We start from the raw sequence: 125,994 nt of genomic DNA, 5'->3' as shown, positions 1-125,994 counted from the left end.
GGACCCCGGACTGCCCTAAAAGGGTGCAAACAGCATAAGCACAAAACAAGTGTCCCAGTCCTGCTATTCCACCACATAAATCTAAAGAAAATTGCTTAGCAATATTCGGCTCATTAGCTGTCCTTGTTATTGGAGCACTGAAGAGAATGAAGTCTCTTATTGGATGAATATGCAGAAAATCTTTATTCTTTATGGTAGGTGGTCTGAGAATACTTTCACATTTGTGATGTTTTTGTAGATTTTTTTGTTATCAATGACACTTACGCTAAAAAAAAAATTATTTTCAAAAATACATAAACATTACTGACACAATATATAGTTTGTGAATATATATATCACATATTTCTGTAATTGTGGGGGTTTTTTTTTGTACCATGTAAGTACAGTAAGTGTGTGTGTGTTCATTGTGTTTCTTGTTGATCTACTCCTGTGGTTAGGTAGAGTATTATTATTAATATTGGCCACCTCCTGTGCATCAGTCCAGCTCGCTGTCACCACCCTCTCATCGCTTCCTGCTCTTTAATCACATGATAAGGCCCAGTGACGCCTCCTGGACTGGCGTCATGCAGTGTGTGTTTGTGTGTGTGAGTGTGTATGTATGCATATGTGTCCCACATGGCCCACTGTTGATGTCAGACACCCCAGGTGAGAGCGAGGCCTCCACCTTGTGTCTCTCAGCCTCCCGCTGTCTCTCCCCGAGAGCTGACTGGGCAGCGTGGAGAGAGAGAGGCCCAGGAGAAATGTTGGCGCCCGCCGGTGGCACAGCTTATGGGAATTAATCTGGTTTTCTTGATGGCCCGTCTCTAATGGAGAAAGCAGTGTGTGCAGACATGACCTTCCACTTTCAGACACTGACTGTGCTGACGGAAGCAAGAAATTAGAAATTGTTTTGAAAGAAGAATATCTATCTATCTATCTATCTATCTATCTATCTATCTGTCTGTCTGTCTGTCTATCTATCTATCGCTCTATCTGTCTGTCTGTCTGTCTGTCTGTCTATCTCTCTATCTGTCTGTTTGTCTGTCTGTCTATTTATCTATATATCGTTCTATCTGTCTGTCTGTCTGTCTGTCTATATCCATCTGTCTGTCTGTCTATCTATCTATATATCGCTCTGTCTGTCTGTCTATCTATCTATCGCTCTATCTGTCTGTCTGTCTGTCTGTCTGTCTATCTCTCTGTCTGTCTGTCTATCTGTCTGTCTGTCTGTCTATCTATCTATATATCGTTCTATCTGTCTGTCTATTTGTCTATCTGTCTGTCTATATCCATCTGTCTGTCTGTCTATCTATCTATCGCTCTATCTATCTGTCTGTCTGTCCGTCCGTCCGTCCGTTCGTCTATCTTTTAAATGTGATATGTATAAATATACATAGCTGTTTAGTGCTCCACATTGTAATATTGCAGTTTACACATGATAAAATATTAGATTTAAAAAAAATATATATATATAAAATCGTGTATGTTGTGTATGCCTCCAATATAACAATATACAGTACTACACAGTACTTATGTACACACAGACGGATGGATAGACAGACTCTGATAATGTGCTTTGAATTTTTAAATGGAAACAAAGTGGTGAATTGTGTTTGTTTGTGTGCGTGTGTCCCCGCAAAGATGGCAATTTCTAAAATCCTTGTCCTTGTGGGGACATTATTTGATTCCTATGAGGAAAACAGCTTATTAATAATACTAAGTGATGTCTTTTTTTATGTAAAAATGCAGAAAGTTTTCTGTGATGGGTAGGTTAAGGGCATACAGTTTGTACAGTATAAAAACCATTATGCCTATGGAGAGTCCCTGTAAACCACATATTCATGTGTGTGTGTGTGTGTGTGTGTGTGTGTGTGTGTGATCTCGCACTGTAGTTTAGCCAAAATACACTTGTGAATGAGTCCAGAGAGCCTCATTCCTCAGCTCTGCCCGAGGAATGTTTCAGCGGAGATCTAACTAACTACGAGTGACGCTCCACTGGAATGTCTGCGCTGTTGTCACTGTCGCCCAACAATGACAAAAGGAAGTTGATTTAGGACTCAACAGGGAAACGTGGCAAGACGATATGATGAGATTGTTGTGCTGGAAATTAAAGCTTTGGCTTTGGACAAGGGTTTAATTTGATTTGACATATTTTGAAAATGTAAAGTATAATGCATGGTGATGTGGTACATTATGTATCAGGCATTGTTGTCTTGGTATTAGTATTGTTTTTTTAACGCCTTGACTTGACTTGTTTTTTTTTTTTTTTTTTTTTTTAAAGAAAAAATTTTATACACACACACACTCTCACACAAATATACCTTTCAAGTTTGTAATGTTTTTGAAAGAAGTATCTTATGCTCACCAAGACTGCATTTATTTGATCAAAAAATACAGTAAAAACAACATTGTGAAATATTATTAACTGTTTCCTATTTTAATTTTAAAATCTCATTTATTGTTTTCATAGTTTTCAGCATCATTACTCCATTCTTCAGTGTCACATGATCCCTCAGAAGTCATTCTATATGTTGATTTGGTTCTTAAGATACATTTCTTCCTCAAATTGAAAACAGGATGTCCTTAATATTTTTGGTGGAAACTGATACTTTATTTAAGGATGTGTTGATGAGTACAAAGTTCAAAAGAATTAAAATAATAATTTAGAGTACTATAACTTTGTGTAAAGTATTATTAGACCTTTTGAAATCCTTTGCATAACTAAATGATGCTATATGGACTGCTTTCAAATGATGCTTGTCATATCATTTTGCCATCTGTGTCTTTAGTCGGTGTTGGGTGTCTGACACATTAATGTGTCTTTGAGGATGTGTATACTAATTTACAGCATGGGACAGACTCGTAATCATTATACTGGCATGGATTACCTGTAATGTCCCCTGTCAATTATATTACCACCTTGTCCATCTCCTCCATTCACAGACTTAATTATAGTCCCGTTAAGAGGTTTTTCATTTTCTTCTTCTCCATCTCATTTGCTTTCGCATTTACTATTGCACACATTTCATGTGTTGACCTCTTGTCTGATCTGCTGTTTTATGATATGTTATGAGCTTGGCTTTAGTTCCTGGACAGTTCTGTTTGTTTGTTCTCAACATGCAAATTGGTTAGTTTATTTATAGGTTTATAAGCCCATTTGAGCTTATAAAACTTAAACTTTGTTTTTTTTTTTTTAAATGAGCGATCGTTTCGCTTGATAAGACCCTAATTAGGTAGGTTTTCAGTTTTCATTTTAGCGCTAGCTTTTGTCAATTGTGTGTGTGTGTGTGTATATATATATATATATATATATATATATATATATATACTGTATATATATATATACACTCTAAAAAATGCTGGGTTGTTTCAACACAAATTTGGGTAAAATATGGACAAACCCAAATAAAAATGTCATTTAAAAAAATTACCGTTGAAAGTGAAAGTTGAAGTTGGGTTAAAATTTTAAATGACATTTTTAACCCAACATTTGGGTTTGTCCATATTTTACCGAAATCTGGGTTAAAACAACCCAGCATTGTTTAGAGTGTATATTAAATGTTTATTTTATTTTTATTTTTTTTAATTCAGTTTTAGTAATTTTGGAACTTACAAGTTAAACATGAATTGTTTAGTTTAGTTTAGTTTATTTAGCCTTTCTAATTTGTGTTTGTTGTTTTAAGTTTAATTTCAATGAGTGCAAATCATATTTTTAACATTATCAGAAACTATAATCTACTGTTTTTATCAAAAACATTTTTTTTTTGTATAAATTCTGTTTTACCCCTGAGAGGTTGCATATCAGTTGCACAGATAAAGTGGACAAGTTTCCCCACAGTGTCTAATGTTAGCTATGCTGACAGGTTGAACAAATACGCCACGGGCTTTTCTGATTGCTTCACTATCTTCACTGATGGGATTCTGCTGTCTGTCCCATGGGATGTCTCATGTATAACTTTTAATCATCATGTGTTGCCACGGTAACAACATAACACACAAGCACTCCCACACCCTGCAGCTCCAGCTCGGTTTAAGGAACATGAAAACCTGTAGGGTGGAATCACTATGAGAAACAATTGATCAAATACAAAAAAACTCAGGTGCAATCAGCAACCGAATGCATGCTACAACGTTTTCTGTTTGTTCTGCTACAGGGTTGCAAAAGAAAACCTTCTGTAGTGATTAATGACCATGGGATAAATAATGATTAGTAGTGATTGCTATGACAAATATCACTAATGCTGTTGCTCGTATTTAGGATTAGGAAACAAACCCCTGACAGTAAATATTACAATTTGGTGCATAACTCATAAAAGACATGAATTATGCCTCACGAGAGGTGTGTTATTGCCTTTCTAAGCAATCAGTCAGTCATAGGATTTTACATCTGCCTGATGAAGTACATTGAAAGAGAACCAGGACATATTCAAAAATCAGAATATCAGAGAGAGTATATAGGCTATATATCATATTTGATAAAAATCAAGAACACTCTAAGCAATGCTGGGTTGTTTTAACCCAAATTTGGGTCAAATATGGACAAACCCAAATGTTGGGTTAAATATGTAATTTAAATTTCACTTTCAGCTGTAAATTTTTGTAATACATTTTTAACCCAGCATTTGACCCAAATTTGGGTTGAAACAACCCAGCATTTTTTAGAGTGAACATCATATCTTTTGACTTGGGAATACACTGTAAAAAAATATTGTTGGTTTAACTTAAAAAATGAAGTTGCCTTAAAACTTTAAGTTCATTGAAATTGAAAAATTGAGTAAATACAATGACGGAGATTGATTTAGCCATCAGAAACTCAAAATATTATGTTATCTGAACCACATAAATTATCTAACGTTATGATAACAAATCATGAATTGTTTTGTTTTTTACAGTGTACAAGCTACTGTAGCAACCACACACACACACACACACACACACTATACCGTTCAAAAGTTTGGGTCACTATTTTTTTTTCTATGATTTTATTTAGAAAGCCTGATCAAAACTGAGAGTATGACAGAATTTGAAAACTTTTTTACTTAAAATCTGTCAGTTGCCACAAAAATATGAAGCAGCACGACCCTTTTTCAGCATTGATGATGACAATAAATATTTCTTAAGCACCAAATCAGCATATTAGTATGATTTCTGAAGGATCATGTGACGCTGAAGACTGGAGTAATGTCAAAATAGAAACAGTTCTTTTAAATTATAACATTATTATTTTTACTGTATTTTCAGATATCAGATACATGCCTTGATGGGCAAAAGATACTTCTTTTAAAAACATAAAAAATCGTACCAACTCAAACGTTCGAACGACAGTGTGTAATTATTCATTAAACACTAACAATGTCATATCATTGCGACATTCTGACATTACTGTTTTGTGAGTGGAGTGTGTACACTCAAATGAACTGACTCAGTCATAAACCATCAGACACGTTGAATGCAACAGTTAGCATAGTTTCTCAGTGAATCAGGGAATCGCACACGGATATCATTCCAAGCGCACAGAGAATGAGTTACCTGCAGGGAAAAGAGAATTATTAAGAACAACAAGTTATAATTAGGGGTGTGGACCCGCTTGCTGTAATGCTGTAAAAGATGAGACTCTCACAAATCTAAGTAACATGTTCATTGTATCTTGTGCTCTACAGAGGGATTAAGCATCAGCTGTGAGAAACCACCTAATTGCCTTACTTGAGCTGTGGATTACACCCAGATGAGAAGGTACTACCAGTGGTAAGAGATCTCACCCCTCTCAGACAGGCCCAGACAGGCCTGCTTCAGACCTGGGACAAAGTAACGAGTATCATACGTCCATCTCTTGGGGGTTGTGAGGTGTTTGCTGTTGACAAGTGTGGTTGAGGGTGGTGGTGCTGGTCCTTAGAAGATGTGCAGTGGGTCTTTTACCAAGGTTTGCATTAACATTATGTGCGAGTGGTTTATTGCATTAGGGATTGTCAGGAACTAACAATGAATCCTTTCACAGCATTTATTCATTTGTAAAAAAAAATATTGTTGGTTTAACTTAAAAAGATAAGTAACCTGGTTGCCTTAAAATTTCGAGTTCATTGAAATAGAAAAATTTAGTTAATACAATGAAGGAGATTGATTTAACCATCAGAAACTCAAAATATTATGTTATCTGAACTACATACATTTTCTAAGTTGATTTGTCAAAAGAAAAAATGTTGTGATTACAAATCATGAAAATATATTTTTTACAGTTATGAACTAAAAAATGATGCCGTAATAAAATTAAACCATATTACACATTTTTTATCATTGCTTCTATATGTCCCTAATGCATTTTTAAAATTAAAAATTATATTTGTGTAAGTAATACAACAATATATTATAATATAAATGCTGTGAAAATATTTACCTTATGTAAAGCACTTTCACTGTAAAAAAATATATTTTCATGATTTGTAATTTGATTTTTTCTTTTGTCAAATCAACTTATGTAGTTCAGATAACATAATATTTTGAGTTTCTGATGATTAAATCAATCTCCTTCATTGTATTAACTCAATTTTTCCATGTCAATGAACTTAAAATTTTAAGGCAACCAGGTTACTTTTTTTTTTAAGTTAAACCAACAATATTTTTTTACAGTAAGCGCTATATAAATGTAAAAAATATTAATTAATTTGATGAATACGTTATGACAACATGTATTTTTTACATTGCTTTAACTCATCCAAATAAGTTGTGCAAGATTCAACTCGTCGTTTAATGTAATTTAAGTTGAAATCACTTAAACATCTTGATTGTTCTTAAAAATTAAGGCAGTAATGTTTTTTTTACAGTGAAAATGTTGAAAGAAATTAAACCTAGCAGTATTTTAAATTAATATCCCAAATACATTTAAAAAAATGTCAAATAATATATCTTCACACACCTTTTGCACAAATGTTGGCTTTGTCTTGCTGTGAAAAGTGAAATTTAAGCCTGAATTCACTAAGCAAATTATCTATATTGAGCATTTAAGAAGGACAGAACATATACTAAAAAAAATAATTCAACTTTTTACCCAAATAGTTCTGTTTATAATATATTTTGTATTAAATTAGATTGATAAAGTAAAAATAAGAGCATGATCACTAATGGTCTCAGACATTGGACCTCGGTGTAGCGACTAACCACTAAAAGGTTCGTATGTATGAGTACTTGTTGCGTTCACTTGGAAAGTAGGTGGGTGGATGTAGCACTTCAGATGCTGTGATATGATGATTTCTCATCTGTCTGTCTGTCTCTCCAGCTCTCCATTTTTTTTTTCTTTCCTGAGAACAAAACGTGTCTGTATAAAAGCACTGCTGGACGGAGAGCGAATTAAGCTGAGCCTGCTCTAATGGAAAGGCCAATAATTGCTCTGTCTGTTAAAAGATACAAAGTGTGAAACATGGGGATAAGAGTGCGCCATTGAAAGAGTGAACGGGAATAAAAGAACTAATCATGAGGGGTTTTTTCACAACCCTAAAATGCTGTGCTAGTTAAAGGTCAATCTTTATTAGCGGGCTAGTTTTAGCTCATGCAGACCCACAGCCCGGTTCATCTCTTAAGAGTGTAATTTGGTCTTTATGAAAAGCAAGAGATATTATTTGAATCAAAGGCCATCTGAAAAAAAGTGTACAGCCGATGTAATAAAGCTGTTGCACAATGGTTAATATTCCTGTGTGGAAGATAATGGCATCATGCGGTGTCGTAATAGTTAACGTTACTCAGAGAAATTACCAAAATGGCTTTGATGTGGTGTTCAGACTCTTTTGGAAGATGGACATTATGAAGGTTATTTTCAAATGTCTCTCTCTCTTTTGATTCGCCCTCAAAGAATTTTCTGAAAGTTATGACTCACACGACTACCAAACTTTTGGGCATTGAGCTTTCTGGGAAGAAAGTTGACATTTGCGCTGACGAAGACATGAGAGAAACCTCTCTCCGGCCTGTCTGTTGTGGTGTGTTTTGTCTGATCATATTCCGTTGACTGCTGTCTATCCCTTCACTCTCCAGGAAATTGTGTTGAATCTGTGACGCAAGGCCAACTCTCACAAGCTCGTTTTGATTCGATTATGGCTCACCTAATCAAATTTAGGCTTTAATGCTTTTCTCAATTTAATCTTGGCTATCAAAGATGCTCCTCAATTCCTCACTACTGCAACCAGGTTGTGAAACCATGGGCAACGTGCCTTCAAGATGCCCCAGAAAAGAGTTTCAAGTGCCAAATCAGATTCATTTCAGCTAAATGATGAGACGAATCCTGTATTTTAGAAGATGTGTGTGTAACAGTGAATGTTTTATGCATTTAACTATGGTGTTGCGCTTTTCTCAGTAAACTGTTCACCGCTCTGACTCCACTTAAAAACTTTTTATTCTCAAAACATGGTCATTTGTCTATCTTTATCTATTCTCATTAAATATGCAGTCCAGACTAAATTTAAATTTAGGCTGTAAAAATTTTTTTTTTATTTTTTTTAATCTAATTGACCTATATGGCTAAGCCACGCCCTCAAACGCGATGAGCCAATCACACCGCGCAGCTAACCCAATTCGGTTGTTAAGTCGTGACGTAATCACGCTCTGATAATACTGTTTCCGGGTCCAAATGCTGGGTCCTCTCTATCTGCTTACCGCTTTTGCCGTGTCCCATGTTGTTTAAATAGATCGGAGTTAAAAAAAAAACAAGTGACATTCAACTGTCATTCTACCGCTTTCCCTGTGACGAGAAAGAAAAGAAAAAATGGCTGCAGTTGATAAGGATGAGCTACACTAATCACCCTATTGGAGTTAAAAGAGTTTAAACCTTTTTTGACTGCCAAGGGTGCATCACTAAAGTAGGACGTGATTGTAAATAAATTAACAGGTTCCGCCATTGTAACGTTAATTAGATATGGACGAGCGGAGCGCTTGGACCCGGAAGAGGCTAAACGTCACGCGTGACGTCAGACTTAACAACCGATCTCTGCTTCCACGTCCATTGAAATGCATTGCAGTTACTCAGTGTTCATTCGTTTTGTCTTGTCATTTTAAGTTTAAAATGGTCAAACGGTGTACATGGGGTACAACTCCGACACTTGGTTCCCGAGAGGCTGGGCGACGGTGTGTATTTCTTTTACCCTTTCCCAAGCCACATCTCAACCGAGATAAGTGTCTGCTCTGGATTAAGTTATGCGGTAGACCACAACACCAACTAAACGTGGAAAAATTAAACAAGGATGTCTAAATCTATTCTAAGTTAAGTCAACAACGTATTTGAATGTTATCTTTAAAATCGCTAACGTTAGCCTAACATTAGAAAACGTTAGCTTCTAGCTACATCACTTAGCTTCATTAACCTATCTGTAAATAACCGAGATAACAAATGTTAACAATGTTGTGCTGAATGATTCATGTAAATACTGTAGCACCAAATAACTGTGTGGCGTTCACCGGCCTAATTGCCCATAATAATACAGTGACTCGATTTATTTCACTGGGGTTGATGGGAGACACTGCAGACAGGTCCACAGCATGAAGCGGCTTAGTAATGGAGCAGAACGGAGCTGTGTAAAACAGAAAGCTCTCTTGTAAACTTTCTGGAGAGACGCTTTTAGCTTAAGCGCCGCAACTTAAATTCGATTAAGGTTGACGAAAATATGATTTCAGACGGGGGTCTTGCCACTGAAGAGTGTCTCTTTCAGCTGCTGAAAATAAACTGACTCATAATCAGATTTCAGCTGTAATTAACATTAATACTACCTTCGAATCCTATTTTGCACAAATGATTTTAAAATGCACCAAATAAAGGGTGCAGAGAGTGGCTGTGGATCCAGACGAGTGATTCGGGGACAGATCAACCTTGGCTGGGTCACCTGAGAGAGTGTGTGTGATGTTGAAAGACCCGAAACACATGATTATTTAAAGAGCGCAGATTATTAAAAAGAGTCAAACACCTGCTTTCTTTGGCATGTGGGTCTGTTTTACTTGGTGTGGGCCTGGGTGTGTGTAAGAGAATACCTGAAACACATCTGCACTAAGCTTCACACAGATATGGGAAGATGGGCCCACTGTAAAAAAAAAGTTGCTGCCTTAATTTTTTATGTACAATCAACTTGGATGTTTAAGTCATGTCAACTTAAAGGAGTAGTTCACTTTTAAAAAAATGTTTGCTGATAATTTACTCACCCCCATGTCATCCAAGATGTCCATGTCTTTCTTTCTTCAGTCGAAAAGAAACTAAGGTTTTTGATGAAATCATTCCAGGATTTTCTCCATATAATGGACTTCAATGGGAACCAAACGGTTCAAAGTCCAACTGAGAGTTTCAGTGCAGCTTCAAAGGGCTTTAAATGACACCAGACGAGGAATAAGGGTCTTATTTAGGACCCTTTGAGTCATGACTCGAAAAAAGATTTGTTCATTTTGATGAACGAGTTTGAAAAGGAGAGTCACGAACGCTGATCAGAGAACAGAGCAAGGCGAGCATTCGTGCTTATAAAACTTCAACTTTTTTATTTATTTTTTAAATGAGCGATCGTTTCACTTGATAAGACCCTTATTCATCATCTTCCGTCGTTTAAAGCCAGTTGAAGCTGCACTGAAACTGTCTTTTAGACCTTGAATCGTTTGGTTCCCATTGAAGTCCATTATATGGAGAAAAAGAATGTTTACATCAAAAACCTTAATTTCTTTTCGACTGAAGAAAGAAAGACATGGACATCTTGGATGACATGGGGGTGTAATTTAACTCCTTTAAATTAGATTAAACTGACTTGTTTGGATATGTTTGGTGTTCTGTAAAAATGACATGTTTATAGTGTGCGATAATATTAATGCTGAAATCCTCTGATGATTTTCAATACTCTCGGTTACTGAGATGCAAGATAGCACCATTTGCGTTTCTTTAAAAGGCCGCTGTGATAAACAGTTTGCCATCGATAGACCATGGAAATATCTGACTACTAAATTTCTTCACTGACCAATCAGAATCAAGTATTCCAGAAAGCCATGTTTTGAAATGAGACAAAGTTGAGAAGTTGAGGATTTTTTTTTTTTTTTAAAGAAGCCTAAAACAGATCACAGGACTGTCTCGCAGAGATTTCATGGCGACATTGTCTCGTAAATGTCATTTTCTTAAACCCGTTAGGAATATTGTAGCTTTGCTTATAATAAAAACTAAATTTACTGACAGCTTTTAAAAGCTACTCAATATTTGGAAAAAGCTTGTTTCCATCTCTACGTTCCAGCTAAACTAAAAGCCTAGCAAATGTAGGTTTAATAGATGAGGAGGACTAAACTACAACCATGTCTAACGCTTTCTTCTGTACTTACGTGTCATCAGTTAACTGAGAAACACATTTTTAAACATATGTAACTTTTTTTTCTCCTCCCAAGAAATACAGACTGTGTGTGTAATATTCACAGACAGACACTTTATTGTAAGAACTTTATGTCAAAAAGGGAAAAAGTGTAAATTTAGGTTAGGTTGGTTGGAGTGTCTGGGTTTGAAACGTGTGAAGTGGCTTTATAACAGCACAAATTGTGTGATTTACATAGCTGTTAAAAATCAAATGTGGCCAACAGGCACACGTCTGACATTTTCTTTTCAGCTTGTCAGCATGTTTCTGAAGAGATGGAACAAAGGGAGGTTCCCTTTGACTACGTGAATTCCCCTTTATAAGTCTCAAGCTGGTTTGACAGACCGTGGGACGTCTGAAGAGTAGGTTCCAGTGTTTTTTCTCTGAGGGAATCAAAAGCATGGTCAATTAGGGGTACATTTTAGGGCTAATTGAACAAACCATGCTAACAGATCTTTTGCCTGCCACCTTGATGAAATCAGTCATATGACTCTTGTTTGTTTTCACATACACCAGAAGTGCACTAGATCAGCAATATCCCATCCATCTCAGTGTGAGGTCTGCCGCACAAAATGTAAAACCAAATACTGTGAGTACCAATGAAGCATCAATTTTGAAGCTCAGCAAGTGATTTTTCTGTCCTACTTTCTAAGTCTTCCCTTTAATGCAGGCAAATTAAGTCTGGCAGGCTCCTTTGGCCAATTAAAGAGTGTAGCGTGACAGGAGATGAAAGCGCTCCGGTCTACTTTCAACATTTGCAACACTGTCCATTGCCAAATATGGCAACATTTTAAAGACGCCATCAAAATTGGCTTTTAGTCCACATATGTTAGCTTTAAAATCATATGCTAGTGTATACCTAGTTAAAAAAAAATTGAAAAATTTAACTTTCAGTATATGCAAAAATGCTGATGACTCATCCCACACTTTTGTGAGGAAATACCTTATCATTTAATGATTGATTATATTATTATATTAGTATATTAAGGCTGTCAGCGTCTATGTCTAAGCGAAATTGGGACACAGCACATCTCTGGTAGTACTTCCGCCATGTTGTAACTGTCACATGATGACCTACCATGTCAGTTGCGTCGCTTTACTTCCATTCATAAATCTCCTCCTCGAAAGTGTCCATCGAATGTGCACTCCAGAATCTCTGTAGTAGTTCATCCGGGGAATTTTCGCGGAAACTGTTTTTCAAATACTATAATAAAACTGCTTTTCGACGCATACACTTATCAAAATGAACGAATCTTTTTTCGTGTCATTTGGTTCGTTCAACGAACTAAATGAAAGAATTGACTCGGAAAAAGATTTGTTCATTTTGATGAATGAGTTCGAACAGGAGAGTCCCAAGAACAGAGCAAGGTGAGCATTTGAGCTTATAAAACTTAAACTTTGTTATTTTATTCTTAAATGAGTGATCGTTTCGTTTGATAAGACCCTTATTCATCGTCTGGAATCGTTTAAAGCCCTTTGAACAGTTTGCACAGAAAGTGTCTTTTGGACCTTGAACCGTATTGTTCCCATTGAAGTCCATTATATGGAGAAAAATCCTGGAATGTTTTCATCAAAAAACTTAATTTCTTTTCGACTGAAGAAAGAAAGACATGGATATCTTGGATGACATGGGGGTGAGTAAATTATCAGCAAAAATGTTTTGAAAAGTGAACTACTCCTTTAAAGTAATTACTTATTCAAAACAAGTGCCTATACGCTAGAGAGTATGTAGCCAATGTATTCGGACACACTACATAGGAAGTAGCCTATTCGATTTTTTTTTTTTTTTCAAAAGTTGTTGATTGGTGGTCAATTTTACTCTTTTGATATCATATCTAGTGAGAAATTGCTATCAAAGTAATTAAATATTCACTTCGTTATTTAGTCATTTAGCAGACGCTTTTATCCAAAGCGACTTACATCTGAGGACTAAACCAAACAAGTCATCGTGAACAAGAGGCAATAACAACACAAGAAGTGCTCAAAATACAAAGTTCAGAGTAGCATAAACCAGGCAAGTAAGGATTTAAAAGATATCTTTTATTTATTTATTTTATGTTAAGTGCTCACGGAAGATCCTTAAACCGTTACGCTGCCTAGAAGTCTGTCTGAAATCAGTTAATAGGCTACCTTCACACGCAAAGCCAGCCTGCAAAGTAATTGCCTGATACAGCATCGAGGCAACAAGTCAGCAAGCCAGCCATCTCCACAACTGATAGTGGATGTATGTATATTATATTCAATATTTAATACAATTTTGGCAGTCTACTCAAATAACGAGTCAAAAAAGGATTGTTAAAATCTGCAGATGATCATTTGTCACAGGAAATCGAAGGTCAATGGCAAATTTTATGCTGACAAACAACTTGAAAGGCAATATTAAAACTGACAAACTAATCTAAAAGAAATAAAAGGACAATACATAAAAAAGAAGAAGCTCTTTTTAATTCTTCACATTCTTCTTAAACTTCACAGCTTGTATACTATGTTTTTTTTTTTTTTTTTTTTTTTTTAAATAGCATACTGTGTAATGTATAACACTGTACACTGCAGAGAAAGTATGGTAGTGCGCTATTCCCTGCTACTCCATAACAGGGTTCATACTAAGTCCCACAGCGCCATCTACTGGGTTTCAAGAGAAAAGCATGCCTCTAATATTGAATTAATGCTAAAGATCTCCCTCTAGTGGACTGAGTCCACATTCACTGTTTAGTTGCCATTTTAGCAGATTTTTTTGTTGTTGACACAAGCAAGGTTCTTCTTTGTCAACACGCACATGAATTTTTGCATAAGTAAGCTAATATACCACGATCGAGACCATCACATTTCAGAGAACAGCTATACTAGAATAACATAGCTCATCCCACACAGGGTAATAAATAGGCTATATTTCATACAGGTAGAAAACGATATAGCAGGGGCACAGCTGGAGACTGTATTTAATGAGTTATATTTGACGCAACCGAGAAAGGTTTTATTGCTACTTGCTTGAGGCTGTCGACTCGACATAGAAGTAAAACGGCAAGAGCAAGGGGATAATGGCTGGATGAGTTTAAACTAAATCACAAAATCATGATACTGGACAGAATGAATCAACTCATGCCTGTTTGCTCAAAGCAAACACATTTTTGTCGTTTTGCTGCCACTTATTCTGCAGTATAGGCTTTAGCCGAAATAAACTTGTTTATGTCAGGATCTTGTTTTATATATTTCAGTGGCACTGGCATGAGCTCAGGGGAAAAAATGGAGCTGGATGAGCATCAAAAAGCATGAATTCAATGAGGGCCATTTCCTGCATGGAGCGTAGCCTACGTCAAGCAATAAAACCGTCTGCCCAGTTGCATGTTTACCTCCCTAAAAGGCTTGGTGTTTTCAAATTACACTTAAAATTATCCTTGGGATACCTGTACAGACAAGGAAGAAGAATGAGGCTTGTTGGCCCATCTATTTTTACACTACTTTGAAGTAGTGAGCTTGACAAGAATAAGAAATGTTGTTATTTCAATACTGGATTTTATGATGCTGCTTTAACATGATTCAATACAACTTTATCCTCCAAGGGTATTTATATTCATCTGGTGAAGCTTTTTATGAGAATCTTTGAGATATTGGTGTGCTTGGTTTAAACTGTAATGTTTTTAATCCGTTTAATCTGCAGTAATTAATATATTGGGAGGGGTTATTATATTGTATTGTGAATAGAAATATAGAATAGGCTAAATATCACATTTCTCTATGCTTTAGCTCAATGGGTTTCAACTTCTGGGTCTGTTCTGGGACTCGTCTAAAAAAAGTGGGATTAAATAGCCTACAAAGAAAAAAAACACTTCCCATGCTTTTCGTTTCTGCCGTCAAAGCATGTGCATTCAATCAAACTCTTCAGTTTTTCTTTTTCAAACTCTTCAGCAAGGATTTTTTGTTTACTTTTGAGCGGTAACGAATTTTGATATAGATGCCAAATGCAAAATCCGGATCCTGAAGCAGAACCAGATTTCAACCACTGGCTGCCAATCTTTACAGCAATAGCCCACTAGGGGGCCTCAGTAAACTTCTGCAAGACGTGAAATAGGTATTTAGGTATATTTAAATATTTTTAAAAAATTAAATAAAGTAACAAACTACTAAAATGCAGCATCCAAAGTGACATCAAATGAATTACTTTTTAGAAAAACCAGGAACTTCTCAAGCAAGAGCACAATGACTGCCTTTTTTTGTCTAATGAATGGAGTGGCAAAATGACATGGTTCGCCATCTAGTTCATGGCTAAGCCAAGTAAGTAGCTACTAGCTACCTTGAGATTTATCGTCAGATGGTGGGTTTTTTTAGCCTCTCTCTCTGAAAAAACAACACATTCTCCTTGTAATTACATTTGGTCTGATGAAACGTGGAAAAACTACTTAAAAACGACAATTTAAAATGCAAGAACATCTAGGACAAACATTTTGTCAGTTCTAAACTGTTTTCTTTCTAGACGTGTCAGAGATATAACCCAAACTGCACTAAAAAATGTCTTGATTAAAAAAATTATCTCCATCAAAAAATGTCTTCATTTATGTTCCGTAAAAGTACTAAGGCTTTGGAACGACATGAGGGTGAGGAATTAATGACAGAAGTTACATACTTATAGTTAAATTAAGGATTATAATTAAAAAGGAGAGGGATACAAGAAAATTGTTTTCTTTATTCATTACATTCGTCACTGGGATTTAACTAGAAAAAGCAAACAGAAGTTGTCTATGAGCTAAAAAGAGACTGCAGGGAGAAGAATAGGGTGTTAAAGTGTGAAAGTCAATTTGAGCGCGATGTGTCATGGGTTTTCGGTCTTTTTCTCCTTCGCAGAGTGCTGCGTTTGCATTTATGATTTGTGTTGTGAGGTTCATGGCAGAGACTTCTGGAGGGTGAATAACAGAACCAGCTGTCGTCCTCTTTCTCTGATTCATTCACTCTGTTCATCAATGTATCATCCATCCTTTGTTCTCCATGACTCCTTCTGTGTGTCATTTGTGACTTCACAAATCTGATTTGGTGTGTATTTACACTTGGACAAATAAATGCATTTCCGCAATTGATGTTGCCCATATGAAGTAAAAACATCAGATAGCCCAAATTGCTTGTACGATTCAATTTCTCATTAATGCAATTATTTAATCAACCAATCATATGGCAGTTGCTTCAATGCATTTAGGGGTGTGGTCCTGGTCAAGACAATCTCCTGAACTCCAAACTGAATGTCAGAATGGGAAAGAAAGGTGATTTAAGCAATTTTGAGCGTGGTATAGTTGTTGGTGCCAGACGGGCCGGTCTGAGTATTTCACAATCTGCTCACTTACTGGGATTTTCACGCACAACCATTTCTAGGGTTTACAAAGAATGGTGTGAAAAGGGAAAAACATCCAGTATGCGGCAGTCCTGTGGGTGAAAATGCCTTGTTGATGCTCGAGGTCAGAGGAGAATGGGCCGACTGATTCAAGCTGATAGAAGAGCAACTTTGACTGAAATAACCACTCGTTACAACCGAGGTATGCAGCAAAGCATTTGTGAAGCCACAACACACACAACCTTGAGGCGGATGGGCTACAACAGCAGAAGACCCCACCGGGTACCACTCATCTCCACTACAAATAGGAAAAAGAGGCTACAATTTGCAAGAGCTCACCAAAATTGGACAGTTGAAGACTGTAAAAATGTTGCCTGGTCTGATGAGTCTTGAGACATTCAGATGGTAGAGTCAGAATTTGGCGTAAACAGAATGAGAACATGGATCCAGCCTTGTTACCACTGTGCAGGCTGGTGGTGGTGGTGTAATGAAGGCGAAAGGGGGTCAAACACAGTATAGTGGTGTTCCTAATAATCCTTTAGGTGAGTGTATGTTGACATTGTTCCATTTGGGAAGGGTAACACTTCCCGTATGAGGCCTCCTGAGGTGGTTTGAAGGATCGCATTGGTATTGAATGCAACATGAAGAGCATAAATGTCTTCTTAATCTTGGCTTAATTCAGTGAAGAAGGGAAGGACAATGGCAACCACTATAAAGTGACTTTCGTTGTCAGCCTCAATGACGAATTTCTTACAGGGAGTCTGTCATCAAGTAATCCCAGTAATGAGGTACTGACTGTGAGATCTCATTAACTTCTCTTGTGAGATTCTTCATCATTAGCAGGTAACGTTATGATGTCTCTGTGAATCACATTTGACAGTTTAAGCAACATGGTGCAACTACATCACACAAAGACAGACTATTTAACATTCTTATGAAGTTTTGACAGCTCATAACCACTTGTGCGTGGCTCGGGAGAGGGAATAATTATAATGGTCGGGTTTTGATGAGGTTCTTTGCTCTCCCAGGACGCAAACTGCCATCAAAGTCATATGCTCCATATTAATAGGGCAACAAAAGCTCAGTTCATGCCTACAAAATCCAGATTATGTCATTTTTGAGTATTGTAAATGTCAGCCTGGCACTAAATGAACTACCGTCATTTACAACCGTGACATGCAGATGAATTCTACTGAACTGAACACACATCTGGCATCTCTAATATACATCTGGGTTTGCTGAGATCAGTCAGGTGGAAAGCAATATGGCTTCTGAAAATTGATTTTGGTGCTCAATTAATCATAAGAGCTAATGAAGCAATAACTCTAGCAGGACACAAATGTCATAAATTAAAGTTCTTTAAATGTATTAGCTGCCGATGCATTTTATTGTGTTTCCTACACAGCACCCCATTACTAATAGCCAAAGTCAAGTCATGTGGGGTATTTATTTAAACATTATTAATATTACTATAATTGTATTATTATTTTATTTATTATAAAAAATATTTAGTTAGTTATTAATAAAATTTAGATTTTGGAGGAAATGTAGCATTGACATTTTTTTCAAGATTGTAAATTGAACGTAGGCTGGCCATATGCAGTTAAAATAATAGTAATAATAATAATCAAATACAAATAGAAATTTTGGCATACTGATTTTAATTTATTTAATATGCTAACAGAATAATATCATTCTGTTGTCATGTATCCATTCATAGATATCTATAATACAGGCTTGATGTCTTACGGCGGAGTCTCTATCGTCATCACTGGCGGCCATCTTGTCACAGGCAAGCTTCCTGGCGGCTCTGTGGTTCCTGATGTAAGATGAGTGATCAGCACGAACACAAATACTCTTATCTCGTTGAAATCTTGACGGATTTACAAACGGTTTGGTTTCTTACAAACGTTATTAACGTGCCCATAATTGTGGATGATTATTTATTTATAAACTTATTATTTATAAGTATGCAGTGTCATAACTACATCTCTGACGAAACCAACCCGTTTGAAAATCGGCAGAAAATTGAGCAAGTGATGGTTATTTAAAATGCATCATTAAAACACAATGGCTGTGTCCGAAATCTCCCACTACTCACTATATAGTGGACTATATAGTGAGCTCACCATTTTGTAGTGCTGTCCGAATGTATAGTGATGATGATTATTATACCCTATATAGTCCACTCAATGTAGAATGCATTTTGAATAGTAGAGTACAACCAATGGTCACTAACCCAAGCCCTACATACCATCATGATATCAGAGGATTGCCTTGAGACTGCTCAAATTGTGCTTGTCAAATTGGTTTCAACTCAATGGAAAGTTCTAGTTGAACAGCGTATGAAATACATCCCATTATTAGAAGTTAAAAATGCCCCATAACTAGCCTATTGGTCAGATATTTGAAGCCCAGATCTTTAAACACAAGGCAATGTCACAGTATATCAAATAAAGTAGTCTGGATATATCATGCGCAAGAGGCGCTTTCTATGAATTCTGCATGACTGCTTACGGCTGCATCGCTTTACACAAGGGAAAGAAGTAGAGATGGGCTCCCCCAATTTGCATTTCTCATCTGGGTCAGAACTGCATTAACATGCAGTAAATCTCTGATGTTGCTTTTGGTTCATAATAAAATGCATGAAACAGCAGTGAAGATATTGAATACTAAAACATCATTAGAGCCACATTAGCCAATGCCACCAGAGAGACGCTGCTGATGAGAAACAACACTGCAGGATGGAAATTATAATAATGGATCAAGAAGAGGTGCTGACAGTGTACCCTCTCCTCTTTCGGTCCTGAAGGTCATTGCTGCCCTCAGACCCATTTTGATATGCAACATCAGTTTTATGTGCCGTTTCGGCATTGTGACGGCGTACGTGAGATGGATCCATGCTAGCTTTTAAATCTCAGCCAGAAATGAATATTCTGTCCTGAATTACTCACTCTCATGTCCTTCCAAACCCGTAAGACTTTGGCCATCTTCAGAACGCAAATGAAGATCTTTTTTATGAAATCTGAGAGATTTTAATCCCTCCATAGACCGTTACGTAACAAATTTTGACACTTAAAAAAGTTCATAAATAGATTGTAAAACGAATCTATAAGAGACCAGTTCAAAAAAGACTTGATTGACTTTATTAAGAGATTTAATTTAGTGTTTTATTCACATTTAAACATTGATCATGCAGCAAACATAAACAGAAACTCAACCGATAATGCATGATGCGGAAAACAAACCTCATTGGTTCTTGCAGAAAGCTCAGACGTGTAAAGAAATGGACACAGCGACCCCATTGATTTCAACAGAGAAGACTGAAGCCCAATTTCTGTCTGTCTGAGTGACAATCCTTTAGGATGTGACTTTTATTTTATGTTCTAGATCTACTGTCTAACATCACTCATCCCACTACTACTGTGTTCAAGCACGCACGAGTAAAAATTGGTTGCAATCTGAAACATCACCGATAGAGGCCGCTAAAAATACATATAGCACCTTTAATTTAATAGATTATTGTAAATTATTGTTAATGTTTATCCTTAATTTGTATTTTGTGAAATTACGCCTAATGTTATGCTATCCCACCGTATTTGACTTAAAAACATTTGTAGTAAACGTAAACCTGATTTTTTTTTTTCTCCATGGCTGCTGGAGACACCGTACTTCGTTTCTACTCTCCCACAGAATCTTTCTCTCTCTCTCTCTCTCCCGATAAATGACTTTGACAAGGGACTTTGAGAGAGAGAGAGAGCGCGCGGCAGCCAGGCGGAGTCTTGGGAAACACGGCATGTTGTCAGACCAGCCCCTGGGCGGAGGATTTGGAGATCGATGCCTCTGCTAGCGCTTTCCCACTCCGTTTTAACCATTAACGCACTCGGTTAAGTCCCGGGCGGAGACGTGCATGTGCTCAGGCAGTAACGTTGAGTGGACTGTAGACGCCAGAGTTAAAGACTTCAGGGACGCTCGACCCAGCACAGGATAGAAGCAAACAGACAGCATACGCCACAATTTTACGTGTTTTATGCTCTTTGGTTCTTGAAAACAAGTGGAATCGGAAACAGTGAACGACACAGACATGTAAGTTAAGAAATCTATTGCATGCTTGAATCAGTTTCTGACTCACTTTTGGACTCTTGGTTCTACATGACAGCTGGACATAATACTTTCCTTTATGTTTACATCCCACATGGTTATGGATAGCTGACTCATAATGTGTCCACTAACTTTTCTTTTATCAACATCAAGAGTTTAGGTGAAAATGTGTATGAACGCATGAGGAAAGTGTATTATGTGCTTTACAATTTTAAATCTCTTCTTAATTACGCTCGTTTTTAAGTAATTTTAAATGGCCCTGACAAATTTTAAAAGTACAAATATCACGTCTCTCCATAAGATGACTAATGCTAATAAAATAAAAAAATATTTAATGTCAACAACTAATGTATATGAATATTATTAGGGGTGAAAATGTAAATTGTAAACACACTCTTCATTCTATTTAAATACCATAATCCAGAGTTTTGAGTCTGTAAAGTATTTTGTTGCCTGGATATTTTGTCTTATTGGTGACGTTTTATTCAACAATGCATTTAATCGTTTAGGTCTGTTCATTGGTCTCGTATAAAACTAGCTCAGACATTTTAGTAATGAGTAGTAATGCATGACTGGAAAAGTCAATCAAAAATCTATAATTTACTGGGTTCTCAGAAGTGGAAGTCGTCATAGTTGGGTAAACTTCTATAATGGTAAAAGGGGGATGACAGCTAATATATATTTTTGAATTCCCATTTGCTTCAATTGCAAATGAAAAAAATCCATGATAGTGTTTCCACAACTCCAAAAGATTCATTACAGCAGTCTGAAAAGAGAAAATTATGTAAAATTTGTCATTATACTGCCTGAGCTACTATACAGAAGCACACTAGCAGCAGTGTTAATTAGTTTTTTGTAATTTACCGTCGGGGTAAATTAACACAAAGTAGGCCTATAGAGTTAAAAATGTATGTTAAAATTAGTAAAAAATTAAAACATGAAAAACTTAACTACAGTTGTGATATTGATAACTGTGGAAACGCAAAAAGATCCATTGAACAAAATATTTGGGTGACAAACAGGCAAAGTTTTTTATGTTTACCTATGTTTAATGCACATGAAAGTGAACAGGTAACCTTTATGCAATTTGAAGAGCTTAATTGTCACCTTGGATATGACTTATTACTGATGTCCCCACACTTTTGACTATTTTCTCAGGTGTAACCGAGCAGGAAGATATCGGGAGGATCTGGGCCGGTGGGCTTAGGAGCTCTGCATGTGCACAACCTAAAATCCAGTATCTTTTGCATCTGAAAGCTTTTAGTTTGAGCTGAGCGCGATGGCTTCCAGTCTTACATGTGCAGGTGTGCTATGGGCCCTATTGTCCTTCTTATGTGCAGCCACATCTTGCATAGGCTTCTTCATGCCATACTGGCTACTTGGGTCACAGATGGGTAAGCCAGTGTCGTTTGGAACATTCCGGCGCTGTTCCTACCCCGTAAGGGATGAAGCTCGTGGTGGGACGGTTATGTTGGAGCAATGTGGGCGCTATGCCTCCTTCCAGGGCATCCCGAGTCTAGAGTGGAGGATCTGCACGGTGGTGACGGGGACGGGCTGCGGACTGCTGCTCCTGGTGGCTCTCACAGCAATGATGGGATGCTGTGTCACGGATCTAATCTCTCGCACCATTGGACGAGTTGCAGGAGGGATACAGTTCGTGGGAGGTGAGTCCAAGTACAAGCACCTTGACTGGAGATTCAATGGATGGGAAATGGTTGGATGAATGGATGTATAGTTGAGACTAAAATTTTGATAGACAGCTAGATGAATAATCAAATGGACAATTGTCATTTTAAGTGGTTATAGATTGACACACTGGCCATGATAATAAATCTGCAGATATTTAGTTTGAGTTTATCGTCCTGTAACGTAAATAAAATGTAATAGCCTAAAAACATTGTCTAATTTAAGATGGGATTTATATCGGCCACCCCACTTTCTGGTTAATTGGTATCGCCATTGGTCGGCTACTAATTTTCTGTGCATTTATTGGTTTGATGCATTTGTTAGTGTAATGAATGAATATTTTGATAAATGGATAGTCAGATGAAGCACTGCAACTTTGCAAACACACACTTCCTAGACGCAAGTACTTAGCAATGACGACGACCGCGTCCTCTTAGTGAAACTCGGTGTGCTTGTTTTGACACTCGCTTGCTACGATTGGTGTCATCCTGTGAAGAGAGGAGCCTGTGACCTCTTGCCGATTTGGGTAAAGACACCTAACTTACATCCTGGTGAAAATCAGTTTGAGTTTGTTTGTTAACCGAACAAATGGTGAAAAGCAAACAAGAGTTTCCTTTCATGTCTTTAGTACTGTTTAGACAGGATTGGTTTGCCAAACGGCGATTGAGTTACACAGAATGTCTTGTGATATACTGATTTCGAACAGGGTTTGGACATATTATAAACAATTTGGTAAAATTATAAAATAGGTTCATCCAAAAAAAATATTTTTCATCATTTACTCATACTCACGAGATATTTTGTTGTCTTATGTCGTAGTGTTCTTTCTTTTTGTCCATAGACTTTCATTTTATGAAATAAACATCCTTCAAAAGTCATACAGGTTTGGGCCGACACAAGGATGAGTAAACGTTAATAGAATTTACATTTGTTTGGTGTACTGTCCCTTTAAGAAAAGGATGTAAGACTCATACCTGGCCTTCCTGATCACTTTGGGATCGGACTTTCTGTATTGCTTTTCTTTTTATATCGAAAGCAATACCAGCAGTACTTGAACCGCCAACTGTTATTCTACCCAGATGGCAAGCTGAAGTCAGCCGAAAGGTCTGAATCCATCATGAAGTGCACCAGGCAGTGAAACGAGTTAGTTATGGCATTCACCAAAGGTCAAAGTAAATGAGGAGAAGCGCTGTGAAAAATAATATACCGTAATCGCACACATTCCTCTCCGGATGGGTTTCAATTTCTCCCAGGACCCCAGCGTCAGCTAAGAAACTAAAATTGCTCCGTAATTTATACAGAGGTTATATGAGGAGGGGGGGGGGGGCGGACTTGTTCAAACGTCTGTGAAACACAAATTTACCTGTCCTCCTTGGGGAAAACTTGTCAAATATGGCTAAAAGACCAAATAATGGTCAAGAAAATGGATGTGCCTTTGCAAATGCAGTCTTGCTCACACACACAGGCAGGTTACACGGCATAAATCGGCTCTTGTAACTGTCCTTTTTACTTGTAAGGCAGTGACAGATCTTCTTATGAAGCAATTGGCCCTGTAATGAGCAGTTTATGAGGGGACCCTTATGACTTACATCATCCTTTCTTCTTTTGACTTGCCTCAGAGCAGTGACTTTGCTCCATTTCAGTGAGATGGGAAATAATGAAGGTTGATTATACGGGACCGTAGGCAACTCTTCTCTAATTCATATCGCTTTCTCCTTTGTGCTCTCTTTACATTTCCACACACACACTTTGATACGTACACCTTCTTGCTTTGTGATGTTTTATTCATGGGCAACTAAATATTTCCTGTTTGCAGTTTTTCCTTGACATAGAAAGCTGTGTGGCTTTGCTTTGTCTGGTTTTTTTATCACTTGATACAGTAAGGGGGATAGAGACTTGCTAATTCTGGGACAGATGCCATATTGGTGTCACATCTTCAGTTTGGGAATATTATTCATTTATAGGTCGAACTTGTGAAGTCTATTGTTTAACGCTCCTGCATCATGTTGGATTTCCTCTCACACCCATGTCTCGCTTCAAAGCACCCGTTGCGTGTTCGTATACGTCACGGTCACGCACACTCTCCTGAAAGACAGTCGGCTCATGTTTTATACACTGAATCTACCATGGGATTTATGGGTTTCGTCTAAATACTGTCAGGATGCTGTCCAGTAGAACGCAAGACCTTGAAATGAGTCTTATTCGCTTGAGAGATCAGTTGGTCTTTTCTCAATTACTCTTTAATGTCTTCTTATCACATTAGTGAAATACTGAGGACATATCCTTTCAGAACAACCAATCCCTGGGAGATGTTTCACACTTTGCTGTAATGACAAATGCCTGATGAGTTTGTTACATTTTCCGAATGCAAACATTTTTTGGGATTTTTCTCCCATGCTTTTATGCAATGCCTTACTGTCTGTATCAAATGTTCTTTCCTTATCTCTTATCTATTCTCTGCACTATACATTTCACAGTTGAAGATGAAAAAGAATCCATTCATTAAACCATATCTATGCCCTCTAGAGTTGGTATAACTCCTTTTCTTCATTTTCTGACTCTTAAAGGGTTTAACATAAAAAATATATATAAAAAGAGGAATTGAAGATGGAGTAATGATGCTGATAAATTACTATTATTATTTGTAATAATAAATGAGCTACTTTATTTTTTATTGTTTTGAAGCTTGACTGAAACTGATTGGAACTGAACGATCCTTATTTTTTGTGTTCTGTGGAAGTCATTTTTTTACTGTATTTTTGAACAAATAATTGCATCCTTGAGTCTTCTTTCAAAAAAATCTTACAGACCTATTTGTTCTCTATTAGAGCCCGGATTTTGAAGGCTGATACCGATACAAATATTTGTTGGTTTTAAAATCCGATATTCCGATATATCGGCCGATATTTTTTTTTTTTATTTCAGAAATGCGCAACAAAATATTAACAGATTTCCCTAACATTATTTATTTGTAGTTATTTATGAATTTTAACTAAAACAGTATGATTATAGCATATAATCAGCAGGTTCAGCTGGACAGGGATGGTGTAGAGTGCCCTCTGGTGGAGAAACTATACAACTCCAACACTCATGACATGGTTGAAGCGTGTTTCGTTCGTTTTTATTTAATGTTTGAAATATTCATTTATCAGCCATTATAGCTGCCGATACCGATAGTTTGGAAAATGCCTAATATCGGCCTGCCGATAAATCGGTCTGGCTCTATCCTCTATAATATAATTGTAAATTCCTCACATTCAGTTCAAGTGACAGAAATGTGACTCTGAAATCACAATCGTTCTGTTTTTGTGGCCCCTTCACTCCATAAATCACGTCATTGTATTTACACAACCAAATCAGTCAGGTGGCAAAAACTCTGTGTACACAGTGTACGTGACGGTTCAGTAATCCAGGCGGCAGTCTTACTGTAATCTTTCATTCTTGAACTGTAAACTTTCAATGAATACTTGGAAAGCATAAATGTTGTCTTTCAACTTTTAATATTCAATGTTCTCAGAAAAACAATTTGGTGTTTTTCTCTTATCTTTAAGTCATTAAGCAGGACAAGCATGAAAATAATCATTAACTTTTCCTGAGTTGTCCTTGACTTTACGTCCGGTCACATTGGACTGCAGGGTTTCCTTCTGTTAGCTCAGATGTCAAATATGTCACGTTTGTGTGCTGTGTAAATCTCTCTCTCGTTTAAATCTAGATTGGCAATATTTAATTAGTCACGCTGGAATGTTTCTAATTGGGGATACGACCGGGTGTTGAGAACTGCTGATTTTCGCGTGGGTGAATGAGCGATGTGCCGTGTGTATTTGTAGTTGTGTGAGACCAGGCCTAGCTGAGGGTGTAAAACGCTGGTTTTAGCTGACCCGTGCCGACCCCTGGGCGCTTGGAAAGAGTCGGATGGAGAGATGAGAGGGCGTAGGGTGGTGTGAATGGGAAAGACAGGCAGGATCCAGCTGATGGAGACAGCTGCAAGAGCAGGAAGAGACTTACTGGCTCCAGTACTACGAGAAGACTGGTGCACATCTCTCCCGGTCAGTTTCTCCACTGTCTGTCAATCCGTCTGGAAATTCCGTCGACTCATTGGAATGTATTTGGAATGTTGCTGGAAAATAGGAGAAAATAAGTCACTTAGTGAACTGAACGGGGCCGAGGTAAAGAAACCTGTTTCTGTCCTTCACGGAAATCAATGACAGTTGTAACAGATATTGTCTTGTAAACTTGACACCAATGGGTGTAGCCCGTTATAAATGCAGGATTAATTTCAATCCACATTTCCTCCTTTCTAAATGATACGCAAGATTAGAAATCTCACGAGGCCAGCCATGTTTTACCCAAAAATCAAAAAAAAGATTATATTTCAAAAGGACAATGAAGCCCTTTATTTTATTTTTTTTTTGCTCTGTGATGTTATTTTAATGCAAACGTTTCACCAAATTTTCTTTACTTTAATGTCCCCTGAATCTAATTCATTATTTTAAATGGTGGATGTAACAAGTTTATTGAATGATTTTATAATGTATTATTAAATATGGTGATACTCATTGGTGGGAGGTTATAAGAAAGGGTTAGGAAAGAAAAATCGTTTCTTATTTCTACTGAAAAAAAAAATTAAATTTGACTTAATAGTCATGAAACATAATATAAAAAAATGAAAATGTAAATCATTTGTTATTTACAATTTAATTAAATAAATATTTACACATATATAATATAATATAATACATATTTACAATATTATTTAAATATTATTTATTTTATCAGATTTCTGTAGTGACTTTTTCTTGACAGATTTGGTTAGATTCACCCTAGTCCCTTCCAAATTATACATTATAGAAAATAAAATTCCAGAAGACGCCTGTATGATGTACTAGTGTGCATCCATACTTGCTAATATGCATTTTTTTTTTTTTGACGTTACATGTCCCAATGCTGGGATGTACTTTCCCATTGCAAAGTGCAAATATAGGGATATTTTTATTCTTTGGAAAATAAAAATGGTTCATTCATTATACGAGATGTGCAATAACAGTTCCACTTGCCATTTGCTATTCTTTCTTGTTATTTGAATCCCACACATAATTTAGGCATATTTGGGAGAGATGATGATAGCATCTCTCCAGATCTCAGAGAAAACAATGTGAGATCAGCAGGGCACCATCAGTCGGCCAATCTCAACTTTTATGAAGAAACCCATACGGTTTACAAGAAATGATTCCTCCGTGACTCTGAAACCATTCCATCAGACCACAGCATTGGCGCCCTTGACAAAACTGCACACAGCTGTAGGGATATGTAGGTCATGCCTTTGACTAGTTTTCGTATGTTTACATTCTTGTAAGAAAAGCGGTGTGCTGCATGACTTCATTTTCAGCTCCACAAAATCTTCGCCTTTGCTTTGCGCTAGTCTGGAAACATAGGTGCATTCAGTTTTCATTTTTAGTTTTTTATTTTAGTTTTTTAGATGTCAATCAATACCAATTTAAAATTGAAATATAAAGGAGCCGTATGTAAGATTGTGGCCAAAACTGGTACGGCAATCACTTTCAAATTACTGTAGAGCGGTGTATCCCCTCCCCCTCCCCCCTGACTCGAGGTTGCCAGATATGCTACAGGATCCAACATTGTTTTTATCCGACACGTTTGTATCTGCAGCTATGGTAACTAGAGAATAGCTGGCAACTCGGATGCTGCAACACTACTGACTCCGTGATTGGTAGATAGTTGGTGGGTGGAGCATCAGAACAAAACACAACATGACAACATCAACATCAGTTGAGGGCTGCAACTTCACGTTTTAAATGACAATATCCTGGCCGGACTACTGTTGTCAGTGATGTAAGTATTTAAATGAACATGATTTCTTAATGTCTAGTGACAAATCAGGGCCATTTTATGAATATTACCCAGCAAACAAATTTAGGTTTCCGGGAACGTTAGTTTTTGGTTCCCAGAACGTTCCTAGAACTTTCCCTTAAGGTTAAGGGTACGTTCCCGGAACCTAAAAATAACCTACATGGAACGTTCCTATAACGTTTTTGTTTGGTTCCCAAAAAATAACCTCATGGGACCATTTGGGAACGTTAGGTGAACGTTCTGTGTTTGCTGGGTATAAATATGAATAAAAAGGTTGTTTTTATTGTAGTATTGATATTCAGTCATTTTAACCATTAAATATGATGTAAAGTATTTCACAAAATACAGACAAAGTGACATGAGAATAGTACGGTGTTTATTGTTTGGATGACGAGACTCAGATTGAGTTTGCTATGGATTTGTTGAATATAAAGAGGTTTGTGTTCCCATTGTTTTGAGCATCTGTGCGGGTGTTTGTGCGGCCAGATAAACGGGTCAGGCGGACACGTGCTGGATGGAGAGCTTTCATTCATGAATTATTCATTGGAAAAAAGATCTGTCTTCAAATTCAGTTTGATATTTTAGCTTTGAGGCAAAAATCTTGAAACCAGCTCACATAATTGAGAAAGGCAGTGATTCACAAGAGAGCGAGGACGTTCAAATCCTCAGATTCTCAGAATAGCATATGTGGGTGAGTGCAGCGCACGAAAAAGCGTCCTGAAACTTTTTCATATTTGCCCGTCTAACATGTCCTCAGTCTGCTTCAGCATCCCTTGAAAATAGTATCTAGCACTCCTTCCTCCTTCATCATCTGACTAAACTATGAGCAATATGAGACATGGATCTCTCCAGTGAATGGAATAGTTCACAAAAAATGAAAATGTATCATTTACTTACCCTCATGTTGTTTCAAACACGTATGACTTTCACAGAACACAAAAAAATAAGGATCGTTCAGTTCCAATCAGCTTCTATCAATGAGGACTAAGGTTTTCAAGCTTCAAAAAAGCTCATTCATCATGTCATATAATAGCTTTTGACTGAAATCGACATCATTATTCGGTAAGAATCATCCCCTCCAGTGAGATGTCATCCGCTTTGACTGGAGTTGATTTGAGAACTGGATTAGTCTGATTCTTGAACACGATTCAAACATCTTTTGTGAAATGGATCATCCGATTCGTCCAAAATCAACTGAAAAGATCTGAATCAGACTATTTCTTAAACTTTTATATTTGATCACCTCCAATCTTTATAGGAGTAGTTCACTTTAAAAAAAACTTTTGCGGATAAATGTCATCCAAGATGTCCATGTCTTTCTTTCTTCAGTCGAAAAGAAATTAAGGTTTTTGATGAAAACATTCCAGGATTTTTCTCCATATAATGGACTTCAATGGGAACCAAACGGTTCAAGGTCCAAAAGACAGTTTCAGTGCAAACTGTTCAAAGGGCTTTAAACGATTTCAGAAGATGAATAAGGGTCTTATCAAGCGAAACGATCGCTCATAAAAAAAAGTTTAAGTTTTATAAGCTCAAATGGTCGCCTTGCTCTGTTCTGTGATGCGCGTTCGTGACTCTCCTGTTCGAACTCGTTTATCAAAATGAACTAATCTTTTTTCGCGTCATTTGGTTCATTCAATGAACGAAATGAACGCGTTGAAAAGATTCTTTCATTTTGATGAACGACTTCGAACAGGAGAGTCACGAACGCGCATCACAGAACAGAGCAAGGCGACCATTTGAGTTTATAAAAGCTTTATTTATTAAGTGAGCGATCGTTTCGCTCTTTTAAGACCCTTATTCATCGTCTGAAATCATTTAAAGCCCTTTGAACAGTTTGCAGTTTGCACTGAAACTGTCTTTTGGACCTTGAACCGTTTGGTTCCCACTGAAGTCCATTATATGGAGAAAAATCCTGGAATGTTTTCATCAAAAACCTTAATTTCTTTTCGACTGAAGAAAGAAAGACATGGACATCAACATGGGGGGGGGGGGGGGAGTAAATTATCAGCAAAAGTTTTTTTTAAAGTGAACTACTCCTTTAATTCATGGTTACAACCTCCTTTTTTGTAAAATAATTGAGATACGTATGGTTTGGTTTGTCGTTGAGTGGAAACAATGGCATTTTTCCAAAGTTTGGAACTACATGAGGGTGAACATTTTTCCGTGAAATAGCGCTTTAATTTGTCATCACAAAGTTTTTTCTTATCCAGAAGGGCAAGAGCTAGATGTTATTAACTTTGCACAAATTCGCACACTCACTTTTGAACAAAGCCAACTTTCTATGGATAAGTTAACAAAGGATCCTCTGTGTTCAAGAACTTTGAGAAGTTCCATGTCGGACTTGGCTCAGTCCACTTCCAGCACTGCGTGGTCCCTCTCCGGCCCGGCTCCCTCCCTCAGACTGGAATGCAGGTCTGCATTCTCCTTAGGGCAATCATACTGGAATGTTCCAGGCTTCCAGATGGTCCTCTAAGGTCCACGACTGTGGCAGCAGAGACATTCTTTGGCTACAGTAAAGGAGGAAATAAATGGTTTTCTCTCCTAACTCGGAGACCGATCCAAATGTGTGGCAGAGGGAGATTTTTTTTACAGGATAAAGCAGAAGAGAAGAAAGGCTTGGATTCACACATGGCACATACACGTTTGAAGGAAGCTCAGTAGAGAAGGGTTTTCATCTTTCGCAACCTGAATGTGTTATCTCTGAGGAACCATTAGAGCCTTGATGGATTTTGTTTTCAGTCTGTTTACTGCTTTCTTGAGTGTGAATGTTTTTCTACAGCGCTGTAACCTGCAGTTTATGTTGAAGCCGATGATGTGAAAAATCTGTCATTCACTCACCCTCATAATGATCTTTCTTACGTAGATGAAGAACAGAGAACAAAGAATGTGTCTGCTCACTTTTTTATGCGGTTACAGTGAATGAGGACTGGAGAGCTTCAAACAGGACAGAGAAGCACCGAAATATATAAATATATCATAAAAGTGCTCCATATGACTTATTTATATACTGTCTTCAGAAGCCATTCGATATCTTTGTGTTATGAACAAAACAAAACAAAAATAAGAGTCTTGCGACCGAATCATTGAGATTCCCATTTAGAGGGAGTTGAACTTTAGATCTGGATCTGATTTGTGAACCGATCATTCACACTGCTTTTGTGAACTGGATCAACCGATTTATTTACTCAGACTCAGAAGAACAATTCATGAATTTAATTTCAGTAAATAATGAATACAATTTTTTGTCTTCTCAAACTGAACTATTATACGAGTAATAAAGACTATAAAGAATTTAGCATTATGGACAAACTTTATCATAATTTTATGGTGTGTTTTTTGTCTAATTGTGAAGGATATTCAAACAATGATATTCTTTTTTTAAAGAAATTAATACTTTCATTTAGAAACGATGCATTCAATTGATCGAACGTGACAGAAAATACATGTATTATAATGTTACAAAAGATGTTTATTTCAAATAAATGGTTTCATTTTTAACTGTCAACATAGAAAACAGAAAAATTAAGCGGTTTTCAACATTTAATAATGGGAAATGTTTCATGAGCACCAAATCAGCATTTAGAAAGATTTCTGAACTGGAGAACTCTCTTTCAAATATATATATATATATATATATATATATATATATATATATATATATATATAAATTAGGGCTGTCAAACGATTAATCGCATCCAAAATAAAAGTTTGTGTTTACATTATATATGTGGGTGCACTGTGTATAATTATTTTATATATATATATATATAAATACACACACATGCTTGTATATTTAAGAAAAAAATATTATTTATATATAAAATACTTATGTTTTTATATAATATAAATTCTATATAAATCTATATACAGTATATACATGAAAATGTTTCTTAAATATACAAGCATGTGTGTGTATTTATATATATAAAATAATTATACACAGTGCACCCACATACTGTATATTATGTAAACACAAACTTTTATTTTGGATGCGATTAATCGTGATTAATCGTTTGACACCCCTAATATAGATACAATTACTGACAGTGTGTTATAAAGAAGAAAGAAAGTCATACAGGTTACCAAAGGGTGAGTAAATAAAACAAGAATTGTAATGTTTGAGAGAACTATTCCTTTAAAAGGGAACTTGGCCTCTGTAAAAAAGATATTAGGTTTCTCTAAACAGAACTCCAGCATTTTTATTTCATTCCCTTCCTCACACCGACATTGTACAGATTGTTCTGCAGTGTGATTTTAAAAGTAACAGGCTTTTGGAATAATTCTGCGTTTATGTTCATGCAAACATTCCCAGCTGTTGGCTGTTGTGATGGTAAATGAATTCATGAGCTTAGTTTAGGACACACAGCAATGGCCTTTTTCATCTCTGTGTTCTTTTCTCTCACCATTCCATGCCTTCCTCAGTCTCTGGCAGATTGAAATAAGAGTTATGGTTCGTGTAAGTCTGTGGTGGTCTATAATAGTGTGTGATGACAGTGCGGCTTTACATCATGTGCACGAGGCTGATAGCAGTGTCTGGCCGCCCGCTTGAGCCGAGCTCAGGACTGTCAGTCACGTCTTGGGATTGAATGCCAAGTTTTATGATGGAACTCTGTTTGGACGCTTTGGTCTAGCTGCTCGCCGCAACTACTTTATTAAAGAGATATTTCACCCAAACATTTAGATTCTGTGTTCATTTACTGTCTTTCCAAACCTGTAAAACTGTTTTCTTATGTGGAACACAGAATTTTAAAAGCTAAAAGAGTAGTTTTGTAGTGGCTTGTTATTTTACTCTAATGTTCCTTGTTGGTCTAGCTCAAAGGTTAAACGTAAAGAGGATCCCTGTCGGGGGTCAGCTGGAGCGAAAGGGTCGTCTGGAGATCGTTGACCCTTTATTCCCCTCTCACATGTTACTTTCATGGTATTTTAGTCATCCTTTGTCAGCCTTTTGGTAAAAGAATTGTCAGAAGATGCTTCCGAGAGGGACACACATCTCTGTGATCAAAAAAGATCTTGCCAGGTCAGGTTTGTATTGACTGTGGTGCAAGAACACTCTAAATTTGCACCCTTGTGGCGCTTTTCCATCACCAGTACCAACTCGACTCGACTGAGCACACTTTTCGCTCCGTTTTCCATTGAAGACAGTACCGCCACAAATAGTACCCGGTCGTCATAGCGACGCCTTTCGTTCCTCATTGCCCCATCAAACTCTCGCTGGATCCTCTCTTCGGCCACCAAACAACGGAAAGTCTGCACCTCCTCGTTTGAATACGGCGTATTCTTTCGAGTTGCCATAATAATAGCAGTAAGTTTAGGCCATGTCCACACTAATACGTTTTCGTTTGAAAACTTATTTTTTTCTCTCCCTTTTGGCCTTTTAAGTCAACGAAAACGTATCTTTTGGAAAACGCTCTCCAAAGTGGATAAATTTGAAAACGCCGTTTTCGCGTTGTAGTTTGGACAGTGAAACCGGAGGTAGTTCAAAACGATGATGTACGTTTAGTCATGTGATCCATGTAGTACTAATAGATATTCATGTTTATCGGTATTGTGTTATGTGTTATTCATTTTTACACTGTTGCTACTTTCTATGTTACTTAATATGTGCTATTCTTCATAGCACAAAACGAATACGATCTCTGTCCACACCAGCGTTTTATCTGTGTATTAGAATTGATCTCCGTCCACATTAAAACGACTAAAAACGCGGATCGCGTGACCAATCACCAACACTGGGCATGCGCGTGCTGGTGTAAACGGTGGTTGACGAATCAGGGAAGGACACGTCATGACTGATGACACCCAATCATAGAGCCGAGCGTCAGCCTCTGCGTCAGCGTTTCTAAACTCCTCCGTTTTGTCCCGTCTTCACTAAAACGCCTTCCGGAGATTCAAAACGCAAAACGAAGCTGCAGCGTTTCTCATTTTTTCCGTTTTTGTCTGGACGGGAGGTGCAAACATAGCAAAAGGCGTCCGTTTTTAAATGAAAACGCAGTTGTGTGGACGGGGCCTAATTAAAAATGGCGGGGATGTTCTGGAGACTCCATTTGTCGCGTGTAATGATATATTCTTATTTTCATTCTTTATTGTCCTCAATAGAGGAAATTTGTTTGTTTGTTTGAAAATGGTGACAATTCTCTCTGACCAATCAGCAGTCGGCATTGTTTTGACATCACATGTTAGTATCGCTCGCCTTAACTCGCTCAGAACCTCGTCGGAGGTGATACAAAAAAAAAGTACCCGAAAGCAGGTACAGGTACAATTTTTACACAGTGGAAAACCAAACAAAGGCGAGCCGAGCCGAGTCGAGTCGAGCTGGTACTGTGTAGTGGAAAAGCACCATTGATTTGTCCTCAAATTTACTTTACTATTTTATTTTAAAGGTCCCTTTTGTGTCCTCGCTTTGCTGGCACATTCTCATGCAGACTTTAACAAACAGCAGCTAATTCGTCACGAAAGCTGCCAAAAAAAGCCAGTCATCCTTGGAAAATTCCATCTGTTACAGCAGGTCCGAGCCGGTGCAGGTCTGTCTCTGTGTTCACACTGTTGGGTTGTGATAAGACAGGATTGCACATAAACATTCACCTGACAAAAAACAGGATGTCTGAATGTTTAGAAATGGTTGTAATTGCTAGGAAGAGTTCCAGATTGGAAGTATGTGAGTTGTGGAACTTTCTGTGTTCGTTCTGACCGGTTGACTTGGCAACAATGAAGTCAACAATGACATGACTAGCCCTGGCAGCGATAACCCTTCATCCCTGGCTGGCCACGGCACAGATTGTGCTCTGGTAATTGAGATGTAATATGCCTAGTGCATTTATATATAGACTGGAAAGTGCTTGCTGGTTAAAGTCAGATGAGGAGAAGACAAGCTTATTTATGTGCTGGAACTTCCTCCTTTACAAACAGCTTTACAAACATTGCACTCCACAAGCGCTTACTTTCTTTACTGTTGACAAATGGTTTGATTAGTTTTCACTGTTTTTGCAAAGTCTTCATATAAAGCAGTGAATTTACAAAAGGTCAGTGATTTTACTCTTTTAACTGGGGTAAAAGCTAGGGATTTTTGCAGATAGTTTTTGCTAATATGTGATAAATTACAATTTCTGCACTATTTGTTTAAACAAGTAAAAAATAAAAGATTAAAACCAATCATTTTAAATTCTACAGTGAGTTTAGGCATCACAATAGTATTGTACCGTAAAAAAAATGTTTAAAAACGTTTTTAAAGGTTAATGTTAAGTGAGTGTTATCTAAATGTAAAAATAGAGTAAATGAGCATGTTCAATTAAATAACATTATTTGATGACAAATGACAACATTTGATTGTGGTTAATATTGTTTAATTTATACAACACAAAACAAATTTCGGAAGATAACTAATATAATATCAAAATATTGTGCTTCCCTTGTCACTTTAACACACACTATTGAACTAGAGGGTTCTGGATGGTTGCTAGGGCATTTCTAATATGGTTGCTATGGGGTTTGGGATGGTTGCTGGGTTATTTAATAACCAAAGTCAAAAGTGCCCACCCATGGTATTCTGGTCTCTGTATGGCTATTTTCTTTAACCTGATTTTGTCCTCCACCTAAAAAATGTACTTCTGGTTTCTTGTTTAATACACACCATTAGACATACAAATGCTTTTATTTATGTTTTTTATTGTCTATTTTTCATCTTGTAGTTCTCTTTTAAAACACTATTTTTTGGCTATCTTTATAGCAGAAGGCTTGTTGTTGTTGTTGTTGTTGTTGCAGGTTCGATAGACCTGCTGTGTGTCATTTGAAAGCTAGCCTATTGATTTTCCATTTTGTAAGTGTGCTTTAATTATATTTTTAGAAAGTAAATGCAAAAAACACCTCACTTCAGTTTTCCTTCAACCTCAGGAATTGATATTGGATTCAAATCACTGCAAAAGACAGGCTGCATCGGTAATGTAATACTTGCATTGATTTCTTTTGGAGAGAAGTTGAAGACGGACAGAATTGGTAGAAGAATTTTTCTTTTTGTTGCTTATGAAGTGTGAACTAGTTTTAGACACTAGTAATTCAACACATTTAGACACTTTCTTTTATAGAAACTGGACAATGTTGATGACTTAATCAGTGGTTGAATACATTGTAATATATATATATATATATATATATATATATATATATGTAAAATTTACAGTAAAAACGTCAGTTTGCAGAAATTTACTGTAAAAAATACTGAATCAACATTTTAGTTTTTACGGATTTTATTTAAATTTATAGTAAAAAAAAAAAAAAAACATGGACATGGTCAGAAAAGTTGCTTTTACAGCTCCACTCACAAGATTGATAAAACGTATTTTGCCTTTTTAATAGAGCTGCAGAAGGAGAAGGCAGTTCTAGAAGATGTTCAGGATGTGGTTTTTAGTGTTTTTTGCAGCATAAACATGCAATAATTGGGACATTGCACTGTTTTTACTTATTTTTTAGCATCTTGCATCAAAGCATTGTGCTTTTTAAGACAAGACAGTGTTTAACTTTCTGTCTTCACCAATAAGAGCCTATTTTAATAGTTCCACTGTTTTATCTGTCTGGTCGTAGCTTACTAAGAGTCACAGTCACCTTCTCAAGCTGAAGAAAAGGACACAGTATTGATCATGACGGGACACAGATCAATAGGAAGATAATCACTCTTGACCCCAGTGCCTCTGTGACCTGTAAGAGGGCATTCATGGGTCTTTGTGCGGATAAAAAATGTATAGAGAATTAGTAAGGAGAGGTTTGTCACGGGGTGCGGTGCAGGGGTGCAGGAGTGCGGGTAGAAGGAGCGGGAGGAATCCAGGTTGACATCAAACACAGGTTTATTTTAAACATACAGGCAGGAAGGCAGGTAAACAGGAGCACACATCGGGTAACATAAACATCGACTGACCAAGACAGACTGAATAAGATGGAACTAAATAGACAGAGGAATCAAACTAAATGGAGTGCAAACAGGTGAAAATGATGACGAGCAGACGAGGAACAGGTGGCTGATGAGGGAGTGAGATCAGGAGAGGAAACAAAAGGATCCGGGGAAGCGTGGTGCAGATGACGAGACAAACAGGTGAAGACGAAGACTGTGACATCACTCCCCCCTCCCGGTAGGCGTGACCTCACGCCGTAACATCCGCGGGGAGGGGGGGTGGGCGCCCTGGAGGCCGTGGAGGACGTGGTCAGGCGCAGGAAGCCCCCCAGGGCGGAGCAGGATGAGGGCGTGGCCAGGATGGAGCAGGATGAGGGCGTGGCCAGGGCGGAGCAGGATGAGGGCGTGGCCAGGGCGGAGCAGGATGAGGGCGTGGCCAGGGCGGAGCAGGATGAGGGCGTGGCCAGGGCGGAGCAGGATGAGGGCGTGGCCAGGGCGGAGCAGGATGAGGGCGTGGCCAGGGCCCTTCGGGTGGCCACGGCGGAGAGAGCCCTTCAGGAGGCCGTGGCGGTGAGAGCCCTTCGGGCGGCCACGGCGGTGAGAGCCCTCCGGGAGGCCACGGCGGTGAGAGCCCTTCGGGAGGCCACGGCGGTGAGAGCCTTTCAGGCGGCCGTGGCGGTGAGAGCCCTTCGGGAGGCCACGGCGGTGAAAGCCCTTCAGGCGGCCGTGGCGGTGAGAGCCCTTCGGGAGGCCACGGCGGTGAGAGCCCTTCAGGCGGCCGTGGCTGGGACACTGGGCCCCCCCCCAAAAAATATTTGGGTTGAGGCCCCGGGTGAAGGGCAGATGGGGAGTGGATGGTCTCGGGCTGGACGGTCTGGACGGTCTCGGGCTGGAGGGTCTGGACGGTCTCGGGCCGGACGGTCTGGACGGTCTCTGGCCGGACGGTCTGGCCGGTCTCTGGCTGGACGGTCTGGCCGGTCTCTGGCTGGACGGGCTGGACGGTCTCTGGCTGGACGGGCTGGACGGTCTCTGGCTGGACGGTCTGGACGGTCTCTGGCTGGACGGTCTGGACGGTCCCTGGCTGGACGGTCTGGACGGTCTCTGGAGGGCTGGACGGAACCAGCAGTGAAGAGCACACAGACTCTGGAGGGCTGGACGGAACCAGCAGTGAAAAGCATATAGTCTCTGGAGGGCTGGACGGAACCAGCAGTGAAGAGCATACGGTCTCTGGAGGGCTGGACGGATCCAGCAATGAAGAGCTTACAGTCTCTGGTGGGCTGGACGGAACCAGCAGTGAAGAGCTTACAGTCTCTGGTGGGCTGGACGGAACCAGCAGTGAAGAGCTTACAGTCTCTGGTGGGCTGGACGGAACCGGCAGTGAAGAGCTTACAGTCTCTGGTGGGCTGGACGGAACCAGCAGTGAAGAGCTTACAGTCTCTGGTGGGCTGGACGGAACCAGCAGTGAAGAGCTTACAGTCTCTGGTGGGCTGGACGGAACCAGCAGTGACGAGCGTTCAGTCTCTGGTGGGCTGGACGGAACCAGCAGTGAAGAGCTTACAGTCTCTGGATGGCTGGACGGAACCAGCAGTGAAGAGCATAAAGTCTCTGGAGAGCTGGACGGAACCAGCAGTGACGAGCATACAGTCTCTGGATGGCTGGACGGAACCAGCAGCGAAGAGCATACAGTCTCTGGAGAGCTGGACGGAACCAGCAGTGAAGAGCATAAAGTCTCTGGAGAGCTGGACGGAACCAGCGGTGAAGAGCATACAATCTCTGGAGGGCTGGACGGAACCAGCAGCGAAGAGCATACAGTCTCTGGAGAGCTGGACGGAACCAGCAGTGAAGAGCATAAAGTCTCTGGAGAGCTGGACGGAACCAGCAGCGAAGAGCATACAGTCTCTGGAGAGCTGGACGGAACCAGCAGTGAAGAGCATAAAGTCTCTGGAGAGCTGGACGGAACCAGCAGCGAAGAGCATTCAATCTCAGGAGAGCTGGACGGAACCAGCGGTGAAGGGAGGTTCGGCTCGGGAGGGCTGACGGTGCGCGCGGCCTCGGCAGGGCTGACGGTGCGCGCGGGCTCAGCAGGGCTGACGGAGAGCGCGGGCTCGGCAGGGCTGACGGTGAGCGCTGACTCGGCTGGGCTGACGGTGAGCGCGGACTCGGCTGGGCTGACGGTGACCAGAGAAGATGAGGGTTCAGGGTTGGGAGTGGTGCTGGTGACTTCTTCCACGTAGAATGGGGATTCACAGCACACCAGCACCCACTCCACACAGGCGAGGAAATCATCTGCTGGACCGCTCCCTGGGAGGCGTGCCCGGGACCGCTCGCTGAGGCTGGCGATGTAGAAAACACACAGCGAGCGGTCCGAATAGTGAGTGTGGAACGCCAACTCCAGAAAGTCCCTGGTATGGGACTCCAGGGAGCGGTCTTCCTGGTCCAGACAGAGAAGGCTTACCGCTGGTAGGTCCATAATACTCAGTTATTTTGGTCAGTCGATCTGTCACGGGGTGCGGTGCAGGGGTGCAGGAGTGCGGGTAGAAGGAGCGGGAGGAATCCAGGTTGACATCAAACACAGGTTTATTTTAAACATACAGGCAGGAAGGCAGGTAAACAGGAGCACACATCGGGTAACATAAACATCGACTGACCAAGACAGACTGAATAAGATGGAACTAAATAGACAGAGGAATCAAACTAAATGGAGTGCAAACAGGTGAAAATGATGACGAGCAGACGAGGAACAGGTGGCTGATGAGGGAGTGAGATCAGGAGAGGAAACAAAAGGATCCGGGGAAGCGTGGTGCAGATGACGAGACAAACAGGTGAAGACGAAGACTGTGACAAGGTTTTGTTTGTTTGATTTATTTTGTGTGTTCTAGAGCAGGGTAGATATCATAGTCTCGGGGGGGGGACAGCTGTCCCGGCACAATGCGACACCCTAGGATGGCAGCATAGGACAACCTGTGATGGACGATTTTTACACACACACACACCAATTCTTCACATGAGCAGTGGACTATAAACTAGAGATTTAATTTTCTAGTTGGCAGTCTTTCCATGATGTGTAACCAGAGTTTTCTGTCAGTAGGAGTGTGTGCATTTTGCATCATTTTAGTGGTGCTTGCTTGGTTGTATTGCTCATACCCTTAACCATAAGCATTTGACTTTGGCACATAACTAATACCTATTTAGTGACACTTCAAATCATGCTGCTTAGATTATGTTTTATTATTTTATTTAACAATTTGTACATTTTGTTTTGTTTTTCTAACACCCTAGCATCCCCCTAGCGATGTGCTAAAATCACCAAGAGAGAAACTAGTCGACTTGATCATTTATTCTGAAGACCTTTATCCTTCAGAATAACATGTAACACTCCTTGTCAAACTCCTTTTTAATATCATCGTCTATGTTTCCCTTAAAAATTAATTTTCTTTTTTTCCTATTTTACTTTCTATTTGTCTCATCAAGCTTTGGTGTATCTTTAAAGTCAATCAATGTTCACATCTTCACTACTGTACCCCACCCACTATAGCTTTGCATGTTATTTCCTGATTTAATTTTTACAAAAATATCACTGGCTTTATAAACTGAGGGACCCAATAAATCCAACTCACCCTTAATTGCTATATAGGCCTAGGTGAGATTTTTTTATTGTTATTATGGCAGAGTATCAAGCCTTGAATATTACACAGGGGTTAGAGAAAGCGAAATTGTATTAGGGTATCTTGATATCATCCCACTGCAATCCATTTCCTCTGAGCTTAACTGGGATTTTCTTTCCCACATCAAGCTGCTGATGACTCTACTTGTGATGCATGTCTGCTTGGCTGTGACCTTGAATTCTCTTCTTTTAGTATGGTACATAACCAGTTCTGATAAAGAGTAAATTACTGTTCTCCTTCCTAATGTGGGACCTCACTTCATGCTGGCATTTTTCATTAGTATGATACCGGGAGTGATTTTTCACACCAATCCACCTTTACATGTTTTTCATAACTCTTTGATGTCATTCGTTCCCTTCTCTTTTTACCCTTCAGATTCCTCTCCACTGCTCTTCCATGATCAAAAGTCCTTTGAAAGGGAGAAGATATTAAAAGGGTCCAGACTTTTTTTTTGCACGGCAGAAACCTTACATGTAAAGCTATTAAAATCCCATTTTAACAAAGTAAAAGGCAGGGAACATTTAAAGTGTACTTAATTAGATTTGAATTAAAAGTGCACTTGCATTTAACACTCTTAGAAAAAAGGGTTCATTGGGGTTCTAAATATGAAGCATAGGGTTCTTTACTCAACTCCAAAGAACCTTTTATGCTAAAAAAAGGTTCTATAATGACAAGAAAGAACCCTTTTGACACAAAGGTTCTTTATAGGCTATTATTCATACATATATTACATTATTCTGCAACATTAATACATTTTTTGTTTATTAAACAGTTGTAGTAACTTAATATCACATTTTAATCATGTTGATTTTTGGAGGAGAAAAACTGAAATGGCACTCTTCGTGTGATAACTACATCAAATGATATAAATATATTGATATAATATGATATAAATATATAATATATTTTCTAACCCAAAAGGTTCCATATAGAACTTTTTTCCTGGTTACAAAGAACCCTAAAGGGACCCTTAAAAAAATTGAACCCTTAAAAAGGGTTCTGTATAGAATCTTTTAGGGGTTCCAAATATGTAGCACTGATAGAACCTTTTAAGGTTCTATTTAGAACCTTTACTTCTAAGAGTGAAGGTATTAAAAAAGTATTAAAATACCGTCTTGATATGTAGAGATAGCCCTTAGTAAGCCCATTTGTACATTACGAATTTGTAACAATACAAATACATTCAGTGAGTGATGCCAGAACTTTTATTTGTTTATTTTATTTATTTAGAGTTTATCTATCTATGTATTTATTCACTTCTAAGAGCTTCTTCTAGAACAATGGATCTCTGTTCTTGTTCTGAGAACCTTGCAACTGTCATTTAGCATCTGGTATTGATAGAAGTTGTGTGTCTTCTGGGAAGGTTCCTCCCATCGGTTCTTTTTCTCAGCTCTCTCCTGCTGATTCCTGAATGACGTCTTTTCCTCGGTGTGGGAATGCGCTGTGTTGTAACTGCATCCAGATGTTTCCAATGTTGACTTCAACCAAACTCAATAAACTTTCCATTCTCTGTAGGGTTAAAAAGAAAAGCAACACTCAACATCTGCAAGAACGTTATGTTGAAACTAGTGTAATCATTGGGGTGTTGAAAGCAAGACTCTAGAAGCATTTCAGATCTTAACCTGTTTAAGAAAGACTTTTAGCTTTCTTGTCTCAAAACACCCAGTTAGGACAACAATGCCTTCGTTTTCCCTATTTAAACCTCAATCCTAAATCCTGTTGATGGGTGGTCTTGGAAAGTCCTCTGCCTTCAGAAAATACATATTTTCTGAAGCAAATATGAGCAAAAAATAATTTCATTTAGGGTTTGAGGAGATCGATTGGTTTAAAATCAAATGAATTTGAAGTGATTAGAGGTTAGAAAGATGATCACACATTTTTCAGTGTTTAAAGCAAATAATCTGTGGAAGGAGCAGCTCAATTGGACGGCCCAAACTGTAATATTTACCAGGAAGCTGGTGTGGAATAGAAATGTTGTGTCGTTCTCAAAAGGCTCTTAATTTCAGGGTAGAATGGGCTTTGGTCTGTGTGGATATGATCTTCCACCATATGCTGCCATAATGAAGCCATCTGTGATCAGATCTTCCAGCCAAGATGTCACACACCGATGTTAACAGTGTCAGGAGGGGATGCATGAACATGGGAGACCAAGGTTGGTCATATGAAGCGTTCAGGGCTCCATTTTCATGACACTAAAGCCAAGAAGTGCCTCTGTTAAAGGTCTGTTTCATTAGCCAGGGAGAGTTGTTGTAGTCCACCAAATTATATTCCTAATGGTTTGTGGCAACAACAACAAAAACGGAGGCAACATTGCAATGTGATTGCTTTTTTATTTGGTCATTAAATGGATAGCATGCAGGAATGAAAATTCAGTTATGCCAAATCTGTATGACAACATTTTGGGGAAAAAAAAAAAAAAGTCCTTACAATGAAAGTTACTGGGGTTAAAAGTTGTTTTGGACCCCACTGACTGTCATTACATAGACAAAAATAATTGAAATGCTGTACAACATGTCCGATGTCTTCTTGTGTTCCTCAAGGCTCCGCTGATTAATGTGGCACCCGGCCTGGAGCCGCATCATCCCTCAGAAGTGCTTGCTCATGAGAACATTAGTGGACTTTGTCTAAACTTGCAGACCTCACGTTGACCCATTTGTCATGGCCTTTCATCTTTGACCTGACACTCTTTTCTGGTAGAGGCAACAGTAGCATATCTAAACGTCAGGCTGCTTTTGCAGCTGCTGAGTTCGAACCCTTGAGCAGTCATTAAAGTCTTCTGAAATGACTTTGTTATACTGACCAATTATCTATTGTAATAACAAGATTTGAGTTTAGACAATAATTAGACAATAATACGAATATTTATAATAAAATAATGTATGAGGAAAATTCTATGTCGTATAGAGGAATGGATAAGATTGAGATTTTTTTATTTTAGTTTTATTATTATTATTTTTTTTTGCAAAAGTGACTAGATTATTTTCATTATTCCGAATATTCAATTATTATAATCATGCGGTTTGTTGTTGAAATGTATACTTTGGTTACTGGTTGGTTTAAACCAGTGTTGTTATTAACTAATCTATAGTTTTCATTAGTTGAAGATAAAATAAAATAAAATATTAGATGAAAAACGTAAAGTTAATTAGATATTTAAACTGAAATAAGTACTAAAATGTCAATTAAAGCTAAATATAAAAAAATGAATAAAAATAACAAAAGAACATAAAATGACAAGCAAACTAAAATTAAAAGGAAACCTGGATATTATTTTAATTAAATGAATATTATTAATTATATTAATATTAATAAATCCTATAATAATAATACTAAAATAACACTTTGTGTTAATAATAATAATTAGTGGTTCGAACCATTAACCCAAAGTATAAGCAATGCTTGAGGAGTAAATATAAGGCTGTGTCTTCAGATATTTACCAATATGGGAGAGCATTGTCTAGTCCAGTATATAGTCCAAAGTATATCTGAGCACTTTAAGCCAGCATAACACAATTCTTCTTCCTCCACAGTCTTGGAGATGCTTGTTTTTCTGAGAAGCAGAGGGAATGTAAGTGGGTGGCATGGAGAGAGCAAGAGTGCAAGGCAGGCATGGAGCCACACATCCAGTTCATGAAAAAGCTATACAGTATGATGAAATATCCAAAACCCTAAAAGACCCACTAGCACTGTATGAATGCCTCCCTTCCTCGACAATGATGGTTATGTCAGGACAGCACACTCCATTTCTGAGGAATGGCTTTCAAGTTAGAATGAGGGCCGGCTGGGTTTTGTTCTCAATCGAAGCGGCCGCAGCCTGCCAAGGCTTTTTAATAAAGAGGGGTAGATTTATGCCGACATCAAAGTGAGATGCTAAACGTCTGACATTTTTCGTCTGCCCGGTGCCAAACTGTATGGAATGAGCAGAGCGTGATCTATGATAGTGGTATTATCAAACATTTGAAGACTGAGTTCTTCTGAAGACACAACCTTAGATCTGCAGATGACTTTTAAGGTCACTGCATAAAATTTTTTAACCTTGGCTAGCATGTGACATAATTTGACTAAATAAGTATTTTTGTTTGAGAAAGATTGACTTTATAATGGAATTACACACATAGAAATACGCTTTTGTAACCTCTAGAGGTTTAAAAACAAAACAAAAATAAAAAATTAATTGTATAATTTAATTGTATATACACTCTTAGAAGAAAGGGTTCTATATAGAACCATAAAAGGTTCATCAACGCTATTTGGAACCCCTAAAAGGTTCTATAGAGAACATCATTTGTTTTGTCCTTTCCGGATTAAATATTTCATATTTTTCACACATGTGAATGATCACAAAATTCAAGATATAGGGCTTATAAAATATATATATTTATATCATTTTATGTAGTTGATGAATATCTCACGAAGAGTGCCATTTCAGTTTTTCTCCTCCAAAAATCAGCATGCTTAAAATATGATATAAAATAAACAATAATTTAATTACAACTACAAAATGTTGCAGAATAATGTAATATATGAATGAATAATAGCCTATAAAGAGCCGTGTTGCCAAAAGGGTTCTTTCTTGTCATTATAGAACCTTTTTAGCATAAAAGGTTCTTTGGAGTTGAGTAAAGAACCCTATGCTTATATATAGAACCCCAATGAACCATTTTTTCTAAGAGTGTAATACTGTATCAAATAATTAGGGGCCAAGCCCCGAAGGGGCTGAGGCACCTATTGTATCTGTTGGTTTTCTTATTATTATTCTTCTTCCGCCAATGTAAGTCTATGGCAGCCCTATGAACCGTACGTAGGAAAATGATGAAATTTGGCACACTTGTAGTGATGCTAATGAATAGTAATTGGACCAATTTTTGACCCTCTAGGACCAACTCTATAGCGCCACCAGCAGTTCAAAAATTCAACATTGAAATGGTTATAACTTTTGAACCCTTTGCTCTAGAGACATGCAACTTAGTACACCTGATTCCTCTCATCATGCTGATCACAACCAATACTGTACATTAAGACCCCGCCCATTACAGTAGTGGCCATTTTGAAATGTACAGTTCTCAGTTTTTTCGCTACTCCTCCTTCAAATTTTGTCCAATTTTCTCCAAACATGCACTCAAATGATCTACAGACTGAGCCGCATAAAAGTACTGTCCCCGATTTTTTTTATTCATCTTTGTTCAAAAGTTATGGTGTCGCAAACTTAACAAGGTCCACCCAAAATTGGCTAAGAGGCTGTATCTCGGCCAAAGTTTGATCAATCAAAACGAAAATTGGTACACTTCATCGGAACCATGTTCTGAGGTGACATGCCAAAGTTGGGAACAGTGCCACCTACGGGTCGTGAGATATGCGAAATTGCTATTTTGGCCAATAACTTTTGAACAGTTTCTCAGAAAATCATAATTGTGGTATCTATGGATTCTCTGGATCATGCCGAATCTGTGGATATCGATTTTGCCATGATGGGATGTATCACGTGTCTGCCATTTTGAATTTTGTCATAATTTGCAATATCTTTTAAACTATTTGAAATTTCTTCACCAAAATTGGTATGGATCACCATTAGCATGGCCCGGAAATACCTGAGAAGTTTGGTCACAGCGCCACCTAGTGTTCCAGAGATATCATTGTTTTTTGAAAAAACGCTTATAACTTTTGCTAACATTGCTTGAAATTTGATTTCTATATGTCAAAATATTCCTTGGGTTCTGCCAATTTCAACGATATCTCATATGTTACTTTTGAACAATGTGACTGGCCGCTATATTGGAGCAAACGTGAAACAGTTTTTTTGCTACTCCTCCTTCAAATTTTGTCCAATTTTTTCCAAACATGCACTCAAATGATCTTTGGACAGAGCCGCATAAAAGTACTGTTCCTGTTTTTTTTTATTAATTTATCTTCAAAAGTTATGGTGTCGCAAAATGAACAAGGTTGACCCAGAGTTGGATCAGAAGCTGTAACTTGTGAACAGTTTGTCACAAAATCATAAAATTGCTATTTATCGATTCCCTGCGTCCTGACAAATCCGAGGATGTGTATTTTGCCAGGATTGGATGTACCAAGTCATAAGATACATTTAGCATTGAGCTAGCTTAGCATGCTAATCTGGATAACATGTCATGGAACTTTTTTGTGAATCATTCTCACACTGAACCCTCTCCCCTGCTGCTTTGAAATTCACAACCTCTGAGTGGCGCAATATGCTAAACCATGCATCTCAAATACTGAACCACTCCGGTTGTGGGTTCGAGTCCCACGTGGGGCAACTTTAAAATTGTGTAATAAGTTTTCATTTCAATTCCTTTCTGCTCTGCACTGCTGTTGGTGCTTAAATGCTCACTGTGCTTCATTTACATGTGTATTCAATTTGTGCTGTTTTTGTTCTTGAGGCTCTGCATTGCTATTGGTGCTTAAATGCTTGCTGCTCTGCTGTGCTTAAAGTACTTGCTGTACTTGATGTGCTTGAAGAACATTTACATGTACATTTAATTTCTGATGTTTTGTTCTTCGGGCTCTGCACTGCTCTTGGTGCTTAAATGCTTGCTGCGCTGCTGTACTTGATGTGCTGGCTCTGTTCCGTGCATGGTCTGCTTGCTGCGCCTTGCTGGGCTTGGCCCCGTGTTGCTGCTTGCAGCTATATTTATTATTAATATTGGTCCCTGTTTTTCCTTCTGTGGTCTCAGGAAGGGTCATGAAAAATTAACATGGCAGCAGAAAATGCCAAATCTGCCAAATTTCCATATATCTTTGTGATATCCTCTCTCTTTTTTCTTTTTTAATACTAAAGTCTTTGAATGGACAGAGAGGATGGGGTGAGTGATTGCTGTGGAGATGAAAGTTGTTTCACTAACTAAAATTCAGTTGTTTTAGACTGTTGTCTGCTGTCAGGATAAGAGATGTATCTTATCATCGTGTTTACTGAATCTACGAGTTACTGATACGCACGCGTTCCCGACAGCAGATCTTCGGGATTGCAAGTGAAATGTGAAGTTCCCGTCATTCCTTTTAGATTATGCTGTCCCTTCCTCCACAGCATATCTTGTTCCCAGTGGAAAACACTTGGTATTGATACTGTATGAAGGTCCTATCTATGTGCACTCACTGAAGAGAGCTTGCGTAAGTAATCAGAGGTGTTGCTCTAGTGATAAGACAGTTGTCTCAGCTGTCCCTGTGTTGGCGCTCTCATTTCCTGAGGTGTTGTCAGGCTGTGTGAGCACTGTAGAGTTGACAATAGACCATCTGCCTTGTGTATTTCACAAAAACTATACAGTTATTACTTATCACATCTAGAAAACAACCTATTCCATTGTTGTCCCAAGCAGGGGTGCAAGTTGTTTTTATATTTTATTTTACTATGCTATGAAATATCTGTGTATATATTTTTTTCTTACTTAGTTTTATAGATTATACATTTCTAAATTACCAATTTTGGTTATATATTAAGTGAACTACTTTAATTTTTTATTTTTTATTTAAAAATGGATCTGTGGTGAGATATTTAGACTTTTAGAAATGTGTTTGAAATTATAAATGCTGCATCAGTTACTAAATTAAAAGATTTTCTCTCAAATAAAAATGACGAGGTTAACTCATATTTCTTACATGACAAGCATTGACTAATACTAATTCACTGATATTAACCTATATACTCATTGTATTTCAGGGTCTTGAAAGCAAGTATTGGCAACGCATGTGACACGAGAGTTAGAAGATTGAAGTTGATCTCTGTTTTTGTGGACTGAATGAAAATTCAACACCCTGCCACTCTCTATGCAGGCTGAGAATTGTGTTTAGATGAGGGTTTAAAACAGGATTATGGGTTTCAGGTTAGAGCTTGATCTTTATATGTGAGCAACATGAGAATCCTTAGAGACGTGATGCTCAGAAGTAGTGTTTCCTGGATTCTGTTCTCCTTTGCTTCTCTCTCACGCGTCTTTATACTTGATTCCCTCCAAATGTATTGCAGCTACAGATACGACACTTTCCCCAGTACATAATGGTTTTCCTTTTCATCCTGCGCTCTAAACAATGCTGCGCTGTTTTAACCCAAATTTGGATAAAATGTGGACTAACCCAAATGTTGGGTTTAAAATGTAATTTCAAATTTTAACCCAACTTCAACTTTCATACATTTTTTTTAATTGCATTTTTTTAAATGTCCATATTTGACCCAAATGTTGGGTTGAAACAACCCAGCATTTTTTAGAGTGTGTTATTCAAACACGCATGAAGTTTGCAGTTTGCACTGAAAGTGTCTTTTGGATCTTGAACCGTTTGGTTCATTATATGGAGAAAAATCCATATAAAAATGTTTTCATCAAAAACCTTAATTTCTTTTCGACTGAAGAAAGAAAGAAATATATATCTTGGATCACATGGGAGTGAGTAAATTATCAGCAAAAGTTTTTTCAAAAGTGAACTACTTGGTAAAATGACTTTGAAAACACAGTGCAACCAGCAGCCCACTGCAGACCAATAAGCTGCTTTTTCAAATTCTCCGTCCCTCTCATTCACTTTATCACTGTCAATTTTTCCTCACCTTTTCTGTGACCAAAGGACCTCCTCGTTTCACAGTACTGCGACAGTCCATTTTTGTCTTGGTTTTGTCAAGGAGAACTGCTGTTCTCGCAACCTCACCATATGTGCTCAAGCACGTGCCAGCGAGTGAAATTAGTATGCCGCTGCAATCCATAAAGTTCATTTCTGCACATTTATAAACATCCACATAATAAACTTGCCCAATATCGACTTATCGATGACTCGTTCATACCTTCTGTGATTGCAGGATACAGGAAAGTGAAGCACGTAAAAGGCTATTTCCCTTCTCTCTGTATTCCTTTGTCGTTTTGAACTCTGAAGTAGAATGTCATTTTTATAAGTGCCTGACTCAGTTTAATGGATTTTCAGGTCTGCTTCAATGGATGCAGGGAAAGGAGACATTTGAAGAATTTTAAAGACAAAGACAAGTTTTGAAATCTATAGAAAGGAGTGATTAGAACTAGAATAATACTGTTGGAATCCAGACTTTTTTATATCAAAGAATATCCATGACATCAAAGTAAGTACAAATGAAAGTGCTTTGTTCCAGAAATAATCTTTGTTACTGGGATTTAGCTTGCACGGCAGTGGGGAGTGTTCTTTGTGTTCAATCCTCTGTCCTTTCATTATCTCAGACTCAGACCAAAACTACCCTGCACAGACAACTTGAGATGATCACACACCCATCATTTGTTTGCAGACACAAAGAGAAACAAACATTACATGGCACACATAGTATGCACATCTCTCTCTCTCACATCTCTATATAATATATATTAGGGCTGTGCAAAGATTAATTGCGATTAATCGCATCCAAAATAAGTTTGTTTACACATATGTGTGTGTGTGCTGTGTATAATTATTTTGTATATATAAATACATATGCATGCATGTATATATTTAGGAATTATTTGCACGTAAATACTGTATATATATATGAAGAGTTCAGATGCAAAAGCCTTTAAATGCCATTTGAAATTTTCTTCTTTAATGATGATTTTTATTAAACTTGTATATTTAAGTTCATTAATTTCACTTAAATAACAATTAATAGGTAATTATCATAGTTATTTAAGTGAAATTACTGAACTTAAATATACAAGCTTGATAAAAATGATCATTAACGAAGAAAATTTCAAATGGCATTTAGAGGCTTTTGCATCTGAACCCTTCATATATATATATATACATGCATGTGAGTGTATTTATATATACAAAATAATTATACATAGCACACACACATATATTATGTAAACACAAACTTTTATTTTGGATGCGATTAATCGCAATTAATCTTTGCACAGCCCTAATATATATATATATATATATATATATATATGGCGCCACATAGGATTTAAATCAAACTTCGCTTATCAATACATGCATAACACACATGCATATACATCTATAAATTATTCGCATACACGCATAAACTATTGGATGTTCAAAATACATAAATGAAATACACGCGCACACTAATATGAAATCCATAGCAATAAATATTATGTTAGTAATGAATGAATATAAACCTGTGAATAACTTGTATATACATATAAACTTGACGCACGCATACACCTATAAATACTCGCATATACATATAAACTTCCATGCATATACACCTATAAACACTTGCATACACACACACACATATATATATATATATATATATGACATATCAGTATACTCACTGAGAAAAGAGCCTGGCATTGAAATAGATGAAGGCACATGGTTTGCTGTTTTTTTTTTATGAGGAAACATTCTGTTAAGGATTTAGAGATCACTAGAGAGGAGGAGTCACAGTGAAACTACAGTTTTATATATTTCTGGTGGGAATTACATGCCTGTTTATTTTTGCTGAATTGGTAAAAACATAAAAGGGGAAATATGAAATAATTCCCAAGAAGCTCGTTTATAAATAAGCTACTTGCTGCATTCATTATCATATTTTCATGGCTGTTTGGATCTTGAGCCTTTGAAAACAAGATTTGTGTTTTATAATCTCTGCGGAGGTGTGTGTTTGCATTTGCGTGTGATGGAGTATCTATGTCAAATGGGGAAAAAAAACAAGCTAATGATCCTGCGTCGTTCGCAGTAAAACAAATAATAGCTTTTCAGACTGATGATAAAATGCGTGAAGCTATCATGGCTTTCATGGCTATCGTCTATTCTTCAGGAGATATCACGTTCTTCTTCTCCTCATAGCAGGGAACTATGTCAGCTCTCTTAGTCTTGGCTTAAAGTTCTGTGTTTGGGTCTCTTTGTATTCATAGTGTGTTTTTTCTCTCTGCAGGGCTGCTGATCGGATCTGGATGTGCCCTGTATCCTTTAGGATGGGACAGTGAAGAGGTCAGGCAGACTTGCAGCAACAGTTCTGACCAGTTCGATCTTGGTACGTTGGTATAAATACTGAGACGCAATATTTCACATTTTAATTTAGGCCTATAAGGCAAAATATTAGATATCAATCTACATTAAATGAGACTTATTACAATTTATATGCACTAACATTTAAAAGTTGGGCATCATTTTAATTTTATTCAGCAAGAATTTATTAAATTGATCAAAAGTGACAGTAAGACATTTATAATGTTCAAATGAATGGTGTCCATTTTAACTTTTTTTTCACAAAAATATTAAGCAGCACAAATATTTTCAACATTGATAATAATAATAAATGTTTCTTGAGACCCAAATCCTCATATTACAATGATTTCTGAAGGATCATGTGACACTGAAGACTGGAGTAATGATGCTGAAAATTCAGCTTTGATCACAGAAATAAATTACATTTAAAAATATATAAAAATTAACAGTTATTTTAAATTGTAATACCTTTTGACAATATTACTGTTTTTACAGAATTTTTGATGCAGCCTGATAAATGTATCTTTTTTCTTTTTTTCTTTTTTTTGAATACTTTATTTTCGGCTTTTCCAGCCTGATAAATGTATCTTATGCCTGGTTCAGATTACACTATTTTAGCCCGATTTTGGCACGATCCATTTGACGGGCGCCGGGACGCAAGATTCGATCGTATCATCTCGACATCCCGACAGAATGACTGCTTCACATCACGACAAAAAGACTAGCATGTTTAATTTTTTTTAACGGTTCCGTCACATGTATGAGGTTGACCAATAGGAGCACAGAAGCTTTTCCGTACACAACTTTCAAAAATGGCGTAACGAAAGAGAGACGATGGTGCTAACGTTAAAACTAAAAGTTAAAATATATAAGAAAACAATATTTTACCTCAAGTTCTCTTTGGAGGATTGAGCCCGTACTGTCCTCTTCGAGCAATCCAGGAACGTATCCGTTGTCGGGTTTTCTTTCTTTTTTTACTTTTTTTCTGAACACAGGACAGCCAATACAACACTCATCGCTTCATCAACTGTTTGTTTATGTTCGTTTCCGGAAGTCACTCGCTACTAATTTCGCCTTCGCGATGACATCATGCGCGTCCTTAAAGACCCCACGCGATGACTGGTCAGGAAGCAACGTGTAGTCTGACATGTGTCTAGTCCACGACACAAGATTTTCGGAGTCAAAATCGCGTAATCCGACACTATCGTAACAGACAAAAAAAATCGTGTAATTTTAACCTAGGCATTACCAACCCCAAATATTTCAAAATGAGATTTTCCACATTGTGTGTGTGTGTGTGTAAAATCTAATTTCCACAAATATAACAAATTATTAAAGTAAACAAATTCTGTACCTAGGTCAAAATACATTGTTTTTGTTTAAAAACAGGCCAACTTTTGAATGTTTTTATGTTTGTTCCAGGTTCCTGTGAGATCGGATGGGCTTATTATTGCACCGGGGCTGGGGCTGTGCTGGCCATGCTGTTGTGCACGTGGATGGCATGTTTCGCAGGGAAGAAACAGAAACACTACCCTTACTAAACATGTGGAAGACCAAACAACAGTAGAGGAAACTATGAACACCACATACTTTCATTTTTCGCTTCCCTGACACTTATCATATACAAGGAGACATGACTGAACGTTGCCCTTTCCACGGCAGTTCCCTCTTGAGATTTTTTCTGTGACTGACCTTTGACCTGCATTGGAATCTTTTGCATTTGAAATGATCAAAAAGAAAGGTCAAATGACCTATTGACTTTTGACCTTTTTAGTTAAAAGGGACTTACTGTATTACTCTCATTTATCTGTTGTGTTTGTGTAATAACAGTATTCTTGGTGGCTTATGTTGTTGCATTTTAGTACATTGTGATATTATAATAACCTACTCTATATTATGCATTCAATCATGTCCTGTTATTGACTCAAATGTCTCGCTGCAACAACAGACTGTGTATTTGCCAATTGTATGTTTGCCAATATATTTTCTGATATATTTGTCTGTTATTTACAACTTTTATATATCACAATCACATGCATAAATGCCCTGTATTTGTAAATAAATACTGATTTAAACTCAGTTGTTGAGTGTAAAATCATTCATGTTAGTGCATTAGTGTTTTTAATGCCTTAGACAGACACTCAGGAAACGTCATTTCTTATCTGCATGATCTGTGTATATTTAACCTGCACGTATCTTTCTCTTTTCGAATGATGGATTGCCTCTTGTTAATTTCTGACAGGGAGATGCAGTGCTGGAGAATTCGCCGCTGGAATGTGAAACCGCAGGGATATATACTGCAGGAGATGTAAAGGCTGATCAGAAGTTATTGACGATCTGCTGTTCCCATTTAGCACCATCAGCAAACCGTCACACACACACACTGCAGTCAGCTGTTGTTTTAGGAATGCATGCCTGCCTGAATAAGATGAACTGTTATTGATAATCACAGCATTTCATCAAACCTCCCCTGGTTTAACACTTGACTAAGTGGAGGAAAGGTTCAAACAGTTTCCTCCTTGATTAAGCTGAACCGGTCCGTGAGAAGAACAGTGCTGGAAGACGACAGAAAATCAATGTCACACATGGTGGAGTTTTGACACGTGTATCACTTTGTTCAGCAAAGATAAGCAGAATCTGGCTGACTTCAGGGAAAACTAGCTGTCTATATGTATTAAGCTCATCTCATCACTGCTCTGTGATTTCTTCTTAGCTCAATAGTTTTGTTGGACACTTTACTCTTGCTATGGTCCATGTCCCATTCTCGAATCAGGTATGTCTTTGAATAAGATGCTCAGATGCCTTTGGCCAGATATTTTATATTCACAACACTGTTTTAGACTGGTGTGGTATTGAAATCTGATGCCAATCTAAACCCATTCAACTTTGAGGAGCGCAAGCATGTAAAGCAGCCAATGACAACTATAGTAAGCAGAACGTTATCATGTGCTGGTGTGGACACTGATATTTATCATTCTAGTATCTTTATAGTTGTCGTTCTTAGTGTGAATGGATCTTAATGAGCTTATCTGAGGTAATTTCACAACAATCGAGGCTGGAATACACTTAAAATCTGTTCAAATTTTAACATATTAGGCAGTGAACACAACAAACTCATGCAGAAATATGTGCCTTTGTTGCTAGAAGATGCATCATATGGTCTTAGTCATATTATTCATAGTATGAAGCTAATCAGATTCTGTGCCCAATGTCAATACACTACACTACTTTTCTACAAAATCAACTCCAATTGCCCAATTTCAGCAGCTAATTTCGGCAACAAGCAGCAACTGTAATTCAGGGCAAAAATCTGGACAAAAGCCATGTTGTGTTTTCCAGCCTTAAAGTCGACATGAAAAATAAGTTGTGATAGTCTTTATCTTCCCTATTGTGACGTATATCTGAGTGAAATGGCTTCTCATACAAGAAAAAAGGGTACTTTTTTGGGGGGGGTATTTTTTAGTAGCATGATAATATTATTTATAACAAATACTGCAATATTCCTTTAAACAAAAAGAATGTTCAATTTTGATTTCATGGTGACTTTAAGACTTTAAGGCATTTCATTTGAAACCAAAGAGAGCAAGTCTGCATAGACAGATAGCAATTCTATTATCCCTCATATCACAGAAGTGGTTTAATAGTACACGACAAGGTTTAGTGTTAGCGTAGATTAAATACAAAACAGGGAATGTAAGATTTTGTTTTTGATGTTTTGAGTGATATGTGAAGTTTGAAGTGCTACATTAAAGATGTTTGAATGAATGAATGAATGAATGAATGAATGAATAAATGAATGAATGAATGAATGAATGAATGAATAATTTATTTCTTTTCATTTCCTCTTCAGAACATGGTCATTTATAACAGAGTATATTTAAACAAAAAATAATAAAAACAAAATCTCAGCATGTTCAAAAGAGAAGAAAAAGAATATCGAAAAAAGGAGAAGGAAGAAGCTAACTTATATTTACCTTCCCCTTTTACAAATCTAGATTTGAAACGGCTACGGTTTTCTCTTTACAAAATATCATAATTTATCCTTTTTGAGAAAAAAAAAAAACTTAATCATTTGCAGTACATTTTATCTAAAAATAAGTCACACAATACAATTATAATGTGAACAACAAAAACAAAAATAATAAATAAACAAAAAACACAAAATGTAATACTGACAATAATATGAATATTAGGAATGGCAAGAAACAGACTGTATAATAATTCAAATCATCCTCTTGATGAGGAAATGAGACATATGTCCCAATCTACCTTAAATCATACTTTTCTAATATAAACATTTTAAACCTTCTTTTAAATTGCACAATATGATTGCTTTCTTTAATTATTACAGGTAAATTATTCCACAGCCTTACCCCATTGACAGATATGCACATGCTTTTGAGTGTGGTACGTGCAATTGATTGGAGAGATTTCCTCTCCTTCTTAAATTATATCTACTATCTCTTTCCTTAAACCATTTTTGAATATTACTAGGTAGTACTTTGTTTTTAGCTTTGTACATAATTTGTGTAGTCTTAAGATCCACTATGTCTTCAAATTTTAGAGTTTGCAAAGTTAAAAATAAATCATTTGTATGTTCATAATAACCAACATTACAGACTATGTTTCCATTTTTAAAGGTGAGAAACCTTTCATTATAATGTTTACATGTTTTTTCCCCTCTTACTGAATAACATTAAATTAATACACTTTAAAATTATATATGTTTAAAAAGAAGTGAATGGTAAGTAGGTCCACATCCACTTGAAATCTTATTGTGTATAACAGAAAACAATGCTTTCCGACCACGGCCAATGTCCAAACAGAATAACCAAAAATGTTGATCATGCTAGCTTGGTTATCCAACCTTCTTTTTGTTATCGAAATGAGTCAGACACACAATTACATACAAGGTAAATTAGTTGCCCTTCTTTATTTAAAATGAATAAAGGGCATAAATTACCATACAAGTGTGACAGAAATCATGCAGTCAGCAGAATGTCTCATGAATTATATATCACATTTAAAGTGGGAACCTCGAGGGAAGCAATTTGAGGTCACAGTTGGAGACATATAAGCTCCTTATTTACTCATTATCACACACTGAAAGTGAGGCACATTTTACAGTACAGGTACTAAATTAGTTTCTAATACTAAGGGCATCAAGATTTTGGAATCTCTGCCATCTTGTGGCTGAATGTGATTTTTTATTGTTTTCTGACAACAAGTAGACGAACTGTGATTGAATGCGTCCAAACTTTTTAATCGAGTAGTATAACTTACATAATTTCTAAGACATGCTACATCCACCATGTTGGATAAGCCATTGTGCTTGCGCATGTTATTTGACTTGCAAAAACCATAAACACAATTTACCTCTCATATTTTTAAACATTTCATTAAACATAATTGTGATTAGATTGGAGTTTAGGTCAAGTGTGTTCGTCCAAACACTGAGCACTGAGCAGTTATTAGAGGAATTTTATTTTGGTTCAAAAACAGGCAGCACCCAGTTTTCAGAAAAGGGGCGGGCCGACTCTGTTTTTATCACGTGATCAGAAGCAGCCAATACATTTCGTCGGCTAGAGTGACTCACAAACGGTCATCGCCAAATATACCAATCCGACAATTCGCCGCGCTGTACTCAAATCTCTGTTTGAAAGAGCGTGCTCTGTAGTTGAATGTTACGGTAAATGCTCTTCAAAATCATTTTTAATCTGAGATACCTATACTTGTCTTGCCTGACTGATTGAAGAAGCCTCGGATAACGTAAGTAGATGTTATTTTGTCAACCGTTAGCATTGATTTGTGAGCATTGCCATGATATGTTTGAAGCGTGTCAGAATAATAGGGACTCCTTGCTGATTAATTCTTTAACGTTAACGTTACTAGTAGAAACCCGCTGATTATGTATGTTAAACATGTTTAGGTATCATATATGTCTGGATGCAACCACCACCTGTTTCCATTTTAAAATATGTTTTTCTCTTAATTTACCTAGCGTCTATCGTCATCAGATAGAAAAATATATCTGTCATGTCATTATATATTTGTCATAAATATTGACAAATCTAGCATTCACTTTTGCATTATTTTATTAAACGCAGGAGCCTTTTGGGGTTTTGGGGTTAGCTAACGTTACTAAAATGCAGTTATAAAAAGTCCCAAAAAATCTTTTATATTATAACTATTAATAAAAGTGAAATCAAGAACAACACAATGTCAAAAACTTAAAATATAAGCTAAATTAAAATATAAAAAAATACTTTCTTAGTATATTAATTTTTAAATAACACTTTTATACACACAGATAGGGGGGTCAATGGGGAAATGTTGCTGTTTTAAAAACTATTAGGCAGGTAAACTTGAGACATCTTTTCTTGGTTTGCTTGTTTGACCATTATAACAATGTGATTTTCTGCAGGGAAGATCATCATCTTTGAAGAACTGTCCTTTCCCCTATGCACAGAATGGAGTCAGTGGTGATGAGAAAGGTAACTTTGCATATTGTGAAGCAGTTCTTTCATAGATTTCGATTAGAACATTTATTTCTCACATAAACGTGTTAAATATGCCTAAGTATGCATGAAATGTAGTTTGCTTAATTGTGCTCTTTGATTACTTCTATTTAGAATAACAAGGAGAACAATAAACCAGTTTGTGGCCCAAAAAATCAAGTCTACAGTAATGCATCAAAACAAAGAGCGATAAATAAATCGGCACCTCTTCAGTCAAAGAACGATCTCAAGGAGGATAACTCTCGAAAAACAGAGAGAGAAAAGGATGTTAGAGTGAAGACTAAATCTAATGATGCTGATCCCACGAAGCGCAACACACTAAGCCAGGCCTTCCGTACGCAGCAGACTGTAAGACACCGGAAGCTTGTGGAAGAAGTTCAAAAACCACCTTCTACTGTCTCTGCCATTCAGAAATCCAAACCTGGTACATATAAAGGCCGTGTGGTACAGTCTAAAATAGACTGTTTCAGAAAACCCAGTGGTGATGCGAAGACCACAGAAAAGAAAGTGATTCCAAAACCTGAATTGCCTAAAGTCCGGTCCAAGTCTGTTACTTCCCTGCCGGCGTCCACTAAACCCAGAGTCAACTTATCTAGACCGAAATCTGTTTCTGATGTCCCGCTGAATGCCACTGAAAAACCAGTCCAGAAGTCAGTTTCCCATAATCGGATACTTCCGAAGGTGTCGGGCTCCATCTCTCATGCAGGTGCCCCGCGGGTTTGTGGTCCCCCCAGGCCAGCCCCTCTGGCTACAGGGCGCTCGGCCATCAGACCCACCGCTTCAAAGAAGCAAGAGATGGCGAAACCCAAACCAGCCACCACTCAACAGAATGTCTGCAGACCTGTCACTAGTACAATCAGACCTGTCACTAGTACAATCAGCCAGTACAAACTGCAGATGAATAACGCTGAAGAGAGAAGGTGAGTTGTATACACTGCCATTAAAAAGTTAAGAAGGGAAGATTATTATAGGAAAAGACAAAGAAACTAATACTTTAATTCAGCAATGATGCATTGACGGTAAAATTGCAACTAAATATATCATGGTTTCCAAAAAAATATCAAGTAGTGCTCTTTTAAATGGTGATAATAATAAGAAAATGTGCTTATTCGAATGATTTCTGGAGGTTCATGTGACCCTGAAGACCCTGTCTGCTGAAAATTGGGGATGGGCAATGATTAATCGCATCCAAAATAAAAGTTTGTGTTTACATGATATATGTGTGTATAATTATTTTGTATATATAAATACTAACACATGCATGTATATATTTAAGAAAAATGTGTTCTTAATATATCAAATATTTATACATAATATTAATTGCGTATAAATATATATAAAGTATATACATGCAAATATTTCTGAAATATATACATTCATGTGTGTGTTTATATATATAAAATAATTATACACACCACACATATTACATAAACACAAACTTTTATTTTGGTTGCGATTAATCGTTGCCCAGCCCTACTGAAAATGAATGTTAGCTTTCATAGGGATAAATGTATTGAAATGTTATTTTAAATTGCAATTATTTTTGATCAAATAAATGTAGATGTTGCCTTGGTGTGCATAAGAGATTTCTTTCAAAAAATATTACACCAACATTTGAATGGTTGTTTATTTTAGAAACTTCAGTCATATTTTGATCAAAACCTAATCAATTATAGCTAGACAAGTGTGAATGATAGCAGAGGATATATTAATATGGTTGGCTAATGTTTTAATTTATATTCTGCTTTCAGAGCAAAGCTTGCAGAGTGGCTGGCATCTAAGGGAAAGACCCTGAAGAGGCCTCCGGTCTCTGCAAAGTCGGCAACCTTTTCACAAAAACCAGCTCTAAAACCTGGACCCAAAGCCCCAATTGGTGCCAAGTCTAATCCTGTCACCCAAACTGAGGCTGTAAAACCAACCTCTGCATTGCAGACCAACAACCAAACTGATGATATTAAAGTCCCCGACAATAAACCAGTGTATTCTAGCGGAGCAAGCAATATTATGAACACCACACTAGACTTGCTGGACAACAGTGACATGGATCTGCCAGTCGACCCAGAGATAAGGATGGAGTCGGTAAGAACTATAAGAGAGTCTTATTTGTCACACACATATACATGCACTCGATCATGTGTATAGTCATTTTGTAACTTATTTCTGTTTTGCAGTTGGTGATAAACCTGTGTGATAAACTGGAGGCAATGGAGACGCCCTCATCCTGTGAAGATGGTGAGTCTCATGTGAATTCTTTATGCTGTAATTGCAAATTAATTCTAGTATAGTATGAACAGAGTAAACCAATTTGTAGTCGTGATGTGATTTTCATAAATTGCTCATGTTTTTGCCTGTCCCTGACAGGCATTACTGATGCGTTGGCAGAGGAAAGTATGGAAGGACAAGTGGAGGAGCATGAAATGGATAAAATGTTTGAAATTCTGGAAGAGGTAGAACTGAGATGTGAGGAAAGCTCAGAGAGCGACACTAAGAAGGCTGGCGTAAAGTTTGAGGATCAGGAACCTAAGGAGAAAAAGGCTTTTGAGAGTGAAGATGACAGTGATGATGAGATGAGGAGTGTCACTCCAGAGATGGAAGGGGCTTCCATTGTGAAATACAATGTGAAAACGACTCCATACCTGCAAAGGTGAGTTTAGGGTAATTAGATTAATTATTAAAACTTTACGGTTCTACTTATTGTCCTAGGTGTAAATGGGCCTTATAATGTTTATATGAAGAGTTCAGATGCAAAAGCCTCTAAGTGCCATTTGAAATTTTCTTCTAGAATGATCATTTTTATCAAGCTTGTATATTTAAGTTCAGTGATTTCACTTAAATGGCAATGATAATTACCTATTAATTGTTATTTAAGTGAAATTACTGAACTTAAATATACAAGTTTGATAAAAATCATCATTAAAGAAGAAAATTTCAAATGGCATTTAGAGGCTTTTGCATCTGAACTCTTCATATATTAATTTGGTTTTCTCTTCATACCCTTGTAGTGTGAAAAAGAGAATCGATTGCGAAACCGCACCAGCCAGTGGCTCGCGACGCAAAAGCACCATCAAAGACCTAAAGTTTCTGACACCTGTGCGACGATCAACACGAATCCAGCGTAAGTCCTCTCGTTTGCCAGGTATGCTGAACGACCATGACACTTGTGTCTCCTCATTGGCTGAGCTGGTGCAGATGGACGATGCAGACGCGAGTGCTTACATCTACAGAAAAAACCCGGCCCTACTCGAAGACCTTCCTGATCAGCCTCTAGACTTTGCAAAAGTATGCAGTTAAACAATATAAGCAGATACAACACTAATGTCACTTTTAAATTGGACTGAGACTAGAGATGCCACCTTACCAGACTGCCTTAATCATTTTTATACTAGATTTGATAGACTGAATTGTGACACTCCCTCAAAACTTTGTCTTAATACTGAGGACTGTGCGCTTCAGGTCACACAAGAACAGGTTCGGAAGGTTTTTGATAAGCTTAATCCCCGTAAGTCAATTGGACCTGATGGGGTATCGCCAAAAGTTTTGAAGGTCTGTGCCGAACAACTGGCAGGTGTGTACACAGATATCTTCAATATGTCTCTTACACAGGGAGTGGTACCACACCTATTTAAGTCGTCGACTATTATACCAGTCCCCAAGAAGGTAGACACATCTACCCTGAATGATTTCAGGCCAGTCGCATTGACTTCAGTCCCCATGAAGTGTCTAGAGAAACTTGTACTAAGACACATTAACTCTGTGGTTCCGGACAATATTGACCCTTCACAGTTCGCTTATTGCCCTAACAGGTCAGTGGACGATGCAGTGGCCATGGCTCTGCATCTCTCTCTTCAACATCTGGATCGGAGTGGAACCTATGTAAGAATGCTTTTCTTGGATTATAGTTCTGCTTTTAACACGATCCGACCTGGAAAGCTAATCAAGAAGCTGGTCCACCTTGGGGTCCCAACCACCACCTGTAATTGGGTTTTGGATTTTCTTACGAACAGACAACAAAGAGTTAGGATGGGAAGTAATATCTCAACTGAGCTCACTTTAAGCACAGGAACACCACAGGGCTGTTGTCTTAGCCCAAAGCTCTTTACTCTATACACACATGATTGCGGTACTGACCGGAACAACACTGCTATAATTAAATATGCTGATGACACAACTGTCGTGGGCCTGATTAAAGGTGGGGATGAGACTGGTTACAGGGAGCTGATTGATAATATTCTGGCATATGGGGAGGACAATGATCTCATTCTGAATATAGATAAAACAAAAGAATTGATCATGGACTTTAGGAAGAAATCTATCCTACAGCCATTGATAATCAAGGGGACTGAGGTGGAAAGAGTTGAGAGTCATAAGTTCCTAGGCCTGCGAGTGTCTTCAAATTTGAGTTGGACCATAAACACTGCTGTCACAGTGAAGAAGGCCCAACAGAGGCTTTATTTTATCAGGCTGCTAAGGAAGGCAGGACTCAGCCGTAACCCACTTATCCAGGCCTATAGAGGACTTGTGGAAAGCATCCTAACAAATGGTATCATTGTCTGGTTTGGAAGCACCACCCAAGCAGAAAGGAGAGCTCTCCAGAGGGTAATAACGACAGCGGAGAAGATCATTGGATCGGACCTTCCTTCTATGGACACTTTATTCACACAACGCTGCAGGAAGAGAGCTAAGAACATTCTAAAGGACACACACCACCCTGCACACTCTATGTTTAAACCTAAACACTCAATATACAACTTGAGATATAATAGACCGGACAGTATTATTTCACACAGGGTGCGGTTCTATAACAGCTTCTTTCCAGCTACTGTGAGACTGATGGCGAAGGACATGGCAGAAGGAACGAATGTGTCTGCCTCATTTTTGTAAAATGACAGGTGTTATTTATTATAGTAAGAGTATAGATAAGGGTAAGAGTATATTTATTATAGATAAGACTTATTATAGTAAGTTTGTTTTTAAATATTTATATTATGTAGTATCTTGGGACAGTGCAATATTCTTTTTGTTTAGCGTGGAGCAATCTTAAATGTAATTTTAAAATAACAATTGTAGGGGTGGGGGGTTACTTAACATGGGATTAAGATGCTCGTCGTTGACGTTGAACGTATTTTTTAAGTCTTGATCTCTTAAAGTCCATTGTGTGTGCTGTGTAGTTTGTTAGCTGTTTTTAATGTTTATCTTTTATGTTTGATTCAACGAGCTCTGCTACAAAAATTCCTATGCACCTGTATAGCTGTACCGGTACAAATGGCAAATAAAGCTTAACTTAACTTATTTATAGCATACATAATACCTATATTTGAAGTATTCTATGTGACGCTATTAAAAATGCTTTATTTTATTATTTAAGTGTTTGTTGCATTTGGCTGCTACATAGAGTAATCTATTAACTGCAATGGCTTAAGATTAAGGATAATAACTTGATTTTATAGGCCTCATTGTGAAAATATGGTATGCTAACATAAGGCTCATGCAGTGTGTGTGTATATATAAAGAGGTATTTCTGTATTTTGTTGCATTTTAACTCTACACTCATTTATTTGGGGAGAACTAACAGGTTTTGTTGTTGGTCTGTTTTGGACCGTATCAAAAAATGATCAAACCAAAGAATGTGTTGCCTTTCACTAATGTAATTTCTTTGTTAAGATCTTTAAGATGCTGCAATTGTTATTTGTTCAGTTGTTAATGTTCTCACTTTTAAATGTGTAATTGTTTTTTGAACGTACAGTAGTCATTTATCGTTTTAATAAACTAAACTTTGATCACATGAGGATTTAATTCAACCCACACTGACCATGTCTTTTTAAAGGCAAGATGAGCATTCAGCTGTATTTTAACCATTATTTTTAACACTGTACTATGACCTAAAACATCTTAATAAAGAAAAGTTCATTGCAAAAACATCCTCAGTGTCATTATTAACATAATAGAAATATTGGTTTTAATTTCTCATACACGTACTAAAGGGTTTATTTGTTCAAAATGACAAATGGTAGTTTATTCACTGTCAGGTTCGCTTCCTTAAATAACAAATACAGAGGTAACTTAGTGCTTAATGACAGTTAAAGGCGCCATTCACGTTCATTACATGAGAATTTAAATGGTGACTGGATTTTTTTTTTTTTTTTTGAAAGTCATATAAAACCGAGTTTTTTTCCTTTTTGGGATAGCGGTTCCGCTCATAAAAATATTGTTTTGAATCTATGATTTATTCAGGTTCCTCCCTAACTGCCGCCACTTTCTTCCCGCAAGCGCACGCTGATTGGCTGGGAATTTGAACTCGCGTTGTGAGAGCAAAGCATTGTGGGACGGAGACGAACTCCAACGCGCTTCTCCTCCAGGCCACACAAAGCACTAGAGTGCAGGTCAATTTACCGCTTTATTAATCTATAAAACAAAATTTGTAAAACTTTCTGAACGGAATATCATAACAGTGAGTCAAATGAACTGGATTCGCTATTAAGATTCGACTCAGAGTGAACGCACGATGCCTAATTTCTGCGCGGCGCTGAACTGCTCCAGGAACAGCACTCACTCGGTGCTGGCGTTCTTCAGGTTTCCACGGGACCCTGAGAGGTATTACACACTTTCCCCCCATCTATCTTACTCTTTGTTAGCCAGACGATAGGGTTTCGCGTTTAACTTTCATTTAACTTCATGTATTTGCCCGTACAGACTATGCAGAGCTGTCCTGAGCTAGTTAGCTTGCTTAAAGATCAGATGCAAGTCTGTCATGTATTAAATAGTGTTTATATAACTTATCATATAAAGTATTATTACAGGACTGGGAGTTATTCACCAGACAGCCCAGTTTTACTCAGCTTTTCTATTGTTTATATTGGATAGGGAAGTCGTTAGCCCAACTGGCTGTTAGTAACAACACTGACTGAATGTCATCTGTCATGTACTGAACGGCATTGATCTCAGTGTGAATGCTGTGTATTAGCACTAGCAGCCAGCCACAATCAACATTGTGTAATACAGTAAAAATTAAAATAGGCAGGCACTATATCATAGTATTACTCCATTACAATGTTTACATCATTGTACTTAATAACTGCTATGATGCTTCATTCATGTAATTTATTCCCTAGATGTAAGAAGTGGGTGGAAAACTGCAGTCGCTCAGACCTGAAAGACAAAACGCCGGACCATCTGAACAAATACCACAGACTGTGTGCAAGGCACTTTGAACCTAACTTGATCACCAAAACCGTAAGCTATGGATTCATGCTCAGTTTGTAATTACTGTGGTAGTTTTCGAATGTACCTAAAATTATACTATAAAATAATAAACTTTAAAATTACATGAATTTATATATGTATAATGTTTTTGTTGCTGTTACACTTAAATGTAATATTTTTTAAAATCTAAAATTCCTAAATAAAAAGCATTTATAGTTATTATACTGTACAGGTATTAGAAATTGCTATATATTAGTATAGCATTTACAACTATTGGACACTACAGCTTGATATCACAACTTCCCATTAATAAATAGCATGCGATTACTAACATATTGCATTGCACACTATTGTGATTATTACCCAGAGCCCTTTCAGGACTGTACTGAAGGATACTGCGATACCAACCATATTTGACAATCCTTCCTTCAAACGGTCAAAAAATGAGGTAATAGTAGCTCAGTATGTTTTAATCTATGTCGATCGTGTACTGTATTATGTCCGTCTCTTTACATTTCAAAGTAAAGTTGAAATTAAATTTGGCCTAAATACTGAATGTGAGTGGTTTACTAAAAACATACCAAATTCTTTAACAGACTGAAAATAAGGATGCCCCTGAAGCGAAGAAGAAGAAATGTGAGTTGGTTTTGTTTGTGGCTTTGTTTTATGATTCAGAACTATCTAGGCATTGCAATATAATTTTTCTCACATACTGCTGTAATATTGCCATTTGACACTCTTTTTATTCCACAATTTACACAAATATTGTTTTTACATTTTCAGCGGACTCCCAAAGTGAGGAAACTAAAGATAATAGCGAGACAACAACCAAAGAGATCAGTGCGAGCAAAAATGGTGACGGGGTTGACAGCAGCCCTCAGGTCATTGATGAGGAAACGCTGAATAAAGAGTATCTCAAGTCTCTGTTGGATGTTGTCGTGATGATGGGCACACAGAACATCCCTCTGCATGGGCACTCGGACAAAGAACCCAGAAGCAAGAGCTTCACTCCCAGCAACTTCCAGGCACTGTTGGAGTACCGGATCAACGCAGGAGACGAATTCCTCAGAAAGAAGTTTGAGGGGTCGCCTGTAAACCTCGAGTACTGCTCCTCCACTCAACTGCAGCAGATCCTGGAAGTGATGGAAAAGTGCATTTGTGAAGAGCTTTTGGCTGAGGTTAAAGAAGGACGCTTCTTTTCGTTGGTTGTAGACAACCTGGTTGAAATGGGCAGCGAGAGCCATCTCCCATTGTTCGTCCGCTTTGTGGACAAGACCAACACCCTCCGGGAGGAATTCGTCGGGTTCCTGCTCTTCGAAGGTGATGTGGAGGCTATCACCGAGAGGCTTGTTGCTGAAGTGACTGAGAAATGTGCCCTGGACATGCAGTATTGCAGAGGACAGGCATATTTGTGTTCTGGCGTGTCCACTACCAAGGTCAAAGCGGTGGTGGCCAGAATAGCTGAGCTATACCCACTGGCCGTTCTCACCCCTTCCTCCAATTGCTCCTTGAACATCTGCCTGGCGAACACAATGACGTTCACGGGAGTGCATCTCGTCATGTCAACCCTGAAAAAGCTGGATGCGTTTTTCAGTAAATCGCCCTTGTTGCAAAATCAGCTGGAAAGTGCGATTTCGATCTACTACCAGGGAAATGAAGAGAAAGCCTGCGTCCTCAAGGAGGCGTGCTCCTTGAAATGGACCGAGCAGCACGATACATTTGAATTAGCCGTCGACCTCCTGGAGTCTCTCCTGCTTTGCATGGATAGCGTCCATGACAACGAAGATCACAAATGGAACGATGAGGTGGCGCACAGCGCCTTCGTCATTTCCGAGGCATTGGCCGATTTTGAATTCGTCATGACGTTAGTGGTGCTGAAAAACGTCCTTTCTTTCTCTAGAGCCTTTGGGAAGAATCTGCAAGGGAAAACCAATGAAGTCTTCTTCGCATCTAACAGTCTAACGGCTGTTCTGCATTCTCTGAATGAGGTTTACGATAATATCGAGGTCTACCATGAGTTCTGGTTCGAGGAGGCTGTCAATCTGGCTGCAGCCCTTGAAATCCCAGTAAAAGTTCCCAGGCTGTACTTCAGAAAACGACCAACGTCTGGTGAGGAAATCCAACCTGAGATCTACTATAAAGAGCAAGTCACCCTTCCTGTGGTCACCCATGTGATCAAGGAGCTTGCTGACCTTTTCTCTGAAAATCATCTGAAGGCTTTGAATTCCTTGTCACTTGTCCCTGCCATCATGGGACAGTTGAAGTTCAACACCGCAGAGGAGACCAGCGCGGACATTTATAAAGATGACCTGCTGAACCCGGACACCTTTCCTGCCGAGTTGCACTGCTGGAAGATCAAATGGAAGCATGGAGGCAAAGATGTTGTATTGCCATCGACCATCTACGAGACACTTCAGCTGTCCGATGTGAAGTTCTTCCCCAATGTGTGTGCTCTCCTGAAAGTCCTGTACAATCTGCCAGTCTTTGCTCTGTCAAATGGGAATTGCAGCACTGCGAAACAACGACTGACAACATACCTGGAAGATACGCCCGTGCATCACAGAAACAAGAGTATGGCCCTGTTCTATATTAACTCTGCCATTAAGCATGATTTGGACAACATGGTGGAGACATACTTGAAAATGTTTCCAGATAGTGAGCCATCGGAGAAACGTGATTGATTACAGGAAGCAGTACAGTCTTAAATATGGCAGTTTGATGTTTGTAATTTTGTTACTTTTGCTCTTCATGTACAGTCAGCCAAGATTACCAGTACTCAATCCTTTTTTTATTGTCCTACTGTTTCATTTAACATTGTATATATACATGTACCCTCAATTTGAATTTATTTGAAAACATTTAAAAGAATTAAAATGAATGTGTCTTGAAATGTGTTTTTCAGAATTAAAGACATTTCTTTAAAAATATAAACATCCTATGTTTTCTGTTCTTCATATTTGGTATAATTTTATATTAAACTGCCAAATAAACTGTGATTTCCTTTGGACACTGTATTATTACATTTAATAATATTTACATAAAGAATTTAGAAATATGCATTACAAATTATGTCATGGACATAAACATTTATTTTGTATGCATATTGTATTTACTAAATATTTATATTGCCATATCACAAAGCTTGGTTATTTTATTGGTACATTATCAATCCCGAGGCCTTTGATTACAGCTTCAAGATGCCATATTAAATCATTTATTTATTCACACATTTAAGTTTAGCTAAGTAAGCATGTTATATTCCTAAAAAAAAACTAGTTACCTTTACTAAGAACTGCAAATGTTTTCTAAAAATGTTTCAAAAACATTAAATCGCTCCGAAGTAAAATAGTAAACTGGGAAACAATAACTACCAAACAGGATTTATTATAAATCTATTTAAATATTAATGTAATTTAAAATTAGAACAAATATGAATACATGTACCAAATTGTGGCTGTGTTTTATGACATATTTTAGAGGAGCAAACTGAAATTAAAAATCTGTATCCATAATATGAAATATTGTTAACATACACTCTGATCCAAACCTGTAATTTATTGTTGACAGCTCTGTGTACATCAACAACTTTTAATTTTATATGTTACCGGTGGGATTAAACGGGTTATTGTCACATGCATACTTACACCATAGACTGTAAAAAAAGACTTACACCTATATATAATATTTATGACTCAATATTAAGTGTTATTAAAAGGGTGTGACCTCGAATGTCCACGTGGGTTACAAAAAAAAACCCGCTTTGGCGCCTCGTGGAGACGGAAACAATTTGTATTTGCGTTATCATTTGTACTACATTTTTTCCCAAATCATTTGTTTTACATATTCTTTAAATGCACGCGAGAAGGGGAACGAATGACGACGATAGATTTATTTTGGGGGGGTGATCCGTCCTCAGTTTAGTCCATTTCCGCTCTACATAGGTGTTCTTCCTGGTTGTTGATTCCTATGTGAAAGTAGCAACATTTCGGCCATGAGCAAGTTCCAGTAGAATGCACGCGACGATTGGAAAATCGCTCGATAGCGTTAAATCTATGTAACGTTAGAAGCGCGCGCGCGCGCTCTTTTTTGCTTTCAACGCATCTCATTTTGCGCTGGAGGATCCATGCAATGCAATATTCATTATGATTAAGTCCAAAATGCCCGAATGCTGTGCCGCAGCAAACTGCAAGCAGAGAGCGGACCAGTCCAACGTTTCCTTCTTTAGTTTCCCGCTGGATCCTGATCGGTGAGTGCAGCCTTTTCTTTTGTGCGTAAATGCAGTCGCAAATTAATCAATGTTATTTTTTTTCTTTTTATATTTGTCTTTAAGTACAGAACGAGCAAATTAGCCTTATTTGTTAGCTGGTTAGCTTCTACCCCCCTTTGCAATGATTCATTGAACGCATTAAACCCGTACTTTCAGTTTAGGCGGAACATGTTGCTTTCATTAATCTTTATGCAATGATTATTATTTATTTATTTTTTTGCAAAGGCTTATTTTGTAGCTGGCAGTAATGAAATCCCCTTTCATTTTTCTTCAAAGTGATTGCTTCAACTTTTATGGGGTTACTGTAAGCAAACGAGTCCTGTGCACGTTCGCCATCATCAGGCCCTTCCCAAAATGGCAGGAATTTAATTCCCCCAGAATACGTTATTTTGTTTATGGCTTTATTTTTGCTTTGCTGGTTTCTTTTTGTGGTATTTAATATTTTATGACATTCATTAAACATAAATGCTTTGTTTTAGTTTTTTTATTGTTAAAACCTATTGTTTTGCACTACTGCAGTAACCTTACCTCATATCTCTAGATGTAAACAATGGGTGGGTAACTGCCACAGACCAGATTTGGTGACCAAAACAGCTGAAGATTTACACAGGAACTATAAACTGTGCTCAAAACATTTTGAGACAGCAGTGATATGTCAGCAAGTAAGTGAGCATTTTCTGTTTCTTCATATCTCGCATTATCTGCTTGATGTAAGTGAACAAAACCAGACAAGTGTTGTGCTGACTTGTGCCTGTGTCTGTGTCTCCCCCCAAACTATTTTTGACATGTCATCATATGTTTATAAATGTCAAATTAAATTTCCTACATGGTTATTAAAATGAGTTTTGAGTGAATCAAAGCAGATTTAATTGGTTATAAATATAGCATGAATGTTGGTGAATTGCCTGTTTGATATACCACATTCATTTTGCTAAAGGTTATTAAAGAATTATTCAATTATACATTTTTCCCAAGATGATAGTACTGTACTACACGCTTCAGTGTAAGTTTTAGTGGCTAAACTAGATTACAGTAAACTTTGCATTTAAATGAAATGCATTTCGAACTTATTTAAAATTCAGTTTGCTCTTCTAAGAATTTGATTTTTTCTTAAAATGGATAAAAGGTTCAATTCATTCACAATATTACATTTGTTTAAGGGTGCCTAAACAGATTAGGATGCTATTAAATTGATAATTGGGATGTCTTTTTGTTGAATGATTTTTATTCACATTTTATCAAATCATTCCCTAATAATAGCCTAATAGCCTCTGTCCCTGCCCCAACCCCATACCTCATGTATAAAACCCTTTTCTTTTTCTTTTTCCAGGGTGATCTTAAGTCTGTTTTGAAGGATGATGCCATTCCTACTATATTTGATTTCGCATCTAACCAAGGCAAAACTCAAACTAGCAACAGAAAAAGGACAAGGGAGAAAGTCTCTGTAAGTCTCTGATTTACACTTCAGAACCTTATTAGTAAATCAGTAATGCATGGTCTCTAGCCACTCCTGAAAAGGATACACCAAACTCTGGTTAGCCTAAAGGTGATGTGAACTGTTTTGCATTGGACAGAGTTTCTTTGTAAAGAGTGATACAGTGAAACCAGCACATAGTTGCAAAAAAAATTAAGTAAACTTTCTGCGCTAACACTTTTTGCATGCATTGCATACTCTGCATAAGACTAATTTTCAGCATAATCTTACACTATATAGACTTTTATGAAGCAACATTTTAATGGAGCAAACCACACACCCTTAAAAAAAAAAATGTCATGCTTGTAATAGTTCTCAATAGTCCTTTAGGCCAGGTGTCCACCAAAGCGTTTTTCCACGCGTCTGGCCTGTTTTCAATGGGAGCGCCGCGTTTTTAGAACGCCATGAGCGTAACGAGGCGCTGAACTTTTTTTCACGCTGAAGTGCCGATCGCCTGGCATTTTTTTCAAGCGCACCGTACCGGTAGGGGTGGGCGATATGACCAAAATTGTGTTTCACGATATGACTAATTTTATTTCACGGTAACGATATAATTCACGATATAGTTATTTATATAGTTATCCTAAAAAAAAAAAAAATCGACAAAAAGGGCTTTGTATAATAAATAAACCCAAATACTTTAGAAATGAAAAGTATGTCACCTTGTTTTATTTTTATTTTATTTGGTAAATTATTTATTTGGTAAACTACTTTTTATATCAAAATATAGTAAACAAAAAACACTCCCACAACAGATTGATATTAAATACAACTCATAGGTGCATTTCAACTTTAAATAATTTTTCAATCTCATGCATTGCTTTACTTCATCAATCAGTTTATAATATATATAATATAATTATAATATTTTTTTACCACATGTGCTTATTATACTGCATTTTTAACGGAGAAGGGTATTCCTGCACAACCGGAGACTGCACACACTGTTGTTTCAAAGGGCTTGTTTTGCTCTTTTTGTTGTATATGGCAACCCGTCAGTTCAGAAGTGACAAGAAGGATAGCAGCAATATGAAAACCAAACCGCTGCTACTGTTAGTGTTGACGAAGTAGTTTAAATTATACACAACTTATAACAGTGCGTCGAACACCGCGCGCTCCCTCTTAGTGCATGTGCACGCGCGCGTCTTTTACATCAACAAAATGCGATCGATTAGAGTGAAGTTGTAATCACGGATCGAATAAAAGGAAGATTTTATCAACTGGTTCAGTTGGAAATTGTTTGGAGTTAAAGCATATATAACTCGCGCTGCATATTAGTAATTTTGCCTCAGAAACAGGATTATACATTCGTTTTAAAAAGCAGGATGTTCATTCATGCTGAATGCGATTTTCATGTTTAAAAAGTAACTATACATAAGAGAAGGAAAGATGCGGATAACTATACATTATTTAAGGTTATTTCTCGTAATGATATTGATATAGCCTATGGAACGTTGTTATCAAGTAACTTCATGCTTTCCCCGTTGCGAACGTGCACTCCTCTAAACTGTAGCCTGGGTGCTGCTGCTCTGCTGAAGTTGACGGCTGCCTTTCCCCCCGAACATATCATGTTAACAACAACCCTTTAGAAAATGTAATTCCTTTGTGGATCCTCTTGATCTGCTTTCTCCATGTTTCTTTGACAAATCTCAGCATCAGTCTCACACTGCACGGGAGTTAACCACGCCCCCTTATTTGCATTTCGCGGTATACACGGAATAAAAAAATCTGTTACGACTGATGTTTTCTATCGCGGTAACGATATATATCGCCATATCGCCCAGCCCTACGTACCGGTACTAAATGTGACGTGAAACACTGCAGATCACTGATTGGTCAGACAGAATCATCAGTACTAGCGTCATTGTATTTGCGACCAATAGACATCGACACGAGAAACCAAACCTGCTAGATTTAACAGCCACCGCTGTTATGATCAGTCTATAATCCCACCCACTTTAAAGCAGTACTAACTGCAGTGGAAAAGCAACCGAGCTAAAGCGAACCGAGCCGTGCCGAACCGTACTGAGCCTTACCGAGCCGTACCATCAGTGGAAAAGCGCCATAAAAATGCTTTGGTGGACATACATGCCTTACCCAACAAGCATTTTATAATTTATAGCTATCAGTAAAGAAATGTATTAGCTTATTGTTATTATACGTTGTTTTTATTTGTCATGTTGACTACAAACATTTTAGCACAATACATTTTATTATTATTATTATTTTGTTTTTCAGACAGGAGATGGGCCAATTGTCACAAAGAAAACTAAAGGTAGATAATGCATTTCCATATCAGCATCTTTTAATTCTCTCCCCCTTTGTAATCACACAAACTAATCACCAGGGATTCTCTACTATTTTGTCTTTCTCTCTCTCTTTTTTTTTGTTTTGAAGGTGCCACTGATAACTCAAACCCCTCTGTGACGGAGGCGGAAGTTAAAGTTGAGAGTGACTCAGCAGAGAACATTGAAGCTCAAAATCCTCCTGCACAGGATGAATCAGAGGAGGATCCTGCTATTTCCAAAGCGAAGGAAACTTTGAAAGACTACTTCAAAGAGACGTTAGCCTTCACTGGTTTCAGCATCGCCAACAATGCATCTCTTAACTCGGTTAAGCCTTTGGGGAATGACCCAGCTGGGCCGCTTTCAGTCAATACCGTATGTGCGGAGAAGATCGACCAAAAAGAAGTGCTCAACTTGGGCGAAGATGTGATGCGTGAGGAGATCCGCAATAGCCTGCGCCTTGCACGCTTCTTTTCCATACTTCTCCTGGACAAAATAAACATTGAGGGCAAGGATCAGATTCCTTTGTTCATCCGCTCTGTCACAGGTGAAGGCTTCCCACAGAAACACCTCATGGGATTCCTTCCCTGTGACGTCGACTCTGACAGTCTGTTCCTAATGCTCATATCCGAGGCCCGCAACAAGTGGGGCCTTCGGATGGAGCACTGCCGTGGCTTCACCTACCTGTCATCAGGTAGCATGTGTCAGAAGCTGAAGGATCTCGCCTGCAGGATGTTGCGGGATTTTCCACAGGTAGTTTTGTCCCCCAGTGAGCCCTACGCCTTCAACATGTGGTTGATTCGCTCCATGCCTATCCTTCCAATTCAAGATGTTGTTGATACTGTAGAGCAGGTCGCTTCAGTTATTAGGCAATCAGAAACTCTGGCGAAGAAGCTTGATACCAAGATCACCGCTTCATACAGCCACATCAAAGGTGAGGTGGACCGAGTCAAGGATTCTTGCCAGAACCACTGGGAATATGGCACAGATGCTTTCCAGACAATGCTTGATATCCTGGAGCCGCTTTTGAGCAGCATTGGAGAGATGTGCACCAGTGCCCTTTCAGATGTGGATGCAGACACTGTCGAAGGGCTTCTGAAGCTGAAAGAGAAACTGAAGAACTTTAATTTCATCATCACTCTTGTGGTCTTGAAAAACACTCTGTGTTGTGTGAGCATCCTGAACCCCAGCCTCAGGGGAATAATCAGCATCAGCAGCACTTTACAGTACACCATCTCAAACGCCTTAAAGCTTCTCACCAAACACATGCAGGAGATTGACATCTTTCACAGGAAGTGGTTCTCCGACGCATTGGGCAGAGCCAAGAAGTTGGGGGTGTCTGTCAATTTGCCGGCGGAGATGGTGACAAACGGGGATGGAACGGAGAAACCACAAGTTTCGTTGGAGGATTACTACAGGGAAGCACTGAGCAAGAAGGTTTTGCAATACCTTGTTGAAGAAGTCAAAAGAGTCCTTGGCACTGAAATGGCAAGAATCCTCAGATGGTTGTCATTGGTGCCCTCATATATGGCTGACCACAATTTTAGCATCCGCAAAGACAAAGTCGCTGATGCTAACCTGAATAACTTGGCTCGTCCTGACTCCTTTTATGATGAGCTGGGCTGTTGGGAAGTGAAATGGAGGCATGCTAGCAAGCGAAGGATTCTTCCCACTAGCGTGTTTGCGACCCTCAAGATCCCAGATATAGGCTTTTACCCAAATGTACAGAGCCTGTTGAGAGTGCTGGGCACCATCCCATGTGTCCATGCGGATTCGGATGTGTATGGGCAGTACGACATGGTGCTGGACCGGTATCACACCTACATGAAAGAAGTGCCAGTGGAAAAAAGACTGAGCAATATGGCCTTTGTTTATGTCAATCAAGACGTCCACTTTAGCATTGAGGAAATGGTTGAGGGGTATGTAAAGAAATATCCGGAAATCCTGCAGCTATTACAGGAGGTAAACTTTTTTTTTTTTTGACTAATTTACTACAAAAAACCAACTCTAATATGTTTTTAACCTGCTATTCACCATTTGTGTGTGTGTGTGTGTTTTTAGGATGATGTAATGGAAGTGCAACCATCAGGTAAAACATCTCTCATCTCTCTCTTTTGTCTTGTTTTCATGGCTCAAATGAGATTAAAGGGTTTGTTCACCCAAAAATGAAAATTCTGTCAGTATTTACTCACCCTCATGTGGTTCCAACCCCGTAAGACCTTCGTTCATCTTCGGAACACAAATTAAGATATTTAAGATATTAAGATCGCTCCTGCATACTAGTCCATAGGCTTCTTGAGGGAATGACTCTTGCTGGCATCGAAAAGTCATTAAAGACATCGTTAAAATAGTCCAAGTGACTACAGTGGCTCAATCTAAGGTTTATCAAACGACGAGAACACTTTTGTGCGCAAAAAAACAACAAAAATAACGACTTTATTTAAACTGTTCGTTTATTTCTCCCTCTGCGCGAGTCAGGTTACTAGTTTAATAGCGTAAGCTTCTGTTATTGTACGTCACACACATCACACACACATGACCAGCGTCGGCCAATACTGAGCCTACATGTGACGTAGCTCTACGCAATCACACTACGTTAACTGACTACAGGCCCATAGAGAAGGAAGTGAATAGTTGAAATAAAGTCATTATTTTTGTTTGTTTTTGCGCACAAAAAGTGTTCTCGTCATGTGATGAAGTTAAAATTGAGCCACTGTAGTCACTTGGACTATTTTAACGATGTCTTTAACGACTTTTCGATACCAGTAAGAGTCATTCCCTCAAGAAGCGTATGGACTAGTATGCAGGAGCGATCTTAATATCTTAAATATCTTAATTTGTGTTCTGAAGATGAACGAAGGTCTTACGGGGTTGGAACAACATTAGGGTGAGTAAATACTGACAGAATTTTCATTTTTGGGTGAACCCAAAACCCTTTAAATTGAATTTTATGTTGGATACGGTTGTTGATTTTTCTCTTTCAACCCCTGTACAGTTCCGGAAACCAGTGCAAATGACGCTTCTAAAGAAGATGCGGAAGAACAACGAGAGATGACCTTAAACATGGACGTCGAGAGACCGAAACCACCCGAGTGTTCAGAAACCGATAAAGAGGCATTAAAATCTGCATTACAAGCGGCTGTCTCTGCCGCATATAGCAGGCAAAGCAGACACACTCAGGGTGATCAAGATCAAGAAGTAGAATATGTGACCAAATCTGAGATGAATGAAGTCCTTAAAGTGTGTGAGGATGTCGTTAGGGATAGGATTCTTTCAGAGGTCAGAAATTCATTCTTCTCCCTGTTTATCGACAGAGTTGTCAGATTTGGAGAGACTGACTACTTGCCCATCTTCCTCAGATTTGTTGACAGCTTCGATGTCATGCGGCTTGAGCTTATGGGATTTGTCGAGGTTACTCTCGACACCGAGGCCATTTGCGAGCGACTTTATGATGTTGTCACCAATGAGTGGAGTCTGGATTTAAGCTACTGCAGAGGTCAAGCTTACCTTGGCTCTGGGGAAGTGTCCTACAAGCTCAAGGCTTTTGCTTGTAAAATACAGGAGAAGTATCCTCTCGCTATATGCACACATTGCTCATGTTACTCTTTCAATACCTGGTGGTCAAGGTCGGTTCCAGTAGCCGCAGTCATCAGAACCATAGACACATTAGAGGAGATAGTGTCTTTTTTTCACAGCATGCCTGCCCTTGAGAAACAGTTAGATCAAGTCTTAGCCATAGGCTTAAGAGAGAGCTATGAGAAAATCCATGAGCTTCAAGGAAAGTTCTGCTCTTCTTGGCTTGAAAAGCATGACTCTTACGAAGTCTTCGCTCAGATTCTGGAGCCTCTGGCGCATTGGCTAGAAAATATTGACAACTGTCAACCACAAAGATGGAGTTTGGCGGTATCCAACCGAGCCAAAAGACTACTTCAGTTAATTCGGGACTTTGACTTCATTGTGGCAATCGTTGCGTTAAAGAATGCCTCATCCTTCACCAGAGAACTAAGTGCAGCGCTACAGAAAGACCATTTTAGTGCTGCCTCGCAGCTCAGCCAGATCAGTGGTATTGTGGCCACACTTAACCGAGTGAAGACCAACATCAAGGTTTTCCATCAGAACTGGTTTGATGAAGCTTGTTCTTTTGCTCAGAATCTGGGTGTGCAGGTTAAAGTGCCTGATAGTGTGATTGTTCCGAGGGACAGCCTCTTGAAACCAGGTTCATACTACAAAGATGCAATGAGCGTCCCGTTAGTTGACCACCTGATAAACATGGTGAAAGACTATTTCTCTGATGACCACAAGGAGGCTCTCAACTTATTGTCCTTGGTCCCGTGCTCTGTGACGATGAGCTATGTTTTTGAAACTCTGAAGTCAAAACCTCCATTGTACATTGGTGACCTTCCAGATCCTGACAATTTCTTCACAGAGCTGAGCTGCTGGAAAGTGAAGTGGAAGACGAAAGTGGTTAGTGTAACCATACCGGAGACCATTTTTCAGACCCTGCGACTACCCCTTATGCAGTACTTTACAAACATCAATACGTTGCTGAAGATTATGTGTGTGTTGCCAAGCACAGCCTTGGAATATTGTGGTGAGGTGAAGCGGCATAAAATGTATCAGAAATACTTGAGCAACACCTCGCCCATGGATAGATTGCCCTGTTTAGCCATGCTTCAGATCGGCACTGACTTTAACAGAGACCTGGACAGAATGGTTGCTCAGTGCTTAAAGCTTACTCCGAAGACGCTGGAGGGTATTTGCCTGGTAAGGGTCAGTTTTTTGTGTGTGAAATGTTTCATTTGCTTTCCAAATGTATTTCTAATGCCCGTTGCGCTCCACAGGACAAAGAATCCAAAACCTTAGGAAGGACTGCTGAAATAAAAACAGAAGGTATGTAGTCTGTGATTATTCTTAAAGCTTTCTTTTTCTTTTTTTAAAAACTCTTATCTAAATTTTTTTTCCATCTCTTTTGGGTAAGGGAAAAGTATTTGTGTTTGGGGGTGTATGTATATGAATGTATGCATGTTTATGCATGTTTACTTTTTTCTGGTAGATAAGTTATCCACATAAAGATCAATAACATGCATTAAGAAAATAGGGTGAATTTTCAGTTCATGCCAACTTTAATTCCCTCTTTTCCAACATTGCAGATGACATCCACATGGATGAAGTGGAGAACAGGGACACTCTGCAGGTTTGTAAAGTTGCATTGATTATGTAGTATATCACCTCATTTTTTAAGTGGGCACAGATCTGCACTCATATTTTAAGTGTAAATCGGTGATCTAGGTAAACATAGTTTTGAATTATTTTAAGTAAAACGTTGCCTCATCACCGATATTGATTTTTATTTATAACTGATATCATTTATTTGCATGTTTTTGTGCCCAATAACATATATATAGAACTGATATTTTTAATAAAAATAATTATAAATTATTTAATAATAATAATTTATTTTTAATAAAATATTTGATAAGGTAAACAAACAGGTAATGAATATAGCATGTAAAAATTATTTTGAGATTTAATAATTTTGAATATTTATAATAACAGCATATTAACAGCAAGCAAAATACATTTACAAAGTCTGTTTTATAATGGAGAACATAAATGGCTTATCAACTATAAATGTCTTAATAAATATAAGCATTTATTTAAACTACAGTTTTAAAAGGTTTATCTGTTGTTTGATAGGCTAAAGAGTGAAGAGAATGGAATATGCACTGTAATATGCAAACATAGTCAGAAAAATAAACAAATTCCCTTATCGCAATTACCAAGTCCATCTCATCTGGAATGTTATCTGAATTATTGATGTTTTTGTGGGTTTAGATTATGAAATGGTCTACCTGCTGACAGAGCGCTGTTTTTATCTGTGCTTTTACACCAAACGTCTCTCGTGGAGATATTTAATTTGCACAGAGCTGCAATTATTTAGATGTTTATTAGCTAAATAATGTTAAATTGTAGAGGTTAATATTATTCAAGGCGTTCTAAATGAGTGGATTTCATTAAAAGCTGCATACGGTTGCCATGTTGAAGCATTTCCTGAGCATCAACTCAGTGGGTGAATGGCTCTATGAACATGACTTCATGAGGGTAATGAGGAGCGGAGGGAGAATTTTGTTCAGCGCTTTTATTTCCAACATTCACTCAATCATGGCTGTTTTAATTCATGTAAAGTTTCTTCTTTATTGGGACATTACTTGACGGATTACGTGAGTCCGTCTCTATTTTTTTAGTGCCAAGTTTAAACTACATGACAAGCATTTATGTAACATCATTAATGGCGGTTATGTTTATTAATTAAGGGATTAAGGCAAGTTATATTAACTATGAACACCGTTGTTGGCTCCTCTCCCCTCAGTCTTGCTCGCAATTCTCAAAACAGCCATAAGATGGCGAGGAATTTATTGTTTATCACTGACTCCGATATTACAAAACCTATACCCAATTATGGGAAAATGCTTTAATATCGGTAAACCGATATATCAGTCGATCTCTAGTTATTGGTTTATTATTTTTTCAGCTTTATTCACAAGTACTTCTTTTCACAGGACAAAGACTCCAGAAAACTAGTGGTGAATTCTGAGATAGCAGGTAGTGGTTATTATTTTTTTTGACTGGCTTTTCATTTGAATCATTGATGTGTTTGAGTCATTAATGTAATATTTGTTTCATTTATACTTGAATAATGTTTACCCTGCCTTCTAGAAGCTGATATCCACAAAGAGGGAGCAGAGAGCATAGAGACTCAGCAGCAGACTGAAAACGTAGCAGAAGTAGTTGCTGAGGACCAGCATGCAAAGGTTAAAGATGTGGAGCAGGTTGTGGATGAGAATGGACGTTCTGATGAACCAACAGATAACATAAGGAACTGTGAAGAAGTCTTCAAACAGGCAGCCATACTTGCAAGGAGAAACTGCTCGTGGATCGACCTTAACAAACCAGAGCAAGATGCTGTTGCACAGAAACTTGCCTCATGTCATTGGGTACAGAAGGAAGGGACATCATTTTCAGAAGGAAAAATGCTACAAAGTATTGTGAAGGCCATACGAGAAACAATCCTCACTGAAGTTCAGGACTCTCCTTTCTTTTCCATCATCACCGATAGAGCAATCTCAGTGGGCACAGCAAAGTTCCTACCACTCTTTGTTAGATATGTAAATCACTGCATTCCTAAAGTGGAGCTCATAGGTTTTCTGCCCTTTGATGAAAGCTCTGATCTCGATTTGCAAGCTAAAACTCTTTCAACCACACTTGAGGATGAGTGGGGACTTCAGATGGGCTACTGTCGTGGCCAGTCCATCATGTGCATTGGTACGGGGAGCCAAAGTCTCAGGAAGATGGCTTTGGGCTTTTTAGAGAGATATCCGTTAGCGGTGAACACTCCCAGTGAGTCTTGTGGACTTGCCTACTGGCTGGCTTTAAGCCTACAGAATTCCTACATTACAAAGGTTTTGGAGACAGCTGAGGATCTGCTACAGTTTTTTGACCAGTCACCCAAATTGGAGAGTGAGCTTGCCAAAACCATGGATGGGCTTCTGAATACCCCACGGGAAGCACTTGCAGAGATCCCAGAGACCTGCTTGTCTAGATGGAAAAAGAGGGAAGACTTTTTCGATATTCTGGTGGACATGCTAGAGGGTGCCCTGAATTGTTTAGATTCTGTGAGCACCAACTCCAGCGGGTCATGGAGTAGTAGCATGTCACTGCATTCTCAGACGCTGTGCACAGCTATTAGACGGGTCGATTTTGTCATTCCCTTAGTGATCTTGAAGAACGCCTGCGCTCCCTTGAGGAACTGCAGCACTGTGTTTCGATGCGGAAACCCGGCTGACATTATTTGTGAGCTTGAGAAGATCATGCCAATAATAGATTCTCTTAGCAAAATGTTGGACAATGTGAGTGCGGTACATTCTACCTGGTTTGAGGAGGCTGTGGAGCTTTCGACTAAGGTTACAGGATTGCTGTCATATCCAGAATCTGTTAGTAGCTATGATTCACCCGAAGCGTTCTACTTGGAGGCAGTTAGCTTACCAGTTCTAAATGGTTTGATTGAAGAAATGAAGTTTAACTTCTCTGAGAATCACCTAAAAGCCCTGAAAGTTTTGTCCCTTCTGCCAACGTGCAACCCTCTTCCCATTCTCCCAGAATCCACAGATAAACTGCACACAATATACCTGAGTGATCTCCCTGAGCCAGAAACAGTTGAAGAAGACATAAACACCTGGGCCACAGTATGGAGGGAGAAATATCAAGATGTTTGTCCTCCCACCTCCATCTCTGAGACTTTGCTCCATAATGAAGCCAAAAACCTTCCAAACATTGCTACCCTTCTTAAGCTTGTGGCTGTGCTGCCTAGCATTAGCATGGAGTGTGATCTAATGAAGACAACCCTAAATACCTTCAGGACCTTGCTTAGAGATGGTATCTTCAGCGGAGGTAGCAAGACTGATGCAGTCATGCTTCTTATGCATCGCCAGACACTACAGAGCCTGGAGGAGGTGATTGAGAAATGCGTGGATGGTGATCCAGAAAGTCAACAATTTCTTGCTCAGGTATGGTCAATTTCTTAGTCTTTATACTGTTATAGTTCACTGTATGCAGTGTATTTTGCTGTACGTTCTTATTATTAGTAATATAACCTGATGATTGAGTGATGTTCCTGAAAATCCTTTCTGATTGCATTTATGCATTTAGGTAAAAGCAAGAGTTAATCACCTGAGAATGGAAGGCGGTATGTCAAACTAATTACTCTAAAAATATATATATATATGCAAGTATAAAAAAATATTATTGATATGGTAGTTGAACTAAAAGTATTGTGCCCTCAAAGTATTGTAATAAGCTGTTGTGTTTTTATGACGCACTCTTTCCTGTCCTTTCTCAGAGGTGATTGCCATGGCTCCACAGGAGATGGCTGTGGATACAAATGGTTCTGGTTATCCACAAGAGGCAAAGGATGCTGAAACCGGTCAGTAATACTAAATGAGAAGTATTAGTGATAACCTTAGGTACATGAATATAAATCATCTGTTTTTCTTACACAATCATGTCTCCTATTTTGTTTAGATGTTAAAACTGTTGCTCCTGAGGAAATTCCAGTACAAACCAGTGAAAAAGAAAGGGCTGAAGAAATACCCATCATAAGTGCACCTGACCAGCCATCATGTGTAATGCCCATCAGTTCAGACCAAACTTCAGCTCAAGTCATCCCTGCTTGCAGCTCTCTGCCAACCAGCACAACTGACCAACCAACAGAATCTGTCCATGATGTAACTGAGCAGTCTAATAAAGACCGGCCAGTTAGCATTGTTCAGTTAGCATCGGTTGACCAAAGTGAAACTGAGCAACCCATGGAAGTTGATCAGTTTGTAGCAACAGAACCAATTGAAACAGACAAGCCAGCAACAGAGAAACAAAGTGATTCATCTATAAATGCTCAAGATGAAGGTTGTCGCACAGTAGCAGATGGTCAGTTAATATCAGAGGATCAGACTGAATCTTGTCAGCTCATTGCAGTTGATTACAGTCTAAATAATCAGATGGTGTCCGTAGATCAAAGTGAAACTGATCAAGTCATGGAAATTGATGAGAGTGGAAATGATACAGCTGCAGTTGAAGATCAAGCTGGAAATGACCGGACAGAAACTGGGGAACAACGTGTAGTTGAGCAGTTGACAGTTAGTCCAGTGGAAACTGATCAGTCTACAGTAAAATGTCAGGATGAAGCTTTTCAGATAGTTACAGAGATAGACGATGAAGGTAAAACTGGTCCGTTGATACCAGGGGATCAAATTGAATCTCATGAATTTGAAGCTGTTGATTGCTCTCACAATGAACCTTCTGCAGCATCAGGTCAGGGTGAAACTGATCAGTCAGAAACCAAAGATCAGACTGTAAATGATCAGTTCATGTCAGATGGCCAACTTGGAATTGATCTGTCAGTAGTAGAAAGTCAAGATGAGGCTGTTCAGAAAGAAACTGGGTTAGCAAATGAAGGTGAGTTAATACCAGGGGATCAAAGTGAATCTAATCGGCTCATTGTCGATAAATCTGGAAATGAACAGTCCTTAACAGCAGATCAAAGTGTAACGGGTCAGTCAGAAATAGTAGATCCAAGTGTAACTCAACAGATCATGGTAGTTGGTGAAGTTGAAAAGGATCATTCTGTAGTAGAGGGTCAAGATGACACTGTTCAGCTGGAAACTAGGTTTCCAAGTGAAGGTGAAACTAGTCTGTTAGTATCAGGAGATCAAAGTGGATCTGATCAGCTCATGATTGTTGACTCTGGAACTGAACAGTCTTTACGAGCAGATCAAAGTGTAATGGGTCAATCAGAAATAGTAGATCCAAGTGTAACTCAACAGATCATGGTAATTGGTGAAATTGAAAAGGATCATTCTGTAGTAGAGGGTCAAGATGACACTGCTCAGATAGAAACCAGGTTTCCAAGTGAAGGTGGGACTAGTCTGTTAGTATCAGGAGATCAAAGTGGATCCGATCAGCTCATGGTAGTTGACTCTGGAAATGAACAGTCTTTAACAGTAGATCAAAGTGTAAGGGGTCAGTCAGAAATGGTAGATCCAAGTGTAACTCAACAGTTCATGGTAGTTGGTGAAATTGAAAAGGATCATTCTGTAGTAGAGGGTCAAGATGACACTGCTCAGCTAGAAACCAGGTTTCCAAGAGAAGGTGAAACTAGTCTGTTAGTTTCAGGAGATCAAAGTGGATCCGATCAGCTCATGGTTGTTGACTCTGTAAATGAACAATCTTTAACAGCAGATCAAAGTGTAACGGGTCAATCAGAAATAGTAGATCCAAGTATAACTCATCAGTTCATGGTAGTTGGTCAAGTTGAAAAGGATCATTCTGTAGTAGAGGGTCAAGATGACGTTGCTCAGCTAGAAACCAGGTTTGCAAGTGAAGGTGAAACTAGTCTGTTAAAATCAGGAGATCAAAGTGGATCCGATCAGCTCATGGTAGTTGACTCTGGAAATGAACAGTCCTTAACAGCAGATCAAAGTGTAACGATTCAATCAGAAATGGTAGATCCAAGTGTTACTCATAATTTTCAACTTGACCAATTACCACAAACTGTTGATTCCGTAGTAGAGGGTCAAGATGACGCTACTCGGATAGAAACCAGGTTTCCAAGTGAAGGGGAAACTAGTCAGTTAATATCAGGAGATCAAAGTGGATCCGATCAGCTCATGGTAGATGACTCTGGAAATGAACAGTCCTTAATAGCAGATCACAGTGTAACGGGTCAATCAGAAATGGTAGATCCAAGTATAACTCATCAGTCCGTGGTAGTTGGTCAAGTTGAAAAGGATCGTTCTGTTGTAGAGGGTCAAGATGACACTGCTCAGACAGAAAATGGCTTTCCAAGTCAAGGTGAGACTAGTCTGTTAGTGTCAGGAGATCAAAGTGGATCCGATCAGCTCATGATAGTTGACTCTGGAAATGATCCGTCTTTAACAGCAGATCAAAGTGTAACGGGTCAGTCAGAAATGGTAGATTCAAGCGTAACTGAACAGTTCATGGTAATCGGTCAAGTTGAAAATGATCATTCTTTAGTAGAGGGTGAAGATGAGGCTGCTCAGACAGAAAACGGGTTTCCAAATGAAGGGGAAACTAGTCAGTTAGTATCAGGAGATCAAAGTAGATCTGATCAGCTCATGGTAGATGATGACTCTGGAAATGATCAGTCTGGAACTGAAGATCAAGATGTAACCTGTCAGTCAGTAACAGAAGATCAAAGTGTACCTGATCAGTTCATAGCAGTTGGTCAAGTTGAGTCAGATCAGTCTATAGTTGATGGTAAAAGTGAAGCCAGTCAGACAGAAACTGCATTTCCAAATGAAGTTGGAACTAGTCAGTTAATTTTGGGGGATCAATGTAGATCAATGCAGTTCATGGTAGTTGACTCTGGAAAGGATCAGTCTGTAATAGCAGATCAAGGTGGAACTGGTCAGTCTATGTTACCAAATGAAGTTGGAACTAGTCAGCTGGTTTTGAGGGAACAATGTGGCTCTGATCAGCTCATGGTAGTCGAGTCTGGAAATGACCAGTCTCTAACAGCAGATCAAACTGTAACTGATGCATTTGTGGAAGATGCAGCTCATCAGCCTATAGTGGAAGATCAAAGTGGGTCTGTGTTAGCAGATAATGTTGGAACTTGGCAGGTAGCATCAGAGGAGCAAAGTGGAACTGATCAACTTGTGGCAGATGTGACCCATGGTAATAATCAGTCTGTAGCAGAAGCTCAAGGTGGAACCGTTCTTGCAACTGCATTGATTCAAAGTGTACCAGATCAGTCTGTGGAACTTAGTCAAGTTGGAACTGACCAGATAGTACCAGGGAATCAAAGTGAAATTGATCAGTTTGGCCCTGACCAGCCTAAAGTAGCTGCAGAAGTTAGCACAAATCAGTTCAATTCAGCGGCTCCAAATGGCTCAGGCCAAGAAACCGCGGCAGTACGCGTTTGCCTTTATCAGCCATCTGCAATAACTCCAAGTGTTACTGACTGCTGCACACCTGTTTCCCCTGAAGACATTACCGATCATGCCATAGTAGCAGCATCAGAAGGCACAGACCAGTCTGAAGTAAAGGCTAATGATAGTGCAGACCAAGTAATTACCATGGATGGCAGTGGACCTGAAAAAATAGTTTTTACCCCCTACAATGCTGATGCTCGAGAGGAATTGCTCAAAAAACTATGTAACATAAAATTCTTTTCCATAGTTACTGAGGAAGAGCTTGCAATTGATGGCCAACTGTACATCCCTGTAGGAATACACTACCTTGACAAACAAGACATTCAGAGTGAAAATATATTAGCATTTATCCCCCTTTCCTCAAATATTGCTTCATTTGTGGATACTCTCACCATTGTTCTCTCTGAGAAGTGGGGTTTAAACTTGGCACTCTGTAGAAGTCAAACCTTGGCAAGAACAGGTGCCTCGCTCTCTCAGATGACACAGGCTTCAGCTTTGCTTTCCCAGAGACTCCCTCATGCTCTCAGTTTCCCGAACCCTGTAACTCTGAAGTCTTTGCTAGCCAGTTTGTCCTCCCTGAGAGAGATAACTCAAAGTTTTGAGTGCTTAGAGCAGCTGTTTATTTGGTTCTCTGAGGATGTTCAACGTCGGGTAAGACTAGAGGATGCCGTTGTACATTTGTTCCAAAAGGACGAAAGGAAAGCCAGTGAGCTGAAAGCCAAGATCAGCAGCAATCAATTGGCATTGAGTCACGAGGGCCTGGAAATTACTACAGACATTCTAGAGGCCATCGTCCATTGCTTGAACGAGATGAAAAGAAAACAAGATAATGAGGCAACTACAGCACAGGCCCAGAGCTTCCTTTCTGCTGTCCAAAACTTTGATTTCATATTGACAGTTGTGATTATAAAAAACATCTTGAGCCTCACCAAAAACACAAGTCTGAGTCTTCAGGGAAATTCCTATGACGTGTATCAAGCTGTAAACCGCCTGTCTGATTTCCTGCCCTTTCTCAGTGAAACGAAGAACAGTATTGACTTGCACCATCAAACCTGGTTTCAAGAGGCAGTTGCACTAGCTTCTAAGCTGCAGGTACCGTCACTACAACCACCCTTAAACGTGCACTACAGAGTGGACCTCAGTAAAGGGGCCATTGAGCACTATTTTGCTGAGGTGGAAGGGATCTCCCAGGATGTTCTGTCTGCTCTTCGCTGCTTGCAGGTTGTGCCTTATGTCATGTCAAACGTGGAGGGATGCTGCACGGACACTGAGTTTGTCAAGGTGTTTCAAGATGACTTACCTGACCTACACTCCTTCCACACTGAGCTGCAGAGGTGGAGGGACAGGTGGCAAGGTCCTTCTGCCACTCATCAACAGCTACCCGACACTGTTCTTGGAACTCTCAAAGCTTCTGACATCCAGTTATTTCCCAACATTTCAACCATCCTTAGGCTCCTGGCAGTCCTGCCCTTGTCCAGCATGCACAGTAGCTTCAGACAGGGAAAGATGAAATCTGAGCTGTACCCTCTGTAGTAGGTTTGACTTAACTTCCCCCAAACAAGCTCTCCATTAGGTTGTCATACACTGCTGAAACTTCAGAATGTCCCTCTGTATTCTCTAAACTGTAGATCACATCTGATTGTAGGTTTCAGTATGTTTATTTTATTACTTGGTAATTATGAATTAGACCTGTACACTTTAAGTATAATCACATAATGGTTTTATTGATGTTTTGTCTTTTTTATTTTTCCTTTTACGTAAGTGGCTATGGAAAAAGAGGACTGCCAATTGGGACCAATGTCTTGCCAAAAAAAAAAAAAAAAATGAGAATAGGATGCCCTTGGGGGGGGGAGGGCCTTACTGCTTTGTGCCTTTATGCAAAAACCCTACATAACTCCGAATCACAAGACAAAAAGTATGGCTGGATGCTTTCAGACCAGACTTTCTGGAAATTTCCTAATATCTTCAGGAACTTTTAAAGACTTCAAATCATGTAAATCCTCTGAGATGCATTAGGGGGTTCAAAAAAATCATGTTTTATCACAATAAATTATGATGGTTGTGTTAGACTGTCAAAATGTCATCCCACGGCACAAACTAAAAATGGTCTGTCCCTGTATCATTATGCGTGTTACAAATGTTTATTTGTTTGCAGTTTTATTTAGATGAATGGATTTTCTGTTATAATTTCTCCGAGAAGCCCTCCTCATGAAGGAAGCATTCATATATATTTGACTAAAATAAATAAAATCATTGAAAAGAAGCAGTGTTTTATCTGAATCTCTGCTCAATTCAACGTCAAAGCATTAGAAGCTTTCCACAAGATGGCAGTCTACACCTTTCAACGTTTGGGGACTACTTGTAGGTAAGCATTTCATTCCTGTTTTCTTTTTGTTTAGCTTTTAGCGCTAAAACTATCCTCATGCATTATGGAAACTAAATTAGCTATAATTTGTTTAACGATTTGAATAAATGGCCAGTAATATAAAATGACGATAAATAAAAATACTAAATTTGCAATGCATTTATGCAACATTAATGAAGTTTGTTGTGGTGGCAGTTAACAGTTGATGTCATTAGCTGGTTGTGCAGTTTAATTGCTTTAATCATATTAATACAGTCTTCATAGTCCTTTTTAAGGCTAAGGAGAAGAATCCTGCTTCTGTTTACCACTTCCTGTTGGTGTCCTCTACTCTCCCACTGAGTCAGAGGTAGTTAATGATTAATGTCTTCACTTTTTAAAGCTGTTTTCTAAGAGTTCAGGCTTTTCACAAAGTAGCTATGACCCTCCCTGTAGCCTATCGATGATTTGCAGCCATTCTTTAGTCCTTTGGTTCATAGACTGCAGCATCCATCATAGAATATTGTTTTCAGGAGTAGATTTCGAGATGTCGTTGAGAAGCAATCAGTCTCCCATTTCCATGTAACCTTGGACCTATGATTCACCCTTGGGGGCTTGAGTCTTTAACCTTTTAAGGTCATTTCTTGTGAGAGCGGCTGTATACATGTTTAGAAAGGCAAGAAAATAAAGCTATTAACAAGACAGCGCCACAGTAATTGCAACTACAAATCAATCAAGGCCTGGTTTATTACTTTATTGTGTCAGACTGAATCTATGACTTGCCGTCAAGAGAAAGTAAGAGACTAGCGGTTTTGAGACCATAGACCAATGTAGACAATTTCAAAGAATGTGTGTGTTTTTCTTTTTTCTCCCCTGGGGTAGGATTACCAAGTTTTTGCCAAGAGTTTAAGCGATTTAAGTTTGTATCAAAACAAATGCATGATTTTTTTTTTTTTTAAATAATCAACAGTTTCAGCAAAGCATTCAAATACACGCATAGTCTTATTCTACTAGGAAAGCGTGGTTGGAAAATGGTGTCCAAAATACATCTAACCTGAAAACAATTACTTGTTTAGTCAGTTCACAGTTGATTTTTTAAATTTTATTTATTTTTTATGTGCCGTTGGATAGTGTGCTGACAAGCCAAGTCCTTGTCTGTCATTATCGACCAATGCGTTTCGCATACCACGGTTTTGATTTTCTCCCCATTTTTCCACAAGCAATAAATTATTATTTGTGTGATGATCTGGCCAGATTGTTGTGAATGCTTTGGGATATTCATTGTACTCAAATACAAAGTTATATGCTACATTTAGATGTTCAACTTCTTTCTCATCTTCAGGTGAACAGTCGAGTGATTTTGTATATTATTTTTTATTTTTCCAAATATGGACAAACCCAAATGTTGGGTTAAAAATGTAATTTAAACATGTAACCTAATGGCTGAGTTTGTCCATATTTGACCCAAAGATGGGTTAAAACAACCCAGCATTTTTTAGAGTGCACTGTTGATCTGAACTGCTCTAATTTGTTCAGATTATTTTATGACTTCATTGCAAGCCATGAACATCTAACCTATCTTTAAGGCCTGGATTCTTGTTCCTTTGTCAGGCTTTTCCAGGCTAATAACATGAGCCTTAAAACCCCTGGAGCCATTAGCCGCAGCTGAAATGCCAAGATACCTTTTCTCTTGTGATCTGCTATCTGGGATTAGTACATTTCCTCTCGCTCTCTCCTCCAAAAGCACTCAGTCTGAACGTTGTTTCACTCTGTGTGTTCATTTGGAGCATCCTCCACTCTGATCACTGAAGAGGGCTCATGTATTCTCTGTCTGTAGGCCGAAACAGAGCTGCCCTCTCCCTCCTCGCAGAACAAGGGTCTAATTGTGTCTGCTCAGCCCGGTGTGAAAGAACTATCTCTTCGTGTTTCCCCTGCTCATCCACAGAGCAAACGGATCTGCCGACTGGGCAGCCCAGCAGCGCTGTTTGCGGACAGGATTACGTCTGAGTCTTCTAGCTCTCAGACTCTCCCACCATCCGCGTTTTATTTCAAATAGTTTTAATTCCTTTATCAGTCTGTAATCTGTTTGTAAAATCAGATGTAATCTTTCAAATGGCAATTTTTTTTGAGTATATTGCATCGCTTGCTAATCTCATGGCCAAACTGAGAACTGCCCTAATTGAACTGCTGAGCTCGTTTCCTGCTGGAAGTCAACACTGGGCCATGCCGTAGGACCTGTGCCGGTGCATAATCATGTCCATGCACAGCATGGTTTTAACTATACTCCTAAGAGAGAGGCAGAAGGCTTAACAGGATTTTATTTCAAGGTTTCTATGCCGGCAATCCCTAGCCAAAATCTCAGAAGCACCAACAAATAACGCATTTGGTTTGAGTTATTTTCAATGTCAAATATGTTGGTCAGATCCGGAAATATATATATATTTTTTGTTCTGCATGTAAATCTAGACCTTAACATCAGATCGCTCATGTGTTTAAATGCCACGGATTAACCTGTGAGTTTAAGCAGTTTTAGTGTTTAAGCTTTCTCCCTCTATAGTATTTTGGAAGTAAACTGGGCATATCTTTGACATTAATATAGCTATTAGAATTCTTGAAATAACTGTGTGCTTTTTGGCTTTCTAAATCAAGAGTGTTAGGAATGTGTGTCACTGATTAATTTGCTTATGAGAGTTTGAGGTCTGAGTGCCTGCAGATATGAATAATGCCCTGCTGTAAGAGTGGAGGGCAAGTAGGATTACCTTGTGATTTGGAGTGATTAGGTTACCGCTCTGGCAGCCTTTTCTCCCAACTACTTTGCTTTCAGATCGGAGTGTCTATAGTCCTTATAACCGATCCGGTGCTCTGGTTTCTTTTTGCTTTAATCCTACAGCAAGCTATTGATCAAAAACAGATGTGTCTGTACAGTTTATCTATTGTTCTACTTGTTACCTCTTTCTACCCTGTTAATCTCTGCCGCCTTAGTAGATCAGTGTTCATCTAGACCCAAAACCTTTGCCAAGTCTGTGCCCTTACCACCCAGACAGCTCAATCCATTCTTTCATTTGGTTCAAATTCTTCAGAAACAGATATACAGGACAAAATCTGCAAATCAGGTGAAAGGCTATTATAATAGGCCATGTTCACACAGCAGCAAAATGCGGTTGTCAGTAGAGCTGCCAAGTCCGCTTATTATAAGCGACTTTGGGATTGTTGTTTTTTTTTCCTTTCAAAAAGTCGTTTATAGATCAGTTGCAGAATAGAGTTGCATATTTGGGCCTGTTATTGGTGTTGGCACCCTGGGACATCAGCTTATGTGTGGTGTCGACGCATTCGCATCCTAGGGCGTCATACAGGTGACGCTTTTGACATTGCGTCTAAATCCAACGCACATGGCACCCTTTGGCGTCAATATAACGTGCTTCAGTTATGGGTAGGTTTAGGTCTGGGGTAGTGTTAGGGTTAGACCACTAGGAGGCGCCACTTCTGGCCCATATATATCTGCGCCTCATGTTGACGCTAAAGGGTGCCATGTGTGTCGGATGTAGAAGCAATGTCAAAAACGTCACCTATATATGACGCCTCAAGAGAGAACCCATACGTCTTTATTTTCTTATTTTATAATTTATATTATTTATGAATTAATAATTTATCCCATTTGTCATTCAATCATTTATTTATTTATACTATTTTTATTATATTTCTTTATTACATATTTTCCTTGCTCTTCCTCAATGCTTGTTGGATTTGTGCTGAACTCAGGCTAGAAGTTTTTTAGTTATTACATTTTCGGATACCAGAGATAATGCAATTTTATAGATTTTTGGGTAGCAGATGAACAGGCTGACTGGTTTTGGAAAACAGAAATGCTGTTTTATTGGCATATGTGAAATTATCGTGTATTTAAGGCTCTTGTGTTGCGCAGTTGCTTTTGGTCTCGCTTTTGCTAGGAATGCTGGAGCAGTATCTCTGCCTGCTGTCTCATTTCCAATGACGGTGGTTATATCTCATCTGTATAAACCTCCATAACTTGGTTGATGAGCATCTTCTTTTGATCTTGTTTTGAGCAGAAAATTCTCTTACCGCAAGAGTGTCTCTTCTGACCGATAAAGTAGCTGATTTGATCTCATCTGTATCGCCTGTCCCAGCATTCTCCTTGGCAGATGGGTTAAGACTTTGATCTTGTTCTGAGGGAAAAAATAACACTCTCTCAAATGTGGACAGGACAACATGGATGCACACAAGGCGATGTCTGTAAGGCATTTCATGCTTCTGCTGTTTGTAGCCATAGCTTAATTCTCCTTCCATGTTTCATGCTGGCTCGTGAACAAGCGTTCATTGTTTCTCCCCCTTCACTTCCTTGTCTTTCCCACCTATTTTATCATTTACAAGTGCAGAGATCAAACCCCACACAGCTACAACACTGCAGTGACAAGCCACAGAGCATCGAGTTCCCTGCATGTTTGTGAACGATTATACAATTTGCTTTCATGAAAGGTTGCTGCAAGTTTTGTCATTTTCCAAATCACTTTGCATATAACCATATCTGAGAGGCTTCTTTGAAGTAGCAAATGTTACCAGACTCCAATAGCATAAAACAAACGGGTGCATGTTCCCATACAGTGAGACAAGTCACTTGTGTTTTTGAAAGTACCTCCCATCTGGTACATGAAAGGAGCGATCGCCTTCAAAGAGGCGAGAGAGGGCCAGTCCCAAACAAATGGTCCCTTTCTGAAGAACAGGTCCAAACTCTCTAAACAGTCTGAATTGGACGCTGAACGTTTTCTCTATGGGTTCTCCTGCTGAGTGTGACTGTCCCATGTGTTTTTACAGCAAAAAGCACCTGAGAACACACACACCCTGATACAAAGCAAAGCATGTTCTGCGCTTTGTTTTAGGTGAACTGAAAACAAGTGTGCGTGGAAATTAAAATGAAGTCATTTTGACAATCTTAATTGCGGGGAGCGGGTTTTAAGTTCTCATTCTTGATGTTTAGTGTGTGTAAACTTCCTAAAACGTTCTCCTAAACAGTAATTTGTTTACATTCAAGCCATTTGAACTTTAGCACCACCATGCTTGCAATAGAAACAAAACCTCAGGATACTGGCATGCCGACATAAGCTGTTTGTCAGGTCTCTCTTCGTTCAGCCTATTAAATCATGATTTGTTTTTATGAGATTGCTTAATTAAAACAGGTTTCAAAAGAACAGCCAAAACAAAGCTTCTCCCACCTTAGCTTAAATAAACTGATTGGACACAGTGCTGCAGCCAAAATGATGCATTTCCTCTTAGTTTAAACAGCCAGTCAATGACAGACTCTCCATCACGGCGCACCAGACTGCACCAAACACACGCTGCCGCCTTTCTTGTGTCTCAAACAAATGGATCTCGTGTTCGCTGCTGAACAATGTTTCAGATCAACATCGTTGCTGTGTTCAGTTTGTTCTGTGTAGATGTTTTCCCTCAAACGGGTTACGATTCTACCCATTTGTTGCTGGCACCATGTATTCATGCAGAGCAATGTGTTTTTCTATAAAATTTTTCTATAAAAAAGTCAATATTGCTAACCGAAACAAGAAGCTATGATAATTTTGTATTATTTAAATATTATTTGTGGTGGTAATTTTTGCATCCATGAATATAGTTTGGTAACATTTTACAATAAGGTTCACTGGTTAACATGAACTACTGTAAGAATGAACACTATTTCTACAGAATTTAAAAATATTTTCAAGATTTGTTATCACAACATTTTTTCTTTTGTCAAATCAACTTAATTTATTTAGTTCAGATAACTTATTATTTTGAGTTTCTGATAATTAAATCAATCTCCTTCATTGCATTAACTCCCTCAGTCAACTTAGTTACTTAATTTAAGTTAAACCAACAATATTTTTACAGTGAAGTTAATATTAATTTCAACATTTGCTAATACATTATTGAAATCAAGGGTTGCATTAGTTAATGCACCGTGAATGTCAACTAACATGAACAAACAATGAACAGCTGTATGTTTTGTTAACGAATATAAACAAAGATTAATAAATACTGTATTGTTCATTGTTAGTTGATGTTAGTTAATACATTACCTACCTTACACTCTAAAAAATGCTGGGTTGTTTTAACCCAATTTTGGATCAAATATGGACAAACTCAAACAATGGGTTAAAAATGTAATTTAAAAATGTAACCCAATGGCTGGGTTTGTCCATATTTGACCCAAAATTGGGTTAAAACAACACAGCATTTTTTTAGAGTGTAGATATGTATATTTTAATAAATAAACGTCTGTATATAGTTATATATACTCTAAACAATGCTCAGTTGTTTGAACCCAAATTTGGTTGAAATATGGACAAACCCAAATGTTGGGTTAAAAATATAATTTCAAATTTTACCCTTACATTTTTAATTGCAACATTTGGGTTTGTCCATATTTGACCCAAATTTAGGTTCAAACAACCCAGCATTTTTTTAGAGTGTATAATGTCTATATATAATTACATTTTTAATTACTTTATACACACACAGACACATTCAGTTATTTGTGATATCGATTTTAGAGCAAGAGAAGCATTTCAATTTGTTTTTAAATCTCAAAACAATAGATGAAAAGATATTGAATAAAGTTGTCAAACAAGTTGTAAATGAGGTTTGATTATAGAATTAGCATCAAAAGACAATAAAACCTCATCACTGTTGTTGACAATATTCAGGCATTTTTCTAAACGTTGTTATTATGTTTTGATTGATACTGTGAAGCTGCTTTGATGCAATCTATATTGTGAAAAGCGCTATATAAATATCCTTGACTTGACTTAAACTAAAACGCATTAAGGGAGATCCATATTTGCTTTCAATTGAGGTTTATTTGTTCACGTAACTCTACATCTTTAGAGACGTGGCGCTCAGATCTATCCGCGCAGTTCTAGCTCTACGCCGCTGACAGTCACTTAGACAGGAGACAGCTGTTAGAGACCCGAGACGTCAGGGGACGGGGGGCACTGCGTCTCTGCACTCCTTCAACAAGCTCTGAATGAACGATCTGAATATGTGTCGGGGGAAATGGCACTGTGTCTGATGATGTCTCAGATTGAAGACAAATAGCGTTGACCAGTCGGCACAGCTGCCGCAAATGATTCATTATGCAAAACCTTAAATCATTAGTCAGTAACGGCATTAAACTTCTCGCCACAAAATATCTAAAATGACTCAATTGAGTTAACATTTCAAACAAGAAATATATAAAAAAGACATTTTCTCATTCAAAGCACATGTATTTTCCTGCCCCGTTATATAAACCAAAGTCGCTTTCTTGCCCTCTGTGAACCAGCCCAAGGCTATGTAAGACTCTCGGCTTGAAGATCAAAGTGTGTGTGGTGTTGATCCTGGTACGGGGAGGAATTGAGAATCTGCATGTTAAAACCTCAAACAGAGACACTCCAGGGAGGTCACAGCTCTGTTAGTCAGTCTTCAGTCTGGTTTAACCTGACATTAAGAGTTCATGCCCATTCACATCTCACTGCTACTAGATGCTTTTCAGGTCTCTCATAAAAAGGGCGTAAGTCTCCATAAACACGCTCCTATGGCTCCACACTGCCTGAAAATAAGCTCTTTGAAAGATGTGAACGCACATTTTTGGTAATTATGTATCATAAATCAATAAAAAGTCCCATTTGTTGATGTTCAGAATGCACTGGATCTCGGAAATAAGGTCTGTGGTTTTTATTAATGTTCAAAGTCTATTATCTCCGGCACGTCCCCCTCAGCTTGGCTAATTCCCATTCCCGCATATAATTTGCTGTGGGCAGATGAGTTTAGCGAAACGGCATATATTCGCTTTGGGTCATGATTAGAGCTCCACGGGCATTTCACGTTATATTGAGCTGAAATGGTTCAGCTTGGCAGTGAATGAAAATGTCATGCTTCAGCAATTGGCGGTGGTAGCTCTTAAGAGTATCAGATTAGCTCTAAATATACACGCTGCCCTCTTTTCTGCTCTTCGCTGCTTTGGTTTCAGCTGTGAGAGAAGGATTACTTTTTTAGATTATTTCTTAAATCAATTAAACTAGAATAGCCGTGCTTCCAATACCCTGCCCATCTCGCATGCCTTTTTGGAGTGAATCACATTTGGTTCTTCCTGACATCCCTCAGTATGCCTTATTATGAAATAAGACATGTGAGAAATGGCATCCAATGGTTCAATCAAGGTTATAGTGCATGATTTACTATACATAAGTAAATACAGTTCTAGAAAATAAGTAGTGGCAGGCATTTACCTCATACACACGCAAGAAAAGAGATCTGCGCAGTTACACTGTAAACAATGCTGGGTTGTTTTAACCCAAAATTGGGTAAAATATAGACAAACCCAAATGTTGGGTTAAAAATATAATTTAAAATTTTAACCCAACTTCAACTTTCAACTTTTTTAATTGCATTTTTTAAACCAACATTTGGGTTTGTCCAGACTGTAAAAAAATTATTGTGATTTTAACGGTAAAAGACTGTAAAAATGCTACAGTGAAAAACTGTTAATTTTATCTAATCTATCACAGTTATTTACCATATGTAATAATAAGGGTAAATTTCATGTAATTTTTCAATGAGTTGTTAATATTCACTTTAAACACTGTAAAAATAACAGTATTTTACAGTTTTTAAAGTGAAAATTAACAACTCATATTATTTACAGTGAAAAAACGTACAATGTAAAAAATAAAGCGTACATTTTACGGTAAAAAAATGGCAGCTGTGGTTGCCAGAACTTTACCGTCAAAAATACGGTAGGAACGTTAATGGTTTTACAGACTTAACTTAAAATTTACAGTAATAAACCATAATTTATTTTCTGATAAAATGTGGATTTACCATTTTATTGATGTATTGATATCTGTTTTAGACCATTGTAATACACTGACAACCAACAATCATCACAGCAGTGATGAGAGTTACATGAGCAATCACAGCTCATCACAAGTGAATACTTGTATAAAGCAATAATTAATTAAAGAAGCTGCACAATGTCATTCACACAAATATTAAGCACCATCATGGTAACACGCATGAAATTAAAAAAATGCAATAAACATTAATTTAACAACATTAAATGTAACATATAACCCTAATGAACATAACTGATTAGAAAAAAAAAACAATAAAACTATGAGGAACCATAGTTATTTCAACAAAAATACATAAAATGTGAAGTGTCACACAGGGAATTGTGGGAATGTCAATTTACGGGTTTTCACTGTAAATTATACAATGATTTGTTCTTTTTCACTTTCAAAAACTGCAAATTTAACAGTATTTTACTGTAAAATTATATCACAGTTATTTACCGTGTATAGTACGGAAACTTTCTGTTTACCAATTAACAGTTTTGCACTGTAGCATTTTTACAGTATTTTACCATTAAAATCACGGTTATTTTTTTTGACATTCCCACAATTCCCTGCGTGACACTTCACATTTGATGTATTTTTGTTGAAATAACTTGATTCTTCATAGTTTTTTCTAAACCGTTATGTATGTTAGGGTTTTATGTGACATTTGATATTGTTAAATTAATGTTTATTGTCTTTTATTGACTTTTTAAAATTTCATGTGTGTGACCATGATGGTGGTTAATGTTTGAGTGAATAACACTGTGCAGCTTAGTTTTTTCATGTGATGAGCATCCATTTAGCATGCGACTACTGTGATTGGTAGTTATCAGTGTATTACAATAGTACGAAACAGATATTAATATTTCAATTGGTCAATAATTTAACATTATAGCAGATAATAAATATGGTTTATTTCTGTAAATTTTAAGTTAAGTTTTGTAAAACCTTGTTACCCTAAAGTCTTGCTACTGTATTTTATACTGTAAATTTCTGGCAACCACAGCTTCTTGTATTTTACCGTAAATTGAACACATTTTTTTTTAACAGTTTTGACCCAAATCCACTCAGTTTCTTTTGATTTTAAAAGGGATCATAGAATAACCTCATTCAAACATTTGCAGAAATGTATTTTGGTATGAAAAAAGGTATTCATTAATACACAAGCAGACTTTTTAATGTTAAATTAAGTGTCTTTATTGACCTATTGTAATGGTGTATTGTTATGTAGTACTTTACAGTAATTTTCCCTTAATTTTTATACGCAGTATATGCCTGTTTTGCACTGTAGCTTTTATGTTTGTTTTTCTTGTTTTTTTTCTTTCTTGCTCATTTGTCTCAAATTCATACTCGCTGCGTTCACACACTTAACCACAAAATCAGTGGAATTGCCTCCTTTATATAAAACAGATAGGCTACTGTTAACAGTGGAAAAACTCTTAATGGACGTATTTTAATTGCGTCGTTATTTGAAAATTGGGTTGTGCGGTGTGTTTTACAGGGGAATCTTGTGTGTGTGTTACGGAATTCACTGCAGGAGGCGTTTTTGGACCAGAGAGCATGCAGGTTAATAAGAGAAGCATATGGCCAGAGAACATCTTGACATTTATTACACCATAGACACTAATAAAATGACAGTTACCTTAGATGGTTAAAATATTAACGTGGCCATTGTGTGTGGTGGGAACTGTAATAAATGTATACACGTAGTGGACTATTTTTTATTCTATAAAAATATTTTCTCAACACATTTATATTTATTATTAGCAATCTGTAAGGATAATGAATCCTTTAATGGACTCTTTTATACTTCTTGATAGACCAAAAATAACAAGAGAATTTAACAGCTCATTATTATAAATTAGGAAATATCTTTGCTCAGATGTGGACTTCAATGGGCTACTGGGAGTATTTCTGAAGGTTAAATCATTTATTGTGTGAAATGTAGAAGAACCTTTGTCATAAAGTGGCTAATATGAAACGTGCATCGGGATGTATTCATCACGTGGAAATCATTATTAGCGTGCTTGGAAAATTGCCTTTGCCGTTTTTGGAGTGGCCAATATGGGCCGTGTAGGCTACAGCACTATAAATGGCAGGAGTGTGGAAACTAGCATAGCCTATAATTGTATGGACCATGCAACCACTGGAACTGCCATATTTCCAACTTTGTAGCGAATTCTGTGATTTTATTTCCCGATTTCTCACTTAATTTAGGCTATTCTCATTGCAGTGCAGAAAATAACTAGGTATGTAGGCCTATTAAAAATATATGCTAGCAATTGCATGATGTGTGGTTTATTAGAAGAAAATGTTTCTTCAAATATTACCGCTTTCAATAATCATTAGGCTACTGTATAGGCTATGGTGACAGAATGGGCTAGCCTATTTAAAATAATGTCCTGACAAAATAACAAGATAAAGTGATGATAAATCACCTCTACGGGAGTATTTCATATCCTGCACGGATGATGTCATCATGACCGTTTTTGTATGGAATTGTCAACCATTTTAGTGAAGAATTATATAACTTAGGCTAGAGAGAATAAATAGCCTACAATGTTTTTTTTCCATCGAAATGTGTAGCATAAAGGAGGATATTTGGATAATTAAGAATAATTTGGAAACAGAAGAGGAAGTTAAAGTATAATAAAATGTTGTGTCAGAATGTCACTGTTAAAGAAGTCACCGTTTACACACACATATTCATGAGGTACACAAAACGCACCTTTTTCGAGGAAAGACCCACAATTCAACCGCTGGAATTCCGTGTCAAAAGTAGCGAGATGTCTGAGTGTCACAGATCATATTTTCAACGTTTTCTTTGGCTTCGTAACCTTAACCACTTTGTTATGCTAATGGCCCCTGACATCAGCGCGAGATCAAAGTGGCGCGAGGACTCATATAGTCTCGACCTCCGCGTGCACCGTCAGTCCAGCAGATTCCAGCGCGCGAGCAGCACAGCACAGACACTTCTCTTTATCACTGGACTGTTGCGTGATGCTTTCTCACTCGGACTACACAAAAAAGGATTAACTGCAGAAGTTTGGCTGGATTTAAATAAAACGCACTTTTGGATTACTTTGCACAATCGGCATTTTTTTTACGTCAGCCTCTGTTTGATAAAGGTGAGGATGCCCGTTTTATTTTGCACAAAGTTTTTACGCCTGATTGCGTCTCTTATTTACAAAGATGTAGTTTTTAAATATCACTGGTGCAAATTGCAATTGACAGGACTATAATCTGCAATAGTACCTAGACCACCCAAAGTGGTTATAGTGAACTTAGCTTATTACATTTTAAGTTTACTTCGGTTCCCCCCAGGTGAAAATACAGGAGATAAAAGATAAAGTGCAATCTTTGCGAAAGCGCAAGAGTAAAACAGCAGTTTATTGCTTTTGCTACAATATAGGCTAATCTTATCGCTCATATCTTTAAATAGGCGTTATGAATATCATAAATGAGGTTTGTTTAGTTATGAAGGCTCTGAAAAATATCTAAAATCTCTAAACCACGTATAGGCGTAGCTATATCTAATGGGATATAGATTATAGATACACTTGTATTGTTTAAATTTTCTTTAAAGCAAATAAATAAATAAATTAGTTTGTTTGTAAAATCAAAGTGTTGTCCAAGTTACAATCTCTACTTGGAAATGTGTTGTTGATAAAAGCACTAATACGTAAATTAAACCATTTGAAACGTTTTAGAATAGCAAGTTCAACAGCAGAAAACATTTTAAGTGTAGGCTAATACATATTATTACATTTAACAATTTTGATACATTAGGTGCATATGTAGCTGTAATTGTTGTCTGGCTAGGTCTATAGCCAGGAGGGGGAAAAACAACAACTCTATCTGGACAATCACTGTCTGTATGTGAAAGCATCATGCCTGAGGCCAGACAGCATGTCCACTGGGAGGTAGTATCTGTTTATTGCCCTCCTGTTCCAGCCAATGGAATAATCTGAAAACATTTGATAACATTCCAAAAATCGCCACACCTATATTTCTGAAATTTGCAAAAACACTTTGCAATTTTAAAAACACAAAAAGTATTGGAACATACTATTAAAAAAATAGAGTTTTGCTTTAGAATAATTGATTTTTTGTAAATAGTGTTTTCTTAACTGTTTCTCAAGGAGATACAAAAACTATTTTTTTTTAATGCGGTAGTGCAATAGAATTGGCAAATATAATAACAATACGGCCTTAAAATGCAAAATTACTATTTGGATAGGAATCCAATTGGAAAGCGGTGTGTAAAAGCTGTTTTTAAAAATTCTGTCAAGTGCACATTCCATAGCAACCATCAAATGTGTGTGATTGATGTATTTTTTTTTTTTAAAGCAGGAGAGGGACAGAAGGAAGGAACAAGTGTCATGGCTTTTGGCTTTTAATTATAATTGTGTCAAAAAGCAGTGGGGTCAGCGAGCACCTGCGTCAGTGTCTTCTGATCGAGCTGGATCTTATTGTACAGCATGAAGCGAACCTTCCCTTCACTCCCGCTATGTCTTCTCACATTCCTGCTCCTGTCTCAGCAGTGCACAGGAATCAAATGGCTGTGAGTTGCTTCTTTCTCTCTATATATATACTGAAACTGTTTAACACGTTCAAGATGTTTTTTCAATGGCTTTTAATTAGGAAAAAGTCGCTTTACAGAATTTGATCTTAATTACGTAAAGGAGTAGTTCACTTTAAAAAAAAAATTTTGCTGATAATTTACTCACCCCCGTGTCATCCATGATGTCCATGTCTTTCTTTCTTCAGTCGAAAAGAAATTAAGGTTTTTGGTGAAAACATTCCAGCATTTTCTCCATATAATGGACTTCAATGGGAACCAAAAGGTTCAAGGTCCAAATGAGAGGGTCCAAATAAGGGTCTTATCTAGCGATAAAAAGATAAATAAAAAAGTTTACGTTTTATAAGCACAAATGCTTGCCTTGTTCCGTGATGAGCGTTCGTGACTCTCTTGTTCGAACTCGTTCATCAAAATGAACAAATCTTTTTTCGAGTCATGACTCGACGGGTCCTAGATAAGACCCTTATTCATCGTCTGGTGTCGTTTAAAGCCCTTCAAAGCTGCACTGAAACTCTCATTTGAATCGTTTGGTTCCCATTGAAGTCCATTATATGGAGAAAATCCTGGAATAGTTTCATCAAAAACCTTAATTTATTTTCGCCTGAAGAAAGAAAGACATGGACATCTTGGATGACATGGGGGTGAGTAAGTTATCAGAAAAGTTTTTTTTTTAAAGTGAACTACTCCTTTAAGTCAAAAGTAAATCCAGTCGACCACTTATTCCCCAGTTACTTGTAATTTCTGCAGAATGATTAGTATTCACATAATTGATACATTGGAATGGAAAACATGACGGTGGATACTTTTGATGTGAAGAGGCCATTTCGCATGCACTGGATGCTGGTAGAGGTTTCCAAAGCCTTGATATTGCATGGCAAGAAATACAAAACAGATGCCGCCATAAACACCTGTGTTCCCTGGATAACAAAGATAGAGGGTGTATGTGTGTGTGTGCGGAGGTTAAGACAGGGGTCTGTCAGTCACAGCGTATCATGGAACATAAAGTGGCGGCCCCTAATCTGAAACAGGCATAGGTAGAGAGCGGGCATCGGTTGGTTCTCACGAATAGTAGTACATGTGTGTGTGTTTTAGTAAAATAAAACTGGAATCACTATAGGTTTCAACAAGTTTCACTTCAAAGTCTCACTAATATGAAGATCGTTTGTCTTTAATGATTTTGGTCACAGAAGTTTTGCTATCATTTCTTGTTTTTACAAGATTACATCTATGACTTGGGTTTTATAGTGACTTGACCTGGCAAAATTCGTCTAGTATTTTCTGCTTTGTCTAAAGTTTTAACAATGAACAAATCTACATCCTTTTCCATTGGCAATTGCTTTTTTGGGTTCCAAGTGATGCAGAAATAATCTTCTTCCATTTGCTGTAATCTTGATTGATTATCTCTGGGAATGGGTTGTTGTTTGCATGCCTTTGCGAGCGAGACACTGAACAATTTTAGCCCGCAGCCTAAATGCGTGCGAGAACGCTTTCGCAAACGTCGATGCTACTCTTAATATTTTAGAGTTGGCTTTAACCATGTTTATTTGAGTTGCCACAAATATTTAGATCACTTTTCACACCACCAAACAATTAAATTCGGTTTAACTTGTTGATATAAAATTTGATTAAACATATTCTTCACCTCAAAAGACTTCACTGAAGCATATGCCTTTCCTCATCCAGGGCACTATCACAGACCACACAACACATCAACAAGACCCAGCACTGCAAGACTTTGCCAGGCCTCGTCTCCTCTCAGGCTCAGCTCTGTAGGAGTAACCTGGAACTCATGCAAACCATCATCCAAGCAGCACGGGAGGTTAAAAAGGTCTGCCAAAAGACCTTCGCAGACATGCGCTGGAACTGTTCCTCTATTGATACTCCGAAATTCCTCCCGGACCTGGAACGAGGTGAGTTACAGAGGAAAATCATGTCCAAAGAGGATTATTTCCAAGTCAAGGCTATTTTGTGTGAACCGTTTCTGAAATCTATCCACAGATGTTCTGTTTAGACACAGTAAGGCCTAAATGTGACTGTCCGTCTTGTGCCAGTTCCTTCAAGGCAATTTAAGTGACCACACACCTCCCTTTATACCCGAGTGTGGTTTCCATTCAGGCCTTAATAGGTCTGAGGAGCCCATCTTAATTGATGAGGGGGAACTTTATGAGGGCAACGGTTTAGAAAGCAGCCTACGGTGATCCTTAAACTCTCTCGCTCCGGGTAACGAAGACTATGCCAGTTAAATGCTGCAATTGGGCCTAAGTGCCTCGCTGCATGATAAAAGAAATCGTACCCCTGCTCACCCGGAAACCTCCGACCCGTGGAATTCTTGCACGTCGCTCTTCTTTCTTTTGCTCCGTTTGATGTACGGCTTCACAGAGGAGAAGCGTTTGCTGTGAGGACTAACAATAGGATCCATTCTATTCAATGAGAGATGCTATTGAGTGAGTTAGTCAGTAATGGACAGAAAATTGCCTTTTTTTTTGTTGAATCCTACAATTATACCCTGTCTCCGACCCCATGTGATTTTTTTTTTAGATGTCAAAAAAATTTAAATAATCGATTACATAAAATAGTCAAGAGATATCGTGTTGTCCACTTTTCGTTGCTTTTCCACGGATTAATGTTGTGGCGTCACGTCTCGAATTTCCACACGGCGCTGACACGTGCATGCTTCGCTTTGACGGATGGTTTAATCGTCCTCCCTATTTATTTATTAAGAGCTTTTAGCATGATCCGAACGCTGGAGATGGTCAAATTAAATCTGGTTGAAGTTCTAGAGAACTCGTAGACCGTTCACATTTGTCAAGAGTTAAAGCGCTCCTGCTTCTCATAAGTGCACCGCTAAGGAGATGGTCTTTGATGTACTTTGTACGGGGTCAAGCTGAGCCTCTCCAGTTTCTACACCTATTATCTTGTCATGACATATGTGCACTGTGAGAACAGTCCAGCAATCTCCGCCATTATCCTTTCATACTGCATTCTGACGGGTTTCTCATGTTGCCTTGCTTTTCTAAAAGGGAAAAAAGTTCAGAATTCATGTATTTTTTTATATTAGCAAATCATTTTAATCATTTTTTTTTTTTTTCAGGAACAAGGGAATCTGCATTTGTATACGCTCTCTCTGCAGCCGCTATAAGTCACACTATAGCACGGGCGTGCACCTCGGGAGACCTGAGGTTGTGCTCGTGTGGTCCGATTCCTGGTGAAATACCAGAGCCTGGGTACAGGTGGGGCGGCTGTGCTGATAACCTGCATTATGGCCTCCTTATGGGTTCCAAGTTTTCTGATGCACCCATGAAGTTTAAGAAGAAGTCTGGAACGCATGCCAACAAGCTGATGCATCTTCACAATAGCGAAGTGGGCAGACAGGTAAGCGGTACCTCACAGAAACCACATGGAATCCATTATTCACTATGAAAGACTCGAGGCTTAAAGGGATAGTTCACCCCCAAAATGAATTTCTGTCATTAATTACTCAACCTCATGTCATTCCAAACCTGTTAGACTTTCATTCATCTTCGGTACACAAATGAAGATTTTCGAGATTGAAAACTAATCCATATGATTTGAGTGGTTTAGTCCAAAATTTACCGATTTTTTTTACAGATAATGAAAACGGTTAGTGAACTAGACTGAACAATTTCAGTTTTACAGTAAGATTGAAGGAAGTACCATTACTGAACGTGTCTGGAAATGTGTATTATAAACAATATGATAGTAGTGGGATGAGTGACGTTAGACAGTAGATCTAGTACAGAAAATAAAAGTTTCATCCTAAAGCACCTACTTTTTATTATTCTGAAACAGTCTTTTGTATTCAGTTCATGTCTCAAGTATGTTGTAGTTTACCTTGCTATTTCATTACAGTTTACCATGATTTCAGCATATCTGAAAACTTGTAATTTATCACAATGAAAATAGCGTAGGTAGTTTGTGTTGGACTGTGTGTTGTGCTGGAGGCAGGAGTGTTTTGATGTTATCAGACTCCACGTCGCATAGACTGTATATAAAAGGAGAGAGGCTCGGGAGCGTGCATACACGTCACATCCGATGGATTTCGCAGAAAATTCCACCCAGAGACTTCACATTGGTGGTAATAGCAAAACCTGTCAAGTGGATCATTGTAATGTGTGATTACAACTCCTTTACATACAGGCAATAAAAATTTATTCATTTTAGAAGAAAAGTTACATACAGCACCTTTAATTGAGTTTTTTATTCAGATATGAACATTGATCAGAATCTCAAATCTCAACAAACCTCATTGGTTCTTGCTGAAGCTCAAACGTGCTGTGTAACACGAGAATGAACCTCATTGGTTCATGCACATCAAGCGAACATGCTTGAGCCTCAGTTTAACACAGCTGTTGTGTAAGTTGATGAATGTTCAAATGTGAATAAACGTCTAAATTCATTTACATTTTTGGGTGAACTTACCTTTTAAGGCGCGTTCACATGTATTGTTGCTTGGCAAAATTTCACGGGACATTCCAACAAGAATTTACATGGGAGTTTTGCATCAGGGCGAAAAGGTTTCCACGAGATTTCGCTCTTGTTTGAGTTAGTGATATATTTGCTGCATTGGTTGACAGTCACTTCTGTGAGCTGTTCTTATTACATCCGACACTATTGACAATCTACCTTTTTTGGCTGTGAAATATTAGTGAAATACTGCTAATGTGACCACACCCTTAATCTGACAGGCAATCGGTCAAGGAATTATAAACTTGATTTCAAACCAAGTTCTTAATTGAAATTGAGTTTTTGGTTATTCGTTTGAGTATGATCTTTTTCTTGATTTGGGACACAATGATGGCATGGATAATGCAGAAAAGCTGTCCAAATTCTCTAGTATGTTGCGTTCCCTGTGTAGATTGGCATAATGTCCTTTTACTATTGACTTCATCTGAATCCATCCCAATCCCTCCTACGCAGGCTTTGCGCGACGCTCTGGTCATGAAATGCAAATGCCACGGTGTTTCTGGATCCTGCTCCATTCGGACCTGTTGGAGAGGCTTACAGGACCTGAAAGACATCGCAATGGATCTGAAGACCAAGTACTTGTCAGCCACTAAGGTGGTCCATCGGCCCATGGGCACACGCAAGCAACTCGTCCCCAAAGACATCGACATCAGGCCAGTCCGAGAGAACGAGCTGGTTTATCTTCAGAGTTCACCAGACTTTTGCATGAGGAATGACAAGATGGGCTCTTTTGGTACTCAGGACAGGTGAGACTAACTATTTTTTTTTTTATAAACATGTATTTATTGAATTTTTTAACAATTGACAAGGATATATATTTTACATTTAACAAATACATTTAACAAAGTGTATAACAATCAAACTATAAAAGAAAAGAATAAAAAAAAAAAACGCACTGGATAACGACATTGTATAATCATACATAGCTTAGGAAATACAGACAATTAGGTATATATGACCTTCAAGTTTCCAGAGTGAGACTGACTAGTTAACAGATTACATACGTCAGTGCTCACACAAGTGCTCATGTGGTATTTGGTAGCTCAGAGTCAAATTTATAAATGCCCCGCCAATATTTCCACAGACCCTGAGGCAAAAAGTATATTTATTATATCATATAATTTTAATTTTTAACAAAAAAAAAAAAAACTCCATGTAATTTTAGTTGCAATGGACACAAGTACTTCAGAATGTGACAGTAATGATTGATCATTAAAACATATCGTGAAGTGCAAACATTTCAAGCCCAGAAAAAGCTAACAAAACTAGAATCTTACTCATTTTTTAAGTTGCTGATTTGTTCAGAAAAGCTAATTATTCCACATTTTTAAAACTATTTTAACTTAAAGTAGGTTGTAATTAGGTTGTTTAAAAACACAATGCTCATGTCATTATAGATGGGATGCAACCTTTTAGTGTGTCACTTCATAAGGTTTATTTTGTCCCTCTTTTACTCTCTTCTCTTCCTTCTCTGGTGGCACCATTTTGTTGTTTAAAAAGCCCTGATAAAGCATAGAGGATCAGTCTGTGTATGTGTACACGCGTGTCCAAAGTGACTGTGTCCTCTTTACCGTTATCAGAGAGTCAGTCTGTGAGTAATGCAGCTATTCACAGAGCTAAGAGCTCTCAGCTGATACCAGCACTGCACACACAGATTAGCACGACAATGAATTCTTCCTGCTTATTTCCTATTGCTTTATCAGTGGAGACTCAGGTATAGATTTAGGGAAGAATGGGGTAACCTCAGCTTCCTTGCTTTTGTTATGTTAGCATCTAAATGTGCTCTGTAATGTTGCTTTTGGCTAAGATACGTGGAATTATTGGATCATATGACATGATTTTTCAGCAACCGTGTGCAATTCACAGTCTTAAATTGACAATTGACACTTCTAATTAAACTTTGTCATTTATTTATTAAAAGAGCGATCGTTTCGCTTGATAAGACCCTTATTCGTCGTCTGGAATCGTTTAAAGCCCTTTGAACAGTTTGCAGTTTGCACTGAAACTGTCTTTTGGACCTTGAACCGTTTGGTTCCCATTAAAGTCCATTATATGGAGAAAAATCCTGGAATGTTTTCATCAAAAACATGGGGGTGTGTAAATTATCAGCAAAAGTTTTTTTTAAAGTTAACAACTCCTTTAAATAATGTTTGCATAATAATATGCCCACTGAGTAGGCATCAGGTGTCAGTTATATCACAATGTCTGAACGTGACTCATCTCACTCAACTTTATGTTTTATAATTCTCAAACTTAATATTTCCCGTTGAACATTGTAACCGTTTAGGCTTTACGTATATAGGTATTATAGGTCAGTGCACAAATAACCTAGAGACATGCTGTATGTCAGGTGCACTCAACACACAGTATGCATCCTCAGCATTAGTCCTGATAAGACCACTCACATGCGCTCTCTGTTCATATATTTAGTGCTTTGCACTTGGTCACAAGACACTGGTGTGTTTTGTAATCATTAGAGAACGTCAACAGGGAACTGTGTGCGTCGCACATGTTACTTCCATGGTGGTCTCTGGTATGTAGAGGGTTCGGCTCCTCTGTTGAACCCATCACCCCATACCTGTCTCTAAAACATGTGACTACAACATCTCCAGTCCTCACATTTCATTGATTTGTTTCGCTCTCAGACGGTCATTTAGCATAATACCATAAAATAATGGTCTCATGAAACCTGTGCACAACAAGACCAGGTCATATTCCACAACAAAATCAGCACTATATATAATATCGGCACAATAATACAATTTTATTTTGATTTTGGGGGTGAAATGTGAGTCAGGAAGCAGTCAGGAAGCTGCTATCATTGCACATCCTCTCTGTGATTTGGAAGGTCTTAAGATAATGAGCCGTAAGTGTTACCCTAACTAGACCTGTCGGGTTCTCTAATCTGATTTGGCGATGAGAGATGGATGGAGACCAAGTGACAAGCGTATCTCATCTGTCTCATCTATAGTTACATTGCTCTCCTGTGCTGCTTTGTGGGCCACAAGACTGTGATTAATGAAATTGGCGCATTAGACGTTCAGACAGAACAACATCCCAAAGGCTTAGAGATGATCGGTATCGCTGTGAAGAAACAATCTGTGAGCGCTGTTTAAAAGATGTGTTTAAAAATGTGTTTTCACTTTGAGGTCAAATTTAAAGTTCTGCTCACAGCTGATACATTGATGGTAAAACCAGATCACTTGAAGAACATTAGCAATTTAGGAGGAAAGTGTGCTAAATTCTGGCTTTTTTCCCCCCTACTCCTCATAAATTATAAACGTTTTTGACTTTTGACTCCAGCATTTGAATATATGCTACTCGTCGAGTCCTGTTTGCCTGCCTTTCAGCATTGACCTGGGAGAGACTTTTACTTTAGTTTTAAATAACAGCATTTTTCACTTCTCATAGTAGCCATGCCTTCGGTCTGTCTCTCAGCACCCTGAGCATTAACACCACACAATTATAAAACAATGCACTTACACGGAGAGGGTTACACACAGGCCGACCCCTAGTGTATAGAGTGTGATTTATGACAGGGCTATTCATTGCTCAGATGCCTCGGGCTTCAGTACATGAGGGCGTCTGCGAGATCCACTCCTGCTAGATTTAAATGCAAGAGAAGAAAATGTTCCCTGGGTACAAACTGGCTCTTAAACGAGCTATAAGAAGTTTTAGTGCTGTTGGTTTAATATGTGGCTGAGCTAAATGTTTACCTTGGTTTTGAAAAGACGCTTATGTTTAGTAATAGCTCTCATGGTCACAGAGGGATGTTTTGGTCATCTATTTGTGTAAATGTATTTTTGAAGTCTTGTTCCTGGATTGAATAGGAGTTAGTTGTCCAACAACTGACTAGTCAGGACATTTTAAGTAGGGCTGTCAAACGATTAATTGAGATTAATCGCGTCCAAAATAAAAGTTTGTGTTTACTTAATATATGTGGGTGCACTGTGTATATATTTAATGCTTGAAAAAATGTCATGTATATAGATTTATATATAATTTATATTATATATAAATATTTTAGAAATAATATATTTTTCTTAAATATACATGCATGTGTGTGTTTTTATATATAAAAAAATAATTATACACAGTGCACCCACATATATTATGTTAACAAAAACTTTTATTTTGGATGCGATTAATCGTTTGACAGCCCTAATTTTAATTTTTTTTTTCATCTAAGTGTGTGTTTTTTCCCCGTTCATAAGTATTGATACATTTTTAATCAGCGGGACAAATTGGCTGTTTTATATTTTACAAATGTAAAAAAAAGATAATGATAGAGAAATATAGAAAATAATTCTGAAAATATTTCTATAATTTATCATTCATTCAATATTAAAATGTCTAAATAGTTTAAAATAATACATAATATAAACTGTGAAAATAGAATTTTTTTTTGAAGATTTCCAGATTTGTGTCTTTTAAAAACGAAATTAAAAATTAATATTCCTTAATATTTAAGTGTGTTGATTAAAAATAGTCATACAATATTTTTTTAGTACTTATATAATACATTGTATATGTTTTTAAAAATAGTTTTTATGAAAAACTGTAATAAAAAGTAGGCTACTATTTTATCAGAAATATAAAAACGTGAAAATATAGAAAATATATCTGCAGTTTATTCTAAAAAAAAAATTCATCAATATGAAGTTTTGATAAAAAATAATGCCAAATAATTAAAATTGACTTTAATAAAAAATGATAAATAAATAGATGTTGTTTCTATTAAAAAAATCTCACAAATTTCACTTTTAAGATGACCTTAAAGTATTATCTAAAAATCTCCTGAGAAAGTCATCCAATCAGAGCAATTATACTAGTAGAACTAGTTGACGTCAACCCATTCTTTTTTTTATGTGCATAGCCTCAGTTTCAGAGTTGAATGGTTGGTCCAGTCTGGACTATAAAGTTGTTTTTGTCTGTTTGTTGTGCAGGCAGTGCAACAAGACCTCCAGCGGCAGTGACAGCTGTGATCTGATGTGCTGTGGCAGAGGCTACAACCCTTATTCAGAGAGAGTGGTGGAGCGCTGCCACTGCAAATACCACTGGTGCTGCTACGTCACGTGCAAAAAGTGCGAGAGGACTGTGGAGAAATATGTGTGCAAATGAGTCTGCTATCCATCTCTGCGGTCTGCTCCGATAATTGTGCTGACCCCCATCACACGTACCTATTCTCAGCTAAAGTAATCTACAGAAGATCTGGAATGCGCTCTACTCATTTGAACAGAACCGGACTGAATTCTCATTCGAATTCCCAGACAAGCTGAAAATGTCAAGACTTGATTCTGTTCTAGATATATTCAGCCTGGGTGTGGAGCATAACCTTTGTCAACCTGACATACTAGGCCACAGATAACCAAAGCATGCTACCAACGAGGCTTACTTTTGTCTTATGCTTTTCCAGCTTGTATGCTTTTGAGAAGACATGGTTTATTTTTGGCTTTATGGACTTTTATTAAGAAATATCAACTCAGAAGCTGGACTTTATTTTTTAAGTGCACAAATGAACATGGTTTTTTGTTAAAAACACCCGTCCTTTTTAAACAGAATATGCTCCTTAATCCAGATTTTAAGTCTATTTTCTTACACAGTACCCGGGTCCCTTGTTTAATTTTGTTAAAAGGTACATTTTCCCTATTTTTGACAAGGCGTTGATTTCAAGCACTCTTTTTAGAACCTTCGGAATTGCTTGACGTTCCAGAGGATTCCACATTCCAAGTTCTAAGGGATACAGGCCTCAAAACTCAGATGGTACTTTACTTTCACCAGTTAAGACTGTTTAAGAGACTGACGAGATGAAGAAAGTGCTGAACACGCAAAGGGAACTTCAAATGCGGCTCTTGGATGAGGAACTTTGCAATGGCTTCCATCTGTTGGTTGGTTACTTCAATTCTAGAGGAAGAATACCTGTATTTATTCCACGTATATCAGCAAGGACATTGGACTATATGTGTTGTGCCTTGTTATATTTTTACCCAACATAAAAAAAATGCTGACATTCAAATGCCAAACCTCTCTGAGCATGTGAACAGAGTATGTGGGTCACCCATTACGGCCTTAGTGGACCACTTATCTGTGGATGTACATACTGTCATTTTGTATGCTGAATTTAAAAAAAAAAAAGAAATATTTATAAACTAATTAAAAATCTTTACCATTTAAACCTCTAAGTCTCCCTTTTTTCTTGACATGTTGAGAAAGATTGACTGCAAAAACAAAACCACACTGGCAATCATTTCTTGACCGGTACATCCAAAGTTTTAACATAGTTGTCATTAATTTAAGTTCCTTGTCTTGAGCAAATAACGATTTAGCACAATTACACATGACATTTCTATTAATCATCTCACACTTGTTATTGTTCCGATTAAAAGCACACAAGAACAGCTGGGGCTCGTTCTTCGTACATTGCTTAAACATCTGACATCAAATGAGACATCTGAGATGATATCATCGTGCTAATCATGATCCGGATAATTAATCCAATAATCACGTTGGTCCACTTTGGAAAACGTGTAGATGTCACGGTTTAACCCCCTCAAACGTGAAACTTACACGTTTGCGTTAACATGTTCCAGTGGAGATATACCCGGATGTTAACCTATTCTAAAAGTATAACATTACAAATGCAGCGAACACATAATGTCTCCTAATCTGTAAGCACTAAGGTGCTAACCATTGGGCACTGAAGTTACAGGAGTTTCTTCCCGTTGCTAAGCAACGGAACTAGGTCGAGTATTTAAAAGGTTATGGTTAACACGGTTAACGTCGATGTAATAGGTTGTTTAAGCGTACCCTTTGCTTAAACGAGGAGCTGGGGGACGCCGGAAAAATAGACGTTTTACTCATTAGGCTACTTCATTAAAAACGTGACATTTAGACGTTTTTTCGGCGTGGATCAAGGCAAATGAATCCTTTTCACCTTGAATATATACATATTTTTTTTGCATTTTAAATCATGGAAAACAAAATTCCATTTTTCTAGGCGATTGCGGGTATCTCTCCACTGGAACGTGTTAACGCACGTGTAAATTTCATGTTTGATGGGTTTAAACCGTGACATCTACACGTTTTCCAAAGTGGACCAACGTGATTATTTCACGTCTTGTCGTGATACCGGGTTGTGCCAACACAGCAACATTTTTCTTCTCGGAATTAAAAGTATAACATTACAAATGCAGTGAACACATACTAATGTCTCCTAATCTGTAAGCACTAAAAGTGTCACTAATCACTGAAGTTACAGGAGTTTCTTCCCGTTGCTAAGCAACGGAACTAGGTCGAGGATTTAAAAGGTTATGGTTAACGTGGTTTAACGTCGATGTAATACGTTTTTTAGCTACTTCATTAAAAACGTGACATTTAGACGTTTTTTTCGGCGTGGATCAAGGCAAATGAATCCTTTTCACCTTGAAAATAATATATGTTTTTTTTTTTTTTTTTTTTTTTTTGCATTTTAAATAATGGAACATTTCTCAGTGATCGTCATTAAAACAAAATTACATTTTTGTATTTTTCCATTTTCCATATTTGGTCTTTTTGTATTTTATTAGGCACATGCATTTTTTGAGGTTGGTTATTTCAAGCTCTAAAATATTTTATCATGTAGAAACTTTAGGCTATGTAAAATATATTCAAAAGTAGGTCTAATTTCACATCATATCCATCAAACAACTGGAAAGCCATTGGGGAACCACTGTAATACGGAAAGTCGAGCCTGTCTTGCGTCTTTTCGGCCAACAGAGGGCGCTGCTCGCGAACAGCAGCTTCAACTCGTATTATTCGTCTTCCTCATAGACAGGTGTTCCTCTACTCATCATTACGCTCATAACGCGCTCGTGACTCTGCCATCATCGTGTCATCAGCTTCAAAGTAAGACACACAATAACATATAAAGTCCCAAATGCATCTTTTTCAGTATGTTTTGCAAGTTCAAAATTGCACTGTAGCCTAAATGCGCTAAGATTGTGCGCGTCTATACTCAAAGCCCTTCTCGAGCCCCATGTTTTCTGTTTCATCCCGTTTTTGAACACATGTATGTGCACCTTGATGTGAAATGAGGCCGTAGTGCGACGTGTGGATAGTCTGAAGTGGCTTGGTAAACCTCAGAAGTCAGTTCATAAATAAATATGCCCTCATCATAAACGGCCTTTTTAGATATTCCTTTCTAGAAAATTCAGCAAACAGTAGCCAGGTATAAACATATTCTGGGTTATTTAGACTATAATAGTTATGTTATGAATATTAATATAAGTGTAAGTGTTATGAATATTAATATAATGTGAGGGTTGTCATTGTTAAATGGCTTTTTTTTCATCAATGTATCATTCACTCCAATGATACAGTGATTGCAATGATGTAACGCTATGTAAGAAATCTGGTTAAATTGTCAATAAAGTGCAAAATTTAGTGCAATTTATGTTCAACCCAGGGTTGCCAAGTTCTGGGCACTATGCTGTGGATTGATATGTTTGTTATTTAGTTATTTTTCCAGAGGACCGGGGTTTGAAATATAGAGCACATTGATTGTTTGAGTCAGTGAGTGATGTGAGGACCAAATATCTTCACTGATGTAGTAAAATATAACGATAACCAACTTCTAAAGACATGTTATGTGTAGTTAAAAATGCTCATAAATTTGCCAAATGTTTATATTTGAATGTAATGATGTGCATGTTTCTTGTCTAAGACAAAGAAAACATTATTAACCTGTTATATGAAATGTCCTTACTCAGTAAATGTCCTCAGTCAGTAAAGTGTGTGTGTGGTCCACAGGAGCTAAACCATTTAGGGCTTTTTTATGTCAGTAGTAATACTTTGTAATTTATACAGAACTTAATAGGTAACCAGTAACCATACGTTAGCCGAGCAATAACGTGAATGACCGATGTAATATTGAAGTTAGTAAAACAGGTCTTGCTCCATCCTTTATCATTATTCAAAGTAGTAAGAATGCATTAAATGTCTTTAATCAATAAGCGTTTTGTAAATCCCGTTTAGAACTCGTGGAGATCTAAGAAGCAAATGTCGAAAGTTTACACATCGCACTTTGGAAGTGTTTACAAAGAGAATTTGCTTTTTCAGAGCAGAAAATATTTTTTGAGAGGTGGTTGAAATAGATGTTCGCCAGCCAATGAAGACTATGCAAATTTGTTACATCGTAACTAGGGATGGGTATTCATTCGATGAAATTTTGTTTGTCAATCGTCAGGAGAATTAACGATCGACTATCTATAAATATAGTTATATTAAAAATCACTATTTGTTTAACTTTTTATAAATTAAAAATGCAATGAAATTACAAAAAGTACAGTGTGTTGTTCCTCAATGAGATCTTTTTTACAAGAAGATCAACTTGTGACGTCCGGTTCGGCTAAACTTGAAGATGTATACGTTGCGGTGCTCTAAAGCAGGGTAAACCTGCAGATGCGAGCCGACGTTCTTAAACAGAGATCCTCGTTTGTTCAAAAATAATAAATAATTTAAAAAATCATGTTAAATAATAACTTAACCAAAAATATACTTTGATCTGACAGGTTTTTTCTAAATGTAACTCAAAACTATCCAAGGCACAGAGTCGAGAAAGAGGGTGAGCAGACTGATCTCATGAAATAGCGTGTGTATGACACGGCAATTCGTATTTCCATTTTTGGCGTGCTATCAAGACGCATAATCGCATTTCAGCGTGTTTATGAACGCCATTGACTTAACGTTATATAAATATATGACTCACCTCAACCCCATCCCTAAACTTAACCGTCACTGGGGTTAATGGCATTTATGACTGGAGATTTGACTGCGTGTACAGACACGCGGAATGACGCGGCCGTTAATGGCGTAGACATATACGCATACACGCGGATACACGCGGATAGCTCAAAATGCGTAGAGATAACATGCCACCTGACTCGAAAGTGACGTATATGTTTACGCAAAAGTCATGATGTCATGTTGGATCTCATGAAGTAGCGTGTGTATGACACGCCAATTCGTATTTCCATTTTTGGCGTGCTATCAACACGCATAATCGCTTTTCAGAGTGTTTATGAACGCCGTTGATTTAACGTTATTACTGTATATATAAATATATGACTTACCTTAACCCTGACCCTAAACCTAACTGTCACTGGGGTTAATGGCATTTATGACTGTTCCCTTACCATCCTAGGAAAGAAAAACATAGCTCCCCAGATGTAGATGTACATTTTTCTTTGTTTTGCTCTGACATTTGACAGCGTGTACAGACACGCGGAATGACGCGGACGTTAATGGCGTAGACATACACGAATACATGCGGATAGCTCAAAATGCGACGAGATAACACGCCACTCGACGTGAAATTGGCGTGTATGTTTACGCAAAAGTCATGGTGTCATGTTGCGGTGAGAGAGATTAGCCTACCTAGTTATTAATAAGGTTACAGTACTTAACAAAGCATAATCTGACATAATCAAAAATGACATAATCTGAGGTCAGATGCGACCGCAACCTGGTGCAGCCTCAGTCCAGCTGCTCAAAACACCCGCTCTCCTTATGATTCTTCTTTTGAAATCAAAATGGAAACTGCAGGTCAAGTCAAGTCACCTTTATTTATATAGAGCTTTTTCCAATACAGATTGTATCAAAGCACCTTCACAGTGATAACATGAAAATAATACAAGAAGTTTGTTTCTAGAAGAAAACTGCATCAATGTCCACCTTTGGTAAATCAGATCATTACATGAATAAATGTCCCCAACTAAGCAAGCCAAAAGCCAAGGCAACAGTGGCAAGGAACTAAAACTGCATCAGGTGACTGGAGAATGGAGAAAAAAACCTTTGGAGAAACCAGACTCAGTCGGGGGCAGTGGTGGAATGTAACGAAGTACAAATACTTCGTTACTTTACTTAAGTACATTTTTCACGTATCTTTACTTTACTTAAGTACAATAAATAGTGCATACTTTTTACTTTTACTTCGTTACATTTTGCAGCAATTATTATACTTTCTACTCCACTACATTTCTACAACTTCTGTTACATTTTCGTTACATTTTCCCCTGCCAAAACGTCATCTGACCGTCCGTTCGTTGCACGTTTGTCTCACCAGTGACGTTTGGTTGCCATAGATACAGTATATCAACCCGGTCACACTAAATGCGTCTCGCACGCAGTGTGTTTATCATGCAACTCATACGCGAAAATTTGTTTTTACGTGCATAGGAAACGCACCGTGTGTAATATATGTTTGGTTTGGTTAGGATTATGGCAAGCCAAGAGGTTCAGAATTACACCATAAATGAATCGCGTTTACTGCCAAACATAGTTATTAACATATAGTAAGGATAAGCATGATATTGTCTAATTGCAAGCTTGTTTCAGAAATGGTGACATTTTTTTCCATCATTATTGAACATCATTATAGGAGTAGGCTATTAGGTTGAATGAGTTAGAATTAAATGTTCTATTAATCATTAGAAAATAGACATTAAGATAATAAATTGTTATGCAAGTACTTTTACTTTTAATACTTAAAAGTACATTTAAAATAAAGTACTTTGTACTTTTTACTTAAGTATGGTTGTCATTGTGTTACTTCTACTTTTACTAAAGTAAATATTTATCTGGGTATTTGTACTTTTACTTAAGTACTGAGATTCAGTACTTCCTCCACCACTGGTCGGGGGGCAGTTGTCATCTGAGTGTGTGATTCGGGCAGCATTACCGGATCGGAACATTTCGAGTATTTATCCATTTATCTGTTTAGAAGACAAATTATTCACGCCGGTATTGCACTTGAGTTGGGATGGGTCCAGGCTCAGGTCCACCATAGAGGGTCCCTCGGGATAAACAGAGAGACTAATATTAGCGTAGACGCCATCCTTCTTATGATGTACCAAGTACATCAGGATTTACGGGACGTGTTCCCGGTTCCGGCTGATCTAACGCCTAATTTTGAATTAAGGAAGACTCCATTTTCCATTTTAAGGCTGGAAAACACTACAGAGGTTTTCAAATCTGAACAGATTTCTAAGACTGCATCATACACTTAATGACTGAGGAAGGATGGCATTATATCAGTCCTTCCAATTAAAACTAACTCACTCAGAAATGTGCACCTTACTGCTGAAGCGCATGACAAATACAAACAATCGGCTCAAATCATGTGTTTGATATCCTCCGACTGGATGGATTCATAATTTGAAGTGAAGAAAATGGAGCCCACATGATTTTCTGTAATAATGTCAACTCCAACTGCCTAAAATTTGCTGAAGGGATCTGATTTCTGCAACTAGCATTGACTACTACTGCAATTTGGGCAAAAGTTGTGAGCCTTGAGATGGTCTCTTCCTGTCTAAGCGGGCAGTTCTTGACCAGAATAAGCAACAAACAGACTTTATCTTCCACTATAAGTTCAAATGCCAAATCAAAATGACATACTGGCCTGGGTAACCATGAACAAAGTCAGTCATGGGGTTGAGCTGGTATTGGATGTCTATGTATAAGTCTAAGTTTGGGCCTGTTTGTGGGGGCAGGTAGGGAAAAGAGAGGAAATAGCCATCTTGTGCAGGTGGGAGGGGTACTTCAGCGCCCACAGCTAGTTCTGTTGACAGACTCAAGGACGCCTCTGTCAGTTGTGTGCCCTATCCTGGCAGCTGGAGGTGGGGGTTTGGGTTTTAGTCACCCCTGCCCTCTCTCTGTCAAAGGGGCTTGAGCTATCACCAACACCAGGGACTCTCAAACGATGAGTGAGAAGACGCATGACCGGGTACCCCGTTAAAAGAGGAAAGCAAACACAAAGACCATGGAGGTCCAGCCGTCCTTTTCTCATGCACTCTCTCAGCCAGTATCCATACCTGTCACACACACTTTTAAAGGAGAGTGAAGGTCATCATGTCATGAGGGGGAAGTATGGCCAACTAATCATAATGGGACAGGTAATGGGATCAAAACTGAAATAAAAAAATGTCCATGATGCTGCCGACAACATGACGTCTGATTTTATAAATCGATATTATTAACAATGTTTGATAAGGCAAGCATTTTTTTTATTACTGGGCATAAAGTAGGAACTATACACTGTAAAAATGAATGTGCTTTATCTAATCAAAAAAATCAAAAAAACATATTAGAATTGAGTGTAATTAATCAAATTAATTCCTTAAAAGTTAACCATTTAAACTGAGTAAAACTAAAAAAATAAAATAAAAAACAACTAAAAACCCACACTTTATAGTGTGGATGTAATGGTGTAAAGTCACCATTATGGTGATCGGTGTTTGTTTTAGGTTTGTTTTAAAATTGCGTTTTTCTCCTTCAGTGATTCTGCTTGTTAACATCAGGTGTCTTCAATGTTGGCAATATAAAATAAAGAGTCCTTAATCTTTCATGTCTGTCTGTTTTTCAGATATTTTTGTTAAATTTTTTGGTTTAAACTTGACTCATTTTAAATGGTGAACTTTGATTAATTATTACTCAATTCTAATTTGTTCAATTTTGCTTGTAATCTGTTGCCACAATTTTATTGATTAGAAAAGTTCATTCATTTTTTTCAGTGTATTAAACTTTGTGTGCATATGCCAAAATATACTAAAACACTCAATGCAACCACATATCAGGTTCCATCCAAAATTCAGACCTGTGCTGATAGTTTTAGAAAATAATATTGGCTGATATTGATATGGTCAAATATATTGATATATGGTACATCCCAAACCAAAATGTTTTTCATTTATGAGGTGCTTGGCTAAAACCACAATTTTATCTAATTGATATCATATTTTATTACTTGTGCAAGAGGATGTACTGTACACTGTATGCCTAAAAATGGATGTACCTTCTTCTAAAAATATAATTACATGACCAAAATAAATATATTTGATTTGGCTTGAATAACATTGCTTCGCTGGAACAGATTAGATTTAATTCAATTGAGGGGTTTAGGAATGTTATTACTACATTTTTGACCCGATCACCTTGAAAATGGGACAGCAAAGACACATATGAATTCTTTCTTGTAATTGATTTCCTGCTATGCACAAGCTGAAATTTAAGACTAATAATTTGAAATTCAATTACTATTAATTTTTCATGGCAAAACTCTGCAGTCGAATAAGAAAGGTACAGAAACATTTGATTATTTAAAAATATTAGTTGATCAGTAAAATCAAGTCCCTGTGAGAGATTTCCCATCTTTAGATTGCACTAACCCCAGCATCATGTCCTGTGTGGATGCTCTGAGGATTGACCTCATTTTGACCCCTGTAAAAGCAGGATTAGGTTGGGATGGAAGCATAATGCATGCAGCTCAAACTCACAGGGAGATTTCTCCAATCGCTGTGTCCTGACTCAAAGCCAGGCTGAAACGGAAGCGGGACTATGAGCTAATGTGAGGCGAATGGCTCCAAAGGCCGGGACCCCCTTTGTTACGGCAGCTAATGTCTCCTTAACAGCAGAATCCTTTTGGTGCTCTGAAAAAGGCTGATTGTTCCATCGTACAGAGGAACTAATTATTGTTAAAGTTGCCGCTCTCACTCTCAGATTGCTTCACACTCGAAATGACCCGTGTGACGGAAAAAGAAAGGGAGAAGTTTAATGGCTTGATAGAGAAAAGACAGAGCAGTTTAATGGAGAGGAGCCAAAATCTGTTGGGTTAATGTCAGCGGAGACCATAAACCGCCGGTCGGCCTTTTGTGTGTGGCGTGGGGCTAGATACTTATTGTCGGGGGGGGGGGGAACACACAAAGAATTTGACTGGAATTGTAAAGGTATTGAGATGTGCTGACCCGTACTGTAAATGGACTTTTGTGAAGCTGCTCTCTCCCCAGCCTCCAACCCTTTTGTAAATAGTGGAAGCAGTGTGCTCGGTTAAATACTGTTTTGTCATCATCGTGACCCGCAGGCTGTTCAGGACAGGCTTCAGGCATGTTGCCATGGAGAAGGTTGATGCAAGCATTCCCATCCTTCCCTATTCTCTCTGCTAGAGGAGCTTGGGCATTAAAAGTGGCCATGGATTTGCAACCAGGAACAACCAGGCTGATAGCCTGGGAAAACCCAGACAACTTCCAGCAAATTTAGATTTGCTCTGAAAGTTAGTCTCAATCAAACCCATTTCCAGTCCGCAGAAATTGCGGCACCAATCAGAAACGTTGGGGCGGGCTTTACACGATGACGACAGCGCTGGCATTTTGAAGCAGATTTTGTAGCCTAGATTACAAAGATGGACGCCGCCGTCGAACTTCACTCGCTCGAATCAGCTATCGTGTCTATTTTTAAGGAATTTGTTTCCTTTTTGTTAAAAACCGAGCAAAGAACAACACTTGGAGATGTTCCTCCGCTGGCCGCCACTCTAAATACGTCATCTCCTTCATCGCTCTGATTGGTTTTAGGTCTACATGCGACGTCCGCTGGTGACGCCCCCTCTGGAAATGGTTTGTCTATGACGCTTTGCCAGACCATAACTCAGTTACAACCAGCCTACCAGGCTGAAGAATCCTTGATCACTGTTCGAGTCTGAGAATGTATTTCCATTCTAGAAGTTCTGTGGTAGTCTGCACCTCTCAAATGAGTCTGTTGAAAGCAGTGATTTGTTGGTTTGTTGAATTTAGTTATACATTTACAGGGTTTTCTCATGACAACATTTTTGTTGGAAATGGTTTGCAGTTCAACACATTAGTTAACTATGCAAAGAATTTTAATGTCACAATGTGAGGATAAATATAGTACCTTTAAAAATTCTGTTAAAAATTCCATCTCTCTCTCTCTCTCTCTCTCTCTCTCTCTCTCTCTCTCTCTCTCTCTCTCTCTTCACACACACACATATACATACATACAGCACGTGACTACCCTGTTCTTGTTGCTTCTTCTTGCTTTGTAATGGTTTAAAATCGTGCGATTGTGTAAATTGGCAAGAAAAAAAATGCGAAAATGATAAACTCTATGATGGTTCAAGTTTGCAAATAATCCGCTATAATCCAATGCTGAATTTTTGGGTCTGGTCCGTACGGATCACAGATCAACAACGATCTGCTACACCCCTAATCACTCTAAAAAATGCTGGGTTGTTTTAACCCAATTTTGGGTCAAATATGGACAAAATCAAACATTGGGTTAAAAATGTAATTTAAAAATGTAACCCAGTGGCTGGGTTTGTCCATATTTGACCCAAAATTGGGTTAAAACAACCCAGCATTTTTTCAGAGTGTACATTACATTACAAAAGTCAAAGGCATGTTAGTATTTTTACCCCCCAAAAATTGTTTTAAGCCAGTTGCTATAAACCTTTTTTTGCTATAGTGTGTTAGTAAAAAGTTTCCGTTTACATTTGTAAACATTAATTTTGCCATGAATCGTAATAATCGATTAATAATCGGTGCTCCACACAGAGATCTGATCTCACCATAATCAAGTCTTTCTGTGATTACATGGGAAAAAAAGGAAAACCTACCTACAAAGCTACAATAACTCTACTAGCTAAGTCAAATTAATATTTGGTGTGACCACCCTTTGAGTTTTAAGGATAGTTTTTAGGTTGCTTTGAAGGAAGGTTTCTTGAAGCGTCTTGAAGACGTTGCCACAGTTCTTCTGGATTTAGTCTGTCTCAGGTTTTTTTCGGTTTCTTCACGTAATCTCAATGATGGTGAGATCAGATATCCGTGTGGAGCACACCGGCTGTTGTCAGACAAAAAAACTCACTGGATTATTACAATTAATGGCAAAAGGAATGTTTGGAAATGTAAATGTACTGACACTATACAAAAATTAGGGCTGTCAAACGATTAATTGCATCCAAAATAAAAGTTTTTGTTTATAATATCTTTGGGTGCACTGTGTATAATTATATTATTATTATTATTATATAAATACACACACATGCTTGTATATATTTAAGAAATATTTTCATGTATATACTGTATATAGATATTTATATAATTTATATTATATATAAATATAAATACTTTATATATAAATAATATTTTTTTCTTAAATATACATGCATATGTGTGTATTTACATATATTCAAAATAATTATACACAGTGCACCCACATATTGTGTAAGCACAAACTTTTATTTTGGATGCGATTAATTGTGATGAATTGTTTGACAGCCCTAACAAAAATATATTATAACTTGCTTAAAAAACCAAGCCAAGACTTTGGCACAGTATGTATATATTAAAAAATATTTTAAAATAAAATTAAATACTGTTTTGATAAATTCGGCCCAGAAACAAAGTGTTAAAGTTTCAAGTAATTAACTATTGGCAGTTGTATGTCCCAGCCCAATAGCTCCTAAATAGGATAACACTGAACCTAAGGAGACTAAAGTATACAGTAAAGGAATTCTGTTTCTACAGTATAAAATCTGGAGTTAAGCACTTTGGGAAAAGTCAACATGAGTCTCTGTAATTGCTGCACATCTGAACGGCCGAGGTGGGACAGAAAGGTTTGACTAAATAATGGAGTCAACAAACACCAGCACAATCACCGTGAGGGGGTGAGGGGTATTAGTAGCTGAGGCTGGTGAAAGGGGAGGTGACCCTGGGAGCGTTTTTAAATGGGCACTGTTTGACTGGGGCCTCTGCCAACCCCAGCTAGGGTTCCATATGTGTGCCTTTATTAGAATGGGATTGAACTTAATCACGTTTGGCTTATGTTGCACCCTGTGATTGCCGAGAGTAATTTTCAAGGCCAGCTGCTCATGCAGACTCCCCACATTTCCCTGTCCTCTGCTCTTAAACAGGCTTCAAACCAATACATTATTTAGCTTATCATGTTATGGCCGCTGTCCACTACAAACACGCATACTTAACGCACTGTTGCCAACGTAAGCTAGTCTGGTCTACCGCTCCAGAGCCAATGCGGTGGCCACGGTTCGGCCAGGCCAGAGATCAGCGTAGATAATCCGACGGACTAGTGCTTGAATCTGACCTCAGCTGAGAGTGAGTGTGGTCAGCTGTACTTCTTCTCATGTCAACGCAGCGTGTGATGGATTTGTGCTGTTTTCTTTAATCTAATATACAGCCGGGCGTGCTCTGATAATCTGGCTCTTGTAAATGTGCCATATTAAATTCCTCAGCCGTTCACTCTACTGTAGCATTTTGTTCCCATCTCCCAATTTCCGAAGGATGACTTTGGTTTCAAATAACTTGGCTGGAGTGCAAAGTCCAGTTTTATTTGTTTTACTAAATTGTAAATTCTGAACTATCACAGCCTCTAATTGAGTAATACAATAAGGCTTAGATTTGCAACAAATTTGCAAACTCCGTTTTTCAGAACGAACAATGCATTTTTAGTAGGGCGATTAATCGCATACAAAATAAAAGTTTGTGTTTACATAATATATGTGGGTACACTGTGTATAATTATTTTGTATATATATATAAATATACACACACATGCATGTATATTCAAGAAAAAAATACTATTTATATATAAAAATATTTATTTATAATATAAATTATATATAAATCTATAAACAGTATATACATTCAAATATTTCTTAAATAAATACAAGCATGTGTGTGTATTTATATATAGAAAATAATTATACACAGTGCACCCACATATATTATGTAAACACAAACTTTTATTTTGGATTAATCGATTAATCGTTTGACAGCCCTAATTTTTAGCTAATTAAAATAAAGTAAGGCCTAGTCGCATGGGTAATTCACTTGTATTTCATTGTGCCATTACCATCCGACAGATATACAAGTCTTTGGCTCACAGACATTACCTTATAAACTTAATATGGTATAATTATAAGTATAAAACGTTCAGCGATGCAAATGCGAAACCATACAAATTAGATTTTAATTCCAGTACAGGAAGTACGGCAGCCTCTGACATCCGCATGACACCGTGAAGTAAATAAATCATGCGGCCTTGGAATCTCGATCCATTTTTAACGTTTTTGCACGGCAAGGAAAACACCAGATTCCATTTGATTAGGGCGAAATTAAAACATACACACATGTACGTTCGCATCAATCTATCTCCTGCCACGAAAAACACAAGTGATTGTGAGAGGTAGCTCTGCCGTTAATTGCTTCCACATATTTCAGCATGGATGAGGTAATTCCATGTATTTAGACCTGACTGAGAGCAAATGGCAGCAGTCAAACCCATTACAACTGATTATGAGTGCTTACAGGAGAGTATTGAGAACGGTCTGATTGTGGCTCGTCCCATCAGGAATCAGGGTTGACTCTTCTCCGCTAGCAAAAATCATTTTGACGTATCATTAAACAGTCATATACTTATTTTTCATATTATAATTAAGGGACACGCCATGCATCCCCACCACTCATCTATCACGGTAAATTATTATTGTAGGTGAAGGTTCCCTGCGTGTGCTTTGATTTATACATTAGCGGATCCATCGCTCTTCTGTTCATTTGAGCGGAGCTGGGTTTTGACAGGGAGAGCAGTCTATCACATCTCGGGCAGCTGACCCCATTCATAGGCAGCATATATCATACCCAGACCTGACAGAAACCTGATTTACAGTCTTTTATTATAGCACAGTAATGTGTTAAACCTCCACCTGGGCTGCTAAAACAACTCTGTGGGTAAATCTGGAGGGAGAACTAACTCTAGACTAAGAGCTGTGAACTGGCACTTAATAAGCACAGATTGTAGCCCATTAAACCCCTGAGAGGACTGAACTGTATCAGTCGAATATGAGAAGGAAGACCATCTACTGTT

General features: G+C 38.0%; 5 protein-coding genes across 8 annotated transcripts; all 5 read left to right on the top strand.

Moving 5' to 3' along the window:
• Positions 1–5,644: 5,644 nt before the first annotated feature.
• Positions 5,645–53,829, top strand: lhfpl6 (LHFPL tetraspan subfamily member 6). 2 transcript variants are annotated; one of them, XM_089126289.1, is made up of 4 exons: positions 5,645–5,724; positions 21,898–22,403; positions 51,677–51,775; positions 53,173–53,829. In XM_089126289.1, exons 2-4 carry the CDS (start codon positions 22,019–22,021, stop codon positions 53,289–53,291), a joined length of 603 nt encoding a protein of 200 aa, XP_088982415.1. In that variant the 5' UTR covers positions 5,645–5,724; positions 21,898–22,018; the 3' UTR covers positions 53,292–53,829. The 2 variants fall into 2 exon arrangements, with proteins under 2 accessions (XP_088982415.1, XP_039534103.1); XM_039678169.2 differs by lacking the exon at positions 5,645–5,724 and adding an exon at positions 20,585–20,724.
• A 3,514-nt stretch (positions 53,830–57,343) lies between these two features.
• On the top strand, positions 57,344–64,066 carry LOC120483141 (cytoskeleton-associated protein 2). Its single transcript, XM_089126281.1, has 8 exons — positions 57,344–57,519; positions 58,175–58,244; positions 58,383–59,188; positions 60,020–60,347; positions 60,440–60,500; positions 60,630–60,912; positions 61,271–61,603; positions 63,557–64,066. Exons 2-7 carry the CDS (start codon positions 58,212–58,214, stop codon positions 61,557–61,559), a joined length of 1,800 nt encoding a protein of 599 aa, XP_088982407.1. The 5' UTR covers positions 57,344–57,519; positions 58,175–58,211; the 3' UTR covers positions 61,560–61,603; positions 63,557–64,066.
• A 508-nt stretch (positions 64,067–64,574) lies between these two features.
• thap12a (THAP domain containing 12a) lies at positions 64,575–68,399 on the top strand. The gene is made up of 5 exons (XM_039677870.2): positions 64,575–64,859; positions 65,378–65,498; positions 65,836–65,916; positions 66,065–66,104; positions 66,252–68,399. The coding sequence occupies exons 1-5, from the start codon at positions 64,771–64,773 to the stop codon at positions 68,147–68,149; spliced, it is 2,229 nt and encodes a 742-aa protein (XP_039533804.2). The 5' UTR covers positions 64,575–64,770; the 3' UTR covers positions 68,150–68,399.
• An 844-nt stretch (positions 68,400–69,243) lies between these two features.
• LOC120481626 (uncharacterized) lies at positions 69,244–88,263 on the top strand. 2 transcript variants are annotated; one of them, XM_039675370.2, is made up of 14 exons: positions 69,244–69,714; positions 70,277–70,397; positions 71,066–71,179; positions 73,448–73,484; positions 73,607–75,456; positions 75,556–75,583; positions 76,490–78,258; positions 78,336–78,384; positions 78,645–78,688; positions 80,055–80,097; positions 80,215–82,058; positions 82,201–82,237; positions 82,391–82,474; positions 82,573–88,263. In XM_039675370.2, the coding sequence occupies exons 1-14, from the start codon at positions 69,611–69,613 to the stop codon at positions 87,531–87,533; spliced, it is 11,085 nt and encodes a 3,694-aa protein (XP_039531304.2). In that variant the 5' UTR covers positions 69,244–69,610; the 3' UTR covers positions 87,534–88,263. The 2 variants fall into 2 exon arrangements, with proteins under 2 accessions (XP_039531304.2, XP_039531303.2); XM_039675369.2 differs by having other exon boundaries at positions 69,245–69,714; positions 80,212–82,058.
• An 11,801-nt stretch (positions 88,264–100,064) lies between these two features.
• Positions 100,065–112,486, top strand: wnt11 (wingless-type MMTV integration site family, member 11). Of its 2 annotated transcripts, none has more exons than XM_039678215.2 (6): positions 100,065–100,354; positions 101,580–101,790; positions 103,492–103,718; positions 104,900–105,180; positions 106,747–107,039; positions 111,240–112,486. In XM_039678215.2, the coding sequence occupies exons 2-6, from the start codon at positions 101,708–101,710 to the stop codon at positions 111,412–111,414; spliced, it is 1,059 nt and encodes a 352-aa protein (XP_039534149.1). In that variant the 5' UTR covers positions 100,065–100,354; positions 101,580–101,707; the 3' UTR covers positions 111,415–112,486. The 2 variants fall into 2 exon arrangements, with proteins under 2 accessions (XP_039534149.1, XP_039534148.1); XM_039678214.2 differs by having other exon boundaries at positions 100,145–100,354; positions 101,577–101,790.
• Positions 112,487–125,994: the final 13,508 nt, after the last annotated feature.

This window comes from Pimephales promelas, chromosome 23 (genome assembly GCF_988280905.1).
Source record: "Pimephales promelas chromosome 23, fPimPro1.hap1.1, whole genome shotgun sequence".
Classification (NCBI taxonomy): domain Eukaryota; kingdom Metazoa; phylum Chordata; class Actinopteri; order Cypriniformes; family Leuciscidae; genus Pimephales; species Pimephales promelas.
Note: the sequence above shows the minus strand (reverse complement) of the source record. Positions and strands in the feature narration are given on the sequence as shown.

Excerpts from the sequence above, each read along its gene's own strand:
- LOC120483141 (XM_089126281.1), top strand. The coding sequence starts at position 58,212 with ATGCACAGAATGGAGTCAGTGGTGATGAGAAAG. Across the intron at positions 60,348-60,439 it reads CAGAGATAAGGATGGAGTCG|TTGGTGATAAACCTGTGTGA; the intron begins GTAAGAACTATA and ends TCTGTTTTGCAG. Across the intron at positions 60,501-60,629 it reads GCCCTCATCCTGTGAAGATG|GCATTACTGATGCGTTGGCA; the intron begins GTGAGTCTCATG and ends TGTCCCTGACAG.
- thap12a (XM_039677870.2), top strand. The coding sequence starts at position 64,771 with ATGCCTAATTTCTGCGCGGCGCTGAACTGCTCCAGGAACAGCACTCAC. Across the intron at positions 64,860-65,377 it reads TTTCCACGGGACCCTGAGAG|ATGTAAGAAGTGGGTGGAAA; the intron begins GTATTACACACT and ends TTTATTCCCTAG. Across the intron at positions 65,917-66,064 it reads TCAAACGGTCAAAAAATGAG|ACTGAAAATAAGGATGCCCC; the intron begins GTAATAGTAGCT and ends ATTCTTTAACAG.
- wnt11 (XM_039678215.2), top strand. The coding sequence starts at position 101,708 with ATGAAGCGAACCTTCCCTTCACTCCCGCTATGTCTTCTCACATTCCTG. Across the intron at positions 103,719-104,899 it reads CCTCCCGGACCTGGAACGAG|GAACAAGGGAATCTGCATTT; the intron begins GTGAGTTACAGA and ends TTTTTTTTTCAG. Across the intron at positions 107,040-111,239 it reads TCTTTTGGTACTCAGGACAG|GCAGTGCAACAAGACCTCCA; the intron begins GTGAGACTAACT and ends TTTGTTGTGCAG.
- lhfpl6 (XM_089126289.1), top strand. The coding sequence starts at position 22,019 with ATGGCTTCCAGTCTTACATGTGCAGGTGTGCTATGGGCCCTATTGTCC. Across the intron at positions 22,404-51,676 it reads AGGGATACAGTTCGTGGGAG|GGCTGCTGATCGGATCTGGA; the intron begins GTGAGTCCAAGT and ends TTCTCTCTGCAG. Across the intron at positions 51,776-53,172 it reads TTCTGACCAGTTCGATCTTG|GTTCCTGTGAGATCGGATGG; the intron begins GTACGTTGGTAT and ends TGTTTGTTCCAG.
- LOC120481626 (XM_039675369.2), top strand. The coding sequence starts at position 69,611 with ATGATTAAGTCCAAAATGCCCGAATGCTGTGCCGCAGCAAACTGCAAG. Across the intron at positions 75,584-76,489 it reads AATGGAAGTGCAACCATCAG|TTCCGGAAACCAGTGCAAAT; the intron begins GTAAAACATCTC and ends ACCCCTGTACAG. Across the intron at positions 82,059-82,200 it reads GTCAACAATTTCTTGCTCAG|GTAAAAGCAAGAGTTAATCA; the intron begins GTATGGTCAATT and ends TTATGCATTTAG.